We start from the raw sequence: 142,918 nt of genomic DNA on the forward strand, positions 1-142,918 counted from the left end.
TTCCGACCCTCCAGATAAACTGGTACTGTAAGGCTATCAGCCTGAGCAATGTCATTCTACTTTGAACACTAAATAAAGTGGGTGTGCGCGTGAGAAGAGGGGTGGGGTGGGAAGTGGTTCAAATGTGAAAAACATCCTCCCCCCCACTCCTCCCAGAAATGACAGCTCGTAAAACAGCAGCGGCCAAATCTTACAGAATATGAGAGCAAAAATTGAGGACAGAATCCATACACCTAGACAAATGTATACATATATATATTTATTACACACACACACACACACACAACTGGTTCTGAACTGATTATCCATATGAGAAAGCAGTCTGATGGACGGATCAGTGACTGGATTAGCGAGGCACCTGTGTGTAAAAAGAACCACCTGCCAACAGTTTCAATGTGGTCGCTACAGACAAGTCTCTTTGTTGATTCAGTGCGTTCGGCAGCCTAAAGGAAATTAAAAGAGTTGGAATCTTGCTCTGTATTTATGGCTGAACATCTGGATTGATTTGAGCCACAGACCACCCAAACGTCAAACCCTCCCGCCTGACTGCCTGGAGTTAGCTCAGGCCACTTCGTAAATGGGGAACTGCTGCCACCACCACGAATGCCAAGGAAACTGCCCCCACCCCCCCATCAGGCTTCTCCTGTTCCACCATCGCGGGCTGCGCTTTCAGCCGCCATTACGCCCACAAAACTCTGGAACACTCTCCCTCGATCTTTCCGCCTTGGCGTGAGTGTTTGGGGGACGCTACCCCATGTGACGGGCGCTATATAAATGCAGGTTGTTGTTGTTGAGTGGGGGGGGGGGAACTTGGAACATAATAGTAATAATCCTTTGCATTTGATACAGCGCCTCATCATGACTTTGAGACGTCTCAAAGAGCTTCACAGGATACGCTGTGAAGCGTAGAGACCGTATATTTTGTGGGCGAAACGCGGCAGCCGATTGCGCACAGCGAACATCCCACAAACAGCCAAACGTGGATTGAGTGACGAAATTAATATTATTATTATTTTTTGGGGAGGATTATTACCCCCCCCAGGAAGTGATCTGTCAATCGACTAACAACCATTTCACACAAGTAGCCGGTCGGTTACTTTCCTACCCACGTGACGACATTTCAAGACGGGTCTTTTCGGTCTGGACGCACAAACTGCCACGTAGCCTCCTGATATCTGCATACTTCCTGCCCGAGGATACACAACACACGTCAGATACCGTGCCACATGTTAGCCACAACCCAGCAGCTAGCGGTGGTGTTTTGAAGCATTAATCAGTTACAGCGCTCCTTCCAAAGTGGCTGTGTATATTTGTGTGATGCGCTGTGACCTTCAGACACCGCAAAAGACTGGCTTCTTGGAACTCTGCACCACTAGAATTAAATCAGCCCACCCTCAGGCAGAAAATTGTCGATAAGATATTCCCCCCCCAAACCCCTCAATTCCAAGACTGTGCCCTGAAGTGCTCTAATACACTGTCAATGTCCAGCGTATCGAACCAAGAGCGTTCAAACAGTCGACCACAAAACACTACACGGATGAAGAGATGGGTATTAAAACAGCAACCTATACCTTATAGAACTGTAATAATAATAATCCTCGTCTTCGAGATGTCTCAAAGAGCTTCATAGGCTATAATGTAAAGTGTAGTGACCTGTATATTTTGCGGACCAAAGGCGGCAGCCAATTGCGCACAGCGACGTCCGCACAAACAGTCGTGGATTGAGTGACCACATTTTTAAAAAATTTTGTTATTTTATATCTCCCACGAAGTGAGAGCTCGCAACCATTTTTTTGGGGTGGGGGTGGGGGGTGGGAAACACTATTCTAAAAATTGCTCGAGGCGGATAGACAGGAAACACTACAGAGTAAGGTCATTCGCTTAACTTTCGTTGATCGAAAAGAGAACACTTCACTATCCCACATCCTGGACTTGTGCCACTCCCACAAGGTATTAAGACTCAACGCGTCCTTTGTTTTCTGGTTTTAAGAGGGGGGGGGAAACTCATGGTTCTGAGGCTACGCTGGGGTTAGGCACCTCACAGGACAAGGCAAGATCAGGCCTTCAAACCATTGCTCTCCCTGTGTGAGACGCGACAGAGAGGATTGGATTGGAGATCAACACAACCTTCTACAGCAGGTTACCGGCCATTCAGCCCATCATGTCTGCGCTGGTGCAGATGAAATGGAGGGAGCTGGATAAAATCGTCTCACGGGCCAAATACGCCCTGTGGACCGCCAGTTGGACCACCCTGAGCTGCTATGTCATCTCTTCCCACCCTCCTCATTACCCTTTAATATTCCCCTTTTACAAAGGCCTGTCTGACTCCCTTTTACAGTAGGCTTGCTTCATCAATGGCTTGCACAAGGCCTCGCCAGGACAGCGGGCGGGATTGAGAAATCACTGTCTGGGAACACTCGGCCTTAATGGAGCCTTTGATAAAGCTTTGTTCCTCAGTCAAAGCTGACAGCTCCCACACCTCCTCCCAATCGCTGACATGTTGGTGCCTGGGAATCTCTTTTCACTGAAGCAGACAGTGTTTGCCAGAACACCTGGAGCAACACAAACACAACGCTGGAAATCCACAGCAGGTTAGTGAGCCAGAGGAGAAGGTTCAGGTTAGGGTACAGACCCTTAAACCAAGATCAATACTTTAGGGTGGATCATGATAGTAGAACAAGAGGACAATTTCAACAACAACAACATAAAAAAAATTTGCAACACATTTTTCAATGTCAATAGCTTTCCGCTCACTAAAGTTTTCTGTAAAGGGAAAAAAAAAGTGAATATTCCTTCCCACGTTGACGATGGCAAGCACTTCAACTTACACCAGAATCTTCCTTTAACCTTCCTTTCAACAGAAATATTTTATTCACTGAATCAATTATGACAAGGCATCACTTTCCCCCTTGAAGCTAACATTTAGCGCAGTGAGTGAGTGAGTGAATGAAGAGAGAGAGAATCGACGGAACAATTAGGAATAAGAAGGAAGTTGGGTCACACAATCAAGCCCCACTCAAACCGGATTCGAGCATTGCCACACCTAGAGGCAAGGCTTTAATCATCTCATTATAGTTCTCAGCCAAAGAGAGATTACCCTGTTCATCAAGGAATACAAGCCCGAACCGCAAACAACTTGGTGAGAAGCCACATTTTAATCTCTCGTACTTTGGCAGTGGGTAAATGAGGTGGTTTGAGCTCATTGCAGCAGTTTAAAAACCCAGACCCGGTCAATCTACGTCAAACCAATCCCTGCCGTCTGAGTGAGAGTTTGAGTGTCTGTCGAGGGATTTAGTTTTTTTTAAAAAAACTCTTAAATTACCGATGACCCGAATGTGAAACCATTATTCTCTCAGGTCGCTCAAAGAGGAGAGAACTTTGGCTAAGCAACGAGTCTCCATTGTATCCTCCCAAAAACCCTGAACTTTACAGTAAATCCCACACACACACACACTAAACACAGAGCATGGCAATAAGCCCACAGTGTACAAACACAGCACGCACTTATCAAATCAGAGAATCTTACAGCACAGAAAGAGGCCATTCGGCCCATCGTGTCTGTGCGGAAGCTTTGAAAGAGCTGCCCAACTAGTCCCCACTCTTACCCCACAGCCCTGAAAATGATTTCCTTTTAAGTCCCTGTCCAATTCCCTTTTGAAAGCGACTATCGGATCTGTTTCTACCACCGTTTCAGGCAGAGCATTTACACTTAATATATCCCACTTTGAAAATAATAGCTACCCGCCTGAGACACACAGGGAAATTAAAAGACGTGTTTGAACAGAACATCCTTCCAGGTTGAGGAAGAATGGTTTGCATATGTACGCAGCAGACAAGACTTTCTTGGCCCACACTGGAGTTAACTTCGTCAAACCAAATTCAGTAAGTAGCTACAGGGTGTGGGTACAGTTTCCGTTGGGAGCCCTCTTTGTCAACAAGTAGCAAACTTGTTGGGTAATGAACAAGAGCCATTTATCCCAGAGTAGAGGCTTTGTGGAGATGCCGAATTATAATAATAAATAATAATCCTTGCATTTGATATGGCGCCTTTTCACGTCTTCGAGGTGTCTCAAAGCGCTTTTCAGAATAGACTGTATAGTGGAGCGGCTGCGTATTTTGTGGGCGAAACGAGGCAGCCGATTGCACACAGCGACGTCCCCACAAACAGTGGTGGATCGAGTGGAACCCAGGAGAGCAACGTTGCTCAGTCTCTCTCTACAAACAAACCAGCTCAAATCAGCAGCTCACTCACACGTGCCACGGTCTCGCTAAACGGTAGGTCCTGTAGCTTTTGTAAACAGTCTCTCTTTCAGGTAAGGGTTTCCACTCAAGCAGCCCATAAGATGCCGAAGCTATGTGGCGATGGTTTGCTATCACCTTCCCAATCTAGACATGACTATTTCTCATTTGCATAGCGAGTCTGTGTCTGCACATCCAGACAGCCAGATTCCCATGACTCAGGAGGGTTAAGTCCTGTGGGCTATTTTTCAGTTACTCACACTCACTCGTCTGACAGCTGAGCCAAATCTCAAAGTCTCTCCTTTCTTTTTTTAACTCTTAACAACTAAACAAGTGTTCTTCCCTCTCTCCACCGCATCCAAATGAGCTCCAGCTCAGCCGCCCTCCTAATCCCAATTCTGTCTGGAATCACCGAAAACACAGCCCCAGACTGTTCCAAACAGTTAAGTCTTCAACTCGTCCCCCAAACCCCCTCCCACACACACACACAGTGATAAAACTGGTCATTCACATGGCTATTTGTGGGATGTTGCCTTGTGCAAAAACAAAAAGTCACCACACTTTCCCAAGTTTCCCGTTTGGGTGCAGTTTTTTTTTGGGTGGTGGGGGGGGGATATGGGGGGCAAGGCCACAGAGATTCACATGTTTATGGGGTGGGGAGGGGGCATTGCAATAGGTGATGGTCCTTTGAGCACTGCCACTGGGCAATTACACGATCAAAATAAGAAAAAACCTGGACAGAGTTTGGTGGAATGCAGCCCTCCCTCGCTCCCTCCCTCCCTCCCTCCCTCGCTCTCTCCCTCCCTCTTGCTATCCCGTGCTGTAAAGATTCCAGATAGATATGATGCCTTCAAAAGCACCACTTACCTCGGTTACTATGGCTTCAGCCCAGACACCAGGCGCCGTGGAGAGATGAAACCTGCGGTGGAACATTGGAACATCTACCGTCCACAAGCAAAGGGGACATTTTGTTCTGTATATTCCCACAGAGGTGAGACGGGTTGAAACAACATCAACAACTTGCATTTATATAGCTCCCCCTTCGCTTAGGATAATAATCATAATCCCTCCCAAAAATGATAATAAGGATAAATAATAATCCGTACATTTGATGCAACGTCTTATCACGTCTTTGCGACGTCTCAAAGTGCTGAGCAGAATATACTGTTAAGTGAACTGACTGTATATTCTGTGGGCGAAATGATTTGGTCACTCAATCCATGACTGTTTGTGCGACAATGACAATTGGCTGCTGCGTTTCGCCCAAAAAAAATACAGTCACTCCACTTTACAGTATATACTGTGAAGCGCTTTGAGACGTCTCGACAATGCGATGAGGCGCTTTATCAAATGCAAGGATTATTATTATTATTATTATTATTATTAAACCTGTCCCACACAGGTCGGTAGCTCGGAATGGCACCTGCTCGCTGTGAAACAACGCTTTGTCCAGAATAGATTTAGATTTTTTTTAAAAAAAACAAAAACAAAGAAACGAACGAAAAGATAAAAGTGACCACTTCAAAACACTAGCCTCCTAATGAGAGAAGTGAAATTAGAAGCGTTCAGTCAGCACTAATTGAAACTGCCTCTGGGTTTTTCCATTAAGATTTTCTCTCCCTTTTCTGAAAGGAGACGAGATGCCACGGTTGCTTTTCCCACTCAAAAAAATAACCTGAATAAAAACCCACGGGAAGTTTCCTAAAATCCCACTGCACGTCCCAGTAACATCCTGCGAAGGGCTTGGAGATGTCTCCACGCCGTGGCAAGGCGGCTTTATTAAATGTAAGAATTACTGTAACAAAGAAAAATATCCAAATACCAAAATAAGTTAACTTTGTTACAATGGAGCCATCTGATAAGCATAGAGTAGACTCAAAGGCAACGCCAGGAAGATCGCTAGATAAAGATCAAATGACTATTGTGAATTTTGATGAGAACGCATTAACTCTTCCACACCCTTCCAATGGAAATGTTAGCAAAAACAAGTCAGCGTTTGCTAATGTTTACGTAAACTCAGGCGCTGTAGTGTGGCCAAGATTCCCATATCACACCTACACTGATGTTTTCTAACAATAATCCCAGTGAAACTCTTGGGAGTCGATCTGATGTGCCAAATATATCAAATGCAACGATTATCAAATCCACATTTATACGGAGAGAGCGAGAGAGAGAGCGCGCGCGCGAGAGAGAGAGAGAGAGAGGAGCTTGAGGTTCATTGTGGAAACTCTCCCGGGCCCCTTGTGCCAAAGAATGAAATATAGATGAGTTGTTAAGGCATCAAAGTCACCAAATTAAGGAACCAGACAAACACAAGCACTGTATCTCCAGCGTACAGAACATCGGCCAGGCATGTCATGATCCACGGCTTCTGTCATTAGTGGATCAGTTCTCACTGCGATGCTAAATACCAAGCCAAAAGCTTTATTGTGGAACATGGAATGTACAAGGCAAAGTCCTTCCACCAAATCAAATCAAGATGGGAGCAAGGTCTCCTCTTTCAGCTTTTTGGTACAGTCTCTACACTTTACAGTGTAGCCCCTGAAGACGCTTTGAGACGTCTCGAAGACGTGATAAGGCGCTGCATCAAATGCAAGGATATTTATATCAATACATTGCAACAAGTCCAAAAGCTTCATTTTACTGTGACAGCTTGTGATAAAAGCCGGAGTGAGAGAATGAGAACGAACGCGAGGTAACCAGAGGCGTGCGTGTGTGTGTGGGTGGGTGCGTGGAGTAAAGAAACTGGCCTGAGGTTTTGCCGTGAACTGCTCTGCCCGGGAATCGAACCCGGGTCCTCTGGCTTGCGTTAGAGTCGAGGGCTCCAACCAATAGGCTGCAGGACACCACGATGTTTCTGTGGACCATGTTGGGGTTGTGTACGGCGACACCAGACCACAATGTGACAAACTCTCAGCTTTGCACAATCAGCAAGTTAGCAGATAGGAACGTCCGTGGGCACATATACTGACAGTTCCTCCCCCCCACATAAGTACTTGCTATAATCTCTATCTTGGACAGACCCACTTGCACAGCGAAGAAGCCTGCTAGTGGTGCATGTTTAACAAGGTCGCACCCCCGTGTCAATTACCTTTGTGAATTTCACCGCTGTCTGGATTGAGTACATGTCTCTTTCGGAAAAGCAGAATTCCTTTTGTAGTCTTTGTAGCAACGCAGGAAAGCAGCAGACGCACAGAGCCTTGAAGTAAATCTTTTTTTTATTTGCGGGGGTCGCAGACACGGACAAGGAGGGTAAGGCTGGCAAAACATAAAACAGAAACAAAAGAGATGTTCCTAACTTTGCTTCAGCAAATAGCTGGCGTCAGCCTGGTTACAGACTATAGCATGTTTGCCTCCGAGAAAGAAGATTTTGGGTTCTAGCCCCACGTTGAGACTTTGAACACACATCGTCCAGATTTCCAGATCACCCCCTTTGTTGACCCTCAATCTCTCTTACAAAAGCCCAACTATACAGAGTCCTGTAGCATAGCGGTTTTGCGCCCTCGCCTCGCAAGCGAAAGGTCCCGGGTTTGATTCCCGGTCAAAATAAAATAAAAAGAATAACTTGGTCACTCGATCCATGAACCTTTTGTGGGACGCCGCTGGGTGCAATTGGCTGCTGCGTTTCGCCCACAAAATATACAGTCAATCCACTTTACAGTAGATTCTGCGAAACGCTTTGGGACGTCTCAATGAAGTGATAAGGCGCTGTATCAAATGCAAGGATTATTATTATTATTACTAACCATAGCACAAGCCACAAGGAAGTGAGGAGGAATAGGCCGCAAACCCTGAAAATAGTCAATTAATTTCCCTAGAACTGGGAGGAAATTTCAAACAGCCTTTATTTTGTTTTATGCAATTCAGACTCGTGCGATTTCCTTCGCCTCCCGAAGCCGGAGAAACCAAGGCAGGACACTGCTGACACACACACACACACACACACGTTTCTCTCCCCCCACTCCCATACCCCCCAGCTCGCTTCCTGTGTGAGTTGTGTTGGCGCAGGAAAGAATTTCATCGCAATGTGGTAGAGATTTGCACTCCTGGGAGGAGGGCGGGTGAGGGGGGCGGTTAGGGAGAGAAAAAAAGCAAATCGAATGTGAAACACACAATGCATTAAACGCGACTCAGGATATCAAACCAGGCAGGTGACAGACAGTTCGCTGTAAAATTGGTTCCAGGGGTTCACACAGGCAAGATAGTGGAAAAAGAAAATAATTGAGTGCGTTTGCTGTGTAAATGTATGTGTGTGTGTGTATATATATATAATAGATTTACTCTATTTATTAGATGTATATACTTGGTAATGAGAGAAACGACATTTTCCACTCGGTTCCGAGGACGAAAGAAACAGCAAAGTCGGATGCAAATTCCTCGAGCCAACATGTTTGGCAGAATCAGTATAAATGGGAAAATCATCTGGAATATCACTCGACATTTTCCCCCCTAAAAACGGCTTCTTTTGAAGCAAGCTTTGAAGTTCCATAATTATTCCTGACTTAACATGAGGGCTGAGAGGGCCACATACAGAACAGTCACTGCCACGACTGCTACTTAGCAAACTCTTTATACGTCCCGTATTTGGGTTTGCCTACGGAAACAACAACGAAAAGGATGTTCTTTTTTCCCCCTCTCCTTTCCTGCGTGTGCAGCAGTGCGAGGAAGCGGCGTGAAGGTTGGGTTCACACAGAGAGAGAGAGCGCGCGAGAGCGACAAGAGGTTCCATTCAACAGAAAGTTATTATTTCACGCCCAACAACGCAGCACGAGAATCAAACGCCTGGGTTTGGACACAAACCACTTTCAAATGGTTTCATCGCATGTGCTCGAGAGAGGATTTATTTACATAGAAACATAGGAATAGGAGTAGACCATTCAGCCCCTCGAGCCTGTTCCTCCATTCTTTTAGATCATTGGTAATCTGTACCTCAACTCCAATTACCTGCCTTTGCCCCGTATCCCTTGATCCCTCAACCCTAACAAATATCTCCCCTTTCTGACACCAGTACCCAATTAGGACCACTTTTGTGCTGGAGATTCAGGCCTAGATACAGCTCAGAAGTTAAGCCTTAACGCTCATTTCAAAGGTGTTAGAGAGCGAGAGAGAGAGAAAGAGAAACTAAATACTATCAGTTCTGCCTTAGATTCAAAGCCAATTCCGAGAAGTGACAGTATAGTGGTCAATGCACAGCTTCCCCTACTGTTTAAAGTCAACTTTAAAAAGACACCTCCTATTTCAGAAGACCTTTACAATAAAAACAACAGCAAAATTACATTTGTAAAGTGCCTTTCACTTTACAAGGACATCCCAAGGCTCTGGGGATGTTTAATGGAGATGGCTAAAAAATATGTGATACAGCCAGAACCCTTACACTGCAAATGCCACACTTTCCATTGAGCTGCCACATTGACTGGCATCACACGGACAGAGTAGTCAACCCTCACACCCCACATCTCACTTTCCAGAAGTCTTTCAAATGCCGTACCTGGAGCAGCTCCTTCACTTGTCCTGAAGCAGAAGAGAGAGTGAGAGAGAAAACACCCAAACTGACTCAACAGTATTCTTGTTTAGCCGAGTTACAATTGAAGCATCGCAGGTGATTCCAATTACTTGAGGATTGTTCACAAGTCTCCCGGTAAAGGAAAGTTGTGCACAAATTGGCTGCTGGACTCACCTACCAAACCCCCCCACCCCCCCACAGTTACTACACTTGACAGTGAATCCTTCGAAAAGCTCCTCTTGACGTGAAAGGTGCTAATATGTTAGATGCAAGGATTATTCTCCTTATTCTTATTGAGGCTGCTCGGAATGAGCTTAAGTCGTAACATTCTCCCTCCCCTCTTAAAGAAAAGATTATCTACTCCCACATTTCTCTCCAGCCGCCCCGCTGACACTTAGGCCGCTTCTCTTTTATTTGCCGTGGAAACATCCTTGGATCATCTTAACATGTTCCTTTTCAATTAGAAGACAAGGTGAGGGTGAGCGCATTTACAGTCTCTGGTGTTGAGGGTACAACAGTCTCATCTAGTGGCTGGTGGGAGAATGGCACTCGCCTTGGATAAGAATTGGGTTGGATTGTCTTGATTGACCACTGCCCACTGATAATAATGCAACATATGGTACATGTGTATGTTTGTGTGGGTTTGGTATGTGTGTGTGTGTGTGTAGGGGTGGGTTTAATATGTTTGTGGGGGTGGGTTTGGTGTGTGTGTGGGGGGGTGGGGGGGGCTGGGAGGTGTTGTGTGTATGTGTGGGGGTGCATGTGGATGGAATTTGCAAGCGATTTGGGCATCAAGTAATGGGTCCTGAAACATATTCCGTGTGTATATCCTCCAACTGGGGCCATCAGGGCACCATTACAACAACGACTTGCATTTATAATAGAGCCCTTTCACACAAACGGGGTAGAGTGCCACAGAGCTTGACGGTGGCCGAGCCAGGGGGAGAGGGAGGGAGGAGGTTAGGTTAGGTAAGCACGATCGATGAGGAAGGTCTTCGGTCGTGGAAGATCTAAGGTCGTTCCCCTTAAAGAGGGGAAGGAGGGGGTGAGGCGAAGGGATTGGGGGAGCGAGAGTTCCAAAACACGTCATCACATTGTCAAATGCAATAGTCAATGATTACTAGTAGCATTAATGGCATTGAGAGCATTCATCCTCAAGCCAGCTATTGAGCTCGTGTTATAGCTCAATACACTCACAAGATGTCACTCTCCGTCAGTGGAAACCAAGGCCACAGTTTCTGAAACAGTTTTACTGCTGATCTGAGGAGGGGGATAGAGAGCTTCAAACCCCGCGTCGTGAACAGCCGTGTGCATTTCTGTCCCCCTGCTTCAACCCTCAGCACTGTTAAAAGCCACATTGGAAACAGGCTGGCTCTTAACAGTGGGGGGGGGGGGGGGGTAAAAGCTTAAGTGTTCGCAGCTGCTTCTGGCTGCTGTTCTGTGCTGTGTGAAACCTTACCATCTTAAGGCTGCTTCTCTGCAGCAGTTATGCCGATGTCAATTCACGTTCTGTCAAAGGCAGCTGAATATGCGGACGGGCAGGAAACCATTCCTGACACTCGGTCGCAACACAGAGGAACAATTGTTGATCCAGAGGATGTGTCTACACATCACGTGTGCACACAATCACTCATAGGCGTGTTAGTTAGAGCACTCGCCCCGCAAGCAAGAGGACTTGGGTTCGATTCCCGGTCAAGTTTCCTCACTCCACACGCCTCTGTTTACCCAGCAGTAAGTAGGGACGCAGTTGTTAGTTGATTGGCGGCTCGCTTTTTCGGGGGTAATAATCCCTTAAAGAATAATAATAATTTGGTCACTTCGATCCACGGCTGTTTGTGGGGACGCTGCTGTGCGCAATTGGCTGCTGCGTTTTGCCCACAAAATATACAGTCAATTCACTTTACAGTGTATCCCGTGAAGGGCTTTGAGACGTCTCGAAGATGTGATGAGGCACTGTTTCAAATGCAAGGATTATTATTATTTTTCTATGTAAGAAACACAGACTCCCCTAGATTTATTTTACCGGCTGCTGCTCTCTCACACCCTCTATTTTTTCTCTCCATCTCAGGCTTGGTGGTGTGCCTCACTACACGGCTTGGCTTCACCTAGAATCTCTCATCTTGAACAAAAGCTTAGACGCTTTCCACAAAGACATCTCTTTACCCAGAGCCAAAGGAACTGCTGAGATCTGTCGGGAGAGAAACTACATTAACAAGCGAGTCACTATTCAACTGTGGGCAACAGCATCAATAATAAGCTGCCTCGCTTGCGATAGAATTTGGCTGCTTTCACTTTGGGAAGTCTACCTTGCCAGGGGTCTTCAAAAACCCTTTAGAAACAATTTTAAAGAAAAGTAAATGAGTTTGTACTCCCATGAGTGACTTTTACACAGTTTAATAATAATAATGATTGGCCAATTTTTTTTTAAACCTCGAAACACATCGCATCACAGGAGTTGACGCATCTGTGGGACATCTGAGTCACTTAGCACTTAAGATCAACCGATCGACCCTTTAATAAAGAGCTCCAGATGTGGTGATGTCCGAAGGCAGATGTCTGGCCTCACATTCAGAAACTCAGTAAAAACAGAGAGAGAGAAAAAGTTCCTTATCAGCCTGCCAACCTTTTACACCGAGTGAGGACCGCCATTGAGAAACATTTATAAATGATACTCTGCATTTCAGGCCTCGGGGACGTTACCCCTCAATAAAGAGCGCGATATAAATGCAAGTTGTTGTTTATTTGATGTGATTTTAGCCCCTTTCACATTGAGCGAATGTCTCAAAGCGCTTCACGAAGAAGTGTAGTGACTGTGTAATTTTTGTGGGCAATATCGATTGGCTGCCGCTTTTCGCCCATCAAAAATTCACAGTCACTCCACTTTACAGTGTACCCTGTGAAGTGCTTTGAGACGTCTCGAAGGATTGATAAGGCGCTGTATCAAATGCAAGGATTATTATTAGTTACAGTAAATTCATAGGAAGTGCTTTGAGATGACCCCCCCCTAAGATGAAAGGCACTACATCGATTGCAAAGATCATTTATTATTTATATAGCGAACAAAGAAAAGGCTTTAGCAAACTCCACATCCCATTGTACTTGGGATTCGACAGAACACACAGCATTGAACATCAGGGGGGAAATGAACACAGGTTGATAGTCGATGGCAAATAGCACAAAGTTTTGAGCAGAGAGAGGACGATAAACAATAGTGATATTAACGAACAGAGGTTGATATTAACAGCGCTGCTCCCAGCCCAGGTTTTAAAAATACAAAAAAAAACCACACATGGCCTGATTTGATTTATATCTGACGGCTGAGACAAAATTCACTGTGGGTTTGACCTGACAGTTAAACAATGAGGTTGTAATTTTTGTTGGTTGCTGGTTTCGTCAGCTGTACACACACCTACTCCACTCCTTTGTGGACCTGCTGAATAGAACCTGTTAACATACCATTCATTGTGCTGAAGCAGTGCTCAGGAAGCACTGGGTTTTAATGAATGGGATTGACTTCGGTCGTTACACTTCATTCAACTCCATTTTTCCCGCAAACCAAACGTACGTATAAGAATAATAATCATAACAATAATCCTGGCATTTTTCACAGCGCCTTATCATGTCATCGAGACGTCTCAAAGCGCTTCACAGGATAAACTGTAAAGTGAATTGACTGTATCGTGTGGGCGAAACACGGCAGCCAATTGCGCACAGCAGTGTCCCACAAACAGACCAAATTACTACTTTTTTTTGAAGGGATTATTACCATATATAAAACATCTAAAATATAAAATAACTAAAATATAAAATGCAAGTTGTTGTTGAGGTTCGATCATGGGATTTCTCAATCTCAAACTTGTTTCTGACTTGTAAAAGGCTGTAGCATTTGCCGATCTCGGTTCATTCATTCTCAACTGCAATCACGATGGAATCAGTCACGGCAAAGCCTTTTGTCATGTGTTCCAGTGTCTTGAAAGGCAGCTTGAATGCGATCGCAACTGAACCATTCATATAAGCAGCATCTTCCAACTCTTCTGGCGGGAAAAGAAGTGGGGCTGAAAATAAAAAAGTCAAAGGTACAGATTCCTGGCGAAGCTTCAAAAGAAACAGAGATTTCTAAAGGAACCACATTTAAAAATCTCCTCCATCCCTTTTACAATGAGGTGCATTCATCAACTCACACAGCACCAGTACAATGGGTGGAAATGGCTGTCTTTGATTTGCAAAAGTCAGCACTTTGTCCTCTCCGCAGAAAGTCCTATTTCCCCCTTTACAACGCTCAGGCCATGATTGATTAAGTACTCTGAGACGCCGCACGGTGTGAAAGACGCTATAAAAATATAGCAAGTTGTTGTTTGCTGTCTATCTTTTTCAAAACAAAGTCCGAGTACTATTATAACATGTTGGTGCCACTATTGTTTGTTTCTAAAAAAAAAGTTAGTGCAACATTTCTAACCAACGTTAAGAAAACTAACGTGGAAACAAAAAAAAGGTACTATTTGCAAAGAGAAACTTGATGTGGGGCACTGTGTGTTTCTCCAATTGTACTTGGCTCGTCATAATAATAATCCTTGCATTTGATACAGCGCCTCATCACGTCTTCGAGACGTCTCAAAGCGCTTCACAGAACATACTGTAAAGTGAATTGACTGTGTATTTTCATCCCAAATCTGTTGAGCAATATTGTCGTTGATGCCTTTACTGAACCTCTGATCAAGTCCTCTGTCCTCCCAGCCCAGCAGCAGATCTTGGCAGCAGAAGTGTCGGGCAGGGGAAAAAAAAGATCAAAGTGTAAAATACTCATCCAACTAACGTCCTTAAAATACCATTTAACACGCCGTGACACGCTCTTGGATAATAATCCTAGCAATCGGTTGATTTGAAAAAGCAGAATTAATGGTTTGGGAGTGGATACAAGTGAGCAATGGATGGAAATGGGGAACAGTTGATAAGATGTGAAAAAATATTGGGAGTGAAATATCCTCCTGAAGTGAAAGGCACTACATTAAGGGTACTCTGGTGTATCATCAACTGAGATCCAGAATACAGGTGGAAATTCTACGACGGCCTTTGAGATGCCCGACTATCTCTTTTGTGGGGAGAAGTTATAATAATCATAATAATAATAACCCTTGCATTTAGTACAGCACCTTTCATGTCAAGAGGATGTCCCAAAGCGCTTCACAGCGAGATTCACGCTTTGAAGAAATCCAGCATAGAACTTATTATTATTATCTTTGTACTGTTAATGCTTTTAAGCTCTCCATTTACCCGGTTAAGAACTTTTTATTTGTTGTTGTTGTCGTTGAAAAATTGGCACAGACGCGCGAAAGAGAGAGAGAGAGCGCGAGAGAGACTGTGTTTAAAGCAAGAGTGGCCCGGTATTCAGGAGATAATGTATCCCACCTGGGAACAAATCTTTATTGGAAAGATTATACATACGAAAATTAGCTGGGAATGAAAAAGAATACAATTTTATAAATTGGATTTTTTTCCCCCCCAAAAAAAGAGCTACCGTTCAGAGAGAGCTGGGTGGGACGATTCTGTGAAGTTGAACTCTTGTCGGGTACAAAATTGTGTGGGTGTCGCTCAGAGTTTCTCTCAGGGAAAAAAAGCCATCTTTTTAATCTTCTTCCATGTCTTCACAGGTCACTGGCTTCCCACGTAGTCAGTTAACAGAGCAGGCACGTAAAAGTAGAAGCAGCTTAATTTGGTTGTGGTCGCGAACACACAGACACAACAACCACACACAACTAGCCATTCAAATCGCCTTCATTTCCGCCCTCGACAAAGGGTGACAAATGTCCTGAATAATGTCCCTTTCACTCGGCGTTTATTTAGCTCATCATCACTGCATTTTCAAAGCGTGCTCCATTGTAACGTTCCCAGTAATCGCTTCTTCCCGCCATATTCACTCGGAACCGGAACAAAGATAGTCGTTATCTTTTTTTTGTAAATTCTGACATCCAATGAGTAAAAGCTGGCTGGACAGACGAGGCTTACAGCAAGAAAAGGCTGTGACACCCAGACACCAGAGGCAGAGACACACTTCCCGGTTGCCTCCTGACTGGCAAATTGCATTTCAATCGCATCAAAAAGCTCGAGATGTACGTGAGAATCGATCAGAGTCACGTTCAGCTCCGTCTCAAGGCTTTCTGTGTGCAACGATCTGCCCTCAACATGCACAAACCACCCGCCTTCTGCCCACCCGACTTAGATAAACTCAGGCGCCTCAGAAGCCGACCTACCCTTATTCGGTTCCTTACCCATTCAGATTAGCCTCTTCATCTCTTTCGTAACCAAAAGACTACGTTCGGGCACCTAAATGCAAGCCAGGCCATAGATAGCTCTTCCCGCACCTGTAAACTATACCAAGCTCAAGACATTATTCGGCTTCTAACAGTACAAAAACAATCTACAGGTTGGACACACCAAAAAGTCTCCTCACAGGAACCCAACGCCTTACATTTCTCTTTGTTCCATTCTCACGCGAGTTGTGTTTCTGACTCCCTCACCTCCCCCCCACCCAACCCCATACACACACACCTCCCACTAAGCCCCCACCCCACCCCCGCCTCCCTGGTAATATAAGATTCTGGGCAAACCCAGGCTGTGTTGTTTTTTTTTATTTAAAACTTATCAAAGAAGCTGTATAATCGGGAAAAAAAACATATAAAAATAAACCCAAACCGGTGTCAGTCTGAAACAAAATGGTGGCCAATGTGAAGTGTGTGTTTTTTTAGTCCCGATTAATCAACCACAGGTTTGAGGGTCGTTGTCACTATAGGTAATGTGATTAAAAAAAAGTTGAAATACTGTAACTTAGAATTATCGTCTCGTACTACCTACAAACTAGAGCTTTCAAGGTTAACTCACTTAGGTGCGATCTTAAACCGTTTCGTTTCAACGGGATTCTGAGCAGTCGGGGGTGGGTGTGTAAAGCTGGGTCAGTGTTATCCGTATCTGCGTGAGAGTTTCAATCGGAATTGGGCCGTTTTCGGTGTAATTTACAGAGCGCTTTGCGGATGCAAAAGGTGAGAAAACAATTGCCCAACTGGTCTCAGGAAGGACAAATAGCGAATGAGTGAGTGAGTGAGTGAGCGAGCGAGCGATCGAGCGTCAAAGAGAAACCTTGAAAACCACTCCCCTCTCCCTCTACAAATATATATATAATATATATAAAAAAGGCAAGGACTTGTGATCCCTGAAGTTATAATCCAAAATATAAAATATCCGACGACTTGCAAAAAAAAACCATGCGATAAAAAAGTAAAGCGTGGTCTGTTAACAAAAACAAAAGCTTGTGTGTTAGTTAGTGATTGCTCTTGCAGGCCTGGGATCCGCTAACACCATCAGATCACTTGACGAGACGTTTCGCTACATCCCCGTAAGCAATCTCGATCTCCTTGTCGCCCGGGCAGGTGTTTGTGAATTCATCCCTGGTGTAAGCGTTCTGCAGGTATCGCCAGATTCCTGTCATGGACTTGCAGATCTCAAAGTTACGGTATTTCTTGGCCACCACCTGGAAACGGGCAAGAAGCAGGTTAATCCATCGAAAGTTCCTGGCAGAGCGAGCGCGCGCGTGTGTGTGTGTGTGTATCAACCGCATTTCAATGACACGTCCGTAGTGGTTTATGTACAATATAATAATCCTGGCCTTTGACACAGCGCCTCATCATGTCTTCGAGACGTCTCAAAGCGCTTCACAGGATACGTACGCAAGCCAAGGCTTGCAGTGGGGGGAGCCCAGAGTGTGCATTGGGGTAACTGCTGCAGTCTAACCGGCTAAGACAGCACAGCTTGGCCATTGAGAGCGCTGTCTGGACAGATTTGCCGCTGCTTGTCCAGCTCTGACCACCCTCCCCGTGAGGGCAGGGTTAACAGGAGCTGAGTGATCTAATCACCGAGCAGTGGTGCAGGGAATGTGGTCACCAGTGTAGCCAGAGGCCACACCTTTGTTAATCATTCATTGAAAAACTTTCTTCACTGCGGCAAATCTTTCCAGGCGACTGAGTCAGAGAACAATGGGAAATCGATCGATCGATCAGTCGACCGACCAACCAACCAACCAACCAACCAATCAATCAATCAGTACCTTAACAATGTGAAGCTTTGGGAGCAGGTTGCAGTCAGCCAGTGTCATTTCGTTGCCGTCTAGAAACTTGCGGTCGGAGACCTTGATGTCCTCCATGCTGTCGGCGTCGATCTCATCGGGAAGGGGAGAGTTTAGATACTCGTCCAACTTCTGCAAAGCTTTCAGCAGGCCCTTCTCCAGAGCTGGAGAGAGAAGAGCGCACTCCGGTTAGGTCGCCCACAAAAAAAATACACAATCAATTCACTTTACAGTCTATTCTGTGAAGAGCTTTGAGACATCTTTCAAAGACGTGATAAGGTGCTGAATCAAATGCAAGGATTATTATTATTATTATTATGTGAGGCAGAGGGGAAAAAGAAGCTTAACGGAAAATCCGGTAAGATTTCAGAAAGTTGTGGAATAGACTCAGGGTACCGAGTTGGCACAACAACAACAACTTGCATTTACACAGCGTCCCTCAGGCAAGGATAGCGCCCCAGGGCTCTCGACAGTGAGCACGACGCTGAGCCAGGAGGATGTGACCGTAGGCACTGGTCAAACAGGAAGGTCGACCTGAAGACGGGGAAGGAAGGACGAGGCTGAGGGAGGGATGGGTAGAGGAAGAGTGTTCCAGAGTTGGGGACTGGTTGGTTCTCGCCCGTGTTGGCCTGGCTCAATCAGTGCATTGTTGAACGTGACAGAGCCCAGACTGGGTGTCAGGCTTAGCTCGGGGTGAGTAATCTCTACCCGGTGAGTAATCCCCATGATGTTGTGCTTTGAGGAGGTATTTGCCTCCAAGTCCCACAAAAAGGTGCCCAGTAAATGGCAGGACATGACATCGGTTTTGCTTCACAAACTTTTAATTCAAGAGATGGGCTCGGTCCAGCCCAGTCCCAGTCTCTATTCTGTATGTTATTATTCACTGAAAAGCACTTCGAGACCTGACTCTGTGTCAAGGGCGCTATGTATTAAAAAAAACAAGTCGTAGTTGTTGTTCTTGTTAAACCCTTACTGCACATGAACACACTCTGGCTGTTACATTGAGGTTAGGGTTGAAATAATAATAATAATCCTTGCATTTGATATAGCGCCTTATCACGTCTTCAAGGCGTCTCAAAGCGCAATTGGCTGTCACGTTTCTCCCACAAAATACACAGTTAATCCACTCGACAGTATATTCTGTGAAGCGCTTTGAGATGTCTCGATGATGTGATAAGGCGCTGTCTCAAATGCAAGGATTATTATTATTATTGTTGTTATTATTACTAACACGTTGCTTTACCTTCATTACCGTCCGGCTTGGAGTTTTTGATGTAAGCTGAGAATTTAGCGAAGATATCATTGCCGGCTGTGTTCGACTCTGGGTGCTTTGTTCCGAGCTTCAGGTACCTGAGAGCACAAATTCAAAACACGTTTGAGTGAGTGGGTGAGTGAGAGGGAGGGAGGGAGAGAGAGAGAGTGTGAGAGAGCCAAGCAGAATTCAGTTGCAACGCAGCAGGCAGTCAGTCAGTGCAACATTCCTTAAAAGGACTTGAATCCACATGGTAAACAGGAGGCAGTTCTGCTATGAGACCATTTCCTAAACCAGTTCACGTCATTTCCAGCAGCACATGAGAAAGAGAGAGAGAGAGAGAAAGAAAGAAAGAAAGAAAGAAAGAGCAGGTTGTTTTGCTGATGTGGTTACAGTCCAATACACAATTATACTGACACATTCCTCCTGACTTGAAGCCAACAATGCTGATTAAGACACCCGAAGTGCGGGTGGGGGAGAGGAGGGGAGAGGAGGGGAGGGGAAGGTTGCCTCAAAACACGGTCAAAGAGAACAATGGCTAATCAATCAATGTAAGAACCAGAGTTTGGGATTCATCGAATAGATTGCGATATAATAATCAATAATCATAATAATCCTTACGCCTATAAAACACACAATCACTACACTTCACAGTGTATCCTGTGAAGCGCTTTGAGACGTCTCAAAGACATGATAAGGCACTGTATCAAATGCAAGGACTGTTATTATCATTTGATATCGTGCCTTTAACGTCGGGTGGATGTCTCAAAGCGTTTTATATACTGTTAAGTGCAATGACTGTTTCACAGGCAAACACGGCAGCTAATTTGCACACAGCATTGTCCCACAAAATAAATGACCTATTGGGCACTGGGAGAAATGCCAAGTTTTCAACCCGTTGTAACATTTCGTTCAGTCCCCGGAATATCAGAGGGAGGGGAGGGAGGTGGGAGGGGATCAGTAATGTTGAATCTATTTAGTCAGAAAATTTATGATTCGGAATAAATAATGGAAATGGGATTTCAAAGACATTCAATGGCAAGAGGCATAGAGCTCAGAACAGATTTTATCTTTAGCCAGAAAAGGTATGTTTGGATGTGTCAAAATGATTAAATGTTGACGTCTATTTATTGGTGAGAATCACACTATTACTCAAGGCAAGAGCAGCGTGGTTGGAAAGTCTGATGGGTCACTGACGTCAAGTTACACAATCCCCCTAGCTCGATCTTTCAAGGAAACAAAGCAATTTGAGCTGAAACCATTGAGTCCATTCAAGCATTTTGCTCACATGGATCGTGTACAGTTACACTTATGTTAAGATCCTGAGAGATCAAGAAAGCAAAACTTTAAAATACATGTAATGTTTCCCGCTGCTTGTCCAGCTTTGCACCCCCTCACACCCCACGCCAAGAGAAACAGGTGGGCCTTCAGTCACTCTGCCCCCGCCCTCTGGAACTCCAGCCCGCAGTCCTTCCGCCTCGCCCCCTCCCTCGCCTCCTTCAAGACCCGTCTCAAAACCCTCCTCTTCGACCGTGCCTTCGATCACCCTCCTTCCCCCTCCTGCCCTCCATCCTCTCCGATCCTGACTCCCAGCTCGGGTCCGAAACACTGACCGTCCGGCGCCTTGGGACGTCCTCCTGACATGAAAGCCGCCGTGTAAGTGTCATTTTGTTGTTGTTGTTTCAAAATAGCGCCACGCGGGATCTTTAACTGAGGTCCAGCTGAACAGGCAGATGGGACGTCGGTTTACAGCAACAACAACTTGCATTTACACAGCGCCCCTCACGTGGGGTAGCGTCCCCGAGCGCTTGACAGTGGCCGAGTCCGATCCTGAGCCGGAAGGGGAAGAGGGAGCTTGTCCGTAAGCATCATCAAAAAGGAAGGTTCAACGTCTCATCCGGAAGACGGCACCTGCGATAACATAGCATTCCCCGACACTGCCACGGACTATGTGATTCCAAAGTCCCGAAGTGGGGCTTGAACCCACGACCTTCTGAAAAACTTAAAGAGAACAAACGCTCCACTCTTCTCCTCTCCAGTTTAACGTTTCATCCTTTTGGGCTAAACTCTACACAGCCTCCCCCCCGCCCCACCTCCCCCCCAATCCCAACACAAAGCCCAGGGACCTGAATGAACACAGTTGGAAAAAACATAAAAAATTCATGAAGTGCTTTTGACGCGAGCAATTCTTTTGGCTCTGGCGCTCGGCATTACTCATCTGGTGTGATCGCAAACAGCTCAGAACACAGGAGCACAATAACCAAACCAGCCACGCTCATAAAATATGCAGCAGCAGCAGCAGCCGCCAGTGGCCACTTGTTAAATGGCTTGTTTATAGAATATTCCCTCTCTGAAAAAGGTCAAGTAAAACCTTAATCCCGCTGCCCACACAAGCGCGTTCAATTCAAACCTGTAATTGCATTTCAGCCGGCTTGCTTGCCGTGAAATATTAGCACTTGCTTTTGTTTGCTCGAGCTCCTACGGCTCAATTTATTACACTTTTATTTTTCTGTGTGTGTGTGTGTGCGTGCGCGCGCGCGTGTGGCATCCATCTCTCAGTTGTACCCTTTCATCGAATTCATTCATTGAGCGAACTCAGCTCAACGTGCACACGGTAATTGATAACATTCCTTGTAGCGCCGTTTCGCACCTTCGAGGTGTCTCAAAGAGCCTCACGGAATCGACTGTAAAGTGTAAGTGACTGGGTATTTTGTGGGCGAAACGCAGAAGCCCAATTGCTCCCCCCGCCCGTCATCAACAGGCACCTCAACCGCTTCCTTTATTGTCCGTGCAAACAGTCACCTCATTCGTTGAATTCATTCCTCATCTTGCGCGATATGAAGGGAAGGGATGAGGTGGCCGTAGGTGGGGGGGGGGGAAGGGAGAGGCGGGGGCTGGGGCACTAATCCGGTGCCAGTTTATACTGGCACGAGGCATGCCTGTGATTCACCCTGGCGTGAGGCCTAAGCCCCTGGTTACAATGGGCCAATTCACAACCAAGGATTTAAGTCATAATCTGCTGCCAAAGAGAAAGTTTGGAATTTGGAACAAACTTGTCCTCGATACATCGCTGCAATTAAAGAGTTACAGATTCCAACCTTCTGGTGAGTTGAGGGTCAGAATCAATTTACCTCTGGATCCTCCCTCCCTCAATCCCACTGTTCCCTCTTTGCCCGTCTTCACATCGCAGTTAAAGACTTTTTGGCAGCTTTTGTATTTTTTGTCGATATATTATATTGTGACTATGAATATAGACTATACTGTGAATGTATATGTACATGCATATATATATATAGATACATACATACACACACATATATTCTATGAAACCCTTTGAGATGTCGAGAAGATGTATAAGGCACTGGGTCAAATGTAATTTGCTGTTATATCCAATGAAAGGATTATTATCTTTACTTTCTCAAAGTGTAAAGTGAAGTGACTGTATTTTGTGGGTGAAATGCAAATATATCAAATGCATGGATTATTAGCACTTAAGACTAGACTGCACAAGAGACAGACTAGAGCAAGACACAGACTGCAAATGACTCTGTACTGGGCACAGCTTAGAGCTTCTCTCTCTCTCTCCGTGTCATCTTCACAATCAATTCAACTTCACGCTAAAAATTGGTGGAATAAATTAAACCACTTTTGCAGGGACTGCTGACAGTGATTTTGTACCAGTGTTAATTACACGGATCAATCAGAGCTCATGAGCTGCCAGGACATCAGCCTGATTGCAAACCGGTTACTGCAGAGACTGCCTACAAAGCAGCAACACAAAGCGAGTGGATGGACTCCCACCGGCTCCCTCTGCCCTGCCGCGGTTTCCATTGTATGACCCCACTGCTCCGAGCAGAGCTGTTTTGAACACAAAGAGCTTGAGAGTTTCACCACAAAGAATAACACTGGATACGACCCGCGCATTATAAACCGTTCCCAAACATCTGAGCGTTCTCGCGACATCCCAACACGTCCGGTTAGGCTTCTTTTAAAATTACAAAAATAATAATATCTATAAATAATAATAATCCTGGCATTTAATACAGCGCAATGTCACACTCGTTGAGACGTCTCAAAGCGCTTCACAGGATATGTTTTTTTTTAAAAAAGACAGCAGCTTCAAGTGATCTGACTGACCAATGCCTTGGGACATCCTCCCAACGTGAGACGCACTGTACAAATGTCGTTTTGTATTGTATCGTATCTGCAGTTCATCTTTTCTTATTTGTAAGTGCAAATGCTGGTTTGAACAGTCAGTCTATGAATCAATGGAACAGAATGAGAGAGAGAGAGAGAGAGACAGTGTGAGAGAGAAACTGTGTGAGAGAGTGTGTGAAAAAATGAGAACATGATTGAACTTGGATCAAATCTACCACAGTGGAATTTTGCATCTGTGGAATTGCTTTCTATTTGTAAATGAATCAGTAAATAAATAAATCTTTAGGGCTTCGACAGTCAGGAAAATTCTTGGGATCTCTTGGGAAAAATATTAAGAGCTCAGACCAGGGGGTGGGGAGGGGCGGGGGGGGGGGGGGGCGGTTAGATTGAAGGACAAATTTTCTGAGGAATTTCTCCCACACTCACACGCAGCGTGACCTGGCTGTGATTACAGCTGGCCAAGATGGGAGGCTTCACGTTTCCTGGAATTGTCGAGGGTTTCTGACCCTTTTTCGTTTGAAAAACTAATGGAATTGCAAAGTGCGGAGGAGCCCAATTATACCAAATCACAGAGGATTCCCAGTGAAGGGAAACTCCCGTGTTTATTACACTCCTCCCGCCGGAGGTGATTAGAAACGAAAGCAGCTGTTGTCCGTTAAAGAGGAACAAGTCTTAATTATCGGACGATTCCACCACAACAACAACATCCGGCATTTACACAGCGTCCCTCACCCAGGGCAGCGTCTCAGAGTGCTTGACAGTGGCGGAGCACGAAGCTGAGCCTGGGGGAGGGGGGGAGGTGACCGTAGGCACTGGTGGAAGAGGAAGGTCTCCAGGCGCGACCTGCAGACGGGGGAGAAAGGAAGGGGGCGAGGCTGGAGGGACAGAGGGAGAGTCTTCAGGGCGTAGTGGCTGGAAGTGGGGAGGGAGGGCACAAGGGACAAGTAGGAGGCTGGAGCCAGTCGAGCGGGGAGTGGGTTGGGGGAGTAAAGCTGGTCGGAGTGAAGCTACGATGATTTGGGTTTAATACATCTTACAGTTTACAGTAATCTGACACCAGGAACATCGCAGAAACATTCTGAAGACGCACAACTTCAAAGGCCGCAAGTTTTTAAGGTCAAACACAGCCAGGAGTTAGAATCCCGTGATCCTGGTGAAAAAAGAAACCCTCCAGCAGCAACTAGTTTTTAAAGAGGGAAAATAAAACTAGAGCTGGCCGAACAAATCCTGTCAACCCACAAAGCTTCACCGGATGGGGGTTGGGGAGAGAAGAGATAAAGAGAGACTTTGAAACACGTTGCATTTAACACAAAAAGGACGGTTTGCTTGGGCAAAGTCAGGAATATTGCAGTCTCCCACGAGCAGCTCCTGTTGCCCCCCCCACTTCCCCCCCCTCCCCTCCGCCCACCACAACACAAAGCAGTCCTGGAGAGAGCTGCAACTAATGCTCTCACAACAACAACAAGATTGAATTTATAGAGCGCCTTTCACGTCAGGAGGACGTCCCAAGGCGCTGGACAGTTGGGTCAGGACCCGAGCATTGGGGGGAAATGGTGAGGGGAGGGAAGGGAGGGAGCGAGGATGGGGTAGAGAGTCGAGAGGGGAGGTGAAGGCACGGTCGAAGAGAAAGGTCTTGAGACCGGCCTTGAAGGAGGAAAGGGAGGGAGGAAGCGAGGCAAAGGCACTGGGGGATGGAGTTCCAGAGCCTCGGGGCAGGCAGTGCAGTGAGCAGGAAATGTGCTGTTCGGCCTCTTGACAACAAACAAACTGGTCACCAGACCAGATGTGCTGTATTGAAGCTACGAAAGAAACTAAGACTCAGGAAAAGGGCCCTATTTTTGTGTGCGTGTGATGTCATCGCATACACAACACACACACATACATACACACACCACAGAGATCCTACTAACAACAACAACAAATTACATTTACTCAGTGCCTTTCACGTCAGTAGGACGTCCCAAGGCGCTGGGCTGGACAGTCAGGGATTTGGACCCGAGCTGGGGGTTGGGATCAGGAGGGGTGGAGGGCGGGGTGGGGGGGGGTGGTGTAGGAGGGTGACCGAAGGCGCGGTTAGTGGTTAGTCGAAGAGGAGGGTCTTGAAGGAGGCGAGGGGAGGGAGCGAGGATTTTCCACCTGGGGGGAGCCAGAACATCCTCGAGGAACTCTTCAATCTTATTGACGTCGGTCTTGACCTCGCCGTTGAAGGTGATGAAAGGCGGGTGGGTTCCCGGAGCGAGATTCTGCAGGTCAGCGGGTTTCCTATGGGATTAAAGACAACAGACCAGAGCTTCACTGACAGAGCTTGGGGGGAGACTTATTAGAACAACAACAAATTACACTCGTATAGGGCCCTCCACGTCAGACAGAGGCAGACATACTGCAGCATGGAATTCAACAGACAGAAACACACCCAGTTGCTGGTTGACGAACCATAGGAAGAACTAATGGTCCTAACGACGGCACTGAATCCAGCTCCTAATGACAGGAATCTTATCTGAATTTGGGCTAAAATAGTCACACTAAATGCCTGGGATGGCAACTATTCATGAACAAATATAGATCAAGACAGACCGACACATGGCAATAACTTACTTCCTCTCCCCCTCACTCTTGGCAGCAGCAGCAAAGGGAATTCTTTGAAATAAAGAATACGAACGAGAGATTGATGCCAAGCGTCAAATCATCATCATAATAATTATGATACGGCAATGCCTTCTGTCCTGGAGCCATCTCAAAAGAACATTGCAGGATTTTACTGTGAAATGTAGTGACTGTGTATTTGTGAGCGAACGTGGCAGCCAACGTGCACACAGCAATGTCCCCACAAACAGCCATGAAGTGAATGACCAATATTATTGGGGGGTGGGGGGAGGTTGTTGGCCAGGACACAATAACAACAACAACTTGCACTTACATAGCGCCCTCCACACAGGGTAGTGTCTCAGAAAGCTTAACTATCGCAGAGCCTGACTCTGCCTGAAATTAAATAAGTCTTTCATTTGTTGGCAATCAACCTCCTTAGTCTCTAAACCATGCAGAGTGGGAGCTCTTTACTTCCCTCAATCTTCCCATCTCAATAAGTTTATCACCTTTATTGAGTAATAATAATACCTCCAAAAGAACGTATTTGGTCGCTCAATCCACGGCTGTTTGTGGGGACGCTGCTGTGCGCAATTGGCTGCCGTGTTTCACCCACAAAATATACAGTTAATTCACTTTACAGTATATTCTGTGAAGAGCTTTGAGACGTCTCAAAGATGTGATAAGGCCCAATTATTATTATTATTATCATCCTCTGCAAACGAAAGCTTTACGTCATCTAACCACACGTCTTACCCCGTCGAGTTTGGAGCAGCTACTTTCAAACCCTGGCCGCGCGGCTGAACGGCTCGCGCCATCCCGCCCGAGCTCTCATTAAAAACAGAAACTCTTAACGAGCGAGTCTGAGGGATCGCGGATGAGTTCAGATTGATGGGCGTCGTCGTTCCGCTCCCCCAGCTGCAAATCGGAGTTGATGTGTCGGCAGGAGGTTGCGGAGCTGGTGTGTAGTGAGTGCGTGTGAATTCAACGTCTGACAATGGATCTTTTGTTGTTTGGTGCCTGGCTCACGCTGGGGCTGCTTTAAAAGACTCGGAGGTTTGTTGCTACTCCAGTAAGAAGGGCTGAGCGCGTACAGTATCTAAAGGGGGGGTGGGGGGCGCATCGGATAGCATTTAATCCTTACCCGTTAACCCGCCCCCACACCCCCCACCCTACCCAGGCATCAGCTGTTGGGCCTTCAGCCTCTCTGCCCCAACCCTTTGGAACTCCATCCCACAGTTCCTTCCCCTCGCTCCCTCCCTCCCTCCCTCCCTTCTTTCAAGGCCCATCTCAAGACCCTCCTCTTCGACCATGCCTTCACCGTCCTACCTCCACCCCCCCGATCCCAACCACCACCCCCCCTGATCCCAACCACCACCCACCCCACCCTCCCCCCGATAGAAAAGCTCTCTCGGTCTTTACATAGGATTTAGCTTCACTTTAAAAGCGAGAGATAATCAAACACCTTGAGCTCTTGGTAGGTTTATGGTCAAGAGTTGCACCTTAATGTGGCTGTTAAACATCGCAAGTAATATCAATGAAGCTTCCGCACACGTTGAAGTGCTCCGAGACTCTGCTCCGTGTGAAGGGCGCTATGTATAATAATAATAAAAATAATAATCCTTGCATTTCATGTACGGGTAAAAAAAAATTCCATTCAGCGTCATGTCTTTGCTGATAAGCAGCTATAATAGGAAATCCCATTCAAGGTTAACATCCCCAATAGCAACGCACAACACCGCAGAGTGGAATCTTTAGCTCTCAAAGCCCTGTAAGCACTTTTGAGACATCTTCCCGACATGAAAGGCACCGTGTAAATGTAAACTGTATTGTGTTGTGTAACCGCACAGCAGCTCTCACCCAAAATTGCTCAACGGTGCACTTGTAGGTCTTTTTTTTAATATTAAAAAATTACAAGTTGCCAGAAGGACATGGATCAGTGAGTGGATTGATCTGGAAAGCTTGTGTAACAGGCTCCCTCCGTCTCTGTATCTGTCTCACACGCAATCAGCGTCCAGGAGAGGATAAAACAATGGCAGGAACTGATTTAAAGCTGTGGCGCTCGACCATAAACCTTCATTCAGCACCAAATCAGCAAACCCTCAATATGAGCTCAAGCACAGGATCTGCTGAAGATCACATTGGAAGGAAGTGTCCTCTCACATAGGAAGGGGATAGAACACTCAAAAAAGCATTTTATTTTTCTCTCTCTTTTTTTCCCCCTCTTGAAAGCCATCTTGCTTCCGGGCTCGAGTCCATAACCTTCTGACGCAAAGAGGGGAGAGCGAGAGCTATTTACTGGGCTAAGCTGACACTTAATTTAAGTGCTGACACACACACAGACACACTGGATGGAAGAGATGTAAAGTACTGTAACAACAACAACTTATATAGCACCCCTCATGTAGGGTAGCTCACAAAATGTACAGTCACTACACTTTACAGTATATCCTGTGAAGCGCTATTTCAAATGCAAGGATTATTAAATTAAATAATAATAATCCTTGCAATTGATACAGCGCCTTACCACCTCTTCGAGACGTCTCAAAGGGCTTCACAGGATACACTGCGAAGTGAATTGACTGTATATTTTGTGGGCGAATAAACAAGATTCAGGCAAACATCCATTTAATCGCTACAGCTCGGTGTAAAAATGTCCCGTCTTCTGCTGTCTGTGGTAATATTTGCCAGCTGTAATATTTTCCACCTTGAACCAACTAGAGAAATGTTCAGGCTCGTTCAAAGGACAAATGAATAAAAGGAACCTCAGACTATCAGATCTACTGGCCGGAGGCCATATATATCCACGATAAGAGAATAGAGTGAAAATGACAAAAATATATATATATATTAAAAAAAGCACACAAAGAGACTGCCTCAGGACATGTCACATTGGAATCACTAAGCTCTCAAGCCATAATATCTGGTCTACACTTCCAGCTCCTGCCAGCATCATCTGAACTCTCCCAAAAATGTGCGTGGACTGGGGATACAAAGCTAGAGATCATCTGTAGTATATCTTATTTTATTTATAATCCTTTCTGAGAAGTACAGAGCTCTGCAGAGAGGACAGTTGCAGATCAAAGTTGACACGGAAGACAGAAATAAGATTATTTCAAACCTTTCTGTATGACAAAACGGACAGAAATTAATAATAAACAACAACTTGCATTTATTTTGCGTCCCCTCGCCCAGGATGCTTGCCCTCAGAGGTTCCCAAGCCTTGGCTCTTGCCAACCTCCGCCTAATACACTCCGGAATTAGGTAAGCAGGATATGCCCCCCCCCACCCAGAGAGAAAGACAGAGAGACAGAGAGAGAACGCATTCCATTCCAACAACTATCTGGGATTTCCGTGTGTAGACGGGAGGCCTGGAATTCTCAGTTGGGTTTGGAGACTCTTAAGCAACAGTGATGGGTGTTTCCGCGTGTGTCAGACACCCGCCCGGCTGACCCCCCAAAAGACACACATTAATAACCCCTCCAGTTGATCCAGCGCCTGATCACGTCATCGAGACGTCTCAAAGCCCTTCACGGGATATCCTGTAAAGTGAATCGACGGCGTATTTTGTGGGCGAAACGCTGGATAAACTCGGCTACAATACTTTGAAATAATTTCAATTGATACGAGTTTCGCCCGCGATCGATCGGAGCTTGTGGGAGAGGGATCTCCCTCTCTCTCTCTCTCGTGTTTCTCTGCGAGGTGGTTGACTGGTGTTTGGGACACGGTCTCGCGATCTTACCTCTTCAGGTCGACTGTCGTGACGTTAAACACCACTCCTTTCAGCCACAGGATCATGAAGAGGCGCTGAGAGAAAGGGCAGTTACCAATGCTTTCTCCATCACTCCCGGCCTGAAGGTAAATAGGATAGAAAGGGAGAGAGAGAAAAAAATAAATCAACGGTTCAGTACAACTGCTCCGTCCTGACAGCTCATAAGAATTGGCTCATAAGAAGAAGACCGAGGCCCATCCAGTTCGCCTTCCACCATCCTGGCAGTCACTTAGAACACGTCCTGTCCCAAACTATATACTGTACTGTATCCCGAGATAGTATTTCCTAACAGAAATCGATCCGATTTGTTCGATGTTCCATCAGTAAACGGCCAACAGCGGAGCGAGACTTGCGGAAGGGAAATGAATCGGATAAGCAACGGGGACACGATATGAATGAAGTTTGTTGGGCTTTCTTTCTCTCTTTTCCGGTTTAACTGTTCCTCTTTTATTAACGCTGCAAACTCAGTCGAAATTTAGGATTCAGGGCTACTTGGAATCGGTTTGAATAGGATTGAAACTGATTCCGAGTAGGATTAAAGCTTTCACCAGATACCCCACATGTGCCTGAAAGACCCACATCTCCAGGGCGCGCACAACACTAAATTAACGTTAAAGAGGTGTGATTATTCTGCGATGAGGAAACAAACAGAGGTGAGCATATATGTATATAAAAACATTGTGCGATGGTTACAAACATAAAATAATCCCTTCCAAAAAACAATAATAATAATAATTTGGTCACTTCAATCCACGGCTGGTTGTGGGGACACTGCTGTGCGCAATTGGCTGCCGAGTTGTTTCGCCCACAAAATATACAGTCGATTGACTTTACAGCGTGTCCCGTGAAGCGCTTTGAGACGTCTCGAAGACGTGATATGGCCCTGTGTCAAATCGAGGATTATTATTATATCATTACATATAAAATGATACAGAAAATGCTCACTACTAAACCAGGCGTTCCCGTCTGATTCATCCCACCATTAAAAACATTCTCACGTGTCATTGTTCCCAACTCAGAAGTTTAAAGTCACAGTCTGACCAGCCTCCGAAAACAGCTCAGCCGCCCCTCCCTCCCTCCCCTCCCTCCTTTCTCAATATAATATAAACAAGAACCCATCTGGCTGCTCGATCCGGTGGGTCTGACTGCTCGGATTCATGAACCTTCCATCTCTGCAGGAACCACTGACCCTGAACCATCACATACGCAGATGAGAGAGTGGATTCCCTGGAGTTGGGAGTGTTGCTCCTGGTTTCTTGAAAATACTTGAGCTGGAAGCCTACACGCACGCGCGCACACACACGTACGGGCGCACACACACGTACGCGCGCACACACACGTACGGGCGCACACACACGTACGCGCGCACACACACGTACGCGCGCACACCTTAACAATCCCAACTGTGACACTGCCTGCCTGATCTGGAACTTTTTAGACACGAACATCATCTCTGTTTAGCCAGAAGTCAGTAGGAACCCGCTTGTTAGTCGATTGGCTGGTCACTTTTCCGGGGGCTAATAATCCCTTCGAAAAATAATAATAATAATTTGGTCACTTCAACCCACGGCTGTTTGTGGGGACGCTGCTGTGCGCAATTGGCTGCCGCGTTCCGCCCACAAATATACGGTCAATTCACTTTACAGTATATTCTGTGAAGCGCTTTGAGACGTCGAGAAGACGTGGAAAGCACTATATCAATTTCAAGGATTATTATTATTATTATTATTATTATTATTATGATGATGAGCTCCCTCACAGCCCAGCCTTGCTGCCAGGGATTCTCAATTTTAGATTCGAATAAACCTAAACAATTGGATTTTGAGGTTGGATTATCCTGTGTTTATATAATCCAACCCAGAAACCCAGAGCTTCGTAAACCTACAGGAAATTTGACAACCACAAAGGTTCTTTTCATTCAAAATATCCTGAAGCACCAAAACATCTGCAGGGAAAATGGCTGAAGTCTTGTCAGCGTCTATCCCTGGAGGCTATGGGATGCTAAGATCATTATTTCAGTATCGGGGCAAAGGCTTACAACAACAACTTGCAGGTATATAGCTCCCCTCACATGGGGTAACATCCTGTAGTGCTTATAGGGGGAGAGGGAGGGAGGAAGGAGGTGACCATAGGCACAGTGGAAGAGGAAGGTCTTTCTTCATGATCCAAAAGAGGGGAAGGAAGGTGCGAGGCGGAGGGATTTGGGAGAGAGAGAGTTCCAAAGCTTCGGGGCGCAGTGGCTGAAAGTGCGGCCGCCGATGGTGGAGCGGAGGAAGGGGCCGAGGGACGAACAGGAGGCCCTGACCGAGGTGGGTGCAGGTCCCGAGAGAAAGAAATACGAATGATCGCTTCCAAGCCTGAGGTACAGATTTGCTGCTGTACATAATGAGACTCGAGTCTAACTGCACAGTCCTTTCTCTGCTCCCCTCGGGACTGTGTGCAATAGGAAGTCACAGGGGCTCCTTCCCTCCCTCCCTCCCTCCCGCCCTCCCATTTCAGACGCAGCCTCACTGAGCAGGCATGTGGCACCAGCTCAACACAAACAGCTTGGGACACAAGAGGCAAAACTTGGTTCAGCTCAGGAATAGCAGCACAGAGGGCGAATTCAAGAATGGCTCCGTCCATTCGGGTTATGTTCCCGGGTTTATAATGGTTCCCAGTGTTTTCTGGAGCTACAGGCAAAAAAAAAAGCCACACACCTCTTCCACAACTGAAGGGAAACACTGTATTGTACGCAGAAGCCAAGGCTTATTAATTAATCTTCTGTTTTCTCCAAAGGTTCTCAAAGACTCCTTCCCAGCATATCCTGTTAACCCTCAAAACACTAGTCGACGAGAATTGCCTACGCTGTCAAGAGAGAGCTTCCAGATCTGTTCAGTGTTAAAAAAAAAGGGCACAGTGATCCTGAGTAATGGGCAAACTATTTCTTGTTTAGTTGGCAGAACCCCCCTCACCCCTATTGCCCACTAACCCTGTGCCTTTACTTACAAAACTGAAAGTGAAATGTGCATTCAGGTTTAAAATGCAATCAAATAAAATGTCCTAAAATGTCACAAAATGGATAGTGAAACCACATCAGGGGATTTTTCTAGTGGGATTGTCCCGGCAGCTGGGAATCAGTGAAATCAAGAATTTAAGTACTCATTACCAGCGCTCGTAACCAGCAAAATACTCTATTTGTTTAAAAAAATACATATATCACTAGTTTCACATTAGGAGAATGCCTCACAGAGTTTCACGTGATTTACTGTAAAGTGTGATGACTTTTTTAAATAAACAAATGCAACAGCCAATTAGTCCGCAAATAGTCGTGGATTCTTCAAACGTGCCTTCAGCTCCCCTCTCCACTCTCTACCCCTCCTCGCTCCCTCCCTTCCCCCCTCTCACCCTGACCATTTCCCCCTTCCTCACTCCCTCCCTTCCCCCCCCTCACCCTGACCATTTCCCCCTTCCTCACTCCATCCCTTCCCCCCCCTCACCCTGACCATTTCCCCCTTCCTCACTCCCTCCCTTCCCCCCCCTCATCCTGACCATTTCCCCCTTCCTCACTCCCTCCCTTCCCTCCCCTCACCCTGACCATTTCCCCACTGCTCTGGTCCCGACCCAACTGTCCAGGGCCTTGGGACATCCTCCCGACGTGAAAGGCGCTCTATAAATGCAATCTTGTTGTTGTTGTTGTTGATTGAGTGAATTTTTTTTGGGGGGGCGAGAGATTATTACCCCCGGAAAGCGATCTGATCCCCCAATCGACGAAAACTGGGTTCCTACTTGCTGCTTGATAAACAGAGGCGTGTGGAGTAAGGAAACTTGCCTAAGGTTTTGCCCTTATTAGGAGGGCTGGACGATTATACGGAGTGTAAACACCAGCACAGATTAATTGGGTTGTACGGTTGGTTTCTGTGCTATTGCACTCGATGTCGTTCTAACCACATCTTTTAATTAATTCTTTTTTTTAAAAAGTTTTAAAAACCTAAGATGGAAGAGAATTACAATTACTGTAACTAATTGCATGAAACCCCTACAAATTACTACAAAATCCTAAACCGTTAGGTTTAAGGAGTTAATCCGTAGAAATAAAATGTATTAATCAATTTAGTATCCCTTAGTCTAGAAGCAGACAGATGAATCAATAAGCCCACATGAAGTCAGATTATGGTGGGGTGCTAGCTTTCCCGCATAATGCAAACTCCCAGACTATTCATGATCTCATCCACGCTTGATTATTTTAATCCTGAATTTCTTCTCTTGTTAATCACACTTGAACAAACAGACACCATTAACCTGGGAGCTTTTATGTGTGGTGGAAACCGCAAGCTAAAGCCAATCGAGGTCGAATAGACAACTAACTGACTGATCACTGGAATACTATCACTGCACTTTCACGATTCCCTTTTTCCATCTGACGTAACCGGATTTCAAAAAAATATTAACAACAATATAAATAATCCTTTAATTTGGTACAGCTTTGAGATGTCACAAAGTGCTTCAAAGCATATACTGTAAAGTGAATTGACTGTATTTTGTGGGTGAAACATGGCAGCCAATCGCAGATTAAAAATCTCCAATTGCACCACTTTGTTTAATATACAGTATATATATGCATTTCGCCCACAAAATATACAATCAATTCACTTTCCAGTCTGTTCCACGAATGTGACTGGACGCTTTGAGACATCTCAATCCACACGATAAGCGCTATATCAAATGCAAGGAATATTATTGTTATGTTAGTGCATAACAAAAAGTACATTACATTCCCCAATACTGGGAATACTTGATATGAGCCGGGCATTCTGGGGGTAGTGAAGAGAAGCAGATTCCTTACCCAAAAGAAGATCCACTTATCAAATGTGAAGTTAGTCAGCGTACACTCCAACTCCAACCGACAATCCTCTGCGTATCATTTACGACCAAACTTTACAGCACAAAATGCCATTTAACCAATCGTGCATATAAGTGATATCAGTTTAGTCTTTAGTCTCGTTTCTCTGCCCTCCCTCCCTCTATCCTTTTGTATTATTTTCCAAAGACTGGTCTAAATCATTTATTAAAAAGCCATTATGAATTCTGCATCAACCAACTTTGGTGGGTAGGCTGATCTGTGTCTTACTAACCTTCGGTGTAAAGCAAAACATTAATTCTCCATATTATAGTGATTTCACAGTCTCAGTCCCATTTTGTGGATGAAAGGACAAGTAGATAACCAGCTCTTTCCTAATGCTATTGTATAACTGGTTCCAATTAATATTTAATTACTCCCCAGGGCAGAAGTTCAAACAGTTTTGCAGTCTTGCTCATTTGCTGTTGCTCCCACTAGATAGATCACTTATGCAAAGCGAGAAACTGTCATTTGTTTAGACGCCTCGGGTTAGGCCACAATATTCTAAACACACGATATTGAAATAGTGCAAATACCAGGTTGATCAGAGGGATATTTGGCAGAATGGGTTACATTGGTGAAGAGATGCCAGACCACAGAAATGTAACTACTGAGAATGACAGCCTAGATTGTAGAAACTGTTCCAAAACTCACGACCAACGCAACTCCCACTTTGGGGTTAACTTGCAATTAATTCCAGAAAACTGCCAGAGTTCCGTTTCTATCACAGACACAAGAATGAGCTGCGGTTGAGGAAATGCTATATTGAAACGCACACAACATCCATGCCACGCACACACGCACACACACAAAAACACACACCCGGCATAAGGTTGTACAACAAAGTTTCCCCAGATATTAAGTTGCTGATTTAAGAGCCAATGCCAGTGTGAAATCGCACATACAATCTATTGACGAAAGAACCCAAGTTTCTCCAAACCAACATGCCCATCATTGCTGTCAAGTAAGCAGGCAACGGACTGAGCGGAACCAGATGGGCAACTGGAATAAATACTAATTATTGAACTTAGGCTTTTTTTGGTTGAATCGATAATCCTTCGTGATGGAACAGGAGTAAATGGGAAGATTGATTCTCATTTCAACAAAGTTTGAACCCATTGGAAGCCAATGTCTAACTGAACGGGAAGTGATCTAATTCCTTGGCATTTTAGGTTCTGGTTAGTTAGTTACTCTATTTAGGTCAGGTATGCATTCATCTGCAGTCATCACATAGAAAGCTCCTTATTGACTGACTATAACAGTCTCTCCTTGTGAACCTAAAAAAAATTGGAAGCTGGTGCTCACGGGGACGAGGAAAATCATGTACCATCACAGAGGAAAGATTGTTTTCTGCTCAGAGCTATTTTTAAAGTGGTTAAATATAGCACAAGGCATGTGGTGGGTCAGGGTGGGGTGGGTGTTCCTATGTTCCATGACTGGCTCATTGAGAAGGAGAGAGAGAGAGAGGTGTAGCGCAAGACTTTGGAACCGACCAGGTCCATTTAGACTAGTGCAGATCCTGTCTCTCTTCACTGAACTCTTTTCATTCCTCACAAAACCAGACTTGGTAGGAAATATATACAGCGGAAATTTACAAATTCCGTTACAAGACCACTCGGGATTATAACTCTCTGCCTCTCTGCGAGTGGGTTTGTAGCCTTTCAGGCTCATCGGTAGCTGCTGTAGAATTAATAATATTTCTCTCCCAGTCGAGGCAGAAGATTCCTACGCATTCAAATACGGGCGTGCAACATTATTCCTTCAATTTGATGCAGCGCCTACAATGTTAAGGAAAAAGAATAATTTGGTCACTCAATCCACGACTGTTCGTGGGGACGCTGCTGTGCGCAATTTTCTGCTGCGTTTCGCCCACAAAATATACAGTTGCTCCACTTTACAGTGTATCCTATGAGGTGCTTTGAAACGTCAACACGATGGGATAAGGCGCTGTGTCAAATGCAAGGATTATTATCATGATTCTTTTGGGGTGGGAGTGGGGGGAGAGAAAGTAAACTGTTCACCTCAACATTATTTACACCGAGTTGGTTTATGCTCACGAGATCACCAGTGCACACCGACAACTTTTTAAAAACGATCAGAAATCAGGAAACCCAAACCCAAACCGCAGGTCTGGCCTAACACCCACCACACACCACACACAGTACAGGCCAGAATTCCCAAACTCCAAACTGCTGTGAGGAGAACCAGAGAAGCCCAATAAAATATTTGCAATGGAATTTCCTGATAAGGATTTCAGCTCGACAGCCCCTCAGCCACAAAATGAGACAAAATGTGCAACACTGGCGCCCAAACTAGTGCAACACTGGCTACAGTTATGGCCATATTAGACCAGCGCTAACCAAGTGACAGTCTTGTCCATAGTGGAGCCCTGTAGCTTAGGGGTTACAGCACCTGCCTCGCAAACGAGAGGACCCCGGGTACGATTCCCCGCAGAGCGAAACCTTGGGGAAGTTTCCTTACTCCACACACGCCTCTCTTCACCTAGCAGTAATAATATAACATAATAATCCTTGCTTTTGATACAGCGGCTCATCACGTCTTCGAGACGTCTCAAAGCGCTTCACAGAATTGACTGTAAAGTGAAGTGACTGTATATTTGTGGGTGAAACGCGGCAGCCAATGGCGCACAGGGACGTCCCCACAAACAGTTGTGGACTGGGTGACCAACTTATTATTCTTTTGTTTTTTTCTTGAGGGATTATTATCAGGCGTGTGGAGTAAGGAAACTTGCCCAAGATTTTGCCCGGCCGGGAATCGAACCCAAGTCTCTCGCTTGCGAGTCGAGTGCACTAACCACTGAGCTACAGGACTCCACAGTGAGTAGGAACCCGGCTGTTCATCCATTGGCGGATCGGTTTTCTGGGGATAATAATCTCTTTAAATAAAAGATAGAATAATTTAGTCACTCAATCCACGGCTGTTCGTGGGGAACGCTGCTGTGCGCAATCAGCTGCCGTGTTCCGCCCACAAAATACACGGTCAATTCACTTTACGGTATATTCTGTGAAGCGCTTTGAGACGTCTCGAAGACGTGATGAAGCGCTGTGTCGAATGCAAGGATTATTATTGCTGTTGTTATTATTATTATTGGTCCAGTGCAAGGCCCAAGTCTACAAGTGCTGGTTAACTTCTTGACTGAATGCGTGCGTCTGAGAGGCTGAATTCCTGGCAACAACTGACCTCGTCTGGGATCGGATTGAGCAGGAAGCAGACAGAGCGCGAAGCTTGGGTCCCAGGCTGCCACACGTGGGCTTTTGTCTTCAGATCGAGAAACGATTTCTTCCGCAAAAAAACGCCCCCCCCCACCCCAAAAAAAAACCGCGAGTACATTTTGTGCTGGAGCAAGTCATGCGAAAGGTTCCACGTCTGCAGAGCAATTCAGCGACAACCTTTTAATCAGTCTGGGAACTCTCGTTCAGCCGCCTTCCATTATCCCGCAATATTTCAGTTGCCAAGGGAGACCAGAGAGTCACGCCACACATCCCGGGAATACTAACACCGTCTGGGTTTAAGAGTTTGAGTGCCGTGCGATTAACACCCCGCACCTCGTCAGACAGAACCGACGTTTGATAAGACGTTACCGTACATTAATCTGCTGCGTCGGGGCTGGGGGGGGGGGGCGACGGGGGTGTCAGCAAACGATCCAAGCCTCACAGCGCGGAGGTTACAAGATATTGGGGGTGAGCGAAATGCGTGCGATTTCTTTGTACAAAGGGCAGAAACCGTTCCCACGATTTTACAGCCCTCTCACCCCCACAAGAAGGCACCTTCACCGCAGACCGTCTGCACAGCAGCGGTGATAATTTCTTGGGAGGTAATGATCCCTCCAAGAAAAGTCGCTCAATCCATGACGGTTTGTGGGGACGTCGCCGGGCGCAATTGGCTGCCGTGTTTCGCCCGCAAAAATATACAGTCGCTACACTTTACGGGTGTATTCTGTGAAGCGCTTCGAGACGCCTCGACGACGCGATAAGGCGCTGTGTCAAATGCCAGGATTATTTTTATTGTCTCAGGATAACGACTAAATAAAGCGCTCAATTGAAATCGGAATTCCAAGTCTTTTTTTCCAATAAACGCACACACACAAACAACACACACACACGTGCGCACAAACACACACACGCACGCACGCACACAAACCCACTTCACAAGGGACTGGGTGGCACACACATTATAAAACATTCTTTGGCAACGAGGTTTGACCAGTAACTCCATGGCTTCAATCCCAGCACAGCGCAGATGGAAAAAGGACCAAGTACAAAACAAATAAAAAGAATCGTCTGAAAAAAAAATCAGTGGTTTTGTAAAACTGGGGTCACGTTGAATTAAAATGCTCTGCTGATTGCACTCCACCAGTTCTCCTCCTCCTCCCCCCACACCACACCACCACCCCCCCACACAAAAATTTTTTTTTGAAGGAATATGCTGATTGCTGACATTGATTTAGTGCCTTCGTGTCAGGAGGACGTCGAAAGTGCATCACAAGATTCATTGTAAAGTGTAGTGACTGTACTTTGTACGTAGTGAATATATATATACAAACACAAATTATACTTACGTAATATATATAATTGTCTTACTTAATATATGTAATATGCACAATTGGCTGTCGTGTTTCTTTCACAAAATATAATCAATTCACTTCACAGTGTATCCTGTGAAGCACTTTGAGACGTCTCGACAACGTGATAAGGCCCTCTCTCAAATGCAAGAATTATTATTATTGTTACATGTATTTACTATCACACGTGACACGTTCAAAATGTGACTGCTGGTTGAAAGGTTCCAGCAATTTCCTTTTCAAAGGCTTTGCTGCTTCCTCCACCTCACTCCCTCATAGTGACCAGCCTTCATGCCAACTTCTGAGCTTTCTGCAAAGCGTTGGCAAGATTTTCTTGAAAGTCATCGAGTTTCCCTTTGAATGCGGTGCCAGTCTTTGTGGGAGAAAAGAACAGAGTGTCCCCACAATGCCAAAGTGGTCAAAGTCCGGCAGCTTAATCATAGCCGAGCCTGCACTGGTTCGCAAACCAGGGTATAATAATAATAATAATAATAATAATCCTTGCCTTTGATACAGCGCCTTATCACATCTTCGAGATGTCTCAAAGCGCTTCACAGAGTATACTGTAAAGTGAATTGACTGTATATTTTGTGGGCGAAATACCCGTTTCCCTAGCAGTAACCCGGTTGTTAATCGATTGGCAGGTTACATTCTTGAGGGTAATAATCTCTTAAAAGAATATATATCTATGCAAATAATTTGGTCGCTCAATCCAATGTGGGGACGCTGCTGCGTGCAATCGGCTGCCGCGTTTCGCCCGCAAAATACACAGTCAATTCACTTTGCAGTATATTCTGTGACGAGCTTTGAGACGTCTCAAAGGAGAAAGGGAGGGAGGGAGGGAGGGAGCGAGGTGGAGGGACTGTGGGATGGAGTTCCAAAGGGTGGGGGCAGAAAGGATGAAAGCCAGACCTCCGATGGTGGGTGGCCGGCCGGGGAACGTGGAGCTGCTGGAACCACCGTACTAGAAAAATAACTCTGTCTAACAGTTAAGAGAGCAGATCTGCACATTTGAGGTTCATATGAGGTTGTTGGTCTGATTGGAGTTTATGTAACTTAATCACATCAGATCCCACGCCATCTTCCTGCTGTCTTCCTCAGTTACTGGTCACCAGCTTACACGTTGACTTGCTTTCCCCCTCCCCACCCCAACGCACTGAGAGAGGAAGTCTCTTCAAGCTGCCTGGCACAGAAACACAGATACATAATCTCCTTAGAAGGAGTTAACGGGTTCCATTCTGTCGAGCCATGATATATTTGATGGGAGTCTGTTTTTTGTCACTTGCTGCAGTTAACGCTACAGTCAACGCACTTTATGGTCTTATTCTGTGAAGCGTTTTGCGATGTCGCGAAGACCTGATTAGGCGCTGTATCAAATGCAAGGATTATCAGTATTATTATACAACTACATAATATGTAAATATCTAGCCAGGGTGTAATATTTGGAGCAACGCCCATAACATCTAAGTAATAATAATAATCCTTGCATTTGATATTCCGCCTTATTACGTCTCTGAGACGTCTCAAAACGCTTCGGAGAAACGACCGTAAAGTGAATTGACTGCATGTTTTTGGGTGAAACGCGGCAGCCAATTGATAGCTTGTTGGTTGGGAGCCAGGAAATCAATTTAGAGGGGTTGAAACTGGTGAATCGGTCTCCTAACTATTTCAGACTTGGCTGGAGGCAGCATTGACTCGATCAGGAAAGAGCTGGAGCCTTAAGATGAATATTCATTAATAGGTCAGCAGTAAATCACCAGGGCAGCATTAGAGCAGCTGACTTTGAAGTCCAGGAACAATCAAATAGAAGACAATCAGATCGGTGCCCACTTCACCAGCTCCACCATTAGTTACTCTTCATACCTTCCACGGTAAAACCCTTCCTTCCACCGGCTTTACACACGAGAAAACAGTCCTTGGTTTGACGATAGCCGTTACTCGGATGTGTGTGTGTGTGTGTGTGTGTGTGTAAAAAAAATCATTCAAGGATCCAGTGGAGGAGCCCTAGTAAAACCCTCAGCCGTCTCCAGGCCTCCCTGGGACACATTCCTGCCTTGAATGAGGTCAACTGCTGGCAGTTAACAACATATATCAGAACAGGACTGGATTCCAGCACACAGCATGTGAGAGAGAGAGAGAGAGAGAGAGAGGGAGAGAGAGTGCGAGCACATAATCTGAAAACAATGCAGGATGGTGGTGCACAGGTCAAGTCACCAATGGAAGGTAAGGTACACACGCACAGCACACACACGTCCCTATCTAGTGTCTCTTGGAAGATTGGCGGATGGCTTTTCCGGGGCTAATAAACTCTTGAAAATCAAAATAAATTTAAACCATATTTTTGTGGGCGAAACGTGGCAGCCAATGGCGCACAGCAGTGGATGGATTGAAGTGACCAAGTTAGCACTATTTTTTTTTGGAAGGAATTATTACCCCCGGAAAAGCGATCTACCAATCGTCTAATAACCCGGGTCCTACTTACTGCTGGGTAAACAGAGGAAGACACTCAAGTGGTCATTATTCATTTTTCTGCCTGGCCAGCGCACACATCAGCCCTCAACAGCCGCCCGGTCAAGCCAGATCATATACCGTCATACACAGTACTGGGTTTCCACACGTGTCAGACAGGAAGGAGAAAGGGTAGGGATGAGATTCCTCAGGATGGCAAAGATCCCAAGATGAACAATGAAGAGGAAACATTTGAAACCCCGGTGACTAATCCTTTATAATACTTTTGAGGTCAGTCTCCTTTTTTCTGAATTGGGCTTGTGCTGATAAGGTCATAAATTGACTCAGACTCATTCACTGCTCACATCACATAACTATGCAACCACAGCCCACTGTAATGTCGGAATGAAGTTCATTTGATAAGGTGACAGCAAGACCCGTATCGCCCACCCACCCCCCTCTCTCCGCCCCTCTCTCCCTCTGCCCCGACCCCAGAGGATGAGGGGGAAGAGAAATGGATGTCACCACAACAACTATTTGGCAACGACTTGCATTTATATAGCACCCTTCATGTCAGGAAGCACTGGGCAGTCAGGGATTTGGACCCGAGCTGGGGGTTGGGATCAGGAGGGGTGGAGGGCAGGGAGTAGGAGGATTTCTGAAGGCGCGGTCGAAGAGGAAGGTCTTGAGATGGGCCTTGAGGGTGGCGAGGGAAGGGGTGAGGCGAAGAGACTGTGGGATTGGGTTCCAAAGGCTGGGGTGGGGGGGGGTAGAGAGGCTGAAGGCCTGACCACCGATGGTGGGCTGGACCGGATGGGAGATGTGGAGCAGGAACAGGAAGGAGCAAGGAGCCGTGGAGAGTTTTGAAGGCGAGGATTTTGAACTGTATCCTCCTGGTGGGGGAGACCCAGTGAAGCTGGGCGAGGGTGATAGTCACGGAGCTATGTGAGAGAGGACATTTAACACAGGATAAAGCTCGCCATTTAGGAATCAGGAATTATATTATCATTCTAACTTTGGTTAAGATCTTTAAACCAGACTTGTCTGTTTCCCAGGAGAGGGGAAAAAACCTTAATAATAATCCTGGCATTTGATATAGCACCTTATTAAGTCGTTGAGACGTCTCACCAGACTATACTGTAAAGTGGAGCGACTGAGTATTTTGTGGGCGAAATTCAAAAGACTTTTGTACACAAGACCTAAAAGGAGTGCGTGACCGAGAGAACAACAACAACAACTCACACTTATACAGCACCCTCCACACAGGGCAGCGTGTCGGAGTGCTTAACAGTTGGCAGAGCCTGACTCCGAGCCGGGTGGGTGAGAGGGGAGATGGGGATAGGCAGGTGGGGGGGGGGGGGGGGGGAGAGGGAGGTAAGGGTGGGAAGTAGGAGGTTTAAACAATGCGCATAACCAAATACTGTGACTGGAGCTAGTTTGAGGTTACAGTTTAAACTCTCCTGTTAATCTGCAACTAACTTGGATAACACCACACCCCAAACCACATTAAAGTGGAATCGAGAAAACCTGGTGTTTTGATGGCCAGAGGCTAAAGGGAATCTGGTGCGTTGTTGGCTTGCGCCGAGTGCCGACTAACCCACAAAGCTGCTTCGTTTGAACCCACCCACCGACAACAACGACTTGGATTTATAGCGCGCCTTTCGCACGGGAAAGGGTCCCAGTGCGCTTGACAGTGGCGGGGTCTGGCCTGGGAGCCGGGGGGGGGGGGAGAGAGGGGAGGGGGGTGGTGACTGTAAGCACGATCAAAAAAAGGTAGGTCTTCAGGCGAGATTTGAAAGTGAGGAGGGGGAGAGGCGGAGGGATTGAGGGAGAGAGTTCCAGAGTTTCTGGGTGTAGCAATTAACTAAGTCCGAATTGGTTCCAGTCAAATCACTTTACAGCGTATCCTGTGAAGCGCTTTGAGACGTCTCGAAGACGTGATAAGGCGCTGTGTCAAATGCCGGGAATATTATTATTATAACGTGGAGAGCGAATGGATTGCTGCTTGCAATTCGCTCAGTCTCTACAAAAAAAAGAGCCACTTCACTTCCCAGTTCCCCCTGACATAGTGCTTTATTCTTCATTAACGCCACAGTAAAACCCCCTTTTACACACAGAGCAATAGGGAGCATTTTTTTCTGTCCACTCTAACCAGAGTGACAGTCATTTCACTCCCCCCCACCCACACATCCATCTATCAGTAAACCTTTCTGTATTGTACAGCACAGGCACATCGCTTTTCATGTGTTTAGCTGCCAATACCCATCAGCCAGACAGTCACTCACTGACTGACTGCAGCAAACTAATAAAGGTAAAATAATAACAAAAAAAATCCCCTCCCCCCAAAAAAAAACTAATCAAAGTATAATTAAGTCATCATAATATAATCATGGTTACAGGAAGCAATTTTGGCTTTATTGGGATCTGCAATTATCTCGATTCGTTTGAAGGCAGAAGTCCTCTCTCCCTCCCTCCCTCCCTCCCTCCCTTTACAGAATAGCTTGGATTCTGGTGAAATAACAGTGGTTGTAAAGGAGGGGGGGAAAGGCAAGGAGAGAAAAAGCAAACGAATGCATTAAGGGCAAAGCTTCAGACAGACACAGCTCCAGTTTTGCTGCCTGTGCTCCAGCCCAAGCCTCAGTGCCTCTCTTACCTTCACAAATAACTCTATCAATGGGTCCTTGTGTCCTTCCACTCCGTTCTGTGGGGTTGAATGAGCCATATTCAATCAAAGGAACTTCCAAGATCTCTTGTGAAACAGTCCACTGATGCCCTCCTCTCTCTCTGTGGCTTTTTTCTTCCTCTCTGTGTCTCAGCTCTCTCCCTCTCTCTCTCACACTCACACACTCACTTACTCACACTCACACACTCACACCAGCTGCTAACAATCCAGTCTTGAGCAGAGAAGAAAATCCCCCCTTTGTATGGGTGTGTGTCTCTCTCTCTCTCTCTCTCTGGTCTGTTCCAAGTCCTAACAGTGTGGTTCAGGCTTTCACTGTCTCTCTCTCTCTCCTTGTAGATGATGCTCCTCCAAATCCTTGTCTCAAAGGAGTCTTATTTCAGCCTCTGGTTCATTTGGGTTGGGTGGTGTCTGTCTGGAAAGCTTTACAGTTTCCTCTGCTCTCTCTGACTCACTCACTCACTCTACATGGTCATTGTGCAGAACACACCAACTCAGCCTGAGAGAGAGAGAGAGAGAGAGAATAAAGCAGCTGGACTATTTAAAGCTAATGATGTCATGCAATGCTGAGAGAGGGAGGGGAAGGGAAAGTGTGTGGGAGAGCTTCAAGAATAAATCACGAACAATCAACAAATGAGACACAGCCCCAAGACCACAAAAATGGGCAAATCTGAACAATCCCCGTGTTTTAGAAATCCCGGGTTAACCTGACTGATTAAACAGCGGGGAGAATGATGAGGTGGGGGCTGCTGGAACATATCATTATTATTCCGGTGTTTATATAGAGGTATATCTATATAATAATAATCCTTGCATTTGATACAGTGCCTGATCACGTCTTTGAGATGTCTCAAAGCGCTTCACAGGATACACTGTAAAGTGTGTATTTGGTGGACGAAACGCAGCAGCCAATTACCACAGCAGTGTCCCACAAACCGTTGTGGATTGAGTGGCCAAATGTCCCCCCCCCCCCATACATGAAAGTCACTGCTTGCTGTTTATATCGTCACATCCGTGTTGTTTTTGCACAATCGACATCTGCCCAAAGCTACGGGGAAGCTTCAACACATCAAAACAACCAACTTTAAACTGTTTTTCTTTCTTTTTCAAGAAAAATTCAGGTGACAAAACGATACAAATGAAAATTACTGGGAGTGAGTTGAAGATTGAGGCTGAATTATCCCATCTATGGGTGTAACTCTATTTTGCTGGTAACTGGAGAGGTAATCATATACATTTGCTCAAACCAATAATAGTGAGTTCCACACTCCTTATCTGCGAATTTGATGCAGATAGACAGTCACTTGCATCTAAGGAAAATGAAACATGTAATAAAATATATTAAATGGCTTTAATGACTAGAAGTAAACAAATCTTTGACCTTATGGCAGGCAAATTTGATGCAAAGCAAGTCACACTAAACACCAGGTCAGATTTCAGGCGACTGGCGCTTAATGTTTTCTTGGAATGGAATTGAAGAGGAAATCAAGGGCCCCACCGTATAAAATAAACCCTCAAAACTCAAACCAGAAATTGAATGTGGGACCCTCACAATTTTTACATCTCAGCGGCATAGGGTAGTCCATTGGGGAAGCGGGAGAATATAATAATAATAATCCTTGCATTTGGTATAGAGCCTTATCACGTCTTCGAGACGGCTCAAAGCGCTTCACGGGATACACTGTAAAGTGAGGTGACGGTATATTTTGTGGGCGTAGACTCTTCATTCCCCCTGTACCCTTCCCCATTGCAAGCGGCAGGGTTTCACCACAACACAGCACTCTTATCAGTCCAGCGGAGAACGCCGAAACCCACTCAAACGAGGCAGGACACCGAATATGTAACTGGAGTATGGCCTGGAATCTCAGAACTTCTTCAGATTCAAACATTTAAAGCACACGATGTGAGCTAGTCGTTCACCCTCGAGCCAGTAATAGTTGAACGTGGATCCTGGTGGACTCTTCATGTCTCAGCACCGTATTGTACAAATCTGTACACATTAAACCCGAATGGAGAAGCTGAAAATCAAATGACTGGTTTCTGTAGAACAAGCAAAACACTAATTGAATCTGGGGTAAAGTCTAGGGCTGTGATGATTAAACAGTGAGTCGTACTTCCCTTTGTTATCCACTTTATTTGTCATCGGTATTAAAATATACATGGTGGAATTTGACAACTCAAAATAGGAAAGCGATTGGCTGTCACGTTTGCCCCACCAAATACACAGTCACTCGACTTTACAGTATATTTTGCGAAGCGTTGTGGCAAATATAGCTCGTGTATCAACACTCACGTCACGAAAAATGGTTAATTGGTCAAACAAAGTACTGGGTAAGCGCATGGTGTCAGGTGAAAGAAGGAGAGAAAAATAAGAGTGAAACGGGGGGGGGAAAAAAATATTCTGTCACCTAATAGTATTTAGACACTTACAATATGACATCTCTAAACCACTCTCTCCAGGTGGGAGTCTTGGCAATGTCTGGGTGCCATATGTAAATAATAAAAAAAAATCAGATAATGTGGGGACATTTTATCCGTGGATCAGGCAGTCCAGATCACGGAGGTGCAGGCAGTTTGTTTGCTGGGTTTCGAGGCTCGGATCTGGAGCCAGCCAATACAGAACCCGATTAAAGGCAAACGGCTTTAACTGTTCACATCTCCAAATATTTGTTGGTCCAACGTTAATGTGTGACTCAAGATTTTCTTTGTTTGCTCGGACGTAATCTCTTGTGACAAGCAGAAATGTTCCTTTGAGATACAGATGTTCCTTTTGAACCTCGCAGATGCTGATAAAGCTTCTTGATTCAGTACAAACCTTATTAAAGCACCAATCTCACCTTGTCTAGCCGCACTGCAGTCTGTCTGGGTAATAAACACTGGGATGAACAATGCATCCGTTCCTTGTGCGAATCCCAAACATTCCTTTTTTTTTTCATGGCTCATTGCCTGGCAACCCAGTGGATACGTCTGAAAACAGAAGCAATCCTTATCCATGAGACATCACACTAACAACAATTATTTAGCTGCTAAATAAGACCACAAAGTCTAGTCAATTCACTTTACAGTGTAATCCGTGAAGAATTCTGAGACGTCTCGAAGACGTGTTAAGGCACTGTATTAAATCAGGGATTATTATTATTATTATTATTTAAAAAAGGTAGCTGCATATCTTGTTGTGGTATTAATTTAAACTCATTCACGGTGAATCTTAATGTCTCTCTGGAGAACTCATTCCTGACGATTCCCATCTCTTAAAGGACAATCTTTAAAGGACGTGAAAAGGCGTTATATATATATTAGTGAATTTGTATTGTTGCGAGCGGGAGATAAACCATAACATGTCTACGATACAGGGCGGATAGAAACCTGTATTGAGATAAGAGATTTGAATAAAACAGCTTTAGCATTTGATTTTGACGATTGCAGTATGATAATCATTGTGATTTAAAAATATAGGAAACTTTTGAATGCATTCTGGAATAGGGAAGAGAGAGCAGGGAATTATTGTGTAGGGTTTGTTTCGCAACATAAGGTTTCCTGTTACAGGCCGTTGCCAGCTATTATTAGATGGTTTGGGCTGACGTTACATGATTCCCTTAAAAACATAACAGAACCCCCAAAATTGGATGCTGTGCTGTTTTGATGTTCAAACAGGTCCAGAGATCCACATCTCCATTGGGAATTGGGGGCCAACAGAACAGCCAATTGAATTTGTGCAGTTTATATATGCTAAGCATGTGCAGACATTATCAGCTTCAGTGGCTGAATTATAATTCATTTCAGACGCAGAATATTTTGCAGATCTTTTTCAGCAATTTCCTATATTTGCGATACATGTTTGCACCTCGGTCCCATTCAATCACTTTACAGCCGGACGAACATTAAATACCGCCACGTTTAAAACCTGCGTGCGGATTTGAAGAGAAATCAGATGCTTCCCAAGTGAATCATGTGCAGAAGTTGTCTGTGAAGCCGGAAGCGGGGAACCCTGAACGGATTTTGTAGCTTGAATGTTAAGGAGCGGCACGAGAATGAAGCACGAAAACGATATCGCAGCACTGGAGGTGTGAGAAGTAGCTGTCCTGACGCACTAAAGACACACAGGGACCGACGTATTACAGGTGGACTTTGCTTTTGCAACATGAAGCGCTCCGGGACGTTGCCCTGTGTGAGGGGACGCTGTATAAATTTATGTGGAGTTCTGTAGCTCAGTGGTTAGAGCACTCGCCTTGCGAGCGAGACACCTGGGCTCAATTCCAGGCAGAGGGCGAAACCTTGGGCAAGTTTCTTATATTATATATCACAAGTTTCGTATATTAATTATTATAAGTTTCCTTATAATAATCACCTAATAGTAAGCACCTAATAATAATCCCTCCAAAACAAAACAACAATAAATTGGTCATTTTCAATCCACGGCTGTTTGTGGGACAGACGCTGCTGTGCGCAATCGGCCGCCGCGTTTCGCCCACAAATATACGGTCAATTCACTTTACAGCGTATTCTGTGAAGCGCTTTGAGACGTCGAGATGACCTGAAAAGCGCTATAATCGAATGCGAGGAGCGTACGAGGCCATTCTGTGGGACACTTGACGACACGAAGGGTGTGTGAGAAGGACAAAGGGCCAGTGATCCAGTGGAGGAAGTGCACGTGTTGAATTTTCTTTTAGTACTTTACTGCCCTCTAAAGGTAGGGACCTGAGGACTCATACGCTCCACGGTGTCTTTTTCCTGTAGGATGTGGTTCCCGTTTACCAAGCAATGGGAAAGGCACAGGACAAGCCTGGCTTCCGTCAACGTCTGATGTCGAGCCTGGCTCCTGAAACCAGCTCCACGATTGGATTTCGAAACCGAATCGACGACCCCTGTTGAGCCGCAGGACAAAAAACACAAGAGCTTTAAAAATTCCCCCAGTCGTTCCCTGGGCTCAAGGTCTGTCCGTAATCGTGGGATTTAGTCACAATTCTTAACTTTCAATCGCATCAAAAAAAAAATTGAAAGAGTGCAGGTCAGGAGAGATTCGCTTTCAGCCACTGCAACCGCAAAGCTTTGGAACTCTCTCCCGCCATCCCTCCGCCTTGCCGTCTCCTTCCCCTCTCTTAAATGACGATGCGAGACCGTTCTCTTCGTCCGGGCTTATGGTCACCCCCCTCACCCCCCCGGCTCCACCACTGAGACGCGGCCCCGTGTGAATGGCGCTTTGTATGTGCAATTTGTTGTGTTGTTGACCGTTGTAAGATTCAGCTGAAGAAATCGTGCAAACGTAGTCTCTTCAATTGCTACCGTGAAACTTTCAGAGAAGGTAATCTCTCCGGGTGTCCTGGCCAACAACCCCCAAGTAGAATTAACTTCAATGCTCAATAACTTCATGACTGTTTGATGGACTTTGCTTTGTGCAGGTTTGGTTCCCACATTCACAAAGGCAATCCCCAGTAACCCACTACTTTAAGTGCGTGTACGCGCACACACACACGCGCGCGCGGTGTACTATTAAACATTGTCACAATGACCTAACGTGGGGTTTGGGGTGGGTGGGGGGTGGGAAAAAAGAGCCTATTAGAGGGCGAAGAAAACTGAATTTAGAAATTTAATTTCCATTTATTACCTCAGCTTTTCTTTTTTACAGCTTTATAATTCAACGTTTATAAAAAAAACAAAACCCTTTGAAGTCAAAAGATGACAAATTCAAAATATTCATTACAGATTCCGTTAAGCTCCCACAAAAGAACAGCGTCTAAACAGGTTTTTTTTTTAATCTCAGAACAACCGTAACAGTAGAAGACACGAACGGCTTGGGTGAAACCAGCCTGTTACACAAAGCAAAGTACAATCCAAAGCTAAAGTAAACCAGGAAATCTTAAAATCCTTCAGATCCTGGCCGTACGTACCATCCTCTTCCTATAACAATTTTTCATTTAAAAAAAGAAACTTCCAGTGTTCTAGATACAGCATATTTTCACGTGAAGCTCTTTGTAAAGAATGTGGTGAATAATCCAAACGGCTCAAATAAAACTCCAAAAAAAAACTCTTGCAGAAACTACACTACGGGATCAGTTCAGTTCAGTTCGCTCGATTAAACGCAAGGGTTTTTGTACACTTACGTAAACGATGTCATAAAATACCATAACACAATGATAGCCAAGAAACACCAACGTGAGAGAAGAAAAGGTGCAAAACACACACATTCAATGCGATTCAACTGAGAACGGTGTCGATTCGGAGCCAGTTAAGCACGGTTTGTGGCTGCGTTTTATTTTTAAAAGAATTAAAATGTTTGTTTTTTTTGAGGTGGGGGGGGGGAGGAGGGGGATTTACTCCAAATTCACTTCACCTATTTCACTTCAGTCTAATCCTAGAATCAAAAGCTGTTACCTATAAGACACCGCAATCTTGACCTCAAAACAGACCCTTCAAGTGGTGAGCGCAGGGCAGGGCAGGGCAGGCAGTCTCCAATGGTCTCTTATCTAGGCTGCTCCAACACCAGCTGGGCTGGTAGGAAGCGTGAGGGATGTTAGTCGCGTCCACAAGAAATGGAACAGATCTCTGCTCTACAGCACTCTCTGCGAATACAGCATTAAGAACGGATGAAGCTCATGCCCAACTGAGGCAAGTCAGATGGTGCCACAGACAATGAGGTTCTCCAGGACTCACAACCTTACTTAACCTTCCGCCCACTCTTTAGATATAAAGGGGGGAAGAGGGGGGAGGTTTCCTCATAAAAGTATTGCGGTTAAAACATGAGGGAACATATCAACATGGAAATGACAGCTGTTCGAGAGATTTATTTCCCCATTGTGATGACACATAATACAGCCTTATGAATTATCTATTTTTAAAAAAAAACAGGCAAAAGAGCCAGTGTCAACGTTTATGAAACAGCCATCATAATGTACTGGCATTCATTCGCTCAGCAGCCAATTTTAAAATGTACAAAGCCCTTGTGTCTAATCCATTCAGCCCCATTAAGTTAGGTTTTACTCAAGTTCTCTCTCATAACGGTGGTGAAGCTTGAGCCTTCCGCATTGATCGCAAAGCCTTCTCTCTGAGGTGCTTTTCTAGATCATCCAGGTTTTCTTCTTCACTTCCTGAATCCTGCAAATAACAGATTTATTTAGTTTTAAGAATTAATACCGGGACTTGGAACTCCTAGCTATCGTCTACGCTGACACTCCAGTACAGTGCTGGAGGTGCCGGCCTTTGGAAGACACACACTGACGTCCCGTCTGCCTATTCTGTCTGGTGGATGTTAGACCCCGTGGTACTATTTGAAAGGAGAAGGGAGTAACTTATCTCTCTCCTGGTGTCCTGGCCAATAATCCCCCGAATAAAATTGGTCATTCACCTCATGGCTGTTTGTGGGACACTGCTGTGCGCAAATTGGCTGCCGAGTTTGCCCACAAAACACATAGTCACTGCAGTATACCTTGTGTGGAGCTTTGGGACTTCCTCCTCATGCGGAAGGTGCTATAACAAATGCAAGGAATATCGTTATTATTATAATCAGTGTTTTCTGAAGAAGTTTAGCACGAGCCGTCGAGTAATTTGATTCAATAAAAAATGTAATTTAGAAGCTGGAATCCAAACGTAATATACCTGTTAGAAACTCACATTTGCTGCGAATATAAATGCACGTCATCGGACCTTGTGCCCATACATTCCCACATAAAGCAATAATATTAATAAAAATAATAATCCTTGCATTTGATACAGCGCCTTATCACGTCTTCGAGATGTCGCAAAGCGCTTCACAGAATATGCCGTAAAGTGTAACTGACTGTGTATTTTGTGGGCGCACTCCTTGTGCTACTGCCCGAAGAACCTGGAAACTTCCAACTTGGTGTTCTATATGTCCCAGGCAGTGACATACAGTACCTTGTTGGGTTCTACAGCTGGGGTTGGCTGGGGTGACTTTGCTGGAGACTGAACTGAGGTTTCCTCTGCAACAACTGGTGGTGTCGCTGCTTTTTCTTTCTTGTGTTTCTTGTGTTTCTTGTGTTTTTTGTCCTTCTTGTGCTTCTTATCCTTCTTCTTCTTCTTCTTCTTGCCCCCGGCCTCCTGGTCGGACACCTGCGCAGGACGGGTTAGTGTTATTTCGAAGTGCAGGTCGGCAAGAAACAGCCGTCACACCAGCATTCTAAGTATACACTTTGCATTGGAAGAGATTTATAAGCTGCGCACTTAGCAAAGAGCACGTTCACAGCAACCGGCACCTGCCTAAATTGGACAGTCTAAATCCCCGACCGTCCAGTGCCCTGGGACATCCTCCCAACGTGAAAGGCTCTGTCATTTTGTATTGTATTTTACTGCACTTTCAGTCAGTCAAGTCAAACATCAGCACTAAAGTTTTGACAGAAGTAATCACGCTGCATATTTGTCAAGTGATAGTTCAGCGATCAGAAAATGATGACCGAATGTGCGGTCAGAGGTACGATTTAAGTGGGGGTGGGGGGCTTTAAAAAGCGAGGAGGGGGGGAGTGGGGTCAAGCCAGAGCAACTCTGGGAAAGAATTCCAAGAGGCAGGATGGCTGAACAGCTCACCCAGCGATAGTAGGGTCGAGTACATGAAGCAGGCCAGTGTTCACTGAGCAGAGGGAGCAGCCAGGTCAGTAATAATAATAATCCTCGTATCTGATGTAGTGCCTGATCACAAACAGTCATGGACCGAGCAAATTTTTTTGAAGAGGTTATTACCGCTGGAAAAGCGATCCTCCAATCAGGTTCCCAGTTACTGCGGGCAAACAGAGGCGTGCGGGAGTGCAGTAAGGAAACTTGCCTAAGGTTTCGCACTTAGACAATCAGGGAGGAGCAAGGATTTGAACGCGAGGACGAGGATCTTGAATGTTCTCAAGACATGCCGACCAGAAGAGGAAGGAAGGTGTGATGATGAGCTTACCTTGGCAGGAGATGGACTGAGAGAAGCACTCTTTGCCTTTTTGGCGGGTGGCGCTGTTGCAGCAGCCGCTGTTGGTGACCTGCTGCCAGACTGTGACCTGGACACGGAGGTGAGCGGCCTTTTCTTGGAGAGCCGTTCTGGTGATCCAGACTCCGACCTGGACGAGGTTGTCCTCCTCGCAGCTTGTGGGGCTGGCGAGATCCTAAACAAATTGCATGAAGTATTCTTAATTCCACATCGACCTGCCCACTCCCTCCGCTCAGCAGGCTCCACGTCCCCGGTCTGCCTGCCTCACCACCGGCGGTCAGGTCTTCAGCCTCTCTGCCCCCACCCATTGGAACTCCACTCCACCGTCTGCTCCTACCCTCCCTGCCCTCCACCCCTCCTGATCCCAACCCCCAGCTCGGGTCCAAATGCCTGACTGTCCAGCACCTTGGGACGTCCTCCCGACGTGAAAGGCGCCGTGTAAATGTCATTTGTTGATGTTGATAATGCAAGAAATTATGAAACTTTTCCTGGGCAAGAGGAGCAATGTCCCTTTTTAGGCTTAAGTTTCTCATTTAAAAATCACAAGGACAGATACCTTGACGAACTGAACCTAAACCCCCTGGTGTGAACCTACAGACTTAAGTGATCATTAATTTAAATACAACTGACGAATAAAAGCTACGCCAGGTTTAGGTGTGTTGAAACAAAGCCACGACTGACTGAGATTGAGTATATAAAATGTTAATTCAATTTATAAATCAACATGTGACTAAATATATAAATATAATTTATTTGTGAACTACAATTTTCCAGCTGCGTATTTTCTGGTAATGTAATCCAACGAAAACTACAAACCGAAAACCCTCAACAGGCATCAAGTGACACCAAAATGCCTATAACAACTGTGCAATACACGATAGAATTGGTAACAGAATATGAAGGCAATAGTGCAGTGGCATTTGGCCATTGCAGTTTGGCTAAAAGATAGGTGGAATGCTTAAATGCATTAAAATGCTGTTTATGAAATTGCATCAAATAACAACAAACTTGCATTTGTAACAATAATCCTTGCGTTTGATACAGCGCCTTATCACGTCTTCAAGACGTCTCAAAGCGCGCCACAGAATATACTGCAAAGCGTAGTGACTGTTTATTTTGTGGGTGAAACGTGGCAGCCAATTGGCAATTATATAGCGCCCTCGCGCAAGGTAGTGTCCCACAGCGCTTCACGGTGTCGGAGCATGAAGCCGAGCTGGAGGGAGAGGAGGTGACTGTAGGCCACGGTCGAAGAGGAAGGTCTTCAGGCCCGACCTGAAGATGGGGAAGGAAGAGGGCGAGGTGGAGGGAGGGAGAGTACGGGTTAGAGGTGACAGAGCAGGTACAAGTCTTACTTTTTGGATTTCTTGGGTTCTGGGGTCCGTGACACCCGGCGGATTGGCCTGTTGCTGGGGGAGGGAGACATAGGACGTCTCTGTGGTGGTGGCGGAGACACTGACGCTCGTCGAGTTGCCGGGGGGCTCACTGACCCCCGGACCAGCCTGGGCCGAGGGGAGGGCGAGTGGCGTTTGTGGGGTGGTGGGGAACGACCGTCTCGGGCCGGGCGGGCTGGGGGAGGCGACCCTCTCCTGCGCCTGAGGGAGGGAGAGGGAGAGCTGCGTCTCTTGGTTGCTGCTGGTGTGGGGGACTCCCTCCTCCTGGGCGGGGGAGACGGAGTGTATCTTCTCTGAATCGGAGGGGAATAGCGTCTGGGCGAGACTGACCGTCTGCGTGGTGGCAGAGAGGGAGATCTAAAGGAAGACAAAGGTATTAGTTATATAGAGGTGTGGTATGACTTTTTTCTAAAGAGATCTTTAAACTTAAGCGATAAATTGCACCTCAATTTTAAAACTAGTGTCAGCACAGAAACAGGCCACTCGGCCCAACTAAGCCACCATCTACCCCTTACACCCTAACACACTCACTCTCCTGATCCCTTACGCGTATAGAGCATGTCATGTACAGAAAGGAACACGAACACTGAGGGCCAACACAGGGAATTATCATCAAGTGTAAGGGACTGTTTATCCGGGTGAACGCAGCAAGCTCCTGAAAAACAGCCGTGAAGTGTCGGGCAAAATGATCCTTGACATCTGCCGCAGTCGCTTTGACTCGTCATTGATGTTAAGATGTTCATTGAGATGATGTACTGACCTACGCCTCGGTGGAGATGGGGACCTACGTCTTCTTGGAGGAGAGGGTGAACGACGTCTTCTGGGAGGTGGTGATGGAGTTCTCCTGCGCCTGTTTGCCAGACAGCAGAGCGTCAACATATGCATCACAAGAGAACGTCTTTCATTCCAAATCATTTCTTACCAATCCCGTTAAACCCCAACTCCCAAAAGTTGAAATTGAAATGTAGCCAAGAGTCTTTCCATAAGACACGCCACCTGTGGGTTTTTTTTTGTACGTTTCTACAATTGACTGAGGGTGTTTGTACAAGTTCACTTGAATAGATCGAAATTTAGAGTTAAGTGCAAAACAAGATTCTTATTCAATGTGTAAAACTACCGAGAGGCTACATAAGACTGGAAAAGTATTTCTCTATATATTCTCCCAGAACTGAGCCAGTCGGTAATTGTGCCTTTACTTTATCTCAACAATTCAGTTGTTAAGACAAAGCTGAAATCTTTTGTTACAGGCCAAATCTGTATTGTGACTTGTTCAATGTACATAGGAAAATGAGATGGTTAGGTCAGTACACCAACCCTTTAGAATCATTTATTTTCCAGCTTTTACTCAACTAATATCCTGCAGATTTCTCGAATCCTACAAAATCCACAATAGAAAAGCACAAACAATATGCAATTATATAATTTGCATTTATATAAAAAGTTTAAAGCTTCAAGTGAGTTTTTAAAGGTTCTTGAAAGGTGAATATGCTAAAGCCAAATATTCCCTAAATGCTAAATGTTTAAAGCAAGCATTATTTAAACACAATGCTTTAAATGTCTCCTCCCTATACAGAGTCTTCTATCTCAATAATGGCTAGATTTCAATTCCAAGGTGAGATTTGGATGTTAGATTGGAATTATAAAACATTAAATAGCTTAAATTTCAAGCAAATCCATAACTCAGATTCTATGATCATTATCGTTTTTGATTGCTCCCACGATGGTATTTCACGACAGAGAATAAATTGTTTGTGAAATACCATGTAGCGTCACATTCTTACACCAGGTTCCTCAGTTTTCTTTCCTTTATTAAAAAAAATGGTTTCACAGGTGCCAAACAACCTCCAACATCTCAAGTGGCCATTGTTCCCCGTGAGAGCTTTGTAGTGAGATTTGCTAACTATCTAACGATGGTAGAATCACAGCTGAACCCAATCCTCGTCAGATCATTCCAACTGAATTACATTGACTGAACCCAAGTTCAAAGTTCTTATTTTGAAAATAATGGTTATTCAATTTCCGAACATAAAATTTAATGCATGTTTACATCCTACAAAATACTTCAATTTCCAGCTTTAGTAAAAATTAACATTATATTAATAATAATCCTTGCATTTGATACAGCGCCTCATCAAGTCGGTGAGATGCCTCAACGCGCTTCACAGGATATACTGCAAAGTGGATTGACTGTGTATCCCGTGAAGTGCTTTGCGACGTCTCAACGACGTGATAAGGCGCTGTTTCAAATGTAGGGATTATTAATATTATTATTCTTTAATTACGCCAATGCTCCGTTGAAAGCGGATTCATAGCTTTGTAGGCACTGCCGCCTCATTTGTGATGGCAGTGAAGCATCTAATCCAGCGGGGTGGGGGTTGGGATTGCTAATTAAAGAAATTAATGATCAGCCAGCAACTCATTGTCAAACCAACCTTTTCGCCACTGGGAAGTGCCACCTCTTTCCAAGCGGCATCCTGATAGCAAGAGAAAAACAAAACCAAGCTGTGTTGTTCTTTTCTTTTACAAATTAACCTCTAGCAGGGAAATAGCTTTAAATCAAGACGTTATATGCAGACTTATTGGGTTTTAGTTGAATCCATAACCACAGTGAAAATAAATGTCTTTTTAAAAATCAAACATACAAAGACTCTCCCACTTAACATTGCTCAGCTCACACTCACACACCCAGGAGACTCGGTGAGAACAGTACATAGATGGCTGCACAATTCCAGGGTTTCATCTTGTGCATGTTCTATGTCCAGCTAGTTGGGACATCCAGGGTAACTCATTGCAGAACCACAGGTTATGTTTTCTCCTTTGGCAAGCCACTCTGCCTCCGCTCAGTGCTTTGCCTGTTAATGTGGTACACAGCTTCCCTCCCTACCTGGAAGCTTTAACACGCTCTGCGCGTTACAGGAATAAGTGAGCCATTTAAATAGTTTAAAACTCTGTTATGGATTTCAGATGCAATTATTTTTCCATGACGTGCAAGCCATTTATTTGCTGATTGGCACTTTGTAAAGTTACTCAATCGATATTTTTTGAACGTGTAATGAAAATTAGCAGCTTTCAGTCAAACTCTTATCCTCTCGCAAATGCATTTTTAGTCAGGAAACAAACTCAAAAGCGTTTCCTTGAGGTATTACGATGGAAACAGTAGTTTCCCTTTTTAGTGCTTGTCACTTAAAAACCTTCCAATTCATTATTTCTTCCTTGTACCTATTTGAACATAATCTAAATTTTGAGTACACAATTAGCAAGATACCCACTGGGCAAATGAGCCAGAGGTTTAATTCCACTGTATACAGTGTAGACCAGGTTTCTACATAAAGTAGAAAGATGATTCTTTCTATGTCACCTCGCTCACAAGGCTGGCTAGACCTAACATTTTTCCTAACGAATGTGGAGAATTATTAATCTTTATTGTCTGGATAGGGGTAGAGAGCATTAAAAGAGAACTGCATTTCCCCACCTCCACAGTACAATTCCACATTGAGCAAGGCAAATTCTCAAGTGGTGGAAGAATATTATTTCTATTAAAAAGAAAAGTCTAATAAATGTGGCAATAAAAATGAATTTAATTATATTGTTTAACTGGAGTTTGACTTTAGCACCAACCCCACTTTCACAAACACATATAAAACACAAGAATCTTCTCTCCCCCACCCAAATAAACAAAATGAACCAAAACATCCCCATCTGAAATGTAATGCTATCAGACTTAAATTCCCATTTTCTCAAGGGGGAGTCAGATTTGCTTAATGACTGATTAATGCCCCCATACTGCGCAATGCAAGGACTAGGAGAACAAGCGGGCCCAAGAGGGAAGGACTGCTGTGGATCCTGTGTCCCAAGAATGTACCTTTCCCCCACTGGGAACGTCCACCTTCCCTAGAAGAAAAGGCTGTGATGCAGCCATATTAGTGGAAGTGCGGTCGGTATAAACAAGCTACTAGTCACTTGCAGTTTGCGTAGATTGGATTTAGCAAATCGGACCATTTGCCCAAACCAGTGGACTGACTGACTGGAGTCACTGCAAGTCAACAAAAATACAATGCATTGCCAACAGCTTTCTCAGTGAACTCAGTTTGGTGCTTGATGGTGAATAATAATCCCCTTGCCTTTGATATAACACTTTATCACGTCTTTGAGTCTTCTCAAAGTGCTTGACAGGATAAATACACTGTAAAGTGAATCGACTGTGCATTTTGCGGGGCGAAATGAAAGCACCAAACTTCTTTTTTTTTCAGCCAGGAAAAAATGGGAGTCTCGATAATCCTTTTGAAAATAATAAGAAAAAACCTCTATAACTTCATGTTTTTCTGAATACAAATTACGCAAAAATTAAGTGATGTTTCGGCAGGACAAGGGACTGTGCATTTTACCTGGGAGAGAAGTCCTTATGCCGTTTCCGCATGGCGGGTGACGGAGACATGCTCCGTGACAGAGAGCGCTGACGCCTTCTTCGAACCTCCCCATTCTTTGCACTCGATCTTTTCGGTGCTTCAGCTTCAGACGAGGATGAAGATCCAGACTCTGTGGGCAACATTTGAGACGTTCTATTGAAGAAATCAACACACATCTACACAAAGTCAAGCCGTTCAGCGTGCTGACATATATACTTTGCATACGTGCCTGAACCCGGTACCAAAATTTCATCCTCCCCATTACCCCCACCCACCACCCTACTTCCATTGCATCTGGCTCATCTGCTCCCTCCATAACCCCTAAATATTATGCTATGTTTCTGGAAGGGAAACACAAAAATATTGCTTATTATAATTATTATTACTATTAGGCCCGTGGATGATTCTCAAATAGGGCACCTGGCCCGCAGCAGCCAAAACGTTGGGACACCCACCCACCCCACCCTGAAACACAATGGCAACATAACCAAAAGGGAGCCTGGGGACAAACTCCGCTGATATTACAGGTTGCACAATCTCCACCCAGCCTTGGTTACTAATCACTTGGGTAATAAGTCGTTTCAGCCACAAATATACAGTCAATTCACTTTACAGTCTATTCTGTGAAGCGCTTTGAGACGTCTAGAAGACATGAAAAGCGCTATATCAAATGCAAGGATTATTATTATGATTATGATTATTATTAAGTCAACCGGGTAAACAACCGTTCCAAAGTTACGGTGAACATGTGAAGCATACGACACTGTCACATGGTTGCAAAGGCAAGTTTCACAGCAGTAATCGGTCCATTGCCTCCAAAGATGTCAAGCAGTAAGACAGTAACCGAGTGTTACCTGATGAAGTCTGCTGATTCTGTTTGCGATATTGGCGGCGTTGTTGAACTGACTCCACTCCGGCAGCTTTGCCCCCTTTATCATCCTCTGCAACGATTAAAAAAAATCAACGGCCTTTTCAAACCAATCTCCACTGCTTTCCTCCACACATCAACTGGGCCACACCAGAACCCACAGTTAAAACAAATATCAGGTAATTGTGCAGCCACAGATGAGCTCGCTCCAAGTACAACCAACAATATTTGTTAGGTCAGGGTATTAAAGGATGTGGGCGAGTAATTGGAGTTGAGGTAAAGATCAGCCATGATCTTATAGAATGGTGGAACCGGCTCGAGGGGCTGAACGGCCTCCTCCTGTTCCTATGTTTCGACAGTTGGGACTCCATTATAAAGTGGCAGTTTGCACCCATAAAATCAGGATCCACGTGATAACTAGCCACGTTATAACACTAGACCTTTCGGCTGTGATTTCTCTAGCGCCTTGATCAGCATGGGAACACTCACCTGAATCAGATGGCTCGGACCTTCTTGGCTTAGGAGGTGGAGAAACAGACTCTCGCTTCAGACTCCCTTTCCGTTTTGGTGCTGCGACAAGACAAGTTTAAGTAGCATCAATAATAAATGTTAAGCTCCATTATAGTCCCATATATTTCCTCTCCTCTTTGAACCTTCTAGAAACACAGGTCTTTCCCTACATCAGCCAGGCAGCCTGCTTCCAGGTCTCTGCCCACATTACTTTCTAGTCAACTGGTTACACCTTTGGCTTCACCTCTCAAATGTTGTCCCTAGGGAAGGCACCACACATCACATCAATCTTTCCTCTGGGGAAATTATTTTAAACAGAACTACTTATACATCCACCCATATAGTTTGTTTGATAGCAAGACAGAATATTTTGAGCTGCAATAGGTGAAAAGGAACACCAATCTTATGATACTAAAACACCTCAAGTTGCTTCACAAGTTACTGGCGCCTCTCATGTGACTGAATTTGTAGGTAAATGTGGCAGCCGATTTGTGCTCAGTCTGGACTATGAACTCGCACCTTAACTTGGAGCTCGAACCCACCAAATTCCGATGTAGCGATAGGAGAGCTACCCAATGAGCCAAGCTGACTTTCACATTATATAGCTACCAACATAAAGAGCAATCCGTTCTATATTTTGAACACAGCACAAGTGAAATGAACGGCTAAATAAGCTTTGGGTCCATAACATTCTGTCTACACGCGATAAAGAACAACGGCTGCCACTGCAAAACGGGAAGAATCTGTGCCCGCGGGTGACTGAGACCATCACTCACACTCACAGAAGATTGACTCAATAATAATAATAATCCTTGCACTTGCTATAGCGTCTTATCGCATCTTTGAGACGTCTCAAAGTGCTTCACTTTATACGGTAAAGTGAACTGACTGTACATTTTGTTGGCGAAACCACTCTTACGTTCCATACAAGTGGCGTCTACATACCTGGTCTAGCGGGAGACACAGACGTTTGGCCTTTCCTCGAGCGGTTCAAGTGTGGAGACGAAGATCGCGGGGGTCCCTTGTGAACGGGACTTGTTGGGGGAATAGGTGACCGGTGCCTTCTCCGATGAGGGCTGGCGGGGGATGGGGAGGAGCGGCGAGGTTTGCGAGGAGGACTGACCGAGATGCGTTTGGACTTCTTCGGGGGTGACCTCGAGCGAGAGGAGGAGGAGGAACTGCTGCCAGAGGACGAGGCAGAGGGAGATCGGCGCCTACGGAGATGAAAACAGAACGTAAGGCTATTCTTTCCTGTTCTTTTTCCATTACCGAGAGGCGACCAGATACTCGACAGATAATTCGCACTGCGAGAGACACTCTCAGAATATCAACCCAACAATACAGAGATAAATTGCTGTGATACATTCGTGTATGTTGATATAATCTTACTAATAAAAGCAGCCCAAGGAAGGCAGTTATTATACCCAGATAGATGGTCACCAGTGAGCGGTCTGCTCAGAAGGTTCCTGATCTCAAATTGACTGGACGAAAGAAACGAAGGCAAAGTACTTACACACAAAGAAAAAAAAAGGCTAGTGCTCCTCTGAAGCTACACGATAATGGCTGGCCAAAGTACAGAATGGGTAGATGTCTGTGAACAAGCTATCCATCTTCACGCAGGCTGTCAATTAGGCCTCTGCAAGAAACTGTCTGCTCTTTTTGAACAAAGCTGTCGGATTTCAACATCCACTCAAACAGGCAGAGAGACGGGGCCTGTATTTCTCTCATAAAACGCCCTGCGCCCTTCAACGATGCAGTGTTCTTTCACTACTGCACTGGAGTGTCAACAACAACCAAACTACATTTGTATAGCGCCTTTCACGTCAGTTTACAATTGGAGCCCAAAGTCCTGTACCTTCCGACTCAGAGGGAAGAGTGCTACCAAACTGAGCCAGGCTGACACCTCGGAAAATGTTCAACAATTACCTTTTGATTTTATATATTATGCTTTAATTAAAACACTCCTACAAATGGCAGCTTTTTTGACGACATCTCAGGAATAAAGAGCACACTACCTCCTGATTGGTGATCTACTCCGCCTGTGCCTGGAGAGCGGGGGAGGAGGTGGTAGGCGTCTGGGTGGGCTTCTCCGCCGAGGTGGGGACCTACGCCTAGGACTTGGCCGTCTTCGGGGTGAATAGGACCTGAGATTGTGGATGAAGAAGATCAGAGCAGAGAAACCAATCAGGATCCTGACACATTGCTCTAACTGAAGGGGAGAGGGAGCAAAAGGGAGCCCGGGTAAGAGAGAAACATCCAAGCGCTTACCTTGAGCGGGACCTGGGACGCTTCCTTGGCCGTGAATGAGAGCGTGAGCGGGACCTGGACCTGGATTTTGACCGCGAACGCGATCGATGCCGGTTCCTCTCTTTCTTGTCCTTCTCCTTTTTCGAAGGCTGTTCTGATAAGGTTTCCTTCACCTCTGGTGCCTCGGGTTTCACTTCCTTCAGGATATCGCTGTCCAGGAGGGAAAGAATCCCATCATTTCAGACCTTCCTCCAGGTTTGAAACTTTTTTTTAAAAAGACTCATCTACATGTCTGTTTATTTGGACACGAAAGATTGGGAATTTGACAGCAATAGTTTGATTGCGAGTGCAGCCTCACAATTTTGTTTCCCTAAATATCAGTCATATTCCTAAAGCTCAAATCGTAACTAGTTGTGAAGATTTCCAATAAAACAGTGTCCTGCAGAGCTGTTGTCATGACTGCAATGAGCAATATTGTCAATGATACAATATCTGCGTGTGAAATTCTGATCGAGGCTACAAATTGAGGTTGGGAGATACGCATCGGATCGGAGAATAATAATATTAACCCTCGCATGTGATACAGCGCCTTATCGCGTCTCCGAGACGTCTCAAAGCGTTTCACGGGATATACTGTAAAATGAATTGACTGTATACTTAGCGAGCGAAACGTGGCAGCCATTATGATGATTACCGCACACTAAACTACTAGCTTTTTGGGGAATAAACCCAGGAAGCTGCGATTCCTGAGGTATCACCCAACAGGGCTATCATCTAATTTCAATCACGCAATGACAAAAGATATTTTTGTTTAGTTTAAATGGAAAACTTGAACACGACGTTGGAAACCAACCTGGTGGAAGTTGCCTCCGGAGGTGGCGATGCTTTCCGTTCTTTGAGCGAGAGATCGGGCTCGGGCGACACCTGCTCCGGCTTTCTAACTGTCGACACCGGAGAAGCACTTTTGCTCCTGCTCCTTGTCCTGCGGCGAGGAGACCTGGAGGGCGATCGCTTGCGCTCGCGCTCCCGCCTGGCAGGCGACCGCCTCCGAGGGGACGGGGATCTGGATTTACGCCTGTAAAGAGTTCACGTTTCTTTTTAGAATGAGAAATCTGTCTGGTGCCAAAACATTCCACTTTAGAAGGTGAAGAATGAATGTGTTGATTAAACCTCAGTGCATTCACACGTTACTTCCTGCAGCGGTCATTAACATGTGGGGGGGGGGGGGGGGCAAGAAAGTTCCGGTAGTGCAGCGCAGCATCCTGCACTTAACAAAAAATGCCAACTGTTGCAGTGTGGAGCAGATCTGCTGGGTCACGAGTTGTCTGCTGACCCAACTTCCTGAACCCTATTCACACGTGCGCAGTCGGCTGATTCAGTTTGCGCATGATGTCGAGACTACTACTAAAATAATAATAATAATCCTAGCATTTTGACAGTATCTTTTGTAGCTACCTGGAAAAACAGGCGGGACCAAGGCCTGTTTCACCTCCAATTGAGCAGCCCTGCCTCTAGCATTGCATTGAAGAGTCAGCATAAACCATATGGGCTCCAAGTTCTCACTTGGCAGATTTCTGGATCAACAGGTCATGAGGCCGATGTCACTTTCTGGAGTGAATCCAGGTATCGTCCCTCTCATTAGAATGCAGGTTGGGATTCTATGGACCCTAAACCACCATGTTATACTGAGGCTCTACTCTATGACCCACTAAATCTTAACCTGGAATATACATTTCGCTCTTAATTACCTCTTTGGACTTCTGGAGCGGTCCCTCTTTTCTCGGTTTTCTTTGTCTTCCTTATCCTTCTTTTCCTTCTCTTCATCCTGTTTCTTCATGGTAGCCAGCTTTTCTTGTTCAATCTGCAGTGATAAAAAAAATTGTTGGAGGGAGCGGGGAGGGGGGAGTTTTCGGACTAATGGAACAGAAATGTTACATCCTGATAGAGACAAGTGCCATCAAGTCAAACCTCAAGAGTAAACGAGAAGCTACTGCACTACGTCAAACATCAATAACCTAATGGATAATCCATATTCCAATGCTAGTGCAACTCTTACTAATTATTTTACTAGCATTCACACAACTTCACAAGTATCTGCATGCAATGGATTACCTGTCTCTGCTTGATTTCTTCCTTCTTCTGTTCCAGAAAGGCAGAGGGGATTCCTGCGATGTTGTCTTGTGCACTCAACAGCAGCGGCCAGAGCTCTCCCATGAACATTCTTGCATTCTTCCCATTCAGAAATCCTGTCAGGTTAATCTGCATCAGCTTTGCGTCTGGGTTCTGCAACAGACACAAGGTGGAGATAGGCAGGTTATTTGGAAAATTCGCAAAGCACTTCAATCCTCTTATGTTAAATCTACCTAGATTTTCTAAACAAAGTGAAAGTCCCGGTACTTCTTACATCAGAGCAATTTACATTATCTTTCTCTATCTAAACTTGGCATCATCAAGACCACCTCCCTGATCTAACAGCCTATATAAATTGGCCGAGTGGCAGTTTTGTCTTCCTAATTTCTCTCAACACAAATCAATCCGTTTTAAATCCCATTTACGAGGCCAGTTTGCCTCTCACTATTGCCTGAAATCAGCCAATGGGCTTTCTGGTAGGTTTAGTGAATGGGTACTGCACATAGGTTGCCAGAGCAACGAGGTCCAGTAAAAAAAGCACACAAACGTGTCAGAACACCACATAGCAAGTACAGAGTCCTGAGGTCTTCACTTTCTTCTTGTTGACTTCTGAACCCAAAGTTCCAAGTCCCCTGTAGAGAAAGATGTTCCCTTGGGTTGCTTCCGACTCCCTACTGCAACTCAATCACCTTGAGTATAATGTTATATCATTTATCTAAATTGTAAGAGACGAACAAGCAATAATGAGTAAACAGCCACATAAAAAAGAAAATGAAACAATTTATATTAAAAAATTTCTGTTCAATCTGCTTAAATAAAACTTGCCTTCACGCTCCAAGTCATATAGAGCTGGTTGCTACCACTGCAAATCTAAAATTAACTTACATCAAATTACAATGTCTAAGACATGCAAGTACACTGAACTACATGCTATAATTCAATAAACTACGCTATGTGCACAATGGATCCTTTGGTTATCAATGACTTTCATCTAATCATTGTCTAGCGCATGATTAAAGCCCCTTTTATAGTTGCAAATGAGGCTATGCTTTGCCTTTATTATTCTCCTGTTATTGTGACATTAATGTCTGTGAATGTTAAAGTAATCAATAAACCCACATTTCCTTTACAATTGGGTTGAGACTTTCACCAGGGATCCAAAGCTAGGTCTTGTTCCAATTGGAATTTTCAGCACATGAAGATGCATTTTGGAAAAGTCAAGTGTTTCTCTTTACAAACTGGAATCCGTTTCTCCAATTGACAATGAACACCTTCCTGGGTTGCACCTCAAAAATATAATATATATATATGTGTGTGTCTATGTACATATATACACAACTAGTTTGTTTTAGAAGATAATTTTAACTGTTAAGAAACGTTTAATCGTAGACACTACTTTTAATTCTTCTGGCAAGTCAGGTCTTGGAGAAAATACTACTCAACTAGATCTCAACTACAAAGTTGGAAACTGACTAGCGTAGTAGAAATCTACGCTATTTCCTTTATTTCCTCCCCTTGCCGGCTGCTTGCATCCTCCTACAAACTGGGAGGGAAGGACGTCTGGGCTGAGGATGTTTCCACAACCACCGTCAATGCCGCTCCCCGATCAGCCGTTAAGAGGTGCGATTCAAGCAGGGTGAACTGATCAATTTTTTTTCCTTCCTTCGAGATGGGACGCCTTTGCTTCCGTGCGGCGTTCTATCTAGCAGCAAAGCTGCAGTCATGTTTATTTTTTGGTTTAATCAAAACAAAAACAGAACATTTCTGCCTGGATAAATCAGATCAGACATACTTAAAAAAAAGTTAAGGATACATTTCAGTTGTTATAAAATAGAACTTAATGCTGCACCGATTCAAATATATACACCATTTTTGGGAGTTTCACATCAAGCATGATTTTCCTCCTATAGTGGTCCTAAACATTCTTTCCCCCAAACTGAGAGATGGGAGTCTCATTATCCCTTGGGTTGCAGTGGCGAGTTGAAGTTTTGAGCATTTTTAAAAAAAATAAAACAATTAGCCCTCCTCAAATATTCCAATATATTAATCGGAAGCTTAAAAAACAGTCAAGCATTTTTTTTTGTTGCGCAAATAAGCCTAAATAAGCTTCACTAAAAAGCCATATTCAGTTTTCAGATTATAAAGGACAGTTTTTTNAAATCTGCAATAGTACATTTTTCCTCATCTAGCTGGCTACTGTTTTGCCTTCTGCTTTTACTTCTGAGCAGTGTAAAGTTTTGTCCGAGTGCTCTTTCTTCATTGAGTGGCATGAGGATTTTCATCTGGTCACTTTACACAACTCACCTCCAAACACACACTGCATCGTCAAGGGAGGAGGGTCAGAGCGAGATTGGAATTCACTTTGCTGTGACCTAACAAGGTGATGGTGCTATACTTCAGACGGAATAACATCCATTTTGGTTCAGGCCTTTTAAATCATAAATCACACGATCATTAGAAAAATGCTGTCAAAGGCGCTCATTATACAACAAAACAAGTAAGTACATATACAAGATGGATTTTCTTTTTGTTTACCTGAGGGCTAAGTGAGGAGTCGTTCAGCAACTTCAACAATTTCACAAGAGTATATCGAGTCTCTTCAGAGAGAGCACCCAAATATGATTGTGAATATCACACTGTAGAGACGCCAAAATGTGCATTAAAGCAAAATAATAATTTATTAAAAATAAGATATTTCAGGAAGCCAACCCAAATTAATCTACTGAAGTTTGCTTTTTAAAAAAAAGATGGCGTTGGCAAACATTTAATCGGAAAATTCCATACAAAATCACAAATCAATTGTGAAAATGGAGCAAGTTTCAGAAAAAGGGGAGTCAAGAAAAATTCTCAATGCACCCTTGTGAAAACAGCTTAAAGTGCTGAATGACCCCTGAATCCTGCCGTATTTAATGCTATCCTCGCAGCTTGTTAACCTCGCTATGTACTGTCTTCAACATTAACTGCGTAGAAAGCGAGCAAACCTGCCATTTTATATAACTTTTATTTCACCAAACGTCCAGGTGAATAACCACATCACAATAACTCTTACAACGCTCTTTCGTGCTCCTAATTATTACCTTCTCTTCAAGGTGGTTGAAGATAAACTCAATAACTACATCATCCTCAAATCCCAGCATTTCTGTCACTCTCTGTGTAATCCATGGCTTGATCACTTCCAGGTTCACTTTGTTCATATCCACCTGGAAACACAAATTGTCAGGTTGTCAGAATCTGAGGGCCCCAGTGACCAACTTTCATTCTTCATTACAATAATATGCATTTGATGATCCTGACCTTATACTGACCTTAAAACATCTCAAGTATTTTACACACCTTTTCTGTGAATTGTAGTGACTGTATGTTTCCAGCAGTCAATTTGAACACAGCCATGAAATAAGTGAATGATCTTTCATTTTTAAATCTGGAGTATTGTAGGGAGAAACTCCCTTCTCTTTGTAGTTCACTCAAACAGGCAGAGAGAAGGGCATCTCAGTTTAACACCTCACCCAAAAGGCAGCATCTCTTGACAGTATTTTTGGTTGTCAATGAATCATAAACTGAACAAAACACTCGTACCTTTTTCTCAAGACATTCTGCAAATTTTAATTGCTTGAGGAGTTTCTTCTGCTTGTTGCTGAAACGGTTGTCTTGCTCTGCACTGGTTCCCTGTAGGTGAAATTAAAAGTACTTAATGTTACCAAATAGCCATCAGCTCACGTTCCAGTGTTTTGTTTTTAATCCTTGTAAGGGTTCCTCATCTCTAAAAACATTTTAGTGTAATTGAGGAATTAACGTCTCCTTCCCGTCAGACCGCAAGCTGCATAGAGTGATTATCTTATCGCAGTGTTGCACACACTGTACCTGAGATACTCTCTCATGCTGCAGGTAAACAGAAATACACAGCTTCTGTTTTCTAAACATCTCACGTGTAATACCTCTGATAAGGTAGCAGTGCAGTGCCATTATTTTATTACTTTTTAAAAAAACATTAAAGCAAAATTTATATCTTGTGCTTTTGTTAAAAAATGGTAGACAGAAATGAATATCCAGAAAGAGGGATCTCATCAAGTAAAGATACGAATACTTTACACCACCAACAACTTGCACTTATATAGCGCTCTCCACGCAGACCACTCACGGTCGAAGAGAAAGGTCTTGAGACCGGCCTTGAAGGAGGAAAGGAAGGAGGCAAAGCGAAGGCACTGGGGGATGGAGTTCCAGAGCCTAGGGGCTGAGAGGCTGAAGGCCTGACCACCAATGGTAGGGCGGGGGATGTGGAGCAGACCGGAGCCAAAGGAACGGAGGGTACGGGCAGGTACGTGGGGGGATAGTAGGTCAGAGAGGTAGGAGGGAGCGAGGCCGTGAATGCCTTGCAGGTGAGGATGAGGATCTTGAATTCGATCCTCTGGGGGATGGGGAGCCAGTGGAGGCGAGCGAGGGTGGGAGTGATGTGGTCGCGGTGTCTGGTGCGGGACAGTACACGAGCTGCAGAGTTCTGAATGACCGGCAGTGTGGAGGGAGGGCCGGGAAGGCCGGCGAGGAGAGAGTTCCCATAGTCCAGCCTTGAGGTGATAAGGCGTGGACCAGAGTTTCAGCCGCGTGAGGGGTTAGGTAGTGCCGTAGTCTGGCAATGTTTCGGAGGTGATGGAAGGCGGTGCCAGTTGTGGTGCGGATATGAGGAAGAAAGGACAACTCAGGGTTGAACAGAACCCCGAGGTTCCTGATGGCTTTGAGAGGTGGAGAGTGCAGCCTTGGATGCTGATGCTGTCAGTGCCTGAGGTGCGGAGGCGCTGACGTGAGCCAATCAGGAGGGCCTCAGTTTTGCGCACGTTGAGCTGAAGAAAGTTGTCTCTCGTCCAGGACTCGATGTCGGACAGACAGCTGTCAGGACATCGGGGGTTATGGAATTGAGGGTAGAGGAGGAAAGGTAGAGTTGGGTGTCATCCACATACATGTGGAAGTTAACCCCATGTCTGCGGATGATGTCACCACAGGGGGAGCATATGGAAGGTGAAGAGGAGGGGACCGAGGACAGAGCCCTGAGGGACACCGCACGAGACAGTGCGGGGGCCGGAGGAAAAGCCGTTTGTGGAAACAAAATGAAGACGGTGGGAGAGGTACGACCTAAACCACTCAAGGACAGGGCCTTGAAGGTTGAGGTGGGAGGACAAGCGGTGGAGGAGGACGAGGAGGCAGAGGGAGCCCTGGTCGCAGATGTCATTAGTGACCTTGACCAGGGCGGTTTCTGTACTATGGGCAGCATTTTCAGTTCCACCAGTATAGATTAAGAATACAAAGGCTCAGTTTTACTCCCCACTCCTAATCTCATTGACTAGACTAAATGTTCTGCGTACGTAAAACTAAACACTAAGCACAAAGAGCTATGCTAACTCGTGTGAAAGATTCTTTGTTGAAGAACTAGTCAATCAATTGTTTTTTTTAACATTCACAAATTATGTCTTGAAAGTTCTAGCAAGAGACTATTTCAGATCAGATTGGATCAATTTCCATGGGGTGCATTTAAATGTCCCGAATCCATATTCTCCTTAACACCAATTTATACAGCAAATACACAGGGAAACAGCATCAGACAGCTTTACAGACCCAATGAAAATGAGAGTCTTGCAATAAAAATAGAAACTGGAATATACAATATTGCTGTATTACGTATCATTTGCCTGGACTATTGGGAACTTTTTTTTTCAGTTTCTTACAATTTTTTGATTTTGCAGAACACAAATAGTGTGTTTTCAGGTCAATTGGCAATACAATCATTAAAGCAATGTGCACTTCCAATACTCCAACACTAGAGTAAACTGATGTTATATCGAGAGCAACACTGACTAAATTAGCTGCAATTGTTGCTTTCTTGGAAATTATCTGAATTGTAGGTAATTCTGGGCTTTCCTGTTTCTGTAACGTTAACCAGATATGCAATTGTAATTTAAATCATGGAATGAATCTCCCAAGAGATAGGCTTTACATGAGAATACTTATCCAAACCTTTGTACAAAATCAGGTCAAGGTAACCAAGATGGCCTATTTTTTCTTTTGAAGAGGAATAAGAAACATTAAAAGTAGCGACGCTCTCCTCATGTCCTTTATTTCCATGACAGAATTTCTGAGCAGGGACACTATTAGTGCAAGTAGTTTTAACACCACCTTAAAACCATTCTTGTTGACCACGGAATATTGCTTATACTATCCTGTCTACTCAGTGAATCACTAGCAAAATCACAATGATTTGGGGGGCAAAATGGCATACTGCATGAGAGTCCCAATCATGCTCAAACTCCCCAAGAAGCACTCTCACAGTTCAAGACATTATCAGAACAGCTTGACTCTGAGTCCTGTAGCTCAGTGGTTAGAGCACTCGCCTTGCAAGCAAGACACCTGGGTTCAATTCCAGGCTGGGCGAAACCTTGGGCAAGTTTCCTTAATCCACACGCCTAATAATAATTCCTCCAAAAAAACAAAACAATAATAAATTGGTCATCATAAATTTTCAATCCACGACTGTTTGTGGGACGCTGCTGTGCGCAATTGGCTGCCGCGTTTCGCCCACAAATATACAATCAATTCACTTTACAGCATATTCTGTGAAGCACTTTTGAGACGTCGAGAAGACGTGAAAAGCGCTATATCAAATGCAAGGATTATTATTATTATTAATTACAGAAAACCCACATGACTAGTAGACAGTAATGTGAGAATGTAATGTGGCACTTTAATGTCTGACCTAATACTGCCAACCCTACACTTAGAAAAAGGAATATTGAAGTTAGTGTCAGTCCTTCCCAGCTCAGGAAGCTGCATTCACCCCCAAACAAGGACAGGACAGTCATTTTTTTGTATTTCTTAAAAGATGTTGGAACTCCCTCACTTCCACTGCACATTGTCCCCCCCCCCCCCCGCCAAAAAGGACCAGCTGAACCACATACCCCCACCCCAAAAAAAAATCAAAAGCTAATTAAAATGTCATTGGGGGGGGGGTGAGCTGTGCTTGAAACCCCTCGACCTCTCAATGCCATGTGTGTGTCAGTGCCTCCTCCATGTGGGTGCACGTGTTCTGAAATTCACTCACGAGTAAGCAATTCTGTGTGTTTTGTTTGGAGGAGGAAAAAAACTAACAGCCACCAGACAAATTCAGCCCCCTCCACCCCTCCCCCCCAACCCCCTTTAATTAAAATGTCACTCTGGTCAGAGAGTTGTGGCTTGAAACTCCACGCCTGGCTTTGCAAATACGATGCGTGTTGTGTCTCCTCAATGTCAATGCACGCGTTCAGAAATTCACTCCTCTTGAACGAGATAACCATTTTTTAAAATGATCGATTATCTTAGATCTTTTGCTGTGTACGAATATAATGTTTTTTTTTAAAAAAAAATGCTACGTGGAACGAAGGCCACAAACAAGGCGTGCAGAGGCATATATATGTAAGCGAGTTTTAGTTTCGATTCTGCCACCGCATGGGAGAGAGAGAGAGAGGGGGGAGAGAGGGGGGGGGGAGAGAGGGGGGGGGGGGAGAAGAGAGAGAGAGAGAGAGGAGGGGGGGGGGAGAGAGAGGGGGGGGGGGGGAGAGAGAGAGAGAGAGAGGGGGGGGGGGGGAGTCCCCTTTGCAGCTCGTGTTGTTAACAGTACCAAACTCGAGGTGTGGAGGAGGGACTGAACCTTAATCTCGTTCAAAAAAAAAACCACCATTAAAATTTAATTAAATCTAGTCGGGAGGGCCCTTCAGAGAGAGAGAGGAGAGAGAGAGAAAAGCAGCAGCAGCTGAATTAAAAAAAAGTGAATTAATTCATATATATATCTAATATATATTTTTATTTAAAAAAAACACGGCAGACACGGAGAATAAAATTTTTAAAAAAAGAGATTGGATTTGAAACGACCACAGAAAAAGAGAGCGGGAGGAGGAAAGGAGGGAGGGAGGGGCAGAGATAGATTAAAAAAGACAGAGGGGGGGGGGGGGGGAAGAGAAGGAACAACCGCCAAGATTTCCCCTCTGATCCTATCCTTTTCTCGCTCCTAACAAACAAGGTGCCGCAGTTAGCGCCAAAACGCCCTCAACACAACAAATACGATTAAAATGCCCGACATTATATATATATATATACACACACACACACATATATGTGGGTCTGTGTGTGTGTCTCTCTCTATCAGTGTGTGTGTGTGTGTCTGTGTCCCTGTGTGTGTTTGTGAGGAAATAACAATTCGTTTCTCTTCACACGTCTGAATCAGCGAAGGTTTAAGGATTAAACCCAAATTTTGACTGAAGAGAGAGAGAGAGAGAGACGGACGAGTGGAGGGAATGAGGGGTGAATGAGCGAAGGGGGGAAATGAGGGAGTGAGTGAGTGAGTGAGGGAATGGGGAGGGGAGGAAAGGAGGGAGTGAGGGACGGAGGGAATGAGCCCCAGGGCAGGTCGCCACCAGCATCACGGACCATCAACGGCCGCCTGACTGACCGCCCGCCCATCCGCCCGCCGCCATTTTCCACCCTGGCTCGGTTGCTAAGGCCCGAAAATCCCCGCCATTTTCGTGCTCGAGAGAGAGAGAGAGAGAGAAGCCCCCGAGCGGCGGCTCCGCACCCGCTGCCCCCGCGGTGCCGGCTCAGCTCCGAGCGGGGGGCCTGACACCCCCCCTCCCTCACACGCACCCGGCACCGCGGCTTTATTTACTTACGCGGAAAAAACCCGCGTCCATCTTGTCCCGTCTGGAGAGCGGCTGCGGCGCGGCGGGGGCTGCGGGGGGGGGGGCGGCGATCAGGAGCCGGCACTTCCGGTCTACCCGACTGCCATTTCCGTCCCACGGAAAGAGCCGAAGCTGAAGCCGAAGCCGAGGCCGCGCTCGGCCAATCACCGGAAAGAGCCGAGGCCGCGCTCGGCCAATCACCGGAAAGAGCCGAGGCCGCGCTCGGCCAATCACCGGAAAGAGCCGAAGCCGTTGGTCTATGTACACCCACACCCACATGTCCTCCTCTGATGACCTGGTGATTCACTCCCCCCCCCTCCCCCCTGGATCGTCTGCCATTCTGCCCCCACCCTCTGGAACTCCATCCCGCAGTCCCTCCCCCTCGCCCCCTCCCCATCACCCCCTCCCTCGCCCCCCTCCCCATCACCCCCTCCCTCGCCCCCCTCCCCATCACCCCCTCCCCATCGCCCCCCTCCCTCGCCCCCCTCTGCCTCGCCCCCCTCCCCATCACCCCCTCCCCATCGCCCCCCTCCCTCGCCCCCCTCCCTCGCCCCCCTCCCCATCACCCCCTCCCCATCGCCCCCCTCCCTCGCCCCCCTCTGCCTCGCCCCCTCCCTCGCCCCCTCCCTCGCCCCCTCCCTCGCCACCTTCAAGACCCACTCCATGATCGACCGTGCTTGCGGTCCCCCTGCTTCCCCCCCCACCCCCCTCCAACCCCGACCCCGACCCCCAGCTCAGGTCCGTAATTCTGTGTCCTCCGTCCTCCCAACGTGAAGGGTCTATACAAATGTGATGTTGTTATTTCTCTGGGGCAGCGAAAGCGAGAGAGGCCCCGGGTTCGATTCCCGGGCGGGGCGGGGCGGGGCAGGTCAGGGCGAGACCTCGGGCAAGTTTCCTGACTTCACCTTTCAACTTTTTGTACAACGTTCAAACTTTCTTTCAACCATTTACAACAGGAGTGTCCTCAATGGCAATCTATGTGGGTTTAGCTGGTTAGACCCCAGCAGTTACCCCACAAGGCACACTCTGCGCTCTCCCCCCCACCCCCACCCTTGGCTTTTGGCCAACCTGTGCCTAATACTCTCTGGAATCAGTGAAGTCGGGTGCGTCCCTCCAGGGAAATCCCAATCTATCTCTGGGATTTCCATGTGCAGATGGGAAGCATGGAATTCTCAGTTGGGTTTGGAGCTTCTTAAGCAACGGTGATGGGTTTCCGCGGCTGTCAAGACACCCAACCCGGCTGTGACCAAAATATAAAATCTTACTGACTGCCAATGAGTGAAAATCTTTTACCTGGAATTCAGGCCAATTCTTTATTTTATTCTGAACAGAATCCCTCTCGGATGGTTAAGGTTCATACAGCGACAATCCTCAAACAGCTGAATTCTACGTAACGTGAGAGACTGTGACTGAAGAAATCTATGCAATGGAAACAGTCAAAATAGGAATATTCACTCTAATACAACACAATTTACATTTCTATAAGCAAGCACCTTTCAAGTCGGGTGGATGTCTGTCTCATAACTTAGCCATAGTTAGCAATGCAATTTCCTTGATCAAATCCGTAGTGTTGTGATCAGAGAAGTGACTAATACAACAGAAGCTGTGGCCGCTGCTTTAACCCTTTAACTAACGGAATAAATATTTCACATTCAGCTCCAAAGGAGCACAATTCTCTCGCTGAATGGAAACTGGCTTCAGGAAAAAAGGATACTGTGCAGCAAGTCTCAAGGCTTTCGTTCATTGAAGGTTTCCAATAATGTCATAGGCCTTGAGAATAAAATCCAAGCTCTTTACAAAGCTGAGGTTCAAGGCTGAATTGTAGCTTTTATTCTGTTATCGTAGATACACACATATATATATCTATATTTTGCTCCACCTCCCCTACCCTCAAGACTGACATTGTCGAACAAATGTTCGTTCTGCATGTGTGAGACGAGCCTGTGAGTTATGGGCAGTTCTTTCATAACAAGGAAAGCATCACAGCCAAGCTTAATCCTTTTCTTCGCTGTGACTTGTATGTACACATGGGGAGAAGTGGGGGCGGGTGGGTGGAGGGTGAGGTGGAGAGAGGGGGGGGGGGAGGGGGGGCGAGAGCAACCATGAGACAAAAAATAGTATATTGTTCAGGGCACGGCCGATGACAGGACAACCAGCCTTCGCTTTGAAGACAGACTTTGAATAATTACTGCATTTCCCCCACAAAATATGCAGTCACCACACTTTACAGTATATTCTGGGAAGCGCTTTGAGACATCTCGACGATGTGATAAGGCTCTATATCAAATGCTAAGGATTATTATCATCAGCTTGTGGTACCTTGCAGTGTATGGAATGAATGGGCTACCATAGCTTTAATATGCCTGGGTTGAACATAGTTCAGAAACCTTGCCTCAACATTATGTGTGTGGAGTCCTGTAGCTCAGTGGTTAGAGCACTCGCTTTGCAAGTGAGAGACCTGAGTTCAATCCCAGGCAGAGGGCCAAACCTTGGGCAAGTTTCCTTACTCCACACAGAGCCTAATAATAATCCCTCCAAAACCAAAAACAATAATAAATTGGTCATTTTCAATCTACGACTGTTTGTGGGACATTGCTGTGCGCAATTGGCTGCCGCGTTCGCCCACAAATATACAGTTAATTCACTTTACAGTATATTCTGTGAAGCGCTTTGGGACGTCCTCCCGACGTGAAAAGCGCTATATCAAATGCAAGGATTATTATTATTATTACCAGGCAATCCAGAAGTCGTGTAATTTTGTGTACATAAAGTACAACTGGGACGTAACACGACTGGCGTAAGTTCGACACAACTCATACTTTGCCTAAATCACCTTAAATTCTACGGTCCCACCTGATAACGACTTGCGTGAGTTTGACTATCATTTTATTTGGAGCTACTTCCAGTAATATTTCAGACCCAACCGCAGGATGTTAACACGGACGACAACGGGAAAATAAGTACAGCGACCATCGTGGTGGAACTACACGGGGAAAGATACGATTCAGCACCGCTTAGTAGTCTTACACGTGACATGCATACAGCGCAAGTTACGTTGAATTAAGGTTAATTCTGGCAGTCGACAAGTCGGTTCGTCTATTCGTAGCATATTGTGACGAATCCTGGAGTTTAACCGGAACAAAAACAAGATTCAGAAGGGACCAGATCCACCAAAAATATACATTATATAAAAAAATTCTTAACCAAAATTTGCTTCACGTTTACAGTCTAGTCTCGGGACTCAGGTGGAGGCTGTAACCGATGAGATTTCCATCGTCTTACTGTTTATTCCCATCAACCGAAACTTTAATTAGATTCCAAGGAAAAATGCTGGGGAAATTTCGGGAAAGCTTGCCAGACAGCGCTCTCAACAGCCAAGCTGGGCGGTTTTAATCCAGCAGTTACCCCAATGCGCCCTCTGGGCTCCCTCCCCAAGCCTGGGCTCTTGCCAACCCGCGTCTGATACTCTCTGGAATTAGGTAAGCAGGATACATCCCTCCAGAGAGAGAGAGTGCGGATTCCATTCCAACAATCTAACTCTGGGATTTCCACGTATAGGTGGGATCATGGAATTCTCAGCTTGGTTTGGAGACTCTTAAGCAACAGTGATGACACCCATCTAGTTGCACACCCCTGTCCCCACACAAAAAAACACTACAGGCATTATGGGTCCAACGAGGAGCACATTTCCTGCTGCAACTTTGACTCAAACGGTTGAGGAGGACAGGTCTACCTAACCCCACATCTGCCTTCGATTACTATGGATCAGCTAGTTCAGTCCCAGGTAAACCCCCACCACGTCCCTCAGCCCATGATCGTTTTACAGCCAAGACTCACTTCACCCCCCCTCCCCCCCCACCCCCCCCACTTTGAAAGAGGCAAAGATCTGAGAAGACCCACAACCTAAATTCAGCCCCAACCTCAACTCTCTATTTTGTTTCCCCGGACGTTAAATCCAGTTGATAAAACAACACAGTTTTCTATATTTCTGGTTTACACGGAGCTGGTGTGAAGCTGATTAGTTTGGCGTTGATTCTTTTTAAAGGCCGTTTTACTTCAATTATCTTAACGCACAAGTCATCATAGTAGCTCTAAACTACAGGAGGCGTCGTTATAACCGGCTTGGGTGTGTGCAGGCAGTTTTGGGGTTCAGCAGACAATCGGTTGGTAAGCAGGTACCTGACTTTCACATCCATTTATCATCGGAAACATTTACCGTCACTGTGTTTTCTAAAAATAAAACCAGCTTCATTGTGGTTAACAATATAAAAAAAAAATGAGTTCATCCTTCAAACGTTACTCTGATCTTGTGACATTTCCTAACCAATTCGGTTGGGATTCAATAGAACAACAACTTGCATATATATATATATATGTATTATATATCCTTCATGAAGGATAATGTCTCTGAGCGTTTTGCAAAGAACTGGGTCAGACTCGAAGAGGGGAAGATAATAATAATAATAATAATGATTCTTGCATTTGATATAGCGCCTTATCACGTCTTGGAGGCGTCTCAAAGGATATCTGCCTTTGTGGGGCAAAGGCAGGTAATTGGAGTTGAGGCACAGATCAGCCAATGATCTAATAGAATGGCAGAACAGACTCAAGGGGCTGAATGGCCTCCTCCTGTTCCTATGTTCCCATCGCTCTCTCATTTTCCCCATGAGGTTGATTGTACCTACTCTCCCTCCCTCTCTCTTTTGATGGCTAGACTATGACCGAACACTCCAAAAACATACAGAATATTCACGATGCACCATTAAGCTGTTCTAATGTTAGAAAAAAAAACATTCACAACAAAAATAAATAAATAATGAGACTATTCAAGACGGAGACGTTTGCTTGAGTGCAGTCAAATGAACTTGACTGCGATTTCTCTATTCATTTATCTCCGCAGCTGATATTACTGCTATCTGTTCTTCTTACAAAATGTCGGGTCACATATAAAGCAAACAAAACAAACAAAAAAAAAACACTGTACAGAACTTTGGAAGAAAAGCGTTTCCTTCAGAAGCAATCTCTTCCCAGGGGAGTTTGGGATTTAAAGAGTTAAACTGACAACAGACAGAAATAAGGTGCGCCTTTCACACGTGATGGGTAGTACCTTCGAAGCAAACTAACCAGGCAAGTTAGTGAAACATAGTCAATGTAAACAGTTTTGATAGTTTTCTTTTCCTTCATTGTAACGTCTGTGGCAGTCACAAACAATTTAACTGCAAGGATGGACGTCAAACGACCCTCAATCCGATTCGAGGGATCAGTTCACAGTCAAAACCCTCTGACCCTGACGGTAAGTAAATCCACTGAGTCTCCATCCAGTGGCGAGACACACACACACACTCTCTCCTTCAGCTACACAGAGACCTTCGTCATCGGCAAAGACTCGGAGATCAGTTTCGGGGGTGGAGGATGAACTCCAAGCCATGGTCGTAAAGTTGACATCTGTGGAGCTATTCCTTCTGCTTGGTTTCCGGGGCGCGAGTGTGAAAATCAGTGCATGGCACACTCCGCCAAGTTGGAGATGTTCTAGTTGTGTTTGGATTACACACACACACGCACTCACATGCATGTCTTCCCCACTTCCTACCGCCCAGCCATTCCTGCGCTCGTCGACTGTAAAAACTCGTCATCCTCTCTCGGCTCCAACCAGGAGACGCTGTTAATATTTCCTCTCCAGGGGGATGTTGGACGAGATGGAGACGAGGGAGGTGGGCCGACTGCCTGCGATGCTGCTCTGTGCAAACGGGTTGGACGCCTGTTTGGAAGCTTTGGGAGCCAGTTCCCTTCTTATTCGGTTTTGTCTGCGGGAAAGGAAGGAAATCATCAGTTTTTTTTTCACGACTGAAAAGCGGACGTTTTTTTTGATCATCAACCGACGTAAATGCTTCGGAGAGAAATGGTCATGATTCCCTCCCCCTGTTCCAACAACAACTTGTGTTTATGTAACACCCCTCGTGCAGGGTAGCGTCCCAGAGCGCAATTACCTGTTGCAGTGCTTCAAAACCACCACCACCAAAGTGAATAGGATTATTATTACGATCACAATAGCAGCTACGATAGCACCAGAGCCTGCAACACAAAAACAGGATTGAAACAGAATTTGCAGCTCACGTCATTGATTGTGTCCATAATAATAATAATAAATTGGTCATTTGATCCACGGCTGTTTGTGGGGACGCTGCCGTGTGCCATTGGCTGCCACGTTTCACCCACAGAATATGCACTCCATTCACTTTACAGTCTATCCTGTGAAGCGCTTTGAGACGTCTCGAAGCGGCGATAAGGCGCTGTATCAAATGCCAGGATTATTATTATATTATGATTATATTATTATTTGCTGCAGCGCCTTTCACTTCAGGTAAATGTCTCAAAGTGTTACTACTAAATAAACACTTGACCGTAACAACCAATTATTGAATGTCGCTCCATAGCCTGTGTTACACCTCTCAGTTTCACGAAGCAGTTTTACTAACAACAAGGAAATGATTGAACATAAAGAAGGCATTCTTACTCTGGTACAACATTTGTTCAGGAGTCTTGGAAGTTGCTGACGTCACATTGAATTTCCCTGCCTCTGTGGTGGTGGCTGCCATGCTGAGGGTTACTGCGGAAATAAAAAAAAATCCAGGGTTAAGAGAAAGGAGCCTGGATTCAAAACACACCGCCACACAGAATGGATCCAAGGGGATTGAGCAAGACCTCCGAAAGCGGACCTCACACTAAATAAATCGCTATTCTTTCCGGTTTAAATACTATACCCACAAATACGTTTTTAGTAGTAATATTGAATTATTTTATCCATGTTTTGAATGGGTAAAATAATTTGAAGTACAGGTGTGTAACGTAGGGTACGTCGCAAGATCCTGTAGCTTAGCAGATAGAACACTCGCCTCGCAAGCGAGAGGACCTGGGTTTGATTCCCGGGCAGGACAGGGCGAAACATTGGGCAAGTTTCCTTACTCCACGCCTCTGTCTACCCAGCAGTAAGTAGGAACCCGGTTGTTAGTCGATTGGCAGATCACTTTCTGAGAGTAATAATCCTTCCAAATAAATAGTTTGATCACTCAATCCTTGATTGTTTGTGGGGACGCTGCTGTGTGCAATTGGCTGCCGCGTTTTGCCCACGAAATACACAGTCAATTGACTTGACAGTATATTCTGTGAAGCGCTTTGAGACGTCTCGACGACGTGATAAGGTGTTATATCAAATGCGAGGATTATATTGTTATTATTAATATAATAGACCCCATACCCATATACCTCTCCTGCACTGTGCACTGTTACCACATGTAAAAACCCTCAGGAAAAAATGAAGTCCTTCCTTTAGTCACGAGGTCATTCAATTCACTGGAAGCCACCTGTCCACATTCCTAACATGAATACCGAATCTCGTGTTTCTTACATATTTGTTACTTTTGTTTTTGGTTCAACTTCCAGCTCCAGACTCTTCAGCAACGAAACCTAAGCCACCGTGCACTCTCTCTGACCCACTAATCAGTTCAATTCAATTCAATCCCCGCAGCAGAAGAAAACACGCCACGTTCCCCACCTCTTTATCCCATCTCCTGCCTTTTCTCTTCTGAAAGTGATGGGAGCATCAGCTTCCGAATCGAGACCGAATTTAAGAATTTTTCGCACAAACCCAGATTTTAGTGCTTGACATTTCCTGGTTGGTTAGTTATGTGCCTGAGGGAAGATGTTTGGGTGGATATTCTTGAAAGATCAACTGGGCTAAAGGGCCTCTTCACCTAAAAAAAAAGCTCATACCCAGTCACTGTTTCCTGCCGAGCGCAATCAATTGGCTGCCGCGTTTCGCTCACAAAACATACAGTCAATTCACTTTACAGTACGTTAGGCAAAGGGCTTTGAGGCGTACGTCCCCACGATGTGAGAAGGCGCTATATCAAGGATGACGATGATTATTGCTGTGCGTCAGTGATGGAATGAATGTTCAGTTAAAAAAGTTAGGCGCTTGACTTATCACAGGGTCTCCACCGGAGGGCGCTGGTAACCCAGGTCCGAGTAACATTTCATCGCTGATCAATCAATCAATCAATCAATCAATCAATCAATCAATCAATCAATCAATCAATCAATCAACCAACCAACCAACCAATCAATCAATGCAGCAGAACATTGGCGCGGAGCAGCACTGCAAGGCGTTCGGGCTCTCTCGTGGCGAGGTCCTGCTAGCCCCCTGCTGTGGGCACAAGGCCAATTAGTGCAAAGGCCTGGGAGTGGGCACCAGAGCCAAGAAATAAACAGCCATTTGTATTATATAATAATAATAATAACCCTGGCACTTGATATAATAATAATCCTTGGATTTGATATAGAGCTTCTCACGTCTTCGAAGCGCTTCCCAGAATACACTATCGTGTAGTGGCTGTGTATTTTGTGGGCGAAACCCGGAAGACAATTCCACGCAGCAACGGTAGACCGTTATTGCTGGGGTTTAAGGCCACACGATGGTGCTTGACGGCATTATATCCGGCACCTTCAGCACTCCCGCGTGGAGCGGGTTTGTAAATCACCTCCGGCCGGTGCTAAAGTTCAACGGAATCACATTCGCTCCTCGTGCAGTTTAGTAACATGGGCCGCACGGCCCTAAAGTCTGTGTGTAACACCCAACATCAGGTCCAGCGATTAATCAGTCTCTCAGCTTTGTTTACAGGTCAAGTCTTTCTGTTTCCCAACACGCAACATGCCGTCTCAATAGTGGGTTCAGCAAATACACCGCAGAGGCTAATGTGCCTGTTAAACACACAACAGCCATGGAAACAAAGCAAGACCATCGTCATCATCATCATCGTTATTATTATTAGTGAGATCAGAACGTGCAAGACAGTCACCACACGCTCTCACCCACAACATAGGCTGTGCCGCCGAGCCTGAACCCTGTACTTTCAACCTGCTCGTTCCCTCCGCTCAGCAGACCATGGTCTGTTCCATTATTATTAATAAAGGTTCTGAGTCAATAGGTGACATTCCAGTCGAGGCAGAACCCACGTGTATTTTATAATAATAACAATAATAATCCCTGCATTTGATACAGAGCCTTATCACGTTTTCGAGACGTCTCAAAGCGATTCACAGGATACACTGTAAAGCGAATTGACTGTATAGATTTTGTGGGTGAAACGCGGCAGCCGATTGTGCACAGCAGCGTCCCCTCAAACAGCCGTGGATTGAGTGACTAAATTGTTATTCTTTTTAAAAAAGGGATTATTTCCTTTGGAAAATGATCCACCAATCGACTAACAACCAGGTTCCTGCTTATCCTCTCGTACCAGACTCAGTCTCTCAGTCTTAGAACCTTCCATCCTGTTCCTATCCAGATGGTGTTCCTGTCGGTGACTGTATCATGTGCTCAGATTAGCTGCTCTTTCATTCCTGGGATCCAGGTTCAAGGTCATTGTAAGCTGATGGTATCAAAGTCTGCTCTTCGATCTTTTATGTGACTTGAAGTTTGTGCAGTCGCGATCCAATCGCTAGTGCAACATATTATATTTATATTGTAGTATACTATCATCACTTTACAGTATATTCGGCAAAGCAATTTGAGACGTCTCGACGATGGGATAAGGGGCTGTATTAAATGCAAGGATTGTTATTATTATTGTTATAGTGAATGTGGATCCACAGTAAAAAAAAAAGTTCCAATGTAGCACGAAGCACCAACCTCACTCCGAGGCTACAACAAGGCCAACTGCTGGAGTCAGCACTTGATCCAAAAGAGTTCCATCACCCAAAGCAGAATCAACCCTTCACTATGAAATACCCCAGATTCTCCTTAAAGCTGTCTGCTCGTCGACTTAATCACCAGGTAAATGCCATTATATCTGCCTCTCCCGGAATACAGCGCTCAAAGTGGCCATGGGGCAGTGTGTCATTGCCCTGGGATTGTTTTTTGATGCAACCAATTATTTAATAATCGTTTATGAGTCTGGTCTGTAATTGTCTACTTTTGACTCATCGTCACGTGGTTTAAAAAAAAATGTGAACGCATCAGCAACTATGATTAAAATGGGCCAGGTCACTCGCTTCTGGGCTCTTCAACACGTCTCTTTCGCACCTTCAAACACAGATTAGATCGTTTTCTTTTAGAAAATAACATTATGGGATAAATAGCACGCAGGACACATGTACATGCGACCGCCAGGAAGGTGGAAGGCGAACAAGATGGACCTCGGTCTTTTTTCCGTCTCGTATTTACTTATGTTCTTATGCACAAAACCACTACCGGCTCAGACTCCCTCTCATTCTGGTGCAGAAGGTTACAAAATAGTTAAACGATCAGTAAAATGGTGAATCTGGCCTGTACCAATCTCGAGTAACATCTGATTTGATCCGCTACATGATGAGAATAATAACCCTTGCTTATCACGTCGTTGAGACGTCTCAAAGCGCTTCACAGAATATACGGTGGAGTGGATTGACTGTTGCAATTTGTGGGCGAAATACGGCAGACAATTGCGCAGAGTGGTGTCCCCACAAACAGTCACGGGTTGAGTGACCACATGTATTATCCCTGGAAAAGCGATCCGCCAATCGACCAACAAGCGGGTTCCTACTTACTGCCGGGTAAACAGAGGCGCATGTGTGTGCGTGTGTGTGTCTGTGTGCGTGTGTGTGCATACACGCGGAGCAAGGAAACTTGCCTAAGGTTTCGCCCCGACCTGCCCGAGAATCGAACGCGTGTCCTCTCACTTGCGAGGCGAGCTCTCTGACCACTGAGCTGCAGGACTGCACAGTTTGGAGAGGGTTTTTGAAACGTAAAATGTAAAAACGGGGCGAAACTGCTCGACGACGCGATCAGGGACTGCTTTACACGAACCGCCGAGAATTTCACCTGGCGTTTTGAAACTTCTCGTGGGTGGAAACCGAGGGGAAAGATCAAAGTGCTCGGTCACAGTGTTGACTGTAGTAACTGTTGCAGCCGAGCCACTGTTTAGCTGAAGATCAGTCAGTACCCATTCGGACGGAATGCATTCCATCGTAAGCACCAGTTAGCCACCCAGGTAAACGGCAGGTAGAGACAGAGCGTGATGTAAGCCCTCCTCCTACTGTAGCAGCAAACGCCTCATGATAACGGTGGGATTTCCTATTCTTAAAAACATCTTTCCCTCCCTCCCCCCCACCCTCCAAAAAAAATAAATCATTTAAAACCAATAATAAATCGGTCACTTCAATCCACGACTGTTTGTGGGGGACGCTGCTGTGCGCAATTGGCTGCCGCGTTTCGCCCACAAAATACACGGTCGGTTCACATTACAGTCTATTCTGTGAAGCGCTTTGAGCCGTCTCGAAGGTTGTCGCAATGGCTGAACTGGTTCCCGTTCTCCCTCGGATTGCAATGTCTCCAAACGTTATGTACCAATCGATCAGCTTCCGCTCACAAGCGCGTGCGTCATCAAGCGGATGGAATGAAAGCCTCTACTGCAGCTCCTAAAATGTGGTCGCCACTCCTCTCATCTTGATGGCGAGATTCTCGGTTTCCTGGGGGCACAGATTACCCGGGGCTGAAAGGTGGGAGGAAATCATGGCAACCAACTGATGATTTGGTTGAGCGCAGAACGCCACATGGCTTCGGCAAGAACTGGGATCTCCTCTGTGATCAAGTGGCTCTGAGCGGACACGTCTGCCAGTCAGCGATCTAAAGCCTATTTGGAAAGCAAGACAAGTTCCTTAATCCTGCGAGCCAAAGCTCTAATGGGTAAGAGAATCCGGACCGGACAAGTCATATTCTCTGCACCCTGCAGCGTGTTTTGACACATCCCCATTCTTCACTGTAGTCAAATTCCTTTCCCTTTACAGGAGTTTTCTCCCAGCCCCTTAATTTAGTTTAATTTGGGCTTGTCGTGGCCTTGGGACACCCTCCTGACGTGAAGGGCGCTATAGAAATGTAATTTGTTGTTGTCGTTGTGCATGCAGTGAAAGCTGACTGGGCTGAGGATGAGATGATGATTATGACATTATTTGGCCATGAAAAGCCCGTTCCCCTTTCCACAAACTGCCCGTCCTTTGGAAGGTAACAAATTGGTGCTGTTTCAGCAGGTGAGAGCACACAAACCAGGTCTGGACTCTGCGCTCCTTCCAAAGTAAGAACACAACAGCTGGCTTGGGTTTCAGCCTGGCTCCCGTTCAAATGCCCAGTGATATTTAAAAAAAAGATAATCTGGAGCCCGTTGTGGGCAGCAGCAAAGAACCTTTAAGCACCATGAGACAGCAGTAAATTAATGACACCCTTTTTACACTGCACGGCTAATGTTTCGTGTTGCTGTGTTTTGTGTCGAATCACGGCTTGAATATCCAGCACAAACAGCGATTGGCTTCACGGTTTGCTACTGAAACTGAGTAATTTGAGAACACCATTGGCCTCTGTGTAAACTATGCCGTATATATCTATATATGTGTGTACACACAGCAGACAACTTTCCAATGTGAAGTTCCTCTAGATAATAATAATAATAATAATCCTTGCGTTTGACATAGTGCCTTATCACATCTTTGTGATAAGGTATACACCATCACAGGTATTCTTAAAGGTCCAATCATGCCCTTTTACATCAATAAACTAATCAGCATTCTGCACACTAATTAGCTCCAGTCCCTGGACTATTGAGGAAATCTCACTGCTGATCACTCGCCAATTACTCCGGCCGAGGACGCTGCTGTAGGCAAATGGCTGCCACATTTTGGCACCATAACAACTGGGCCCATGTACCTTCATGAAGAACATTTTCAGCTCTCCAAGATACTACCCCACATGGAGGGCGCTGTATAAATGCCAGTTGTTGTTGCAAATTGTGTTGCTCTCAATTGCTGTCCAGGATGAGATGAGCTAAATTTATTCCAGGATCTTAAACTTGTAACATAAGGCCATTAAAAGGTGCTTGTGCCCAGTGTTTACACACCACACCACACAGTAACAACATCATGTTATCCCTCAGCAGTTATTAAGGAGTGCCGCTTATCAGCCCAAGAGCTTACATGACACAAATTACTGAGGCAATATTGCATACTTGTGCGTTTAGGAAAATAGCCCATCTTGCTAATTTGAGCTGTTCCGTCCATTAGTGAGTTAATTGCTAGATTACCACATAGTGTGAGACATCCACACACACCAGGTTACATCTCTGTCCTCCGCTGTTTTGTTTCACCCGCAAAATATACAGTCGATTCCCTTTACAGTGTATCCTGTGAAGCGCTTTGAGACGTCCCAACGACGTGATGATGAGGCGCTGTATCAAGTGTGAGGATTATTTATTATTATTCTGCTGAATCATCTGATCTCCAATTGGCTTTAGCGTCGCTGGACTGAGTCAGAGAACGGTCAACACAACCACAACAACTCGCAGGTATATAGCGCCCCTTTGCGCAGGGCAGAGTCTCGGAGAGCTAGACAGTGGCGGAGCCTGACCCCAAGCTAGGGAGGGAGGGAGGGAAGGAAGAGGTGACCGTAAGCATGGTCGAAGAGGAAGGTCTTCGGGCCAGATCTGAAGCAGGGGGTGCGGCAGAGGGATCGGGGAAATCAAGGTCTCTGCTCTCGATCGATTTTAAGGAGATATTTTAAGGGTTAAACCCAACCAGAAAAAAAAACAACCCAAGCCCATACTGTTAGCTCTGCAAACGCCGATAGTGACTATTATTTACACAAGTCTCAGCCGCGTAGCGTGTTCTGTGTTCAAACCTGGCTCTGTTTTGTGTTCCCTAATCCGTTTACACAAAGTACTGCACGTTGGACAGTTCCCAAAATGAGAATCTTGCTCGTCAAGTTCAATCTGAGAGAGAGAGAGAGAGAGAGAGAGCGAAGTGGGGGGGGGGGGGAGAAGAAAGGGAGTTAAAAAAAAATCTATACTTGGTGTGGACCTTGGAATGAAGAAGGCTCGCCAGTGTTTATCTCAGTGTGCGATGGCTCACTGCTTGGCAATGACTGGGCCATTCCTCGGTTGTATTGGCCGGTGCTGAGAATACTTAAACTCCAATTTCAAAAGGGAACTGGATAGTTCCTTGAAAAGGAAAAAAAAACAGCACGGTGATGGGTTTCCGCTTGTGTCACCGACATCCCACTGACCCACAGCAACAAAAAAAAGAGCAGAGATGTTAATTCGAACGGGAGATGTGAAGCAGGGAACCTGATTTGGCCCCCACTTTCCATCACTTTAAACCAGTGGCAATCACCGAGGCATAGACCCCTTCCGTCCAGTCAACCCGTCTCCTCAATTAACACGGGCCGTGTAGGTGCAGCCCATCGAAACAGCGGTTTAATTAAACCACTACAGCAGACACGCAATCAGTCACGTGAAGGCTACCTACGGTTTGACCTCACCGTAGTTGGATTTGTGCAGCAAGTCACTCGGCTCCACAAAACCTCTCCATCGCTGCACGTTTGATGGCGAATCATTGGCACAAATCACGGCAACTCGCCGCCAAACCCAAGTGAATGAATGCCTCGCCGATGGGGTGGTTTCTCTGCCACCGTCTAGTGTCTCGGGGAAGGTGCAGGTGGGGCAGTGGGGTGGGTGGGGCTCTGTGCAAATGCAAGTTGTTGCCGTTGCTGCTGCTTGTGCAAGGAGGGCATTCCAGTGACCCACCAGCCCTTCCCAGTACAACAGAACGGATCCATTTCACCCCGACTGATGCCAGAGACAGACGGAGAGCAAGGCCGCAAGTGAAGAGGAGGCGGCGGGAGACAAAGCAGACAGAGCAAACTGGAGCAGGCCGACCGACAGCATTCCTCGTTCACCACGTTGCTCGTGCCACGACCGGCAACACCAACACAAATTCTTAGCGCAAACATCTTTGCCAACATAAAGAGACCAGTTGTTCTGCGTCATTCCTCTGCCCAGTCGCCGGGGGAGGCTTCAACACAATATTAAATAACACAGCGATTTTTTGCTTATTCACTCGCAAAGTCAGCATTAAATAACAACAATAACAGCAGCATTTGACACAGAGCCTTATCACGTCGTTTGAGACGTCTCAAAGCGCTTCATGGGATACGCTGTACAGTGAATTGATTGCATATTCTGTGGGCTAAACGCGGCAGCCAATTGCACACAGCAGCGTCCCACAAACAGTCGTGGATCGAGCGACCAAATTATTATTTTGTTTTACAAAAGGAGAGAGTGGCTTCACATCCAAAAAGATCAATCTGTCTTCACTGGTTAAAAAAAGCTCAGGACAATGCATTTACCGTGCCAGCAACTGCAGACAACAGAGAGAGCATTGCAGTCAAGTGCGGGAATTATGAAGGCAAATCAAAGTTCAGTAATGATATTCAAGATTAGCGTTGCTAGATAAGGTTTGTGACTAAGACAAGAGACAAAGAAACTAAGAGGGAGAGAGAGAAAAACAGAGATAATCATTAACCGGGATATTAACAAAACCAGGTCAGTTCGGGAAAGAAAGCAGGTCAGGTGTGTTTGGGGGTCAGGTAGATTTCGTTGGTTTTAACATAAGGGCCAGGAATTTAGGAGTTCCAACAAGTATGCAAACCCCCGCCGCACTCAAATGAGTCTTCACAGACGAGTTGAGAATAACCAACCTTTTTCTTTATTGATTAAACGTTGGAGAGAGTCTGCCCACTACACTTCCTGTGCTACAATCCTCAGCCACGCACACCCTATCTATTGACACATAACTTTCATCCTGAGGGCAACAAGGAACTCGCATTTTGTATACAATGCTATTAGCCAACTCCATCGGCAAGAAAGTCAAGCCTCATTACTGGTGATTCACACATGAGTCACTTCGATACCCAACCTGCTGGAACCCTTGTCGTTAGCACCCACTGCTGCTATTAGGAGAGTTAGCTTTACTGGGGGTATAACGTCCCTCAATCCACGACCTTTTGGGCTGCCGCGTTTGGGCCACAAAATACAGTCACTGCCCTTTACCGTATGTTCTGTGAAGGGCTTTGAAACGTCTCGAAGACGTGATTAGGCGCTGGATCAGACGCGAGGGATGTTATTATTATTATAATATCGCTGTCATTTTCCTAGCGAGCAGCAGTCAGGAGAATCGTTGGGACTGTGCAGGCGGACGTCACCTCACCACACGCTGCCAGCAAACACCAGCCCGTCATTGTTCACCGGCAGCTTCTCTGCGGACAATGTCCATTGTTGAGGAAATTAACATTGGTGTCCAAGGTGACAATGGACAGACTGTGTCTTGTGGATGAAATGGAAGTTCTGATCGACTCGAATGTCGTTCTCTTGCTTAATAAAGTTCATCCGAACCCACAGTGACATGACTGCGCTTATCAGTCCTCCAGAGGAGACGTTAAGCCGAGCTTCCTGCCTGCCTGTTCCGATGAACATTAAAAGATTTTGCGAATCTATTCGAAAAGAGGAAAGGGGGTTTTCCTCTCTCTTCCCCCCCCCCCACCCCTCCCGGTGTCCTGACCAACAATCCTTTAAATAAAATGGTTAACTCACTCCACGGCTGTTTGTGGGACGCATTGGCTGCCACGTTTCGCCCACAAAATACGCAGTCACTCGCTTTGCAGTGTATCCTGTGAAGCGCTTTGAGACCTCTCGAGGACGTGATAAGGCGCTGTATCAAATGCCAGTATTATTATCATTATTATTATATATTAATCCATGTAATGAACTATCAAGAATCCTGCCTGGACCGGACTGCTTTCTGATACCTTACCCATTCATTCCCTTAACCAAGGGTATTTTCTAAGCGTTTAATTTTCCATAATGTGTGTCAGCTTTAACACTGCTTTAACACTGAAAATCTCCTGACTCATCCATCCACAAAGCACAACGAGAAATCAGACACACGGACGGACAGACAGACAGACAGACACTCTACAAACCTTTTTTCTTTTTTTTTAAAAAAAGTTACTGCAAAAAAAAACTAAAGGAAGTTCTTCAGTTAACTTTGCCTGGACTCTAAAACGCCTGAGAACAAAGATCAAATACCTTTCTTTTACTTACCTGCGTTTCCTTTGCCTGAAGCAGCCAGAAACTGTGTCTTGGGTTCCAGAGGAGTTTGTGTTCCCAGCGTCTCAGCCTCTCTGTCCGCAGAGCAACATCTCTCCCTGTAGCTTCCAATGTCTTTGGGTCGCTTCTGTGTCGGTGGAAACTCCAATTGAGGCAAATGCAATGACTCGACTTGACAGCAATCACTCACTCACTCACTTACTGGTGACTGGGCTAAAGGCAACGCTTGCTCCCATCGCCAACTCCCAACTTCCCTTCTCAACCAACTCAACAGGTTGAACTGCTTTCCTGATCTGCCCAGGTGATCACCAGCAAAGCAGCGGTTAACACAATCCTCTCTATCTCTCTCGTTCTCGCTCTCGCTCTCTCTCTCTCTCTCTCAGATCATCACAGGAACTGCTCAGTGTCTTCTCCTGTACCCACAAAAGACCCCCCCCCACCATCTCCACTTTGCTTTTCACCCTTAAGAAAACTAATCTTAGTTATAAAGTTTTTTTTAACTTTTCATTTAGTGTCTTTTTTTTTTGGGGGGGGGGTGATAAAATGCTGCCCTTTAAACCCACACAGGCTTAGCTCGCAGCTCTCTGACTCTCTCTTTGTGCAAAAGTAGCTCTCAGTACTTGCAGATAAAGCCAACAACCCACACTGAGCTAACTAGCTCCCCCCCCACACACACACACACACACACACCAGTTTTATTTAGGCTGGCCGGTCGTCTTAACCCAATCTCACTCCACCTCCTGCAATCCTTTCTGCTTCTCCCTGAGCACGCACGAGTGAAAAAGTTTTATTTGTGTGGATTCGACGGATTATATCCAAGACTTCAAGGTGCTCCTAAGGGTTAACGAGCTACCAGCCGCAAACAAACAGCGTGTTGTTGTTAAGATGCTCCAGAACTCGACTTGAGTTTGAATTGGACCATTGTTTCGAGGGTAACCAAACACTGAGCAATTATTCTGCCTCTTAGTATAAATGTAGTCAGTCGGTCAGTTTGTGGATGTGGGTTGGAATATTTCATTAAGGGATATTATATTTAAAAATGCAATTTCAAATTAACAATTAAATATGAATAATATAATCACAATAATAATCCTTGCATTTGATATAGCCCCTTGTCCCATCTTGGAGACGTCTCACAGGATTCACTGGAAAGTGAATTAATTGACTCTATATTTTGTTTGTGGGCGAAACTCGGCAGCTAATTGCACACAGTGGTTCTCCCACATCCAGTCGTGGATTGAGTAACTGAATAATTCTTAACCGAACAAATTAAATGATGTACCTTTTTTGGGGGGGAAAAAAAATCCCTTGTGATTTATGTTCTTCCTGAATTTATGACCTTTTGTCAGGGAATTACATGACATAAACATTTCCAGTGGACACAGAAGGGTTTGTTAGGTCGAGTCATTTTTCAGTGGCTGCTGGGAGAGAGTCTGATAAGGGTTCTGTGCAAAGGGAATTAAATCTGCAAACCTTCTGGTTATCCAAAATCCAGGACAGAGAAACCCACCAATTTAAAATAGAAACAGAAAATACAGGAAGCTGATTGATAGGGAGAGATAGGCTGCTCTTTAAATCAAATCCATTCACTACACTATTAATGTAAAATATTAACAGATCATAGTTGGTAAACTATATGGCACTGTTCAAAGAAAAAAGTGTTTCTCCCGTCGTCCTCGTCGACAATCCCCCCTCCAGAGAGAAAAAAATAAGTCACTCTCTTCCCAGCTGTTTGTTTAGGGGCATTGTTTTATGTGTAAATCGGTTGCTGAGTGCACCAACAAACAACAACAACAAAATTACATTTGTGTAGCGCCTTTCACGTCGGGAGGACGCCTCAAGGCGCTGGAACACACAGTCACTACACTTGACAGAAAACTCAATGATGTGCTTATGAGACATTACACCGTGATATGTCCCCATATCAAACGCAAGGATTATACTCATTGTATGGAGTGAAACAGAGCCAAAAAGGTCAGGAATCCGGTCTGATCTTCAATCTGTATTGAGGTAAGTGGTTTAATAATAATCCTTGCATTTGATATGGCAACTCAACACATCATTGAGACGTCTCAAAGTGCTTCACAGGATATGCTGTCAAGTGTAGCGACTGTGTGTTTTGTGGGCGAAAATGCTTTCTCTGTCACAGTTACTGGGATCAGTGGGCTCCTGGTTTCGTATGGAGAGGTGCGGAGTAAGTGGAAAAAATACTAGACAATGAGTTGGTTTTTCCACTATTCCCTGTTCAACAGCACAACCGACCTGCCTGGTCACCGAGTCAGGTGTGATGCCTGGGTAAGGATGACCCAAGGAAAAACTATAAAAATGGATGAACCATTCAACAGTAAAATTGCTTTTAACCAACTGATTTCCTGCAGTCGGAATCCCGACCCCAAAACTGTCTGGAAAACACGTGCGCATAAGAACCTAAGCTGTTTCTGCAGCTGCGACTTCCCAGCTAATTTACAATTAAAAAAAAACTCTGCGTCGATAGCCTAATTATTTACTCACACCTACACGAATGCTCTTCAGCCGAACTGCCCAAAATATCAACATTGCGTCTGACGTAAACAACTAACACGAAAAATAAATGGGCAAGAAAAAAATTAAACATGTATGTGCATATATCTTTTTTTTGTGTGTGTGGTGAGTAAATATTCAGCCATTAGGGCTGGTAATTTAATAGTGCCTGGCACACACAGCAAATTGGGGCACGGTAAAGTGCAAACACTGAGATCCCATTCAGCTCGGTTCAAAATCCTACTGATTCCAAAATAAATTGGATCTTGAATTATAAATGTGGCTTCTGTTAGACAGCAGCAATCTAGGACACAGCCACCACTTGTCTAAGAGGGTCTCACCCGATATTAGCCCACTCAACAGTGCCTTCAATCAACAGGTTTTATGAGATACATTAACCGGACTGTCAGGCACCTTATGATGATTAGTTGCACGCTTCACTACAGGAGCCATTCAAGGAGGAAATCAAAGGGGATGTTGTGTCGATTGGATCTTGCACAACCGACCACCTTTTCTTGCAGGGAATGGAAAACAGGATGCAAGTTTCAAAACTGCTCGGCTCCTGAATTGTTCCCCCCACTCCCCCCCCCACCACCACCCACACACAAAATAATTCTCTTTGTTTAAACAATCGGTAAAAATGTCAGGTACAATGTCAGGATCGTAATAGTTATTGCGGGGGAAATGGTAAATAACGTCGAACACAACGGATACCAACTATGCGGAAATCAGCGGCCGCGTTTGGCCCAGAAAGTACGCGGGGTCGTACTTTACATCGTACGCCGTGAAAGGCTTCGAGACACCTCAACGACGTGATAAGGAGCTGTGTCAAATTCAAGGAATATTACTATTGCCTGGAAATGGATTAAAAGCTAATGAGCCTTTTGTCAGTGTCGCAGGACTGTGGGAGTGAAACTCAAATCAGCTTTTGTTTGTGTCTTGGGTACGAGAGTTGGATTATGGTCTCAGATTAGTATCGTAAGGGGATCAGTTGGCACAGTGGAGTGGAATGCTGATTTTTCACCTCTGGGACCTGCTTTTAATTCCAGTCCAGATCCCTTGCCTGAAAACATCTTCAGTCTAGTCAAGACAACTGGAACTGTATTGCTTCTCCCACGAGGGTGAAGGAAGGCACATTGCTGGAGCCTGAGCAGAAGGGATTTATTCTGGATCCAGATCATTTCTGACCAACAATGAAGCAAAAAGAAAAGAATCATTTCCATCCTTCGCACAGTTACCTCTCCCCTTTTAACATTGATGTGCTTCCATCATTACTTCGCACACGAGATAAATCGGTTCAACTCCTCATCCAAAGGACGGCACCTCCGACAATGCATTCCCCCCCCCCACCCCTCCCACCTGCACTGTACTGGAGAGTCAGCCGAGACTGCGCGAGTTACAAAATCCCCACGTGGCGCTTGAAGCTCAGAAGCTTCTGGTTACTCAAGATTTGCTCATTTTTAAGAGGCAACAAACTTGTTGAACCGAGTTTCTGATGAACCTTCAAAGATCCTGATTCAAAAATGGAACGGAGTTTCCCTCTCCTCGTGTCCGTACCAACAATCCCACATACTGTACAGTGTATAGTTTGGGACACGACATGTCAAGCGATTGCCAGGAGGGTGGAAGGCGAACGAGATGGATCTCAGTCTTCTTTCGCCAGGAAATTCTTATGTTGTTATGTGCTAATCCTCCACAGATAAAATTAGTCATTCACTTCATGGCTGTTTCACGGGACATTGCTCTGAGCAAACTGGCTGCCGGGTTCACCTACAAATGAATACTTTACAGAAATGTTTTAAAGCGCTTTGAGATAAGATGTTCAACATCATAGGAGCTTTATCAAATTCACAGATTATTATGCGTTATATTTAAGTTGGTATCCCAGGTACCAATTTAAAGTCGTATCAGTTACTGACTATACATTTAATACGACTTAAGCAAAGCATGAGCTATACAATAAATAATCCTTGTATTTGATATAGGGCTTCATCACGTCTTCGAGACGTCTCAAAGCGCTTCACAGAATATACTGTAAAGTGAATTGACTGTATATTTGTGGGCGAAACGTGGCAGCCAATTGCGCACAGTAGCGGCCACAGTGGTGGATTGAAGTGACCAATTTATTTTTATTTATTTTTCTCTTGAGGGATTATTATTAGGCGTGTGGAGTAAGGAAACTTGCCCAAGGTTTCGCCCTGTCGGGAATTCAAACCAGGTCTCTCGCTTGTGAGGCGAGTGCTCCAACCACTGAGCTACAGGACTAAGTTTATGTCAAACTTGCATAGAATATATCTTGAACGGGACTAGGGTAGATGTACAACTTAGGTGATTGTACGATTTGTACAGGTCAGACTTATGTGAGTTTTACTGTATTTCGTGCCCTACACAATCTCACTGCCACACTGCAGTTTTCTCTCTCTCTCTCTCTCACACACACACACACACACAGTGCTTCTCAGTGAGTGAATGAACTCACTGGAACTGGAATGGAGCTGCTGTTCTGCGTTCCCTCTGGTACATCTGTGGTATAATAAGGTGCTGAAAGCTTGTACTGTGTTCTCAACGTTTCCCATAATATCACAGACCTTCAAGTGTTGGCAAGACTTTAGGCTCCAAGCCCAATTCGAAGCCTGTGTCATCAATTGAAATCTCACTGCATATAGGGCAGATTCTCTGTCAAATCACTAATATTTTACCAATGCTCATATCGTTCCTCGGACGAGGTATAAATTTTAGAGAGCCGGCTTGCTTCTTGATATAGACAAGAGCAGCAAGTTTAATCTCCATCTGGCGTTGCCCATTTATCCGATTGCTGTAGACAATCTGTCACTAAACAAAAGTTCCCTTAGAAACCAGGCTTACCAACAGGAGATACAAACAAACCATCGATTGCAGTCTCTACAGTCACCGTCACTCCAAGGACAGACACTGATTAATCCAATTCCTGCTCTGAAAATATATATCGGCTTCTCCGACCTTACCTGAACGTGTGACGAAGCTTCATCTCATTTTCATCAAGTACCAAGATGTTTCATTTGTAACAGCGTCTATTTGTGCGCCCAGTGTTTGAGCAGTCTGCTGTAATCACTGTGTATGGTTGCGTTCTACTTGTTTATTAGGTGCCAGCCTGGCTCAATCTACAGCACGCTTATCTCTGAGGCAGAAGATTATGGGTTCATGTCACACATAGTCCAGGCCGCTGCTCCAATGCAGTGCTGGGGATACACTTGCATTGTCAGAGGTGCTGTCCTTCAGATGAGATGATTAAGTCGAGGTTCTGTCTGCCTATTCAGGTGGACATTAGAGATCGCACGGCACGATTCGCAAAGCAAAGGGAGCATTAACTCAGCGTCTTTGCCCCAGATACAATTAGTCATTCACTTCATAGCTGTTTGTGGGACGTCGCTGTGCGCAAATTGGCCGCTGAGTGAGTTTGCCTACAAAATCCACTGTCACAACACTCTACAGTAATCCTGTGAAGTGCTTTGACACTTGCCGATGTCATGAGGTGCTATGTCAAATGTGACAAATATATTATTATTATCCAATGGGCAAGTAAAAGATCATACTGTATGAAATACACAACAATCCATTAATGCAGATAACCAATAATAAATCGTTTGATTAAAAAGAAGCCTTTCTTTCTCCTTTCTTTCCTCATCCAAAATTCATTATTCAAAATTGGATTAATTTCTGTATTAGAAAATTAGCATCTTGAAACAACACCATCTATTAATTACTAATTCTAGCTTCAATTTAAACCGAATTGAAAAAACCCCACAAAGGTATTATAAAAGCCCAGTCACTGTTTGTTTTTCGATTCCCAACGTCAGTAGTTCCGACCAAATATTTATTGCCTTAGATTTGTTGGCAGTGTAGCAAAGTGTTAGATTTGTTTAGTGTCCCTCTGAATTAAGATAGTTTAATTGAAATGGGAAACAGTTTACGATCACGAAAAGATTAAAGGTCATTTTCCCAATGTGGCCAGTTTTTAGAAAGAAATGCATTTCAACTGAGTGAATTAGACGGTTTAATATTCATGGAGCGAATCCAAAACCAGCTCCTGATATGGATCTCAATCATTTAATTCAATGTTGCAGTGGTGGAGAGGTGTTCAGTGTGTGGCAAACCGCAAGACAGATCAAAGGGCAAAACTTTAGTGGCAGATAAGGCACCAGTTTACAGTACACTGATATGGATCCCATAGCCACATTGTGCGTGTGTGTGTGTGGTGTGTCATTGGATTTGTCAGTGGTTTTAGACGCTAACCTATGACAGCATTTTAGGGGAAAAATTAATAATAATACTTGCATTTGTATAGCGCCTTATCATATCACTTCATTGATCCGTCTCACAGCGCTTCACAGGAGATACTGGAAAGTGAATTGACTGTGTATCTTGTGGGCGAAATTTGGCGACTACTTCAGGAAAATATGAAAGAGGTGAACAGGGGGAAGGAAACAGCAAGCGAATGGGATTAGAGTGGATATCTAATAAGATCTATCTGCGCTAGTTATACGATGGGCAAATGAAGGCGATTTGAGACAAACTGCACCTTTTTTTTAAAAAAAATAGGACAGCCACTGCTCAGTGTTCTTACATTCGGAATCGAACATTCAATTCAGCAAAATCATTCACCAGAACTCGAATGAACGCCTGGTTTTGCTAGAAGCCCAGGGAAACTGAATCATGTACATTTCGGATGTAAAGTGCATTAGCACTTTGGAACAAAGCTTCTCTCTCACACCAGCAGTGCAACGAGTCAGCGATGCAGGAGTTGACACAAGGCAGATCATTCCTGTATTACAGACTGGGGCACGACGCAGGGAAATAATGGAACGAAAGGGGCAGCAGTTGAAGACTACGGGGGAAGCAGAAATGGGAGAATTTAGAGATTGACAGAGGTTAGTGCAAACACGGTCAACATAAACAGAATAAAACCAACTACGGTTGCAGACTGGAGCCAGGAAATTGAACACCTTAAGTCACCGTGTTAACATGGAGTAACTATTGCGAGTTTCTGGTTAAGTGACTTACACTGACAAACATATATAGATATTTACATACAGTAAAACATATCCCATAACATATCCCATTTCTTTCACACTGGAATCTAAGCGGTACTCCGTAACCTTAACATTTTATGAAAACAGATGAGTCAGTGAGTTATTTAAACCTCGTTCAAACAGTGTCCTTATTTTCCATCTGGTAAAACAGCATCTTTCACGTTAACTTGAATCAAAGGTCACTGGAAACAAAAAAAACACACATCTCTACTTTCATAAATACGCATCACTGAAAATGAAGGATTTTTTTTGCCAATATGACAGTGATAATTTATTTATCTACAGCAGAATATCGATCAAGATTATTTTGATCTGAAATCCGGTCAGTGCACAAACAAGTAAGAGTAGACAAGATGAGAGGGAGTGGTAGGTATATAACTCGCAGGCAATAATCACAACACATCTCATGATCACACGATAACTCTCAGAACAAAATAGCACACACATGTAGCAATGATTAATGGTCAGGGAGAAGTCAGTACCAAAAATGTACCAGTCCGACTACAGGACTTCCAACGCAGATTTCACACGACGTCTAAAAGCGTAGGTTCAGTCATTAAAGTCCAGTCCAAACTTCGATGACAGTGTCCATGCTAGAACTTCGGGATCACAGTTGGAGCGGTCTAACTCTGGAGCCCCTTGTGCGGCTGGTATGGATTTGGAGTGGATCTGCCCTCAATGATTCCCAAGTGTCGGCTAATTCCGACTCTCGCTAAATCCATCGTTTTCCTGCAGCAGAGGAGGTCCAACCTTTGAGAACCAACCTTTGTCTGGAGGCCGCACAAGCAATACTTTCGTGTTTCCCTTTCAGAAATAACATAACATTCGAGGTTTATGGAGGGAGCGGGTGGGTCAGATGAAATAGAGGGATGGGGGAGGGTGGGGGGGCCGGAAGTGGCCCGCGGGTCACCAGTTGGACCACTCTGCTGCAAAGCAACGGGTAAAATTCACACACAGAAGGAAAGGCCATATTATGGACCGGTTTCATTCATTAAGTAATCACATTCGTCAAGAACCACTTCAACCCGCCACCAACCCCCACCACCAAAAAATAAACACTTGGTCCACCTCAATCCAGAATTCGATTCAACAAAAAGCAACTGTAAAATTTAAGGGCGATAATGATCAAGGTTTGCATTGTGTAGTTTAGCAAAAAGGTTTCAGACCCCTCTAAAGTGCAGCAACCACAAGAATGTTACATTTATGCAGCGCCTTTCATGTCGGGAGGACATCCCAAGGCACCGGGCAGTCAGGGATTTGGACCCGAGCTGGGGGTTGGGATGAGGAGGGGGTGGAGGGCGGAGGTTGGAGGATGACTGAAAGTGCGGTCGAAGAGGAGGGTCTTGAGACTTGCCTTGAAGGAGGCGAGGGAGGAAGGGAGCGAGGGGAAGGGACTGTGGGCTGGAGTTCCAAAGGGTGGGGGCAGAGAGGCTGAAAAACACAGTTTGTATTTGAAAAGACATTCCTCCACAGAGACGGGTGTAGGTTAAACCAGCAGAAAAAAAACAGGGCTCGGTTTTTAAATGCTATTCAGAACAGGGGAGCCCTGGTTACACACCTGAAACTGCTGATTGTGAACCATTGATTCGCTGCCCTTTAGGTTTCCCATTGTTTTGTAGAACCGTAACGTGCCATGATTTTCTATGAAATCGTTAACTTAAAATGGCAACACATTTTCCTGGTAATTTTCTCTGAACCTTATCATACCCTGAACCCCAATGTCTGGTATTGTATGATATATATATATATATATTATATATAATCTCATTTGTGTTTTGAAACCATGGCAACAATGTATATAATACATATATACATACACACATATACTTTCTATATATATATATATATGTATATTGTGGCAACGGTTTCAATGCTCGACTGAGAGAACAACAATCTCACCTAATGCAGAACATTACCAGGTTCTGAGACTACATAGGAACAGGAGGAGGCCATTCAGCCCCTCGAGCCTGTTCCGCCCTTCTATAAGATCTTGGCTGATCTGCACCTCAAGTCCAATTCCCTGCCCTGGCCCCCGTACCCATTAATCTCCTGACCTAACAAATATCTCTCCACCGCAGTCTTGAAAATGTGAAATGGACCCAGCCATAATCCACAGCCTTTTGGGGGAGGGAGAGAGAGTCCCAGATTTCGGCGAACTACCCTTTGGGTGCAAAAAAAAATCAAAAATAATATTAGGGCAATGAGATTCTAATTCTCATCGGGAGAAAGTATGAACAGCTCGAGGGGCTCCAATAGGTTCGGAAAGCGCAGGCCACGACATTCGGCCTTCAAACTTGAGTAATAATAATAATAATAATAATATTAATAATAATAATAATCCTTGCATGTGAATAAACATCAACTTGCGTGTAGATGTTATCGTGGTGAAAACGGCTCGAGAGTTACTGCACGTGACGCGGGGAAAAGTGGGAAAAGGGGAAAACGACTCTCACGCACATTTTGTTTTCATTTTTGCGCACGGCAGAAACACTTCGATGGAATCAGCCCAGGAACATGCGTTAGTTTTCCCTTTGTTTCGTTACTGCTGCGAAGCAAATGTGATTGAACGTTGTGGGGGTGGGGGGGGGTTGCTGATGGGGTTTGGGGGTGGTGGTGGGGGGGGGGGGGGGGGTGGAGATTGATTCATTGGTGCCTGAGCAAATAACAACATTCCAGCTACCGTTCCCCTAACCAGGCACTGGCTGGTAACTACATACACGCGATCAGGAGGTGAAGGTGTAAATGCTGCATGCACAATCTGCAATTTGTCCATCATAAAAGCAAATCCATTTCTATATAAATCGCCTCGACACTTTAACAAAGTGCAGGTCTGGCAAGCGAGCGAGCGAGCGAACGAGAGAGAGAGCGAGAAACGAGAGGGGGAGGAGAGGGGTGGGGGGCCGGGGGGGGGGGAGAGAATCACTAATCATCACTCTCTTTCCGACGAACACGATCAGTGAGTACGGTCACACGGGGACAGCGGAGGCTGAGTTCATCGGCAACCGTCGAAGCTTCCGAAATCCTCTCGCTTTCCTGCCCCTGCGACGCACTCGATCGCCCGGTCACCAGTCGGCGTCAGAGAGCAGAAGACAAGACACGGACAGAAACAGCGGCGACAGCTTGCTGCGAGACAAGCAACCGCAACACTGACATGTTTTACACGTGACGTGTCCGTGAAAAAGGGCCGTGACGCAGCTCCGATGGAAGAGCGAGGCTTTGGTGCGCATTGTTACCGCGTTCGAAGCAGGAGGAGGAGAGAGTGGGGGGGGAGGGGGGAGTATTTGGGGAAGGAGTGTGGGGGCAGGGGGCGGTGGGGGGGGGGGCAAAGAGAGAAGAAGCAATCCGCATGCTGTCCTGCAATTAATTCCCCCGCGTTCCTCACTCGACGAGTTTCAAAATCAGTGACTGGTGAAGCTTGAAGATTTCGGTGTGAAGACACAGAGAGCTCAGTCGCCAGCTTTTCTACCGAGCGGAGAGGAAAATAGTTCGGGGGGGAGGGGGGCGAGTGGGGGGATAGCAGAGGGAGGAGGGAGGGGGCAGTGGTGGTGGGGCAGGGGGGGCAAAGGGGTGACAGCTGTTGAGTTGCTGCTGCAGAAAGTGATATGGTTTCAGGACACAGGTAGAACATCTCATTTGTAAAGTGTTGGGGGCTTGTCGGGGCATCTTGTCGGGATCATCTGTTGTTTGGGCAGCTTGACAGCCCCCTGGTCCTCACTGTCGCTCTCGCAGATGTGGACCACCACGCTGGGGGTGGACTCTGTCCCCGCGTGAAGCTCGTACTTCTCACCTAGAGCACGGGGAGAGAGTGGGAGGGAGAGAAACACATCCATGAGTTTGGGGCAAATCACTTGAACCAGAGAGCTTACCTTCCTCCCACCTCCCCCCGCCCCCCCCCCCCCGAAACAACAGCAAGCAAACGACTTGCATTTACATCGTGCCCTTCACATCAGGTCAGGCAATATCTCAATTGCTGCTGAGTTACAGCAGGGGGCGCTGCGGCATGCCGAACACAAGTCTACAGCGGGCTCAAACATCGCCATCAGGACCCGCCTCATCTCGCTGTGTCTTCGGCCGACGGTCGGCCAATTGGTGTCTGATTGGCAGCACCTCTTTGGGGCCAACGTGCTGCATTTCGATACAACCGGGGAAGTTTGGGCGGAGGGTGGATGGACAGGAGGACACCTTCCCGCTCGCCGCTGATAATAACGTGAAAACTCAAGCCGCTTCTAGGGAAATAAACCCAAACCGATCGAAGGTCCCTTCGGTTTAAACCTGAGCTACACCATCGCCTGGTGTAGATTAAGTTCGCCACAAGTCCGCAATAGGAGATCATATCCCATTGGTTTAAAATTAGGATCGTTTTCCCACTGGGGACGTCCTTCCGACGTGAAAGGCGTTATATATAAATGTCATCTTGTTGTTGTTTCGATGCTGACCAGCAGAATAACGGGAATACATCGGGCATCAAAGAATTATACACTCTTAATCTGTACTATATTCCTGGTTGTTTTACAGAGAAACTATTTCCTCTGGCGGGTGGGGGAAATCCAGAACGGGGTGGGGGGACATCATCTTAAAATCAGAGCTAAGCCATTTAGGAGAGAAGTCACCCAAAGGGGAGTTAGTGGGAATCTGGAACTCTCTCCCTCCCCCAAAAGGCTGTGGATTGTGGCTGAATCCACTCAAATTTAAGACTGTGGTGGATAGATGTTTGTTAGGTCAGGATATCAAGGGAAATGGGGCAAAGGCAGGTAATTGGAGTTGACGTACAGATCAGCCATGATCTTATAGAAAGGCGGAACAGGCTCAAGGGGCTGAATGGCCTCCTCCTGGTTCCTACGTTTGTTTCTTTTTCCTCAAATCAGCAATTAACCCACCTGGACCGAGCTTAGCGACCGCACAAAGGAGATCATAGTTAATGCCAGGAGTGGCATCTTCTATCTGGTGCCATCCGACTGGAGGAGAGGACGGAGGGGAGATAAGGAACTGTTTGACAGGCTGCGGAGGGGCGAGGTACGATTTATCACCTTCATCTTGGGTGCCCTGGACCTGAAGGGTGAAAAGAAGACATGACAGAACAGACAGAATAGACTGGGGTTTGGTGGCGACATCCCTTACATTTGGCAGAGGGTAGGACTGTGTTCTTCCAATGCACAACAGTCACCTCACAGACCACTCGGGACCTTTGCCTGAACTCACAGCAGATCCGAGACCCCGAGGCTGAAAACTCAATTGAATTTATTTCGCATTAAATTTACTACTTCCGTCCAGCCCAGGAACCCAGTGCCATGAGCACCGCAAGACTAAACACCTCAACACCAGCATTAAAAAAACACACACCAAACAGATAAGTGAAGCGTTGACGTTAGGAACACAGAAACGGCCTGCGTTCGAAGCGCGGTCAATTCCAGACACGTCGGTGGAAACACCACTTCACTGAGTGAGGGGTAAACGTTTGGAACGTGGCTCCCGTGGGAGGGAGGGAGACAGACAGACAATAAGACGGTGGCAGCAGAAAAGGTTGATTCGTTCAAGAACAAACTAGATCCATTTCTGTTGGGAAATATTATCTTGGGGATACAGTACATAGTGTGGGACACATGACATGCGCAAGCGACTGGTGGAAGGCGAACTGGATGAACCTTGGTCTTCTTTCGACGAGCAAACTCTCATGTTCCTAAATACTATTAGCGTAATTAAAAGCCAGGCTGAAATCCCAATTATAATGCTGCAATAAAACAGTCACAATAAAAATTATATTGAAATGGGACAACTTGGCTCCTCCAGCCTATGCGAGTGCCAACCCCACTAATAAGGCTATACTCTCTAAAGTTCCTTGTACGAGATCCTTGTACAATGCAAGGCTTGGGGACCCCAGAGTGTGTGCCAGCAGTTACCCCAACACACACTCTGGGCTGGGAACCAACCCCCCACCTTCCACAAGCCTTGGCTCTCACCAACCTGCGCCTAATACCTTCTGGAATTAGGTAAGCAGGGTGCGTCCCTCCAGAGAGAGAGGGGGAGAGAGAGAGAGAGCGCGCATTCCATTCCAACAACCTATCTCTGGGATTTCCGTGTGTAGACGGGAGGCCTGGAATTCTCAGTTGGGTTTGGAGACTCTTAAGCAACAGCAATGGGTCTCTACGTGTGTCAGACACCCGCCCGGCTGACCAAAAAACCCCACAATACCTACACCCACACACCCACCGATCCACACACCCACCCGTACACACACCCGCCCACACACAATACCTGTGCAAAGTATAGCTTGAGTTTGGAGCCGCTGAAGTCGGATTCGTGTAGTTCTATCCTTGCCCTCGTGGCTGCTTCGGGATTGCTGAAATTTATCCGGATTCTCCGAAAACTACGGAATAACTGGAACGTGGCTTGATTGTCGTAAACCCGGAAAAGAGCCTCGAATCTGTCCTGTTTATATAAGAGAGAAGAAGACAATCTTAATCAAATTTACATTTTGACGTTATAAAAAAGGAAGGGGAAAGGTGGGGAGGGTGGGGGGGGGGGGTGGGGGGGGTGTGTGGGAGGAGAAGAAGACAGATTTACACCTTGATACAGTAGGTAAACATGGCAACCCACTTAAGTGTAATCAGTAAATCCAGATTAGCAATCACACGCAGGGCTGTTGCTTGGATGAGATGAGACGATGACACACAACTGCGTCTCTGAGCGCTGTGTGAAGTCACTGTTCGGGGTGAAGGTGACGCCAGCCTTGTGCCAGACGAACATCGGCAAACACTGAGAATCCTGATCAGGCTTCCCCGGTGAAGAGCTTCAATTCGACGAATCAAACGAATGAATTAAAACGCTATGTTCCCGACTGATAATATTAATAATAACCCTCATCTTCCGTACAGCACCTCATCATGTCTTCGAGAAGTCTCAAAGCGCTTCACAGGATACACTGTAAAGTGGAGTGACTGTGTGTTTTGGAGGGGTGGGGGGTCAGATGGTTCAGACCAGGCTCGGAGGTCGACTTGACATTGCTTCTTCCTCCAAACCTTCAGCCTACTGTCCATGTGGCAAGAGGGTGTTGGACTGGTATCCACTATTGCTTAAGCATTGGTCCAAAACCCTCAAGGTTAATGGTAATCCTGTTTGCCGCTTGACTTCTGCTCCCAGCAGGAACCGGTCACGCAATGCAAGTTGTCCTTCCCATCACCTTGATAAACAGCTACCGGTCTTAAGCAGCAGATTTTCCCCCCCACCCCCCACCACCACTGCCACTTGGAAACGAGAAGGTCCATCATTTCAACGAGCGCGATTGGCTGCCGTCTTTCGCCCACAAAGTATACAGTCAATTTGCTTTACAGTATATTCCCGCTTAGCGCTTTGAGACATCTCGAAGACAATATGATGAGGCGCTGTATCAAATCAGATGCAAGGGTTATTATTATCATCATAGGCAGAAACGGCCAAATGTGAGCTACGCACTGTGAAAGAGAGCGGCAGGTTTAGAGAGAGAGCCAATGAAGCCGATCGATGAAACGACTGCCTTTATACTGCAGCTCCAAGGTTGCCAGCTTTTCCCATCTCCGAACAAGAGGAGCGAGTGCTGTGACGGGCTGGGGCAGGAGTTTGCCGGCTGTTTGCTCCAGCAGCACACTCAGTGATATTGATAGCTCTACAATGCGCTTTCTCTAAGGCCGCGCAGGGCTCCTCGTGTTTAAGCAATTAGCGGCCTGTCGAAGGCAGCAATTATACACTGAGACTCTTAATGCTGCATTTACAATCCCCGCGCCCTGCTGACTGCAGATCTGCCGTCGCTGATCGAGTGATTGGCTCACAAACAACAACAACAACAACTACTTACCTTTCATGGATTTATAGAATTATACAGCACAGAGTGAGGCCATTCGGCCCATCGGGCCCGGGCTTTGAAAGAGCCGCCCAGATTAATCCCGCTGCCCCGCTCTCTCCCCATAGCCTTGCAAATTTGTCCTCCCCAAACGTCTAGCCAATTTTTATCGCAGAAACAGGAGGAGGCCATTCAGCCCCTCGAGCCTGTTCCGCCATCCTGTAAGGTCATGGCTGATCTGTACCTCGACTCCAATTACCAGTCCTTGCCCCGTAAGCGCCTTTCACGTCGGGAGGACGTCCCAAGTCAGGGATTTGGACCCAAGCTGGGGGTTGGGTTCGGGAAGGTTGGAGGGCAGGGAGGGTGGGGATAGGAGAGTGACTGAAGACACGGTCGACAAGGAGGGTCTTGAGACAGGCCTTGAAGGAGGCGAGGTAGGGGGTGCGAGGTGAAGGGACTGTGGGATACAGTTCAAAGATTATTATTATTATTATTATTACAAATGTAACTCATTGTTGATGATCGAATAGAACGGCCTGTGGAGTGGTTCACAAAATCAAAGCATTTGAGAAACTAATCGCACAATGATTTACAGCAAAAGGTAAAACGTTTCCTGAAGCACAAAGAGACTTCTTGTTATGATTAGTATCAACGTTTGCCTCGAGGAAGGAAAAGTTTCCATGTGGACCTCTTAAAACCTTTTGTTTTCCTATTGCGACAGAATGCGCTACTCGTTCGACTCATTTTAGTAAATAATCTGGTCAAGCAATCGCATTTGTAACATTCAGTATAAAAACATTCACTCTTACGCAGAAAAATTTCACAAATATTATTTGAGTAAATCCAAATAAATAAGCCTGCGTTATAAACTGTCTCCAAACTAACAGTCCACTTAATAATAATAATAATAACAGTCCTCGCATTTGATACAGCGCCTTATCACGTCTTCGAGACGTCTCAAAGCGCTTCACAGGAAATACTGTAAAGTGAATTGACTGTACACAAGTGTATTATTTGAATCAACGACCATGCAAAAAAAACAACCCAGATATATTCCCCTTATCAACACAGCACACAAGGATGCTGCAGACATGGAATGCTCACGTGAATACGTCAACCACATCGAGAAGGTTCGAGACGACAAGGTGGGCTTTCATTTCAAGCCCGTAAATACACAGTCACAACATGTCAAAGCAAAGATGCCGTTGTCTCAAATTCGACTATCATTCTTGTTATTTCGTTGGGATTTTTGGGGGGGATATCGTTGAGAAAAATTGTTATAAAGTTGGCCAATAAACTGGGGCTGAATTTTTGATCAGCCAATTCAACCCCCGAATTTCCCCTGAAATTCTGGACGTGATGATGTTACTCCTTCATCAACAACACCAACTCATTGCGCCCTTCGCGTCAGGAGGACGTCCCAAGGTGCTGGACAGTCAAGGATTTGGACCCGAGCTGGGGGTCTGGGAACAGGAGGGGTGGAGGGCAGGGAGGGTGGGGGTAGGAGGGTGGCCGAAGAGGAGAGTCTTGAGACGTGTCTTGAAGGAGGCGAGGGAGGTGGGCGGGGGGGTGGGGGTGGGGTGGGAGGGGAAGGGACTGTGGGATGGAGTTCCAATTGGCTCTGGACACTCCCCATTACGAGCCTGAATGTGAGGTTTTTAACTGCAGGATGGCATTGGGATATGTCGTCGAATTGCAAAGTGTACATTAAACCGCGTGGAAACACGGCAGGATAAATAAAGATAAATAAATAACGGACAACAAGTGCCCGATCTGATCGCAGATACTGTTACAGGGAGAAGGCGGGGAAGGGGAGGTGGTTCCTGGTATTCCAAGCAGAAAGTGATCTATAACACTGGCTTGCCTTCCCCGTCAGAGAATCATAGAATATTACAGCACAGAAGGAGGGCAATCGGCCCATCATCAACAACAACATCGACAACTTGCACTTATTTAGCCCACTTCGCGCAGGGCAGTGTCTCAGAGCGCTTAAAATCGTGCCTGTCTTTAGAAGAGCTACCCAATGAGTCCCCCTCCCCTGCCCTTTCCCCCCTGTCACTCACAACGATGTGGTTTCATTGTGAGCGTCTCGCCCGCTCTGTGTTAGACACCAGACAATTACATAATGCACAAGGTCTCCAGGTTCAGCTGCGTACAACAGCTGCTGTGTTTAGCACCTCATCATTGCACCTCTCCCGCCGAGCCACAGAAATCTAATATCAATCACACACCGGCTCCTCGGATCCAAATTCCCTGACAAAGCTGAGCAGACATCTCCAATTAGGACTACTGTAGCGTAGTGGTTAGAGCGCAAAGCCATAAGCAAGTTTCCTTACTCTGGTTACCCAGCAGTAAGTAGGAACCCGGTTGTTAGTTGATTGGCGGATTGCTTTCTGGGGGTAATAATCCCTCAAAAAATATGGTCACTCAATCCGCGACTGTTTGTGGGGACGCTGTTGTGCGCAATTGGCTGCTGCGTTTCGCTCACAAAATACACAGTCACTACGCTTTACAGTGTATTCTGTGAAGCGCTTTGAGACGTCTCGCTGACGTGATGAGGCGCTGTATCAAATGCGAGGATTATTATTATTATGATGATGATGATGATGATTAGCAATCACATGATGAATTTGTTTAAATGCTGCTATTGGGACACAGGAGAAGGAGAAGGCCACTGTGCCCATCAAACCTGCTCTACCAGTTTTATTAGATTTGGGCAGATCTTTTAATTCCAATGCCCAGCCCTTTAATACCAGGACTAGTCTTTTTTTAATTAAATTTAAAATAAAGCACACCCAAACTCTGTGCAAAACACACAGTGGATTAAATTGCTTTCGGAATACTTCCAGCACTGCCCAGCTAATGCGTGTGTGTGTGTGCAATCACAATAATAATCCTTGCATTTGATGTAGCACCTTATGACGTCTTTGAGACATCTCAAACAGGATCACAGGATACACAGTAAAGTGAATGGACTGTGTGTTTTGTGGGCCAAACGCATCCACAAGTGTCACAAATCAATATTTCGCCAGCGGCTATTTTTCCCGGATGTTGATTCCGTGCGGTGAGCGAGAATTCTCCCAAATTTGTAAACAGGGAGATGTAGAATTCTGGGCCGGACGTAGCCGTTGGCGAGGTCATGTTGGAAACTGGGACGTTGGTATTGGCGCGGGGGAAACAGATAGCGTAGGAGCAAAACAGCGCAGTATTTATTACGTGTTCACTGAACATTGCAATCAATCACTGACAGCAGTCTGCTTTGCTCCCGAACATGTAATATCACTAAATACAAACAGTGCAGTGGAAAGAACTGCAATAACAATAACCCCTTCAACCTTCCCGCACGGCACAAGTTTGTGCCTTGGTTGGTGAAAAGATAACTAGGATTTTCAGGCGTGAAGGGCGCTATGTAAATGTAAGTTATTATTGGCGCCGACAAAATCTGGAGGGGAATTAATTTGATCCCGATATGGTTTATATAATTTTGTGATCTCGGGGAGAGAGAGAGAGAGAGATACTACTTCAGTGAGCGAGTAGTAAATGTATGGAACAGGCTCCCCAGGGAGACAGATGGTGGAAGCAGAAAGTGTCAATTCTTTCAAGAACAAATTAGATAAATTTGTTAGGAAATAACATGTCGGGATACAGTATATAGTTTGGGATGTGACACGTGCCAAAGACTGCCAGGAAGGTGGAAGGTGGACTGGGTGGACCTCGGACTTCTTTCGCCAGCAAATTCTCATGTTGTTAAGCTGGAGAACTGAAGGCTTCTTCCATGTTGAGCACCCAATCTGATCGCCCCATGGATCCCCAGGCCAGACGTAGGATTGGGAAGATTGCAGTGTAAATAAGCCACCAGCGGTGGCCGGGCTTTCAGCTACTAAGCCCCAAGACTCTGGAACTCTCTCCCTCAACCCCTCCGCCTTGCCCCCACCCTCCCCACCTTCAAATCTGAAGACCATCCTCTTATCTTGCTTACAGTCACCTCTTGTTGCAAAACCCATTCCGCTCCGAACAACGCGCCTGGACCCCCACCTGACGAGAGCCTTCCTGACTGTAGGGGTCGTGACTTTTCCCCGTTCCGCACCATCTATTTCCCCGTCGTCCCTCGGGGAGTCGGGGAGCTCAGGGCTGGAGCCTCCATTATGTCCACGGAGCCAAAGCACAGCTGTGCCATTGCCATTGGCTCGACTCACTCACTTTGTGCAACACCTTCACACACGGGCAGCAGAGAGGGACGGGGCTTTGAGCCCCGCAAAATACACAGTCACTACACTTTACAGTGTATCCTGTGAAGCGCTTTGAGACGTCTCGAAGATGTGATGAGGCGCTGCATCAAATGCAAGGATTATTATTACATTATTATTATTATTATTACTTTCAGGTCTACGTTCAGTGTTCACAGAATGTAAAAGTGAAATGACAAGACTGCAAAGTCTCTGGATAGCACCCAATTCTCTGAACGCTCTTCTATTTAAAAACACACAAGCACCTTATTTCTCTCTCTCTCTCTCTCTCTCTCTCTCGGGTTAGCTAACTTGTATTGTGTCTGGGACAAATAACATTCAACGACAACAACAAATTACATTGTAAAGAACAACAGAATAACATACAGTACAGGCAGCCCCAGATATTCCTCAGGGCTGTATATATATATATAGATAGATAGATAGATAGATAGATAGATAGATAGATAGATAGATAGATAGATAGATAGATAGATAGATAGATAGATAGATAGATAGATAGATAGATAGATAGATAGATAGATAGATAGATATAAAAAACCTAGCCTGGAAGAGGTGAGCAAGAGAGGGGGAAAGAGAGAAAGAAAGAGAGAGATACTGAATACATTTATTTCAACCTTTAATCCTCCTCCTTTCCACTCTTTGCGGAAGAGAACTGAAGTATCAGCACTTAAACCACAAATCACATGGCTGCCCACCAGCCCCAGTGAAAATGTTTTGTGCAGCATCTGAAATTCTAACTGTGAGCCCAGTGAGAGACGCCAATCGATAATCAATAGCGACACAGCACAGAACGAGACGGATGTACAGTACTTGCCGTGGCGGTGGGGGGGTGCGGGAGGAAGGGGGAGGGGGTTGAGGGCAGGAGAGAGAGGGAGAGGGGAGCAAAGAGAAAACAATAAAATGCTGCTTTTACAATATAATCCTCACGCTTAGATTCCTGGCATTTGATACAGCGCCTTATCGGGTCGTTGAGACGTCTCAAAGTGCTTCACAGGATACACTGTAAAGTGGATTATTTATTGACTGTGTGTTATTTGGGCCAAAAGCACATTTTTTCAGGCGAGCGTGTAAAAAAATTGAAATGATCATTTGACGGGAAAGCTGAATGTGGATTAGGTATTACATAATAAATCCTTATAGGAAAGTCAGGTTTATAGTGTAAAGTCATCACGAGAAACGGCGCATTAGCCTCAAACGCACATAAATCTAAGTGATCGATTGTTTAGTGTCTTCTAAAATAATCACCAATGTCTCAGCAAAGCAGATTTGTGTGTGTGTGTATCTGTGTGCGCGGATCTGTGTGCGCGTGTGTGTGTGTGTGATTGTGTGTCTGTCTGTGAGTGTGTGTCTGTGTGTGTGTGCGCTTGTGTGTGTGGTGTTTGCCTGTGTGTGTGTCTGTGTGTGTATGTGTGTGTGCCTGTGTGTGTCGTCTGTGTGTGTGTGTGTGTGTGTGTGTGTCTGTGTGTGTCTGTGTGTGTGTCTGTGTGTGTGTGTGTCTGTGTGCCTGTGTGTGTGTCTGTGTATGTGTGTGTGTCTGTGTGTGTGTGTCTGTGTATGTGTGTGTGTCTGTGTGTGTGTGTCTGTGTGTGTGGTGTCTGTGTCAAATGGCAGCATTTACAAGAGCATTTTGTGATTCAAGCGCAGTTTTCAAATGGGGCTGAGCTCTGGTTAGTCACTGACCTTCTGCTTTTTCGGATGATTATTGCAGGGCTAAGGAAGGAAACATTCTGAATTCCTCAACGCTTTTTCTCCCCCCCCCGCCCCTCCCTCTTCGCGTTTAACATTTTTAAAAAGTAAAGGCTCGGATCACTCGCACGCATTCTTTTTTTTCCTTTTTTTTCTCCACGCGACCGTCGCACTGGGGGGTTAGCAAACGGTTAACCTGCACCAGATACGGTGCCGGGGCTGACTGAACAACCTGAACAGCTCGGAGCAGGGCTGGACAGCTCGGAGCAGGACTGGACAGCTCGGAGCAGGACTGGACAGCTCGGAGCAGGACTGGACAGCTCGGAGCAGGACTGGACAGCTCGGAGCAGGACTGGACAGCTCGGAGCAGGACTGGACAGCTCGGAGCAGGACTGGACAGCTCGGAGCAGGACTGGACAGCTCGGAGCAGGACTGGTCAGCTCGGAGCAGGACTGGTCAGCTCGGAGCAGGACTGGACAGCGAGGACAACCGAAAGTCGGTAACTCTACCTGAATCTCTGGGTTTGTGAAGATATCCTCGGTGACTTCACACGCCACTAACACGATCAGTTCCCACTCCATCTTTCGTGTCGGCATTCTTCAACGCGCCCTGTCTCCCCTTCGCATCCCTCTTGGCTATTTGTTGCGATTATTATTATTGTTGTTGTTGTTATTATTATACTCTCAGCAGCGACGCAGTGCAAAACCCAACACCGACAAGGCACTCGACCACCGGTGAAGCTTGGCCAACGCTTGGGACCATTATTGGCGACTTGGGCCCCCCCCCCCTCCACCACCAAAACCCCCCCCCACCAAAAAATGGGAAGAGACAGAGAGAGACAGAGAGAGAGAGAGCGAGAGATACACTCACTCACTCCTCCTTTGCAATCAGCTGTTCGTAATGGCTGTGTGAACAGCGCTCTCTCTCTCTCTGCGTTGCTCTCTCCCTCTCTCTCTCTGCGTTGCTCTCTCTCTCTCTTGCTCTCTCTCTCTCTCTCTCTGCGTTGCTCTCTCTCTCTCTCTCGCTCTCTCTCTCGATTTCTCTCTCTCCTCTATTCAGCACCGAGCAAAGCTTCCAGCCCAGCTCGTGACATCACCGACTGCAGCACACTCCCCGACCGTGCTCTAATGACTGTGTTTCTCAATAGAAAACCACGTAAACAGTACCCAGGCCTCGTTTCCAAACGCAGAAGAAAGATTCTAACAGCAAATCCCCCCCCTTCCCCTTTCCCCACTCCCCCACCAAAAAAAATACAAGAGCATTTTGCAGCAAATGCGATCGCCTTAACCCATTCTTTGCAACTGAGCGATGATTGTTCATTGAACGACAGACTGCAGCTTCTCTGTTCCTACTGAAGCAGTTTGAGGGGATGATGCCCTTATTGTGCAGTCAAGGTCATTTTTTGTCTCCTTTTTAATTAATTTCCCCTTCCTTCCCTCCCTCCCTCCCTCCCTCCCCCCCCCCCCCCCCACCACCACCACCAAACTCAAGCGAGTTATGTCAGGTCTGCTCTCTCCTCTCTCTCCCACCCACCAAGATTTTCTCCACACAGCAGTCTCCCCCCCCACACCCCCTCCGCCAACAAGCGCAAAAAAAAAATTACTCGAAAGCAACGTCGGTGAAAATTCTAACCCCCCCCCACCCCCGAAAAATTTGGTTTCTCAATCTGCGACTGTTTGCTGTGCGCAATTGGCTGCCCCGTTTGGCCGGAAAATACACAGTCAGTTCACTTTACAGTGTATTCTGTGAAGCGCTTTGAGACGTCTCGAAGACGTGATGAGGCGCTGTATCAAAAGGAAGGATTATTACTATTATAAAATGAAAATCCACACACAACCGGGCTCTTTGGGAATAAATGTGTGTGCACAAGGAGGGCCTTTGAGTTCAAGAACAACACATGACATTTACATGGCCCCTTTCACGTCAGGAGGACGTCCCAAGGCGCTGGGCTGGACAGTCAGGGATTTGAACCCGAGCTGGGGGTTGGGAGGGGTGGAGGGCGGGGAGGGTGGGGGTAGGAGAGTGACCGAAGGCGTGGTCGAAGAGGAGAGTCTTGAGGCAGGCTTGAAGCAGGCGAGGGAGGTAGTGAGGGGAAGGGACTGTGCGATGGAGATCCATTTTAAAGAGGAGTTTGTCTCCGAAGTCGCATCGGACTCGTTTTTTCCCGAAGACCAAAAATAACTGCATCCGCGCGAGGCGTTGCTGGAAATAAATATGCCAAGATCAGCATTTTGAATCTACTTCAGTCAGGATTCAATACCACACGCAGATTTTAGCTGCAGAATTTTCAGGCAAACTCTCTCTTTATTAACAATCCTTGCATGTGGCGCAGCACATTTCCCATTGGGAGGACATCCCAAAGCACTTAGGGTTTACTATGAAGTGGAGTGACTGTATATCTGTGGTGCAGCGTAGCAACCCAATTGCGCACAGCCATGTCCCGCAAGCAGCCATGAAATGAATGGTCCAATTTTCTTGCATTTGGCAGATTCTTGACCAAGAAACCGAGAGAAACTCCCCTGTCTTTGCGAATCGTGCCGGGGGGATCTTTAAATTCCACCACGAGAGGCAAAAGGGACTGTTCGGAACTGGAATTGAAAAACTTCTGGACTCCCAACGGACGGGCATCAAGTCAGCATTTCTCAACTCGTCCTGTTTCTCGCAGCAAACGGAGTTCGCTGGCTCCCCTGTCTCCCGGGATAAATAAGGCCTCGGTTTAATCGTGTATGTTGCTGTAGTGCCACAACAGTGAGCCCAGCAGGCACCGTGGCAGCACATTAATCACAAGATCCAATTAAATGATAACACCGTGCGTGTCGGTTTGAGATAACAAGAAATTAGAATGCGCGCAATAGGAGAGTTCAGTGGAGTGCTGAACAAGCTCTCCACAATAATACACAGACGCGGGAAGAATACGCAAACCCATCATTCCGACTGACACAGCTAGGTGTTTAAATCCCCTTTTTCTCTCTTGTTTAGGATCCAACGAGCAAATGCCACAACCTCGATTTTCCTTTCTGATCTTCTGAAATTGTCAAGCACTCGCTCTGCCGGTGTCGGGCGCTCTGGGACGCTATCCTGCGTGAGGTGAGGGGCGCGGCGTAAATGCAAGCTGTTGAAATTGGTTTAAACACAGTTAACCTGATCATTAGTTAGCAAATAACTCAGCTATGAAGAAGGTGGTGCAGATCATTCTCATTCCACTGCTGTAACTCAACCTCACCAACTCCCACCGTCAACTCTCGATCAAAGAACATGTCCGAAATGTGTTCAAAACTAGGTACCGTCCTGTGTAAGCGATAAGGAACCCAAGCCCGCCTTCAGAACACGGTCACTACAGTTTATGGGACAATCTGGTGAAGCACTCCGAGACAACGAGAATAAAGCATTATTTAGAGGATTATTCAGCGATACATTCTCAGCTAAGTATGACTTTACAAAGCCAGTCATCTGGCATCAGTGGGATACAGAATTAGTTGGATCTCCAAAGACTGCTCAGTCTTGTTGGATATGGGTTATTAGAACCAACAAAACCATTGTCATGGTTCCTCTGAATGTACAGCCCCTGGACTCTCTTGTTTCTTGTTATCCGCAATGTTGACCTTGGATCCCTCACCTGGGTTCCTGAATATAAATGACACTTACTCGTTGCGTGATCAGTAAAACCACCGGTAAATTCACCACAATCCTGATATTGGGTTAGATGGGCGATCAAAGGGCTAAATGCAACAACAAGAACAACAACAAGATTACATTTGTACAGCGCCCGTCCCAAGGCGCTGGACGGGGGAGGAGGGAGGGGGTGGGGAAGAAATACGCCCCCAAACCAACGACTCTCTTAAACGGCTCCGAAAATAGGAGTCAATGGGCAGGAGCAGAACAAGAAGAAAGCAGGTGCTGCAAAAAACAACAACAACCACCCACAAGCGTCAGGTCAAGAAAGGAATAAATCTGGAATAATGGGATGGGCCGAAGCCGCAGATTGAAATGAGCGACGTGGGCACTGGCTGGCTGTGCACTGGTACAGTCTACGGTGGAAATGGCTGCCAACTAAACCCAGGTAGTGGGCCATATGTACCTTGGAGCGTCTGTCCCCGGCCATCTGTCTTACACACTGTGAAGCTTTCCTGTAGCTTTGGGATCAATGCACCAAGATGCAGTGTTGTGTTACAGTATGACGGACTGACTGAGTGAGTGACTATGTGACTGACTGAGTGAGTGACTGTGTGACTGAGTGACTGACTGAGTAACTGACTGACTGTGTGATTGAGTGACTGACTGACTGAGTGACTGACTGGCGAACAGTGGTGTCTGCAATTACTGAGGCACGACAGCGCGCAGCAATTCACAGCACGCAAACCTGCACAACCCCCAACAAAAAAGACCCAGTCACTTGCACTTTACAGTGTATCCTGTGAAGCCCTTCGAGACGTCTTGAAGATGTGATAAGGTGTTGTATCGTCAACAACAACTTGCATTTACCCACGTCCTTCACTTGGGGCAGCGCCCTGGAGCGCCGTGGGGGGGCGGGGGGGTGGGGGAGGAAAGGGAGGTGGGAAAGGTTACTGTAAGCGCAATCAAAAAGGAAAGTCTGTAGGTGGGATTTGAAAGTGGGGCAGGAGGGAGGGAGGGATAAGGAGGAGGGATTGAGGGAGATGCCAGGAATATTATTATTATTATGACAACCAATTCAGAAATCAGACCGGGGAAGAGGTTGAAAGATCTCTTCGAGATTCCGCGCTATTGACTAGACACCGTTTACAGGTTGTCAAAGTGGGAGCAATATCAGTATCTGTAAACTGCAATTTCCACTTCAAGAGGGAGAAAGCAGTCAGGACTGGAAATCGTCGTGTGTTTATTGAGGTTATTGCCGAGGTGAATCAAGAGCGAAATGGAAGGCAGTTTGCCCCACCAGCCACTGCGTTGCTATATTTAGATATAATGCGTTAGGGCTGGTCACAGAAACCATCCCTGCTGCTTTGGCTCACTACTGTGAGCAAGTGAAGACTTGTCCTGGTTCTAGAAAAATCTACAGGAGACCCAGTCTGCAAATGCATAATAATAATAATCATAATAATAATAATCCTTGTATTTGATATTCACCTACCAAATATACAGTCAAATCACTTTACAGCGTATCCTGTGAAGCGCTTTGAGACGTCTCGAAGACGTGATAATGCGAAGGTTATTATTATTGCAGCGCCTTCTCACGTCTTTGAGACGTCTCAAAGCGCTTTGTTACATGAATACCGTTACGTGCGTTGAACTGTATACTTTATGGGCGAAACGCAGCAGCCGATTGCGCACAGCAGCGTCCCCACAAACAGTCGTGGATTGAGTGACTGAATTATTATTATTATTATTATTACTATTACATCCTTCCACTCGAAAGATAATTTGCTTGCCACGAAGGATTTGCTTTCCGTCTACTTTTTGTCGAGCACCACAGTACGGTCCTTGGCCTCTCTCACCCAATTGGCTGAATATAAAATGACTTATTTATTCTGTGGAATCGAGTGCTGACAGAAGATCCTTTCTTCATTGCTACCTTGGATTGAGCAAACAATGGCAGTGACAGAGGCTCTGTACTGCGTGGCAGGCAGAATAGCACGTCGTTTTTAAGACTGAATGTGAATCACGACGGATTCGTGCTCTAGACACAATTCGGAGTTAGTTACGAGGGTTAAGCGTCGCGGCAAAAAAACACAATACAAGATTCAAGCTTGTTCAACGCTCCTCTGAACCCTCACTTTGTACCCCCGCCCCACAAAGCCACTTGCGATGGCCCCATATCTTTATTAGATGACCATTCACACAACCACCGAGGCATATCTACAAGATGACCAAAAGTGGGGGGTTTCAGGGGAAACATTTGGTCGCTCGATCCACCGACTCTTTGTGGGGACGCTGCTGTGCGCAGTTGGCTGCCAGCTTTTCTCCCACGAAATAGACAGTCGATCCACTTTACAGTGTGTCCCGCGAAGCCCTGCGAGACGGCTCGAAGACGCGACGAGGCGCCGCATTCAAATGCAAGAACGCTGCATGTAGATCAAGTGAAACAAAAAAAAGATAAGGCATTTGCGAGCAATCCGGTTGGGGTCGTGCCGTTCTCGAGGCTCAAGCTCAAGGCCTCGGTAGTCACGGGGTTAAATAAACGTGTATCAGAGGAGAGAGTAAGTCACACAGGCCTGCAGTGCAGAGAAACGGACCAATTGAAATTCCCTTCAACGCTCCACACACACACACACAGGTTCCCGTCTGTGTCTGTGTGTGTGTTTTTTTTGCTTCAGGTTCCCTTTAAATAGGTATATATTTTTAGAACGCAGAGCGATCAATTAGCCTCTGTTTACTTCCCGTTTCAGAGGCCTCTGATTACCCCCTCTTAGAGCCGGAGGTCGGCAAGTCCAGATTTGACCGGGCGATTAATACTGAGGTGAGGTTTGCAAACGCTGTGCTGTGGTGACATTCAGCCGTGACTCTCTCTTCTCTGTGTCGGCGCTCCTGCTCTCCATCAGCAAGCTTCCCAGCTCGCGAGAAAACAAGTGTTAAAATAGGTCACTCATGCCCGTGCTAATCCAACAGCGAGAGGAGAGGGAGAGGGAAAGAGAGAGAGAGAAGGGGGGGGGGAATATATCCTGATTCATTTAAATAATAAACAACAATAATCCTTGCATTTGATGTAGCGCCTTATCATATCTTCGCGACGTCTCAAAGCGCTTCACAGAATGAGCTGTGAAGTGAATTGAGCGCTGGAGATTTCCAGGATATTCTTGTTCATGGGGAGGGGAGGGAGGGAGTGGGGGGGGGGGTGCAAGACACAAGCAAAAGCATAAAGAAATACACTGCTGCATTCACTCTCCCCTGAAAGTGAAACCCTCTCCGTGTGCGATTAACAGGGCTTGAGTCCGCTCTGTTTAAATGGTTATTTCAAGTGGTCATTTTTTTTCGGGGGGGGGGGGGAATGTGTGGGTGATTAAGAATATCTCAGTCTGGTTTGGATACTCTTAAGCATCTAAGCGCTCAAGGAGGCTGTCCAGGGTGAAGGGCGACATATAAATGCAAGTTGTTGTTGTTGTTGTTGTTATTGAGCAGCGGCATCGACGATAATGAGTTCTAAGTCTCGACGTGGGGCTCAAATTCACAACCGTCTGACTCAGAGGCGAGGGTCCAGGCCGACAGCTGGTGTTACACCCAACGGGACTTGGAAACAAAAAATTCTTAAGGAGCAGAAATGAGATACGAAGTCAGGAATCCAATCCCGAAATGCGCTTTCAACTGCAGGTAAAGGGTTCATTAGGGTTTTCGACAGAAGGCGCTGCAACAACGCGCTTCGAACGGTGACTTACAGTCAGTCCTGTCTTGACGTAATCGGTACTTTGGTCAAACACAACAGCTTCACGGTTCACTCTACATATTCAGACTAACGGGAAAGCTCCCGCCCACCGCGCCCTGAACTGAGACGTTCCCTGCGGGGAAAGGGCACAACAGCAACTTGTGTTTACACAGCGCCCCTCACACAGGGCAGCGTCCCAGAGCATGACGCTGAGCAGGGGGCAAGGGGGGAGGTGACCGTAGGCACTGGTCGAAGAGGAACGTCTATCAGGTGCGACCTGAAGATTGTGAAGGAGGGGGCGAGGTGGAGGGAGAGGGAGGGCATAGACGGAGAGAGTTCATTTACCTGCAAGTGCTTTCTCACTCAGGGGAGAACTGAGTTCACTACGAGTTCTTGCGCAGTCACCAGTCAGACAACAGCAACTAAAGGAACAAATTACTCCGCGTCTTTCTTCCCTCTCTCTCTCTCTCTCTCTCTCGGACATGGTTTCCGCCTTCAGATTATTTTCAAGCAAGTTCAGTTCTAATTGTTTCCATTTGTTTTCCCTTTCCCTCGATTTCCGAGTTCCTTTGATTAAAGTGCAGCAAATGTGCTTTCAGAATCCAAGGTCACTGCGACAGTCTCCAGCTAATCACAGAATTGTACAGCGCAGAAGGAGGCCATTCGGCCCATTGTGCCTGTGCCGGCTCTTTGAAAGGAGCTTTTCCGAATCAAATCCCACTCCCCCGCGCTCTCCCCACAGCCCTGAAAAACTTGTCCTCCCCAAGCTGACTCACAAACAGTACACAGAAAGGCAACTGTAAGTAAGGATGAACATTTCCAGCTTTGCGAAGCCAAGAAAACAAAGTTGTGTTCCTTTGCTAACGAGAGCGTGGATTTATGTATCCGCCCAACCCGGGCGGGTGTCCGACACACGCGGAAACCCATCGCCCTTGCTTCAGAGTCTCCAAACCCAACTGAGAACTCCAGGCCTCCAGTCTACACACGGAAATCCCAGAGAGAGAGATTGTTGTGACGGAATGGAATGCGCTCTCTCTCTCTCTCTCTCTCTCGCTCTCTCTCTCTCCCTGGAGAGACTCATCCTGCTCACCCAATTCCGGAAAATTGCACGAGGATCAGAGTTTAATTAAAATGTCTACGGAAAGCTGTCGCTTTGCTGCACACCACTAAAGGTCGTCTCGTTTCGAAAGCTCGCCTGAGCCGTCATCAAGGCTCGACTCTAATCCCCAATTGGAATCCAGATTCAGTCGTAAACGATCAAAAGGTTGACCCGCTTTGAGGTTTCGTTAAGCGCTTGTTCTGTGTTGTGAACAAGGTTACAAGCAGGAGCGAATGTTTTCCTGAACTGTAACCAAATGATCCTCAATATCCTGACGTGCTACAAATGGTCGCTTGTACGTGTCGACCTGGATACGCTTTAACGCCGTTTAACAATATTGTTAATAACAATCATCATCCTTACATTTGACGCAGCGACTTATCAAGTCGTCGAGACGTCTCAAAGCCCTCCGCAGAACATACCGTAAAGTGGATTGACTGTATATTTCGTGGGCGAAACGCGGCAGCCAATTGCGCTCAGCAGCGTCCCCCACAAACAGCCGTGGATTGAGTGAACAAAATCATTATTTTATTTAGGTATTTATTTCGCCCACAAATATACAGTCAATTCACGTTACAGTCTCTTTTGTGAAGCGCTTTGAGAGGTCGAGAAGACGTGAAAAAGCGCTATATCAGATGCAAGGATTATTATTAAGTAGAGTATAAAGAAACATTAGCCCCTGCGTATCGATAGTTGGTTTGAAATCATGTAAAAACTCAAGTCAACAACAAAAATGGGAAATGGAACACACAGAAGAGAAGGATAAGACTACGCCAAACACTGCACTATTTCTGTAGAATTAAGACTGTGTTTCACTAAGTTTAATTGCATAAGTATACTGTCTAACTGTTGGAACACACACACACTGCGTTTGCCACGGCCCATTTCATTTGGCTCGGTCTTATTCTTGGAAGTTGTCGCACAAAATTAGAACGGGCAGCGAAAAAAAGAGAATAAAATCTAACCTGTCCCCAGAACTGAACAGAGAGAGGCAATCCTTCACGTTTACGCGAAACATTCAAAAGAAATGTTTATACAGCACGCAATATTTTTAGCCCAGAGTTTATTTCCGATCGAGTTGGCTCCATCTCCGCGCAGTCAAAGCGCCAATTTATCTCAAGATGACTGGAACGTGCACAAGATGGAACAAGTAGAACTGACAACAACAACAACAACAACCACAACAGCGCCATTCACATAGAACATCCCGAAAAGCTTTACAGAGACAGAATGGGATTGAAGTAGGTTTGATGGCTCTCGGCTGTTGCAGGAATGTGGGTGACATGAAGCAGGTCAGAGTTAGTGGAGTGGAACATGCAGGACAGTAATAAATCGTGAAGGTACAATGGGGCGAGGCTATGAAAGGCCCTCAAGGGTAAGGACAAGAATTTCAAACTTGATATGCTAGGAAATACGGAGCCAACGGTGCCTGGTGAGGATGGGTTACGGGGTCTTGTGTGGGAGAACAAAAAAGGCTGCAGAACTGTGGGCGATCTGGAGGTTGTGCCGAGTAAATAATAGTAATCCTCGCATTTGACACAGCCCCTTATCACGTCTTGGCGACGTCTCAAAGAGATTCACAGAATATACTATAAAGTGAATCGATTGTGTGTTCTGTGGGCGAAACGCCGCAGCCAATTGCGCACAGCAGCGTCCCCGCACACAGAATAAAATGCGGATTTTTTAAAAAAATAAAAGAATAAAGATTGAAAAGACTAGTGAACAGAGCTTCAGAGAATCTCTGGAGGCTGGAGGTGAAGGCATGGATGACTGTTTCAGGTGTATGGGGGGGGGGATGAGGTAATGGCAGGTAATATTGTTATCCATGCTTGCTTTATGGAACAGCTTTACAGTACATCAGGACTTTGTGATTTGTTTCACAAACCTAGACCTCTGCAACGTACTGTACAATTTGTTTTTCTGTCGGAAATTTACTATCTTCATTTGGCATGCATTGCCTCATTCGGTTGTAATTAAAGGGAGGGGGGGGGGGGGCATTCTGATAGTTGGCCTCTCTGTCTGTCTGTCTGCAAGTAATCTTGGATGCTACCCTGCATTTATAAATGCAAGTTGTTGCTGTTTTTATTGCCTGTCTGGTTCATCAATGAGACTTGGAGAAACAGCCCTGTATAAACAGTGAGTGTAATGCACAACCATTTCATCCGACCAAAGATTAGGTCATAGCTACGGTACCAATGCAGCCTCACACATGCCATTTGCGCTTTAAGTGTTTTTTCTAATTTTCCCAGTGATTTTGTGTTGAAAAGAGTACAACTTCCTCCCGGAGACACCTTTATCCCCCCCCTCACCCCTCCCGGTGTTAAACAAGAGCTGAACAAGAACTCAACCGAGCTCAGCAACGCAAATCTCACAGTGATCCCTGGTGGCAGAAATGGAGTACACCAACCCGCTCCATCCCAACAACAGACAAGTTGAGTGTGTGTCAAAAAACTTATTAGTGTTCTTGAGGAGTCGGTCCACAATTTCAATGATGTTCTCACCAATAAGACTACCAACGGCGAGCTATGTGGCTTTAGCTGGTTAGACCCCAGCAGTTCCCCCCCAACGACCATCTGGGGCCCCCACCCAAAGCCTTGGCTCGCGCCAACCTGCGCCCGATACTTTCCGGAATTAGGGAAGAGGATCCGTCCCTCCAGAGAGAGAGAGAGAGAGAGAGAGAGAGAGAGAAAACGCATTCCATTCAACAATCTATCGCTGGGATTTCCATATGCAGGTGGGATGGATGGAAATCTCAGCTTGCGCTTGGATGCTCTTAAGCAACGGTGATGGGTTTCCGCCTGTGTCAGACATCGCCAAAAAAATGACTGACAAAGTTTAACAGCTGATAAAATACTGTCAGATCCCACACTTACCCTGTGTTCTTGATCTTCAAAGACTGCTTCAAGTACACTGCAAGCAAAGAGAGCGGTCGGTAGGTCACTGATGTCCATAATCTCAGAGTCCAAAGCTTCATAGTTCTGAGAGACCAGGTCCTCTTGATCATTGCCACAAAGCTCGGGATAGTTTGAAGTCTTCGACCATGTCTGTGAGCCGTCTCTCAGCATGGCACACCACTGTCTACGCCACAAGTCCACTGATTGCAGTTTAAGGCATGAATCTTAAAATATCCACCTAAAAAAAAGAAATGAATCATTTAACAGAGTTTGGCACAGAATCTAAAGAAATGGTTGAATTTTAGGCATTCAAAGCACTTTTTTCTTTTAAATTATCCATAGGGGAAAAAGGAAAGGGGAAGGGGGTTGTGGGGGGAGGGAGTGTGTAACAAAAAAAAGGGTATTAAAGATGTAGAATATTTGAGTAATTTAATTTTCCCCAACTCCATATATTCCTTGACCGAGTGACTTGTGTTCTGAGACGCTATCCTGTGTGAAGGGCGCCGTATAGATGCAAGTTATTGCTGTTGTGACTTCACAGGGCCCTTTGCTGCTCTGCTTTTAGTCATCGGGATGCACAATCATTGACTCTATTTATATTCCCGACGGCAGGTTGGCATTAGAGGAAGTGACCTGATTGTACACTTTCCTAATCTAAAAATAAGTCACATTCACAAGGGCTTCGAAGAGCTCAGCTAACTACAGCCGCAACAAGGTCTTTCATGTCGGGGGGACGTCGCAAGGCTCTGGACAGTCGGGGATTTGGACCCGAGCTGCGGGCTGGGATCAGGAAGCCTGGAGGGCAGGGAGAGTGGGGGTGGCCGCAGGCGCGGTCGAAGAGTAGGGTCTTGAGATGTGCCTTGAAGGAGGTGAGGGAAGGAGCCAGGCGAAGGGACTGTGGGATGGAGTTCCAAAGGGTGGGGGCAGAGAGCCAGAAGGTCCGACTGACGATGGTGATAAGCCGCTATGCCAAATGCAACGATTATTACTATCACGCAAATAAGAGCCAATAATATATGAAAACAATTCCTTGCTCTTGATACAGCACTTTACACGTCAGGAGGACGTCTCGAAGCCCTTCACTGGAACCGCTGCAAAGTGGAGTGACTATCTTTTTTTTCTCTCCCCATCCCCCCCCCCTCCCACTCCATCCTCCGCCAATAGATTTTCTGGCAAAACCTGAAGCAGATCGCTCCTCTGTGAGATTCGTTCTGCAATCAAACACAGTCGCAGATGACACAGATGATTAACTTTCTGCTTTTCCCGCATCACGTCTGTACCAAGAGTGTGGGGGAGAGGAAGGGCGAGGGGAGGGGAGATAGGGGGAGGTAGGGCAGGTGTGACCTCGACTCATTATCTCCCCAACAGACAGCTCCCAGCCTCTGCCAGACATTCTGCGGAGATCAGAATCTCACTGCACACACACAACACAACGCAACACACACGATAACTGGTGTGCAGGCAATATATATATATATATGCATATAAAAAACTTGAGTTAAAGGTAGAAAATTCTATTAATACTACAGCCTCTCTCAGAGGGTTGAGGGTTGTCCTGTCGGCTCTCCAAACACAGGCAGAATTTTTTTTTGTGTGACAGAGTTGTGCCTCTCTGGTTAAACGCTCACCGCATCACCTGTTCAGTTCCAAGATTATTTTCACTCCAAGTTAGTTAAAAGCCTCTCCCCTCTGACAGCACGCACGGCGTTTCGCCCACAAACTGCACAGTCACTACGCTTTACAGTGTAGCCTGCGAAACGCTTTTGAGACGTCTCGAACACGCGATAAGGCGCTGCTTCAAACGCAAGGGATTTATGATTTATCCACTTATTACCTTCAAACCCGGGTTTAACCCCTCCGCTCAGTTCTTGATCACGTAACAGCGCCGCAGTTGCCCAGTAACACGGGCTGTCGGTGTTTTTCCTTTGTGCAAAAGAAAAAGAGAAATGTTTTCGGCGAAAGCCACGTAAGCCACGTTCCCTCCCTCCCGCCCGCCCGCCCGCCCAGGGACGCGACAACCGCGGGGCGGGGGGGGGGGGGGGTGGGTTGTCTTTTTTTTTTGTTGACCAAAGCGCCGCCAGAAGAAATCAAAGCGGTTGCGAAAGTTTTGCGGGGGCACCGCGTTATCGCCCGCCGCGCAAAAAAAACACGTCCACTACACTTCATGTCTATATATATATAGATGGACATATCCCCCGCGGACATCTCGACGGAGCGATCAGTTGCAAGGATTATTATTATTATTATTATCATTATTATTATTATTATTATTATTATTATTATTATTATTACTATTGTTTTGCTGCAAACCTTTGCAAAAAAACACACACATTTGCATTGGTCGTTTGCATTAAAAGGCAGAGAGAGAGAGAGAGAGAATCAGCTGCAAACGTTTGCATTCAAGTCCCTGACACACCCACTCACTCACTCACTCACTCACACTCACCCACTCACACTCACTCACACACACATACCTCCTGCACCAGTTTGTTAGACGCCACAACCCAACTTGAACCGTCCCCCCCGGGATGACCGACGTGGCCGGCGGCCAATCGGAGGGCCGCGTTCCGAGGGCAGCGCCGGGCTGATGTCATCGCGGACCAATCGGGAGGGGAGGGGAGGGGGCGGGACCAGGACCCAGCACGTTAGGTTGGAGAGGGCTAAGTGCCTGAGCTCTGGTCTGTGGTCCCAACCCCACCAGCTGTTTGCTGCTGTATCCCCATCCCCATCCCTGTCCACATCCCATCCCTGTCCCATCCCTGTCCACATCCCATCCCATCCCTGTCCACATCCCCATCCCTGTCCCTGTCCCCATCCCATGCCTGTCCCCATCCCTGTCCCCATCCCTGTCCCCATCCCATCCCATCCCTGTCCCCATCCCATCCCATCCCTGTCCCCATCCCTGTCCCCATCCCTGTCCCATCCCAACCCTGTCCCCATCCCTGTCCCCATCCCTGTCCCCATCCCTGTCCCCATCCCTGTCCCCATCCCTGACCCCATCCCTGTCCCCATCCCATCCCTGTCCCCATCCCCATCCCATCCCTGTCCCCATCCCATCCCTGTCCCCATCCCATCCCTGTCCCCCATCCCTGTCCCCATCCCATCCCATCCCTGTCCCATCCCTGTCCCATCCCTGTCCCCATCCCATCCCATCCCTGTCCCCATCCCTGTCCCCATCCCATCCCTGTCCCCATCCCATCCCTGTCCCCATCCCCTGTCCCCATCCCCATCCCTGTCCCCATCCCTGTCCCCATCCCCATCCCTGTCCCCATCCCATCCCTGTCCCCATCCCCATCCCTGTCCCCATCCCCATCCCATCCCTGTCCCCATCCCATCCCTGTCCCCATCCCATCCCTGTCCACATCCCCATCCCTGTCCCCATCCCATCCCTGTCCCCATCCCTGTCCCCATCCCTGTCCCCATCCCATCCCTGTCCCCATCCCTGTCCCCATCCCATCCCCGTCCCTGTCCCCATCCCCGTCCCTGTCCCCATCCCCATCCCTGTCCCCATCCCTGACCCCATCCCCATCCCTGTCCCCATCCCTGTCGCCATCCCATCCCTGTCGCCATCCCATCCCTGTCCCCATCCCTGTCCCCATCCCATCCCTGTCCCCATCCCTGTCCCTGTCCCCATCCCATCCCTGTCCCCATCCCATCCCTGTCCCTGTCCCCATCCCATCCCTGTCCCCATCCCATCCCTGTCCCCATCCCCGTCCCCATCCCTGTCCCCATCCCATCCCTGTCCCCATCCCTGTCCCCGTCCCCATCCCTGTCCCCGTCCCCATCCGTCTCCATCCCTGTCCCCATCCCTGTCCGCAACCCCATCCCTGTCCCCATCCCCGTCCCCATCCCCGTCCCTGTCCCCATCCCTGTCCCCATCCCCGTCCCCATCCCCGTCCCCATCCCTGTCCTGTGCCTCTCAGCCCTCCTCTTACCCCCTTCCCACCCCCTTTTTTTTTTCTCGAAGACGTGACAAGCGCCGTATCAAACGCGAGGATATTACTGTTATTATCGTATTATTATTCCACGTCGCCCTCCGGTGGAAAGAGTTTTTGTGTTTCATAATAATAATAATACTCCTTGCATTTGATATAGCGCTTTTCATGTCGGGAGGACGTCCCGAAGCGCTTCACAGAACACACTGTGAAGTGAATTGACTATATTTGTGGGCGAACGCGGCAGCCAATTGCGCACAGCAATGTCCCACAAACAGTCGTGGATTGAAAATGACCAATTTATTATTGTTTTTGGTTTTTGGAGGATTATTATTAGGCTCTGTGTGGAGTAAGGAAACTTGCCCAAGGTTTCGCCCTCTGCCTGGAATTGAACTCAGGTCTCTCACTTGCAAAGCGAGTGCTCTAACCACTGAGCTACAGGCATTATAGATAGATAGATATACATATAGATAATTTTTTACAATTTCATAGCTTTTCCTTAATCGCTTCCTTCCTTCAGTACTCGTCGTCACAACGGTAATAATCCCGGCGTTTGATACGGAACCCGTCGCGTCGTCGAGAAGCCTCGAAGGGCTTCCGATTCATTTTCTTTTGATAGATAATGAAATAGAAACTTTTTTTTTTGCACCTCGCCGGCAAAATGCACACGGTCAATTCCGCTTTACAGTATGTTCCGTGAAGAGCTTGGAGACGTCTCAACAATGTAATAAGGCACTACATATCAAATACAAGGATTATTATTATTATTGTTTTTATTATTAAATGCCCCCAATTGAGTCTGATCCAAGAGATCGTTTCCATTAAACTACATTTTTACTTTGGACAAAATGTTAGCAGTTAGCTGCTCTCTCTCTCTCTCGTACTCTGTCTCTCTCTCGTACCTTTTGTTTGTTAGGATTACTTTCCTGACTTACATACTGTGGATCCATTTACAAACCCCCAACATTGTATTTGCATTGGAAATTCTGAATCTGCCCCAAGCGAACTGTTACTGCACTGGACGGACAAGATCGCTAGGGCTCACATAGGAAGCTGTAATATTTTGGACAAAACATTAGTAGATAGCGTTTCGCCCACAAAATATACAATCAATTCACGTCACAGTATACTCTGTGAAGCGCTTTGGGACGTCTGAAAGATGTGATAAGGCGCTGTATCAACAACAACAGCAAAATTACAATTGTTTCGCGCCTTTCACATCGGGAGGACGTCCCAAAGCGCTTCACAAAGTGCGCACTTGGCTGCCGCGTTTGGCCCACAAACTACACAGTCACTACACTTTACGGTACATTCTGTGAAGCGCTATCGGTCGTCTCATACGGCGCGATAAGGCACTGAATCAAGTGCAGCGATTATTATTAACTACAGCCTTAGGAGAATCAGAGTCCTGAAAGTCACGAACTAACTTTTAACTTTCCCTTGTTACACATTACAATAGAGTACAGGGAGTTTCCTCTATATTTGTGTGTGTGTGTTTTATTTGCACGCTCCTCTAGCAGGCAGGCAGGACTGAAGGGGTTAACAGAAACACCCAGGCGGAGTTTGAGGTTTGACTGCATTCCCTGGGTTTCAACGTGTCTGTGAAGCTCTCACCCACTCCTTTTCGGGTTTTAATCCATTTGTGAAGTAAGAACGTGGAGGTAAAAAAAAAATAATCATCGGTGGTCGAAACGAGGAGGAAGATGCCAGGGACCTGTGGCACTTTGTGAAACAAGATGTGCAAAATAGGTAAGGAATCCTTTGGAGTTTTGTGCATTAACTTGGCGTCCAATCTAGAGCCGGTTAACACGGCAAGGAAGCAATCGCAGGCTGTGCAACGCGAGCCAGGGGTGAAGCAGGCCAACAGATGTTGACAAACGTTGCCTGCTTCAAACCTTAACAAAGAACCAGCTCTCACACTCGCTGCCCCAGCGAAGTGACTCGCAAACTTTGTTAGAAACTTTTTTTGCTCCCAAAACCAATGAAACTTACACCGCACAGTACAAAGGCAAATGGAACCAGAGCATTGACTGAAAATGTCTCCCTCCCTGGGGAGATCTTCAGTCCGACAAATACTGTGCCCAGAGCAATTTTTCTTCAAAGACATTGCAACGAATGTGCTGGAGCAGGTTTTTGCTGTGATATTTCTGTCGTGGCTTGTTGCGAAATGCGAATTGATCGGGGTTGGTCCCGAAAACTATTAGCAATGAAGTTTGTATCTGGGAATTTCTATATAAGGACAACTATGTTAGAAGCTACATAAATATAAATGTGGAGTCCTGTAGCTCAGTGGTTAGAGCACTTGCCTCGCAAACGAAAGATCTGGGTTCGATTCTCGGCAGGGCAAAACCTTGGGCAAGTTTCCTTACTCCACACAACTGATAATAATCCCTCGAGAGAGGAAAAAAAACAACAAAATTGGTCACTTCAATCCACGGCTGTTTGTGGGGACGCTGCTGTGCGTAATCGGCTGCCGCGTTTCGCCCACAAATATACAGTCAATTCACTTTACAGTCTATTCTGTGAAGGGCTTTGAGACGTCTCGAAGACGTGATAAGGCGCTATATCAAATGCAAGGATTATTATTGTTATAAATTTGTATTCTAAGAATTTGCATGTTTCTGGAACCTTAAGTTGAAACGTATCAGATGTAATGACTTGTCCGTAGGGAAACACAACAAGAAATTTGCAACAGCAAGGAGTGATTAATTTATCCAGAGGAATGTTGGCTCGGCCACCAGGAGAAACTCCCTTCGCTTTTTGAAAAGTTTGTGTGTTGATCTTTAACATCCTCCTGAAAACTTGTGTTTCAGGTCCTCAGCTTAATTGAAGCGTAGCATTTGCAGCAACGCAATAACAATACAGTCCCCGTAATCCTGCACTGGAGTGTCAGACTGTATGCTCAAGTCCCCGCTTGTTTTACTCTGCGCTCAGAGGTCTCCGCCCACAGCTACAGTGGCACATTGGACAAAATCGACCACTTTCAACACTGTTTGACCAGAGCGCGGTTAAACAGTTCAGTTGGCGAGCTTTTATTGGCAAAATTGGGAAATATTCTCTCACTTGTTTTCGAACCAAGGACGCCTGACCTAAAGTGTGTCGGCAACAATCGGCAACAACAACTTGCACTTAGACAGCGCCCCTCGCGCAGGGCAGGGTCTCGGAGAGCCTCACACCCGCCCCACCTCAAACACGTGCGAGAGCCCTCCGGGGTATTGCGTGGCAGGTGTTCAGCCTAATTGTAAAGGCAATTTCTTGCGCGGTTCTGTTATTAAACCGGGATAACAGGCAAACAGTCGGTCTGTTCAAGGCAAACAAAACCATTCAGAGCAAACATGCCGGTCCACTGATTAGATTGCGTTCAACAACAAAAAAAATACTCTTTGCCAGAGTGATGGGGCTCAGGGTTTATGCAGGGTTTGCACAAAAAAAACAACACGTTACATTTGTACAGCGCCTTGCAACAACTTGCATTTTACACTGTGCCCCCTCATGTAGAGTGGCGTCCCAGAGCACTTGACAGTGGCGGAGTGGGGGGAGGGTGGGAGGGAGAGGAGGAGAAGGTCTCGAGACGTGCCTTGAAAGAGGCAACAATGCATTTGGCCTCAATATTTGGCCTCAATATTTCTCGTCTTCGTTAGTTCTTAATGAAAACCAATGTAAGCTTTGCTCGGAACATGGATCTGGATGTTCGCTGACACATACCTCAGGCCTCCCCACTCCCAGAACAAAGCGATCCATCGCACGAGACACATTCAAACAGCAGGTCAGGTTAATAGTTTAACCCCCACCCCCCAGCAGTGTGCTCAAGAGAGGATAAGAGAGGAATTCTGGCCTGCTGAAGCTTGTACCTCGGACACGCAGATCTAGTAAATAAACACTTTCATACCTAATAATTGTTCTCATCTGTACGAGGTGTTAATTTCACCCGATCTGTTGTTATGAGCATCCTATAAGTACTTCGAAAATGTGTGAAAATGTCCCAAATGACAGTAATTCTCTCTCTCTAATTGAACCAACCTCCTTTCCTAATCGTTCCTTCCACACATGGCAAGGCTGTCACGGGAATCAACTGCCTTTCACAGGCAGCAAATCGATTAATTCTGCGCTTGGCCTGCGAGACAACATTCCTCTCTCCAGCAGCAATACTGCATTTAACATAAGAATTTGCTACACGAAAGAAAACCGAGGTCCATCCAGTTCATCTTCCACCATCCTGGCAGTCGCTTGCACATGTCGTGTCCCAAACTGTACACTGTTATCCCGAGATAATATTTCCTAACAGGATCTATCTCATTTGCTTTCGAAAGGATCAACACTTTCTGCTTACACCGCCTGTCTCCCTGGGGAGCCTGTTCCATACAACAACAAAATTACGCTTATAGAGCGCATTTCACGTCGGGAGGACGTTTACGAGGTTAACGACTTACTGACTGAAGTAGTGTTTCCGCAGATTTGTCTTGAATTTAGCCTTCAGCAGGTTTGGGATGTAGGCGTCAGGATGAAAAGGCTGTGGACACGCTGGATCTGTTCAAATTTTCAAGACTGTGGTGACTAGATGTTTGTTAGGTCACGGCATCAAGGGATACAATACAATATTATGTTTACACGGTGCCTTTCACGTCGGGAGGACGTCCCAAGGCACTGGACAGTCAGGGATTTGGACAAAGGCTGGTGTTTGTTAGCTCAGGGCATCAAGGGAAATGGGGCAAAGGGCAGGTAACAACAACAACAACTTGCATTTATATAGCATCCTTCACGTGGGGTAGCATCCCAAGCGCTTGTCCCAACTACCTCGAGGGTAATTGGAGTCGAGATACAGATCAGCCGTGATTTTATAGAATGGCGGAACAGGTTCGAGGGGCTGAATGGCCTCCTCCTGTTCATATGCATATATAAGCATATATATATGTATGAGGGCTAAAGGAATCTTCTCAATGGCAAGGTATACAGTTCTAGCTGGTCAAACAACAACAACAACATTCCATTTATAGAGTGCCTTTCACGTGGGGAGGACGTCCCAAGGCGCAGAACAGTTGGGTCAGGACCCGAGCATTGGGGGGGAAATGGTCAGGGTGAGGGGAGGGAAGGGAGGGAGCGAGGAAGGGGGGAATGGTCAGGGTGAGGGGAGGGAAGGGAGGGAGCGAGGAGGGGGGAGATGGTCAGGGTGAGGGGAGGAAAGGGAGGGAGCGAGGAGGATCTTGAGACCGGCCTTAAAGGAGGAAAGGGAGGAGGCAGCGAAGGCACTGGGGATAGAGTTCCAGAGCCTGGGGGCTGAGAGGCTGAAGGCCCGGCCACCGATGGTAGGGCGGTTGGGGCGGGGGATGTGGAGCAGACCGGAGCCAGAGGAACGGAGGGTATGGGCAGGTAGGTAGGGGGATAGTAGGTTGGAGAGGTAGGAGGGAGCGAGGCCGTGAATGGCCTTGTAGGTGAGGATGAGGATCTTGAAATCGATCCTCTGGGGGATGGGGAGCCAGTGGAGGCGAGCGAGGGCGAGGGTGAGGGTGGGAGTGATGTGGTCGCGGTGTCTGGTGCGGGACAGTACACGAGCTGCAGAGTTCTGAATGACCGGCAGTGTGGAGGGAGGGCCGGGAAGGCCGGCGAGGAGAGAGTTCCCATAGTCCAGCCTTGAGGTGATAAAGGCGTGGACCAGAGTTTCAGCCGCGTGAGGGGTGAGGCAGTGCCGTAGTCTGGCGACATTCCGGAGGTGATGGAAGGCGGTGCCCGTTGTGGCGCGGATATGAGGGAGAAAGGACAGCTCAGGGTCGAATCTAACTCCCAGAGGTACCCCAACATATGTTCTGGGGGACCCCAAACCTTGGATCTTGCCAACCTGCGCCTAATACACTGGGTCTCTTTAGGGGGAAGAGTGCAGATTCTGTTCCAGGCAAGAGGAAATTTCAAATGTGGTTAGCACACGAATGGGGAACTGTGTCTGATTTGGTTACTCTTACGCAAGGTGATGGATTTCTGCACCTGTAAGACACCCATGTGATGGTGGTTCCTTTGTCTAAGCAACAAACAATCATCGCATGTAAATTAAGAGTGCTTTTCTTTTGTTGACGTAACGTGTGTTAGCTTATCACTGAGCAGTGATCGGAGGACTGATCAGGACAGTCATGTGTTGTGTTGTTACTCACTGGGATATCATGTCATTGCGTTTCAGAGAACCTGATGGATGGAAAGCAGCTGATGAAAACGGGCATCACCTTAATTGTGATCGGTCATTTGAATTTCATTCTGGGTTCCATTGTCCACGGCACTGTCCTGCGTCACGTCACTGTGCCCGGAGACGGCATCTTAGTCGAATATTCCGTCACCACTATCATGTCTGTCATCTCAGGAATCGTGGTACAGTGACCCTATGTTCTCTCTCATTAATAGCAATAATCATAATCATAATCTCTCCATGTGCTTCGCAGGATACACTGCAAAGCGAATTGACTGTACATTTTGTGGGCCAAATGCATGCAGCCAATTGCGTACAAACAGTCATGGATTGAATGACCAAATTATTATTATTTTTTTGAGGGGGAGCGGGGGGAGAGGGATTATTGTCCTAGGAATGCAATCCGACAATCGACTTAACAACCGGTTATTAATGTAGCACTACTATATTTTGTACTAGATCAATTAAACAAAAAAGTGTCACTTCTCTGATGCATGTGCGTGACAGACAAGATGAAGGCGTCGGAATACCCACCTACAAAGTTCAGACAACCCGACTGATCAAAAAAAAAGGTCCCCTCTTCAATCTCAGTCTCTATAGCGCCAGCTTTAACTCACACTTTAAATAAACAAACTTGACCCGACAATTCTTGCATTTAGATAGCATATTTCTTTAGGTAGGATTCTATCTCGGAGTGCTTCACACAGACGCAATTCCATTGCCACATACTCCGAAGGATAAGTGGAACAAAGATGCACATTAAAGAAAACAGTGTTAACTCTCCTCGGTTTACACAATCTCTCAGGGAGGGGAATAACTGTTGATAAAGCCTTCAAGAGGAGACACAAATCTGAAATCTGTCCCTCAATCTCAATGTACATCGAGCAAAAAAGTATTGAAGCACACATTATTGAATCATTGAACGCTGAATGACTGTAATTCGCAACTGGCATTTTCACTGTCGCCAACGCATTTGGTTGTAAAGAAAATCAATGTTCTTTGAATGAACAAATGAGTCTCCAAAAAAAAGTATTCATGTATTATCGGTGAAAAATTAATATCCTTCCAACAGGGTTCCAACCACCCGTCATTAATCCATTTCTGAATCTATATTTTACAGAGTATTTCCACCGGAATTATAGTAATTGTGCTGTCCAGAGATCTGTCTAACACAAGACTGGTGAGTCAACGAGATTTATTTAGTGTTTAATCTCCTTAGTACTCGAAGTTACCGTGGCAATAAAAGAAGGTTAAGATTTCTTTCTTGAGGCTGCTCAATGTATATTGCAACAGAAAGTGGATTGAAAGAATGTCCTTCTTTTTCTTCCTATTTGATTATACAGCAATATGTTGTGTTTGCGAGCAGCATGTCTAATTGCCTGATCTCTCTGGCCTGTATGCTGGGGCTAGCAGTGTCCGTGATCATAACCATAATAAATGGCGGAAGGACATTACTTGCAGTCTGTGGCCTCGGCTCCACCAAGGATATTTTACAAGTGACAAATGAATGTCCGTTTGACCCTACAAGAATTTACGTAAGTTATATAACGGGTTACAAGTTAAAGTTCAGCCCTAACGTGTTGCAGGAGAGCAATGTGGTACAGCAACTTGGGACATCCTCCCGACTTGAAAGGCTCCAGACAAATGTCACTCATTGTGGTTCTTGTCGCCTGGTACCCAATGTGAAGATTACCTTGAGACTTGAACTTGCCCGGCAAGCGAGAGAGAGAGAGAGGACCATCAATCCAGATATACAGTTCATTCAATTCATGGCCTTGTGCGCGCATTGGCAGAGTGCGTGCTGTTAATTCCTCGCCCTCGCTCCTGGACGAGCTCAGTCACTTTCGGGCTCATGCGCTTTCCGAATGAAACAGCCTCACGCGAGTGGGTTCATTTCACCATAGATGCTGCCTGACCCGCTGAGTGTTCCCGGCCACGTCTGGTCTTGCGACTCGAGTGGGTGTCGCCTCCTTGTGTGGCGCGTGAGGGCAATCAGCCCACCAGACACACAGCGAGGGCTGGCAGATGCTGATCAGCTTGTTAACGTTCTGACTCATTCAAATACAATTTACTCGCAGCTGCTGGAGGCAGTCGCGCCCCATAATTTCTAAATGCGAAAAACAGTGTCTTTAAAACATTGTTACCCACAACAAATTATTTTCGCAGCTCTGCTCACGCTGCGTTTATTGCGCTTTTATTAGTCCCGTTGCCCGTCCCATTAGCACATCTGTCCTCTCAACCCCTGTCGCTGGCTTCTCTGCCAGCTCTCTGGGTTCTGTGTACTCCCTGCACCGTTAACTCTGGTTAGACTCCAGCGGTTACCCCCCCTGGAGTTCATGGAACCGGGTTTTACAGATAAAAATCCTTAATAACCCCCGCGCCTTATCATGTCTTCGAGGCGTCTCAAAGCGCTTCACAGAATAGACTGTCAAGTGAATCGACTGCGTATTCTGTGGCCGAAACACGGCAGCCAATTGCGCACAGCAGCGTCCCCACAAACAGTGGTGGGTTGAGAGGTGAAATGAAACCAGGTATTGGTGCGTGTGTTTAGAGCATCAACTTGTAATGTAAGTAATTCACAGATTATCCTTTGTCCTCCCCCCAGGATACTGCCCTCGCCATGTGGATTCCATCTCTCATACTATCTGGCGTCGAGGTCTTTCTGTCCATTAGATGTTTTTTGGTGGCTCTAAACTTGCTGGGAAGCGTTAAGCGTCGTCGTAAGAACGTCAGGAAACTGGTAAGAAATGCTCGGGGGTAGCCCCAACCCATCCACAGCAGAATATATTAACGACACATCCGCTGTCTGTACGGATAAATAAAGTGTTAGTGTGCGTTAGCGTGTGAACGTTGGTGGGTGCGTGTGCGTGCGTGTGTGCGAGAGAATGTTTGTGTTCGAGTGTGTTTGTGTGTGTTAGAGTTAACAATGTTATTTCTATTATTATTATATATAAACAAGGCGTTACCTTAAGGGGTTAAAGGTGATAACATCAGCAGCAACAAGTTACATTTGCATAACGCCTTTCAAGTCGAGAGAACGTCCCAAGGTGCTGGCAATCTATTTTCCGATCTCCGCTGTGTGGAAGTTTCGGGCCGGTGTCAGCGCACACAGAGTAAGATAACTTAAACATCTCACCCGCCCATAGTTGTGTTGCCAAGACTTGTCTGCAAAGCGAGGAGGGGCAGCATGTCTTACATACTGTCAGTGCAGCAGAGTAAATCAAGGCTCTTTCAGTTTCCCCAAACGTCCATCTACACGAGGAGCGAAGAATTCTGTCGAGTTGGCAGGAGACATTTTGATTTGCTGATTGATTTGGAAACCTCCATTAATGCTGCCGTTGTGTTAGCTGCGATGGGGGGTTGGGGGCAGTGCGGGGGTTGAGGAGAGGATGTGGGTATTTTAATCGCCATGTCCTACCCTTACATACCTCCATCACCCAAATGTCTGTGCAGCTATTCTGATTATGAGAAGGCAGTGTGAAACTGCAATTTCTTTCTTCTTTTGTGTTTAGCAAAAAGAGTTCATCTTCACACCAGGTTCATGTATCATCCAAATTGCCGCCTCAGTCGATTTCTCCCCAATTGAACAACAACAACAACAACAACAACTTACATTTATCTTAAAGCCGGGCAGCGTCCTGGAGCGCTTCAATCATTGCACAATATCACAACTCCTCTCTCCTCTCTCCCGCACAGGTTAGAGTGAATCCACTGGAGGACATTCAGGAGGTGGATGAAGGCAATGAACTTCTTGAGCCAACGGCAGTGAGGTTCTGGGTGTGACTGTGATCTCAGCCTACTTTGCCTCAAGATACAACTGTGGAAAAAACACACACTCTCCTGACAAGTACTAGGAGACGTTTGCAGGGTTTGTGGGCTCTCCACACAAACTGATCCAAACCCAAGTGAAGAGACATTCATGTGTGTGTGTGTGTGTGTGCTTTGTTGTGAAAAAAAACTCCTGACCCAACGTGAACAGCTTCAAGAGGATCTCTTTTAAACCTGAAGACTTTGCTGCGGATTTCGCGCCTTCATGACTGGGAAATGATGTCCTTTTCCCAACCACAGGAACAACGTACACAAGCAACTCTTTGGAACCTCGTGAACTACATGCCACATTGCTGGCGAACTCAAAAGAACTTCAGGGAATTATAACGTGCAGGAAATACTAACGTGCAGATCGAACAAGACTTCTAAAGTGTCCAAAAATATTGTGTTATTTTTTTAAAAAAAAAACTGTCCACACTATCCTGGATGTTCCGAATATCCAGTGTATCCCGTGAAGCGCATTTCTGGAAACATCCTTCCAACCTGAGAGGCACTACGTCAAACATAGAGGGTTTATTGTTATTCTTTTAAAATTATTTTTGTTGAAAATGGCATGAACTGTTTCACAGATGAGCTAATTTAAGGACGGGAGGGTGGCAGCGATCGATCACCAAAAGTCAGGTCGCAATTCATTGGAACAGCTTTGCGTCCGCTGAACACCGTAGAAATCCCGCAAAACCCAAGAGAAATCATACGGTCTAGTGCCTAGCGCCTGTTCATCACCTCCACCCCCCACCCACCCACCACCCCCATGGGGAGATTGTGGAATTCAGACGCTCTAAATAGCACGACACCCAAGGGAATGCTTGTCTCCTACCTTGCAGTGCAGCACATCCATCTGTTCAAAACTCACTAAAATGGCTGTAAACTGCATGAGCTGTCATCCTGCCTGAAACACATAACACAGAAATAGCTTCCTGACACTCAGACGCTCAGTGTGCGCCGTGCTGGAGAACACGGATCAGCTGTGCAACCTTGTCCTTGATCGTTCCATTAAGTGGAAACGGAGAGCACACACTACACCACGTCTACCTTTGTCCACAAAGTATACAGTCGCTGCACTTTTACAGTATTGCCTGTAAAGCGCTTTGAGACGTCTCGAAGACGTGATAGGGCGCTGTATCAAAATGCAAAGATTATTATTATTATTATTACTATTAATATTATTACACCCACCAGAGCACCCGAAGGAAATTGTTTACTTGCAGTACTTTGCCAAGCGACCTGACACGTATAGATTGTGCCGTGAGACGCAGCATCTAGAGACGGAGAAGCTATTTTCCCCAAAACAAGGGCGCACTCTTAAGATTAGAACCAGGCCATTTAAGAGTGAAATCGGGCAGCATTTTTTCACTCAAAAGGGAGTAGAATTCTGGAATTCTCTCCCCCAAAAGATGCTGCATCCATCCACATCTTCGAGAGTGAGGGAGGTTGATAAATGTTGGTGGGTCAGGCTCGAAGGGCTGAATGGCCTCCTCCTCCTGTTCCTATGTTCCTCATTGTATTTCCCAGAAGGAGTTAAACAGGTCGGGAAGGTGTGGTCACTGAAGAGCCGTGTTACAATTGCAAGCTCACAAAAGGTGCTTGAAATTTGCTTTTTTTTTAGCTGAAACTATAGAATGTGTCACCCAGTCTCTCGGGAGCCTTCAGAATAGGATGAGCTCATTGTTTCCGGTATTTGTATGAAACCTGTGTGTTCTGAAACATTCCTACAAAGACACCGCTAAATCCAGTCCAATCCTTGGAACATAGGAACAGGTCATTCAGCCGCCCCCCCCCCCCACCCCCGAGCCTGTTCCACCCATTCTATTAGATCATGGCTGATCTGTACCTCAACTCCAATTATTACTAATTATCATCAATTAAATATTGGAAGTCCTTACACTCCTTGCTCGGTTCCCACCTCTCACGCTGAGTGAGATTTAAAAAAAAAGTAATAATTTGGTCACACAATCCGCGACTGTTTGTGTGGGGACGCTACTGTGCGCAACGCAATTGGCTGCCGCGTTTCGCCCACAAAACATACAATCAATTCACTTTACAGTCTATTCTGTGAAGCGCTTTGAGACGTCTCGAAGACGCGGTAAGGCTCTGTATCAAATGCCAGGATTATTCTGATACATTATCATTCCAAGTGTTTTGAGAGGTTGGTGGACTCGTAAAACCAAGTTGCTGTGTGGATTTCTCTCTCGCTATTATTACTCACCTTCGCTGATCATCCTTTTACTGTCGGTCACACTCCCCACCCCTTGCCATCTTATCCCAGCAATGAAAACAGCTGAGTTCTCTTCCCATAACAAGGCTGTTGTGGGGACAGGTTGGCAAAATCTACCACCATTTTAAGGTTAATTGACTTGAGAAGTCAGGGCTCTGTCATTGCAACATCATAAACATAGGAAAACTAAACACAAACGTCCGGGGTTTGGGACTGTTTGTTTAAAACAGAACACAAGTTGCCATTGGCAACCTTATCCCAAAAAACTGGTTCCACCGCATTGCAAAGATTCCTGCTGAGTGACCCTTTGACTGCCACGGTGGCTTGTGTCCACCCAAGAACACATTATAAAACAGCCCCACAATATTGGGAGGGCGTCCCAAGGCGCTGGACAGTCAGGGATTTGGACCTGAGCTGGTGGGGGTGGGGTCGGGATCAGGAGGAGGTGGGGGGTGGGGGTGTAGGGAGGGCTTATAATAGGGTAACCTTCTGACCCAACAGAGTCAGGCTGACCCAAAACAAGCGGCATTTCTTTGCCTGTTAAATCGGAGCGTAAACGTTTACAACTAGTCGTAAAGTGCCCTTCACGTGGTGTAGGGTCCTGGAGCGCTTGATTGTGTGTTGACTTCCCTCTGAGACCGAGACGGAGATGCTTAGGCTTAAGATCAGGTCCGCTTTGTCCGATGAGTTGTCCCCTGCTGCCCCCTGTAGGTGTACCACGTACATGTACAGTGGTTATCTTTGGAACGCCAAGCTTTTCGTATCGTCTTCCCTGCTGAGAGATAATAATAATCCTCGCGCTTGATACAGAGCCTCATCACGTCTTCGAGGCGCCTCAAAGCGCTGCGCGGAATATACTGTGAAGCGTAGTGACTGCACAGTTTGCGGGCGAAAGGCGGCAGCTGATTGCGCACAGCTTCTCCGCTGGTCGCCAGCTCAGCTAAACTAACCTTTGCTAGGACACGTATTTTAGGGTGCGACGTCGATCAGAAGGTTCCCCCAATCACGACGACGACGATTAAAGAAAAGGAATTTCCATTGTGCTTTAAAACAATGATATTTTAATTCAGAACAGTATTTTAAGATGAATTACATCAACACATATTTTTTTTTATTTATTAAAAAATACATTAACCCTTCGTTTGAACAATCTGATTAGGACCAGGACCTTGAGTTTCAGCATTACCTGCTCCGAAGCCGGGTTTAAAACATCCGCGTTAGAGTGGGCTTTCCTGCACCACAGGGGGGGTCAAGTGCATACCTGTCCCAGGTTGGTTTTAATCTGGGGGAGTTGGCTATGTTTTGTGGTACAAGTCTGGTGGAATCTCGCCTTCCTTCAGGACAAGCCGCGATTTACGCAACCGTGCAAGTGATCAGTTTCTGCGTCGTCTAAAAGTTGCAGATCGGGCCTTCTACGGGATTATTGTTAAAGCTTCAGAATGGTTGGAACTTGTGAGATTCGACTGGGATTTGTAATCGCCAGGTATGGTGGCTGCCTGGATGAGTCCTCACCTCTTGGCTCTTTTAAACCCGGAGAGTTGTTTTGATCCAGAACGCACTGCCTGGAAAGGGAGGGGTGGGGGGAAGCAGATTCGATGGCATTAGCTTTCAAAAGGGAATTGGATAGGGACTCGAAAAGGACAACTTTGCAGGGCTATGGGGTAGGGGTGAGAGCGGGGGGGGAGTGGGACTAGCTGGCAGCACTTTCAAAGAGAGTGGCACAGGCACGTTGGGCCGAATGGCCTCCTTCTGTGCTGTAAGATTCTACGATTCTCGCCTCAGGCGAAGCCAGACTCCGGCATTTGATTGCAGTTTTAGGTTCCATCGCGTACAAATCCTTTTCTTTTTTGCAAATCTCACAAGTTAGATCCCCATTTGCTCTGGACTTTGCAAGACCCTCAGTACGACTCTGAGGCTTTCCTCGCCAGAGCTAAGTGTGACGTGGAAATAAGACAGATTCTTCAAATCAAATCCGCTCTGATATGAGCGAGTCCTACCGAACCCGCCTGAGGGAAGAGTCAATTTTTTGAGCAGTTTTATCCGTTTAAATTTTGGGTCCAGTTTAGCTGGGATTCATCGAGAGGTCACTGGTACATACATCCCTAATGCTGTTTGTAAGACTTTTGTGACAGGAACAGACTGAAGCTGATATTATAGTCACGGACCCCCTTTGCTACACAAACCGATCGTCCCACTGTGAACGTGTGTGTGTGTGTGTGTGTGTGTGGGTTGGGGGGGGAAAGTGTGGCGGGGGCTGTCCAACAATTTTGGCCAACGTTGCGCCTTGCACACACACACACACACACACACGTTGCTAAGGACCCCTTCTGCTTTCTAAGCATAAACTACATCTCCCACAGTGACCTGCCAGGGGTGGGAGGAGGTGGGTGGGGGGGTGTATTTGGGTATTTTTGGGACCAGATCAATCTGTTCATGCAAAACCCAAATGGATTTCTCTCATGCAGAACAATTTCAGATCAGCCTGGGAATTACAGTTGAGGTGCGGGTGGGGCGTGCGGGTGGGGGGTGGGGATGTGTGGGGTGTGTGTGATTGTGGGGAGGCTTTGAGCATAAAACTAGAGCAGCTATAATGTGCTTGAAGCATGTCGTCAAAAGCTGCCAAGCACGTCATTGGTAGGAAATGGCAACTTTACATTCGTAACGTCATTTATGTCTGTTTTTTTTCCTCCCTCTCCGTGATGGGGTTTTCCGATCGTGTCGGGGTGGGCGGGGTTTTTTTGGGGGACGCGCCGTTCAGTTCCATTCCGTTCCGCTCCGCGGGGGCAGCATCTGACCCGTCAGGCCTCGAAGCGTCGGGAAAAATTGATCGATGCTCAAAAGTGTTCGGTTGAAACCGGGGGAAAAAAAAACACAAGACCAAAAAAATAATAATAATAATAATAATAAAAAGTGAAACCGCAGGTGACGAGAACAGTCCTCTTGTCGACGATGACAACGACTCCTCCTCGGGATGGGATGTCTTCCCTCCGTCCTTAACGCTCGTCCTCTGGTGCAAGGAGGATCGATTGACAATGAGATGGAGACCAGACATGGAGAGGGTTGGGGAGTGGAATTGGGGTTATATGGGCCTGGGGGCTGGGGTTGGGAGTTGGGGGCTGGGGTTAGGGCTGGGGGTTGGTATTTGGGGATTTGGGGCTGGGGTTTGGGGGGTCGGAGTTGGGGATTGGGCCTCCAGATGGGGTTGGCAACTCAGCTGGAATGAAAGCTCGCTCCTCGTTACTTCAGGCGATCAATGTGGCTGGCGTCATGTCCCATTAGAACTGAGAAGCACTACTTGGATCGCACTGTAGTAACCGTACAATGGATGGGTCGCTCTTGGCACCTTTGATGAATTCTTCAAGGGACAATTTACCTTGAAAAAAAAATTGATATATTTATATATATATTTATATATATTTTTTAAGAGAGAGAAAAAGAGAACGGAAAGGAAGAGATATTTTTAAAACAATCGTTATTTCTGAACAGGGAATCAATGCCTTAAATACACAATACAATACAAAATGGCATTCACGCCAGTGCCTGTCACGTCGGGAGGACGTCCCAAGGCGCTGGACAGTCCAGGATTGGGATTGACTAAAGGGCAGGATGTTAGTTGGAAACCATGTTATACAGGAAACCGCTAAATCAAAACAAGGGAAATAATAACAACATCCTGACTGAATAATGGTAATGTCCTGTGCAGAGACATGAAGAACAAGTCAGGCCAAGTGTCCCTGAGGGCGATATATACACAGCATTGACATGATCCGCT

The 142,918-nt window shown here is 46.1% G+C and overlaps 6 protein-coding genes and 1 long non-coding RNA gene across 13 annotated transcripts in view; 2 read left to right on the forward strand and 5 right to left on the reverse strand.

Annotated features, from left to right (window-relative positions):
- Positions 1 to 16,038: 16,038 nt before the first annotated feature.
- LOC103185631 (chloride intracellular channel protein 4) lies at positions 16,039 to 44,732 on the reverse strand. 2 transcript variants are annotated; one of them, XM_007904245.2, is made up of 6 exons: positions 44,183 to 44,732; positions 29,591 to 29,700; positions 25,402 to 25,527; positions 19,099 to 19,205; positions 17,838 to 18,019; positions 16,039 to 17,264 (listed from the first exon to the last, which is right to left on the reverse strand). In XM_007904245.2, the coding sequence occupies exons 1-6, from the start codon at positions 44,249 to 44,251 to the stop codon at positions 17,100 to 17,102; spliced, it is 759 nt and encodes a 252-aa protein (XP_007902436.1). In that variant the 5' UTR covers positions 44,252 to 44,732; the 3' UTR covers positions 16,039 to 17,099. The 2 variants fall into 2 exon arrangements, with proteins under 2 accessions (XP_007902436.1, XP_042194528.1); XM_042338594.1 differs by lacking the exons at positions 29,591 to 29,700; positions 44,183 to 44,732 and adding an exon at positions 26,605 to 26,681.
- On the forward strand, positions 41,226 to 47,527 carry LOC103185632. Its single transcript, XR_488662.2, has 3 exons — positions 41,226 to 41,304; positions 45,321 to 45,432; positions 47,435 to 47,527. It is a non-coding gene; the product is annotated as an uncharacterized LOC103185632 (long non-coding RNA).
- Positions 47,528 to 49,942: 2,415 nt separating this feature from the next.
- On the reverse strand, positions 49,943 to 73,438 carry srrm1 (serine/arginine repetitive matrix 1). Of its 3 annotated transcripts, XM_042338442.1 has the most exons (19): positions 73,366 to 73,438; positions 68,258 to 68,347; positions 67,759 to 67,881; positions 64,664 to 64,834; positions 64,300 to 64,412; positions 63,405 to 63,626; positions 62,573 to 62,761; positions 62,320 to 62,448; positions 61,250 to 61,518; positions 60,284 to 60,364; positions 59,781 to 59,867; positions 58,906 to 59,056; positions 56,953 to 56,994; positions 55,281 to 55,370; positions 54,482 to 54,877; positions 53,103 to 53,304; positions 52,082 to 52,276; positions 51,633 to 51,673; positions 51,191 to 51,301 (listed from the first exon to the last, which is right to left on the reverse strand). In XM_042338442.1, exons 1-19 carry the CDS (start codon positions 73,384 to 73,386, stop codon positions 51,265 to 51,267), a joined length of 2,649 nt encoding a protein of 882 aa, XP_042194376.1. In that variant the 5' UTR covers positions 73,387 to 73,438; the 3' UTR covers positions 51,191 to 51,264. The 3 variants fall into 3 exon arrangements, with proteins under 3 accessions (XP_042194375.1, XP_042194377.1, XP_042194376.1); XM_042338441.1 differs by lacking the exon at positions 51,633 to 51,673 and having other exon boundaries at positions 49,943 to 51,301; XM_042338443.1 differs by lacking the exons at positions 51,633 to 51,673; positions 56,953 to 56,994 and having other exon boundaries at positions 49,943 to 51,301.
- Positions 73,439 to 77,969: 4,531 nt separating this feature from the next.
- Positions 77,970 to 90,850, reverse strand: LOC103185628 (noncompact myelin-associated protein). The gene is made up of 4 exons (XM_007904242.2): positions 90,330 to 90,850; positions 79,889 to 79,981; positions 79,362 to 79,446; positions 77,970 to 79,178 (listed from the first exon to the last, which is right to left on the reverse strand). The coding sequence occupies exons 2-4, from the start codon at positions 79,968 to 79,970 to the stop codon at positions 79,037 to 79,039; spliced, it is 309 nt and encodes a 102-aa protein (XP_007902433.2). The 5' UTR covers positions 79,971 to 79,981; positions 90,330 to 90,850; the 3' UTR covers positions 77,970 to 79,036.
- A 10,599-nt stretch (positions 90,851 to 101,449) lies between these two features.
- On the reverse strand, positions 101,450 to 125,503 carry LOC103185627 (calcipressin-3). Of its 2 annotated transcripts, XM_007904239.2 has the most exons (5): positions 125,474 to 125,503; positions 122,979 to 123,237; positions 104,177 to 104,350; positions 102,802 to 102,973; positions 101,450 to 101,711 (listed from the first exon to the last, which is right to left on the reverse strand). In XM_007904239.2, exons 2-5 carry the CDS (start codon positions 123,168 to 123,170, stop codon positions 101,554 to 101,556), a joined length of 696 nt encoding a protein of 231 aa, XP_007902430.2. In that variant the 5' UTR covers positions 123,171 to 123,237; positions 125,474 to 125,503; the 3' UTR covers positions 101,450 to 101,553. The 2 variants fall into 2 exon arrangements, with proteins under 2 accessions (XP_007902430.2, XP_007902432.1); XM_007904241.2 differs by lacking the exons at positions 122,979 to 123,237; positions 125,474 to 125,503 and adding an exon at positions 112,183 to 112,493.
- A 2,952-nt stretch (positions 125,504 to 128,455) lies between these two features.
- On the forward strand, positions 128,456 to 137,485 carry LOC103185626 (keratinocyte-associated protein 3). Of its 3 annotated transcripts, XM_007904236.2 has the most exons (6): positions 128,456 to 128,683; positions 133,101 to 133,285; positions 134,224 to 134,283; positions 134,447 to 134,638; positions 135,709 to 135,843; positions 136,800 to 137,485. In XM_007904236.2, exons 1-6 carry the CDS (start codon positions 128,671 to 128,673, stop codon positions 136,884 to 136,886), a joined length of 672 nt encoding a protein of 223 aa, XP_007902427.1. In that variant the 5' UTR covers positions 128,456 to 128,670; the 3' UTR covers positions 136,887 to 137,485. The 3 variants fall into 3 exon arrangements, with proteins under 3 accessions (XP_007902427.1, XP_007902428.1, XP_042194848.1); XM_007904237.2 differs by lacking the exon at positions 134,447 to 134,638; XM_042338914.1 differs by lacking the exons at positions 135,709 to 135,843; positions 136,800 to 137,485 and having other exon boundaries at positions 134,447 to 134,983.
- A 4,817-nt stretch (positions 137,486 to 142,302) lies between these two features.
- LOC103185625 (hippocalcin-like protein 1) overlaps positions 142,303 to 142,918 on the reverse strand; it is a 38,889-nt gene continuing 38,273 nt past the window's right edge. Inside the window, exon 4 of the mRNA XM_007904234.2 lies at positions 142,303 to 142,519. Coding sequence (XP_007902425.1) covers positions 142,422 to 142,519 — 98 coding nt within the window. The 3' untranslated portion in view covers positions 142,303 to 142,421. The remainder of the gene's footprint in view (positions 142,520 to 142,918) is intronic.

This window comes from Callorhinchus milii, unplaced genomic scaffold (assembly GCF_018977255.1).
Source record: "Callorhinchus milii isolate IMCB2004 unplaced genomic scaffold, IMCB_Cmil_1.0 Scaffold10, whole genome shotgun sequence".
In the NCBI taxonomy this organism is placed as follows: Eukaryota; Metazoa; Chordata; class Chondrichthyes; order Chimaeriformes; family Callorhinchidae; genus Callorhinchus; species Callorhinchus milii.

Bases quoted from the DNA above. Each gene is read 5' to 3' on its own strand.
- srrm1 (XM_042338441.1), bottom strand. From the start codon at position 73,386: ATGGACGCGGGTTTTTTCCGC. The intron at 67,882-68,257 runs GTACGAGTGTTT...TTGTGTTTCCAG, and splicing joins CAGAATGTCTTGAGAAAAAG to GTGGATATGAACAAAGTGAA. The intron at 64,413-64,663 runs GTAATCCATTGC...TTATCACTGCAG, and splicing joins AAGAAATCAAGCAGAGACAG to ATTGAACAAGAAAAGCTGGC.
- LOC103185626 (XM_042338914.1), top strand. The intron at 133,286-134,223 runs GTACAGTGACCC...TATATTTTACAG, and splicing joins CTGTCATCTCAGGAATCGTG to AGTATTTCCACCGGAATTAT. The intron at 134,284-134,446 runs GTGAGTCAACGA...TTGATTATACAG, and splicing joins ATCTGTCTAACACAAGACTG to CAATATGTTGTGTTTGCGAG.
- LOC103185628 (XM_007904242.2), bottom strand. From the start codon at position 79,970: ATGGCAGCCACCACCACAGAGGCAGGGAAATTCAATGTGACGTCAGCA. The intron at 79,447-79,888 runs GTAAGAATGCCT...TTTGTGTTGCAG, and splicing joins TGAACAAATGTTGTACCAGA to GCTCTGGTGCTATCGTAGCT. The intron at 79,179-79,361 runs GTAATTGCGCTC...CCTTTCCCGCAG, and splicing joins GTTTTGAAGCACTGCAACAG to ACAAAACCGAATAAGAAGGG.
- LOC103185627 (XM_007904239.2), bottom strand. From the start codon at position 123,170: ATGCTGAGAGACGGCTCACAGACATGGTCGAAGACTTCAAACTATCCC. The intron at 104,351-122,978 runs GTAAGTGTGGGA...TTATATAAACAG, and splicing joins TTGAAGATCAAGAACACAGG to GACAGATTCGAGGCTCTTTT. The intron at 102,974-104,176 runs GTATTGTGTGTG...TTCACCCTTCAG, and splicing joins TCAAGCTATACTTTGCACAG to GTCCAGGGCACCCAAGATGA.
- LOC103185631 (XM_007904245.2), bottom strand. From the start codon at position 44,251: ATGGCTCATTCAACCCCACAGAACGGAGTGGAAGGACACAAGGACCCA. The intron at 18,020-19,098 runs GTAAAGCAACGT...TTCTCTCTCCAG, and splicing joins CAAGCCGGACGGTAATGAAG to CTCTGGAGAAGGGCCTGCTG. The intron at 17,265-17,837 runs GTACTGATTGAT...GCCCGTTTCCAG, and splicing joins CAAAGCTTCACATTGTTAAG to GTGGTGGCCAAGAAATACCG.